We start from the raw sequence: 122,879 nt of genomic DNA on the forward strand, positions 1-122,879 counted from the left end.
TTTGGTGTGGCTCATGCCTTTAATATCAGCACTTGGGAGGCAAGAGGTAGGCGAATCTCTGTGAGTTCAAGGCCAGCCTGTCTACTTAGAACGTTCCAGGACAACCAGGGCTACATAGAGAGACCCTGACGAGAGAGAGAGAGAGAGAGAGAGAGAGAGAGAGAGAGAGAGAGAGAGAGAGAGAGAGAGAGAAATGGCAGTGTTAGTTTTGTTTTTCCACAGAACGTACTTGTATGGGCTAGGAAAACGGCTCAGCGGATAAAGTTGACATAGAAGCATAAGGACCTGAGTTCAGAGCCAGAAAACTCACGTAATTGACAAGTGGGTGTGGTGTCCCCCCAGCAAACCAAGTGAGAAGTGGAGACAAGAGATTCTAAAGGTAAACGGGAAAGCAAGACCAGCCAAGTGAGCCAGCTCCGAGTTCAGCTGAGAGGTTCTGTCTGACTACATAAGGTAGAAAACAATCAAAGAAGACATGTCACATCGGCCTCTCCCCTCTGTGCACGCGCACACACACACACACACACACACACACGGTGTGTGCACACACGCACACATGGGCCCCACCCTGAGACATACACATGGTAAAAAGCAGAAAAAGCATTTGAGACTGTTCACACGGGAGCTCCACCTTCTTTACACTCTCCTCAGCTCCAGCGATTTCCCCTCACAGCTCATCCAGGTGAAGGGAGAACATGGCCGCGTGTGTGTATGCGTGTGTGTGCGTGCGTATTCATGCATGTGTGCGTGTTCATGTGTATGCGTGCGTGTTCATGTGTGAGTGTTCATGTGTGCGTGCGTGTTCATGCATGTGTGCATGTTCATGCGTGTGCATGCATTGTGCATGTTCATGCGTGTGTGTGCGTGTTCATGTGTGTGCGTGCATGTTCATGCGTGTGTGTGTGTGTTCTACAGCAGTAGAAAGGTGGACCCACACATGACCAGCTCCTTGAAGGAGGTACAAACCAGTTAAAAGGTGTATATGGCGTTCTGATGTGGAGAGGTAGAAGGAACGCGGCAGATTATGACAAGAACATTTTGCTTTCCTTCATTATTAACGGCACAAGAAAGAACCCTGAACAGAGAGGTGCCCCTATGAAGTCGGAGGGAAGAGGGTTCTCAGGGAAGCCAGTTCCTGCCTGTGTGCTCACCAAATGTTCCACCCTAAGAGACATCACAGTAGCTCCCAGGGGACATTGACTAGTGAAGGAACAGCCCTTACCTTCCTCAGCTTCGGGGGCTCACAACTACCAAGAACAGTGTGCTCAATAGTGAATGGTTCCTAATGATGGTAGCTTGGTTGGTTTATTTTTCCTGAAGCTCATGGGGTGGGGTGGGGGAGGAAACTGTGAGAAATTCACTCAAAAAAGCTGGACAGTGGGGTCCAATGCAAGGCTGGGATGGACAGTCTCACTAATCCAGGGACCCAAGTCCAACCAGGCTTCTTGAAAACCCTACGACAGCTCAGAACATCTCCCTAGTTCCCTTGGCAGCATGCTGGATCACCAAGGTCCTACTTGTGATGGGTACCACTTTGTTATAACACCTCTGGTCCAGAGCCCAGCACCTCAATCAGAGCATCCATGATGCTCTGGGAACATTCTTAAGACTTTTGAGGTAACTAATTCTGTTATTAAAAGTTCCACCTAACTCTTACCCGCTCTGGCCACCACCATCAGGGTCAAATAGCTCATCAAAGGCCATGCCGTGGTTCAAGCAGGGCCGACATGTGTACTTGTATGAGTCTACCTGTGAATCAAGCATCTAACAACTGAAGGACCCAGGTGCTTTCTTCTCTTCAGAAAGCAGTATTTGAACCCTCGGGGAGACAGAATTGACAGTTGTTAGAATTAGGACTAGACATTCTCAAATCCTAAGAACTTCAATTAAAGGCCGATCTCTTTAAGTTTTATGATAGCCTAGTCTACATAGTGAGACCCTGTCCTAAAAATCAACAACAAAAATTTCAATTAAAGAGGCAAACTCATGTTTCTTATAAATATATAACTTTATATATTATACGTATTTACAATATGTACAGTATACAGATTTTTAAACGTAATAATAAGAACAGGTTCAGAAAGAGATGTTTTCAAAACAGAGATTGCTACTTATTCAGGTGGGTTCCTGTTTGGCCCAGGTTTATGTAGAAGCCAAAGGGTATGGAAGAGTTGCTGGGACGTGGCTTCCCCTCTGGAACACCTTGGCTTTCTACTAACACAGCCCTATGTTCATCTCTAAGATGGGCAAACCCTGAGCCCGGGGCTCAGTGCCTGGTCCACTGTTGGCATGGCAAACCCTGAGCCCGGGGCTCAGTGCCTGGTGCATGGTTGGTACTCAAGCTCTTGAAGTAATGAACGAAGTGAGATCTTCAAGTCACCAGCTCTAAGGCACCATCTCCGCAGCCTACAAAGCAGCCACAGAGCTCGGGCTGGACCAGAAGCAAAGGCTTTGGAGTCCCCACATTGTAAGCAGAACCGTCAATGCTCCCAGGTGCCAACTGAATTACGTTCCCACCGCATGCTATTTCTTCCTCTTGCCTTGGAAATCGGAGCCACCGTTTATCTTCCGAAAGTTTCTTCACATTCAACTAGTTCATCTATCGTACGTAGCAGATCTTCAAATGAAGGCCTTCCCTCTGGCTTCTACAAAAAGTCCAGGAGAAGCTGTGAGCCTCAGAATCCATTCCCAAGAAAACTCTCCCTGCTCAAATCCCATGGAACACCACATAGGCAAGACTCAGGGATTGGGGAAACACAGGCTGGCCCTTCTATGCCGCAACTATCCCCATGGCTGCTAGATCCCTGCTGTCATTGTACCTGCTCAGGGACCTACTAAGGCTCCACAGTGCCTAAGAAATCAAGTCTTACTCATCTGGATGGCCCCTCCGCCATCACCTTGCCACCTAACCTCATTTCCCAAAGAAAGCCTCACTCTGGCTCTTTGTTAAATCAGACTAAGCTCCACCCTCGGGTACACACACCATGTTTACAACCAAATCCTCGCCTTTGTTCCTGTTGCTCTCTCTAGTACCGTTTCCTGTTCAATCAGCCTCTGCCCACCCCAAACAGTGCATGTGGGAGGCATCACAACAAGTGACAGGGAGCCTCAGCTCTGGTGCCCCATGGAGTTCTGACGCTCTGTGGGCAACTGGTCCTGGGCAAGCATCACGGTGTCCTGTCAAATGGTCGCAGTCCAAGTGTCTACTTCTCAAAGGGTTACTCTGAAAACTGCGTACACAATATATGTGAACACCCGTCTTCCAAGGGTCTCTCTGGTGTTTAATCTCTTTATGGAGGTGACATTTCAATGCTTCCAGAGACTGAGTAAGATAACTGGAGACACTGAGATCAAAGAAGAACCCTTCTCTAGAAAGAGTGTTGCTTCAAATCCACGGCTGCTGCACGGGAGAGCGACTTCTCCAGGCTTTCCCTGTCTGTGGAGGGGCTCCCATCTGGGAGTGAGGCATCAGCCTGAGTATACTAAGCTAACTCTTAGCCTTCTCCATTTCTTCAGATTCTTTTCAATACTTAGAATGGAGACAAAAATTTGACTTCCTGTTGGAGTCTGAATTCCCTGTGCAGGAGGCGTGGCCTCACTAGGCTGTGGGGACAGGACCTTCCCCCACCACTGGACCAACTGCTGGATGTTTTACAGATCACAAGACAACACAAAGAAGTAGATACCTCCTGCCAACACCTCAGCATCACCTCATACAAATATTTGGATGCCAACTTTGGCCGGTGGAGTCGGTGGCCTCGAGTAACCATGGTTACCACTTCGTAATTGGTGTTCTTCTCGAAGGGCATCCTGCCTTCTGTGAATACTTCCCACATTAGAACACCTACAGAATGATAAGGTTACTCAATGATGTGTCCGCTTCCTCCTCAGAGGGGAGGAGAGGAAGAACACATCATGGACCTTACCAAACGACCAAACGTCTGACTTGCTGCTAAATCGGCTGTAATTAAACACTTCCGGGGGACACCACTTGACAGGGAACTTGGCACCGGAGGAACTTGTGTACTGGTCGTCCAGAACATACCTAGGGTGGGACACACTATGGGTTACACCTTTGCATGTCAGACGTTGTCTTTCATTTCCCCCTTACACAACAAAACAAGCCGGCAACTGAAGTCTACCGCGCACCTGGCTAAAGCGAAACACTCAGCTCATGGCCTTGCCCCACGGTGTCTACCTCCTGAGCCTACGCTAGGTCACGAGAGGAGAACCTCACAACCCTAGTGTGTACACCTTTGTTGTTCTGCTCTTCATCTTTCTTTTTTTATGAGGCAACAGAGGCAGAATATCAGACAACTGTTGCAAACTTTTGGGTCTGTGATCTTGTTCTCTGAACAAACTTTCACCCAGAGGCCCTGTGCGCAAAAGATCTAAAGCAGAGTTGCTAAAAGGAAGTGGTAATGAGAGACTAGAGACCCCCCCCCCCCGCCCTGAGCCCCGCAGCTCCAGAGCGCGATCTAAAACTACAGCATGTGAAAACAAGCGAGCAAAAAACAGCAGAGGCAAAAAGAATAAAAAGATGGTAAATCTATTTATAAACCATAGCACCATCCATCCACACACATCCTCAATGTCTTATTCCTTTTCTGTGGGAACAGACATAGGTCCATCTAGAAGGAAACACAGAAACTGTAACACTGACCACTCCCTGGGACAATCCTTGATAGTAGATGACTGTGAGGACCTCAGCACAGATTTATCAGAGGGATTGGGAGCGCATTATATATTTATATAAAATTGGTTCTAAAGCTGCCGTGTGAGAAGGTTCAGTGGAGTACACAAACTTCCTCTTTCGGGTGGTACAGATAGAGATGGTATCAGGCAGACAACAGCACCTTGGGCTGGATCAAATACGTGTCAGTCGGGTGAGTGTGAATTTAGTGCATAAAGAGTAGTTTTACAAGGACTGGTATAAAAGTACCAACTCTCTGAAAGTCAAATATAGGAAGAGTGGCTATAAGAAAGCGGAGGGAAAGCGGAGGGCCGTCCGTCAGGAGCTAATTGTCTTTACATATGGCAGGTAGAGAGGACTGGGTAATAGGCCTTCGAGACTCAGAAGCTGCCAGGGACAGCGTTCTGGCCTCCCTAGGCCACATTTTCTTGGGAGCAGGTCTTGGCAGCAGAGGACCCAAGGGTTCGCTGCCTTCGTAACTGTTCTCAGATCTGCCTCTGGACCACTGCCTGGGCCCTCTTCTGGCTCCCTAGGCGGTGAGAGTAGTCCCAGACTTCAGGTGCTACCGGTCTCGCTTCTTCTATTTTGTGTCCATTTCAGGTGGTGTCCGCTCAATGTCCCCATGGGAGAAAAGTCTTTCTGGTCGGTCACCAGATCGCCAGTGGCTATGGCCACTCCCCAACCCCAAGTTATCAATTTCAGAGAAGATAGCAGACTTTTGCTGAGAAAGATCAGATGATACAGAGAGGATTTCAGATTCTGCAGGACTCACAGTCACTGTGACAGCTTAAGGTTTTGCTTCTGCAATATAAAAGTGGCCACAGACGGCCATCAACAATTGGTCAAGTCAGTGCGTCTTGATAATGCTACTTGTTTTAATGGACAATGACTCAAACATCAGATAATTTTCAGGCGTCCTGATATACTTTCAGCTTCTTTTTCACTTTTTTTTTTTTTTAAAAAGAAAAGCCCACCATTGACTCACAGGATAGACAGAAAGACACAGACTGGACGGACAGGCCACCATTTGCTGGCCAACCCCTGGCTCTGTCACAGTCATGCCCTCCAGGTTTGTGTATCTCCTTCCTCTGGCCTTTAAGCTGCATGTGGGCAGGCCCTTCTGCCTAGTCTCCACTGCGGTGCACAGGGTTAGACTTCTCACACGGCATGCACCTGCCCTTATATATATACATGACTCAATGAACAGAGGACACACAAAACGCTTCTTATGTAGCAATATTAAAGTTACAAAAATCAAGAGATTAAAAAAATACAAACGTGGCTATACTGAGTACTGGATCACCAAACACATTCCAGAAGATTCTAAGAATCTAATTAGCGAGCGAGCGAGCGAGCGAGCGAGAGAGAGAGAGAGAGAGAGAGATTGAATAGGCTCTAGTGCCATCTAGTGGAGAGATTGACTAGCAGCACAATATAGAGTTAGTATCATTAACCTCAGGGCAGTTGAAGAGATTTCCCTTTCGTTTTATTGCTGCAAGTTATTCCCATGTTCATTTTTAATAGCATGGACTCATGTAGCGCAGGCTAGCCTCAAATCTGCTATATAGCCCAGAGTGACTTTGCAATCCTGATTCTCCGGCCTCTGCCTCCAAGTACTGGATTAGAAGCAAGGACCACTACAGCCAGAGCCCCAGCTTTTGTTTCAGTTCTAGAGTAGGGGAAGCTTGTAGGGGTGCTTACGGAGAACAGAGGACAACCTTGGCTGGAACGGCCTGGAACACGGTCTGCCTACTTTCAGACGGTTCTCTCAATGGCTTGGAGTTAAGCAATCAATCTAGTGTGGCTAGCCAGAGATCCCTGGGATCCTCCCAGTTCTGAGATTACAAGCATGAGCTACCACTCCCAGGATTTTTTTTTTCTTGGGTTCTGGTCAGACTCAGGTTCTCATGTTTAGGGTGCAAGCAGTTTATCCACCAAGCTATCTCCCAAGACCTTCCCACGTTTATCAATTATTCAAAATAATGCGACCAGCACTGAAGCACACAGCACTCAACCGTACCTGGCCATTCCAAAGTCAGAGACTTTCACAACCCCAGCTTCATTCACCAGACAATTTCTGGCAGCCTGGAAAACAACATTATGACATTACATTTATTAGAAAGCCCTGCCATAAAGGGGAAACAGAAGTCCGATTTCTAGTAAATATAACAAAGTCAACATCAGAGAAGCTGTAAATGTGTTGTGGAATATTAGTTTAAGGTGTGTTACATCTGTTTATGCTGTGGGTTATTTAATGATGGAAAGATGTATTGCATTCTCTTCTGTTGCATTTGTTTAACTCTGTGAAGCTGTGTTACTTTGCCTGTCTAAAACACCTGACTGGTCTAACAAACAGCTGAATGGCCAATAGCAAGGCAGGAGAGAGAAATAGGTGGGGCTGGGGGGGCAGAGAGGACAAATAGGAGAAGAAATCTAGGGAACAGAGAAAAGAGCAAGAAAAGGAGGATGCCAGGGGCCAGCCACCCAGTCACACAGCCAACTACAGAGTAAGAAGGAAATAAAGATATATAGAACAAAGAAAGGTAAAAAGCCCAGGGGCAAAACATTGTTAAAGAGAAACAGGATAAGTTAAGTTAGAGAAGCCAGCGAGAAACAAGCCAGCTAGGGACAGACATGAGTAAGAAGAAGTTCTCATGCGTTCATTCCAGAGCTGGGTGGCAGAAAAGAAAGAGAGAACCGACTACAGCCAAAGCCATAAATGTGTCCAAATAAATTGTTTACATCCCAATGACGGTACCTCCAACGTGAATCTGAAACAACCTGGAGAAATAAAGATCAGAAATGCCACAAGGTATCACAATGCATATTTAACATCACCCTTAATGAGGACCAATGGACCTGCTAACCTTCCTCCCTGACCAGGCTGTGTGATTTTTTTTTTCACTGACAGCGATAGCATGCCTTGAAGTCTGTAATCTAGATTAACGGTGAATTATCTCCAGGTGACAGCAGAAACACACAATCATCAAAGTGACAGGCCATTGGAGAGCCTTCACCTCGACAGCCAACAGAAAGGCTCCTGTGCACACAGGGTTTGCTTTATCATGTATTAGGTTTCTAATGTATGAAGATGTGATGTACTCAGCTGGTAAAACACAAACAAGTGTTTTTTTTTTTTTTTGTTTTTGCTCTATTATTCAAAGTTCTGTGATTCAGTAAACTAATTTGGTGGAACGGCACAGTACTCCTCAGAAGCAAGGATGATATTTTTAACGCCACAACCCAAGGGATGAGGTGAAGTTTTCTCCCTGCTTCTTGAGCCGCTTATTCTTTTCTGTGCGGCAGCTCCCCTGACACCGGCTTCCTCCTCCTGAGCACATTTATGAGCCTCTGCCTGAGTTATCTGCACCGTCCCACGAGGACAGCCACAGTGCTGTCAGTCACAAGCCCATGAAATTACTTTCCCCAGGGGACAGGCACAGCAGACTTTTCCTTTAAAGTGTGGCAAAAACCTGCCAGAGTTTAATATCAGTATCACAGGTCCGAAAGACATCAAAATTCGTTTTCAAGAAAATAAATTGTACATGGACAAGTGCAAGAGTCATGAAGGTGTTCATGCTGTATCCGTTTCGTAAGAACAAAAACAAGGACGATGCTTCATTCGTGAGTTTCAATATGACAATTAGCCTTTGTCACAGCTACACACACTCATCAAAACTAACGACATATGTCACGTCTGCTTTACAAAACCCTGTGCCTCAATTATAGGTTATAATAGTGTAATGACAAAACAATGATGTGTAATTTGCAAATCCAATTCACAGAATGCATACGGTACTAGCCTCTAACACGCCTAGGAGACCAAGTCTTCTGTTGACAAATCCTTAATTCTTTATTCCGTTTTAAGTCTAGAGGATAACATAGCCGTTAGAGCACTGATCCTGGAGACAAACTCTCTGGGTTCAAATCCTGCCTCCACCATTTCCCTGACTGCTGAAAATAGTTTAACCAATTTCACTCATTCCCTTTGTCTGTAAGATGGAAATAGGAATAACATTACAATGATCGTATGAGTTTGTGTCTGCATGGTACGAAAACTATGCCTGTGTGGGGTGATGTTAAAACACAACACCTTGCTCTTGCTCTGAAAAAATGGACCCAGACTCCATCACAAGGAAGCTAAAACTAAAGCGGGGAGGGGGCGATGCAAACGCTCTCGGTTCTGATGGAAGAACTCAAGGAAGATGAGCTGTGCTACTTCATTCTGAAAACGGTGGGAGAGAAAACAGAAGGGAGAGAAGAAAGGAGGGAAAGGAGGGGACTGAGAAGTGTGCCCACCACAGTCACGTACAACCGGGGTTTTGTTTTCCTAGTATTTTCAGAAACAATGAAAAGTCCCGGAATTCCCTCGCAGTTCACAGATAAAGGACGTGAGCTCGGGATTTCTCCGGTAGTTTCTGTTCACAGCCTGTGAGGTGGGACAGAGCCTGAGAGCTGGTCAGAAGGTCAGCGCTAAGCCTAACTTCCCCATTTCTCACAATGGGCAAGCCACGTTCACTTCTCCAAAGCTACCATCCTTATCTGTAACACAAGGACACGGAATAAATCTGCTGTGACTACCTATCTCTTGGGAATCTTCCCCAGAGCTCAAATAATTAATTCACAGAAACTTGCTTGAAGATATTAGTCTGTAAGTTATTGGATTTAATAGAGGTCTTTTCCTTGAAAACTATCAAGCGATTGAAATTTACCATGTTTTAAATGGTTGAAATTTTGCTAAGGACAAAAGCAGGGGACTAACGTAACACAGCTCACTGGCTAAGGCAGTGTGACAAAGAATTCAGCCAGTGAGTGGGACACTGCGGGGAGCGGGCGGCAGGGGGCGTGGTTACCAGGTCTCTGTGGATGAAGCTGTTTCTCTCCAGGTACTCCATCCCTTCGCACACGTCCTGGCACATGCTCAGCAGCACATCTCTGCTGAAATGGCCTTGTCTCTGCCTGAGGAAGTTCAGAAGGCAGCCCCGTTCCATGAACTCGGTGACGATGTAGATGGGTTTCTGCTGGGTGCATACACCATAGAGCTGTACCAGCTTGGGGTGCGTTAGCTTCCTGGGAACGAGGGCAGACATATAGAGAGTTACCACAGGAAAAGAAACCAGCAGGCGTATGTGCTGGGTGGGGCCAATTGTTCATACAAAAGGGGGGACCTGGTAGAAGCTAGAAACTTACACCATGGGGACTAGAGAGATGGTTCTGTGGCTAAGAGCATTGGTTACTCTTCCAGAGGACCTGAGTTCAAGTCCCAGCACCCACATGATGGCTAATAATCATCTATAACACCAGGTGGATCTGATGCCCAGTCTGGCCTCTGCAGACACTGCATACATACAATACACAGGCATACATGCAGGCAAAACGCTCATACACATAAAAGTAATAATAATAATAATAATATATTAATAATAATAAGAGTGGTGATAATAGTAGAAAGAAACTTACATCATGACTTTAGCTTCTTCTATAAAATCCTCCTCGCACATGGCACCTTCCCGAATAGCTTTGATGGCTACTTTGTACTGGGCTCGCCACTTGCCAAGCCGCACCACTCCAAACAGTCCACTCCCCAGCTCCCTCATAAAGGTCAGCTCGGATGGGTTGATCTCCCACTTCTCTGTAAGACAGACGAGAGAAGGAGATCTTTAAGAAGAAGAGCAGTGTAAGTCTGTGGGGAAAAGAGATGTTCTAAGCAAGACCAATGCCACAGTCCTGGACAATACAGTAGTAATGACCAGAAGACAGAGCGGCCAGGGAGAACCATGGCAGTAACGGTCTTAGCAGTGACATACTTAGCTTTTACCCATGGAAAGTTATATATATATATGACAAAAACAGAAAATCTAGTTTTACTATAAAGTATCTAAAAAAAAAGCCCATTCTATCAAGGCAATACAAACAATTATATAACTTGCACCCAGAGAATCCTTGGTTAAAACCACAGGTTCCTCGCGTGGGCCCAAGGGTGACTCAAGCAGGGTTAAAGCCTGGCATCTCTGCCTTTGTCTGTCTCATTTATACACACGTGTGTGAGGAGCACCTGTCTAAAGCCTGGAGACTGCAAATGTACCTCCTCCCCTTCATGGATGGGGATGCAAAGGCAAGAGGAACTGAGCCATCTTACAGACTTTACAACATCCTATCTGGATGCCCAAAAGACACTCAAGGTCTCCAGGAGTTGTCTGAAACCTACAGTCTACCTCTGATTCCAAGAATAGCATGGCCTCTCGGCAGACTGCCTATCCAGTCCAGGTACAGTCAGTTATTCCCGATGGCAAGGTTGCACCTGGAGCAGGAGCAACCAGCCAGCTCCTGAGAACCAACTTCAAGCAATAAAGACTTCTTCAGACTACATTGTGGGACCAGATTTGAGATAATTATCAACCAGACCACACTTGACTGCTCTCTGCCCTGACCCGGTTCTTTCTCTGTTACAGCCTTGAATGTGAGTATCCAGAAGACACCTTCAGTTCCTCTTCCCAGTACACGGTGTCAAGCTTCCTCTCTGCTTTTCACCACCCCTCATCTTTGGCTGACATTATGAGACAGGTTGTCAAACCTAGGCTGTTGGGGCCGCCACGGCCTGGGCATTCGCTCTAGAATTGTGATTACAGCCACCACTTCCCCGGGTGGTAGTGGTGGGGTTTTGATTCTGCACATCTACAGAATTATAATTGTAAAGATGGATTCTTTCCAAGGGAAACTTGCCAACGCAACTACAAAATGATAGTTACCATAGCTGAAGCCTGCCGTGGTTGGTGCGTTCTTCCCCTTCGTACTAACTGGGTACCGCAGCCTGGTGACAAGCCCTGAAACGTGAAGAAACTATTGCAGGTGAACTTTATCTCACCCAAGCGACTTAGTCCAACGCTAAACAAGACGCGCGCAGGAGAAACTCATTCTCTTGTTATTGAAGCCTCCTCTTCATGTACACACGGCACCACAGAGCATGCGTTCAGACATGCCACGCATTTCCTTTCAAATGCAGTGTTCATCTGGCGCAAGGCCAGCTCCCTTTCTCCTCTAACACTGCGAAGGATATTAAAAGATTGCCAGCGTTTATTATCAGGGACTTCATGATCTTTTCTAATTTGAGAGCTGAACTATGGAAGATTATTTTATTAGTCTGCTAAAAATCGAAGTGAGTCACCTGCTGTGCCTCAGTGTTTGCAACAGCAGCATGGGAATCAGGGGCTGGGGCGCTGGCAGTGAGGACTGCCGACCACTGGAAACCAGAGAGGAAAGGCAACCCTTTCTGCCAGTTAGAGCCCCAGAGGAGAAACGCGGAGGCCCTCTTCCAGGAACGCCCGCATAGGTCTGCAGTTCCCATACCCGGCACACCTCGTCATAGTTTAAAACCATATGTGCATCTTCATTGATGACCGCCGCATGTCTGCCATGCTCGCCTCGAAGGCTGGGTGGCTTTCTTTCATGAAGTAGGCACTAAACCCATGTCAGTTAAGTAAATTACAGCAGTGGTAAAAACAAAACATATAAGAACACAAAAGTAGAAAAAGAAATATAATAAAAACAAGAGAATAACAGAATAAAGTTATAAAAAAAAATTTGTAAGGAGAAAACGGATAAGAATTAGTTCCTCAGCCGGGTGGGGGTGGCGCACGCCTTTAATCCCAGCACTCGGGAGGCAGAGGCAGGCGGATCTCTGTGAGTTCGAGGCCAGCCTGGTCTACAAGAGCTAGTTCCAGGACAGGAACCAAAAGTTACGGAGAAACCCTGTCTCGAAAAGTTCAAAAAAAAAAAAAAAAAAAAAAAGAATTAGTTCCTCAAGTTGGTTTTTTTGTTAGTCTGTTTTATTTTGTTGGTTTTTCAAGACAGGGTTCTCTGTGTAGCCGTGGCTTTCCTGGAACTTAATCTATAAACCAGTTGCCTCCAATTTAGAGATTCTTTCAGCCTCTGCCTACCAAGTGCTGGGATTAAAGTCATATGCCACCATGCCTGTCTTAATTGCTCAAGCATTGGACGTGGAATTACAGAACAACCTAACACCCACTTGTTGACAAGCACCTCAAAGAAACAGAACTCTGTTTCCATGCAAACACATAAATCCAACTATCAAGTCATTGTTAGTCACGAAATCCAAGATGTGGAAACAACCCAAATGTCCACACAATGGACTGTAATCTGTCAATAAAAGGGAGTGACACCTTCTCTGGCAATTGGGATTTCAACTTCCTTGGGATTTCCTTCCTGGGACAGGTCAGACTTGAGCAGAACCCACAAAGCAGTCTCTAAGAATATGTTCAGTCAATGCATCATAGAAGAAAACAAAACACACAAAGAAAAACAAAGAACCCTGGGGATTCGCAGTGTCCAGAATCCCTATCAGCCCCCCTTTCCCCTAGTCATCACACCTGGAGCGTGTGCACACCCAGGCTGCGTCTTCGTTTCCACAAGCAGACGAAGCAGAAATTTTGTCAAGGTAGATGTATTAAGATAGCTTTCAAGACTGGGAGTTAGAGGGCCAATTGTCTACCTTGCCATTTAGCAATATTACCCTCACATTGGAAGTAATTTAAGAATTAAACACAGACTTATAACTGGGCTGGGAACCTAACAATTGTGCAAATATCATGCAAGGTTGTGCATAATAATTCATACAGCATACTGGACAATTCCCATATGTCAGGCCTTGATCATTTTTTGCCTTTTTTTGATTATTTCAAAAAGGAATACACAAAACAACATGGACAAATGTAAAAATGTTACAACGCACCAAAACAAAACCAAACACACCTGTCACAGTATAAATGTATGAGTCTATTTCTATGAACTGTTCAAAACAGGCAAATCTACTGAGACAGAAAGTGGGTTAGTGGTTGCCTGGGGCTGGGCGGGAGAGGGCTGGGCATGGGCAGCTGCTAACGGGTACAAAATCTCTCTGGGGGATGATGACAGTGTTCAAACATTAGATTACGGTGATGTGATTGATGGCACTCTGCAAATGTTCTAAAAGCCATTGAGCCCTGTATTTTAAATGTACGGATGCCGTGGTGTATAAATTATTTACTTCTCAGTAATTCTTCCTGTCACCTGATGAATAGTAAATGACCTCACAAAACAGCAACGCACTTTGTGAAGAGGGCCTCTGATTAACTCGCAAGTCAAATTACACAGGTGGAATTCAGCAGCTGGCTACTGGACACCCTACTTGCTTGTCCCTTTAAAGTCAAAACTGCTGGAAACACACTGTGGGCACCTCATTTTCGGCTGTTTGTTTGGTGTTGGGTGTAACACAGACTCAAGCCATTGAAACAAACCTGTGTGCCATGATCCCCGATCTTCTGCCGCCTTCAGTGGTTCAGTTTACAGTTTCTTAATGTTAGCAAGGTGCCAAAGCAACATGCGTTCCGAGAAAAGCATCCTTTTGGAACCTAGACCTTTTCTGAGGACAGGGAATTTTGTTTGCTCCTGGACTAGTGTTGGAAGACAGCATACCTTGCAGCTGTGTAGCTGTACTGAACTTCACTCCCAGCCAATCATGTGACCATGGCGTACTCTACAGAACAGCACTTAGGATGTTCAGTAGATTAGCTGTACTAAATATACTTTCTACTTAGGGTATTTTCAACTTCTGATGGCTTTATCACACATAATCCCACTATATGTTGAGGGGACTACACTCTGATCCTTGGAAAGGTTCCATGTGAACAGAAACCCTGGCTCATCTGAAAGTTTCTATGACCATGCTACACACATCTTCGACTTTTATTTGTTGAGGTGAGGAACTTCCTTATCTAAGCCAGACTGGCCTTGAACTCTCTGACTCAAGTGTTCCTCCAACCTCAGCCTCCTAGGTTGCTCTTTCTTGTTTGTTTGTTTGTTGTTTTGTTTTGTTTTCCGAGACAAGGTTGCTCGGTAGCTTTGGAGCCTGTCCTGGAACTAGCTCTTGTAGACCAGGCTGGGCTTGAACTCACAGAGATCTGCCTGCCTCTGCCTCCCAAGTGCTGGGATTAAAGGCTTGCGCCACCACCGCCTGGCTCCTAGGTTGCTCTTAAAGTAAGCACATCTCGGAATTTTCATTTAGTGCCAAGGCTATGAGGCGTGAATATCCACATACATTAGAGACACTCACTCCTGTGATGGAAAAAAAGTATTTCTATGAAAACTGATACAATTTCTGATTTCTCTTTGGATCTAGAATAATCTTAATATGCAATATTTTTACGCCAATCATACTTGACACCTATCTTCTGAAGAATTCATCACCATAGCTGGCAGTGTGGTCACTAATGCTCGTGGGTCTTCACCACTCACTCACCTAAGAATTCATCACAGTGTCCGATCACATGATCGCCAATGCTCATAGCTCACTCACCCGCTGCGTTGTGCTTATGATACTCAATGATCTCAGGGATTGACCCAAACGCATGTTTTTCCGCGAGGTAATACTTCTTTGGAGATGTTGCTGTTTCCTTTATGTGATAATGTCTGAAGCCTGATGAACCTTCCCTATTAAAAAGACAAAACAAAATGCTGTATTGTACCAGGTTGCGATACTAGAACGTCACTTGCAGACGCTCTCTGCAGGGCAACCTCACTAGGATCTCTTCCTACTTGCTCCTTCTCTTCCCGACACAAATGAGAGTTTCCCATGCTCTTAGCTTGTCGAAGTCTTGAAAGGGATAATAATAATAAAGTCAGCCACTTGCATGGGAACGAAACAAGAACATATACCCTCTCCAGCCAGCAGCAGTAGAATTTTAATTTACTGTTAGCTTCTGCCCACAGAAACACAGACCTGCAATGCCTAGAACACCCTCTCTTGCAAAGGGAATGGACCAGTTAAGAATGTCTACATTCTACTGTAGATATTGCTCTAGAATATAGATCATCTCTAGTCATCTCATGCTTTAAATTCGGGATGATTCATAATTGCTCTTGGGGTAAAGCCTGGGTTCCTTGGCCCTTATGTGACCCGGAGTCTGCTTCCACATCTCGGGTGCCTCTCCCTCCCTTCTCCTGGCTGTCTCTGTCATTCCACATCCACTACAGACATTCCCTATGCTTCCCTGACCTCACCATGGCTTCTCTCGCTGCTCAGTCAGCAACTCTCTGTCCCTTCTCCCAGGTTTTTCCTGTCTTGCTGTAAGGTCTCAACTTAGATGTCACTTAAGAATAATTGAAATGTATCTCGGCAATATAACATTTTAACCATTCCCTTCCTTATTTTCATGGTACCATGGCTGCCTATAGGCCTGTCTGCGGCCCTCAATAAACTACTCAAGCCTACTCTACTCAATGTAGATTCTTTTGTGCATAGCTCAGAACATAGTAGTTATTCAATGAATGTTACTAAATCTCCCAAAGTTATTCTCAACAAACATGTATGTGTGCACACACATACATAGATAGGAGAAACTACAGGGAAATTTTCTGAAAAAAAAAAAAACATAAGTACAAAATATAGCCAGGTTTTAGACATGAAGATTAGATTTTTTTTTTCCTCCTAATGCTGACATGGAGCATCTTACTTTGAAACTTAGAAACACATTCAAGCAACATAGGAAGTTCATAAAAAACTCTGAATTAAAAGAAAAATATGGGGCTTAAGTAGATAGCTCAATAGATAAAATGCCTGCTATGAAAGTATAAGGTCATAAGTTCGGATCCCCAGCACGCCTATAAAAGCTAGATGTGCTGGCATATGCCGGTAACTGCAGTGTTGGCACAGAATTGAGGGGTGGGGAGAGACTGACTGATCCCCAAGAGCTCGCTAGCCAGCTAATCTAGCCAGTTGGTGAGCTAGTCAGAAAATACAATAAAATAAAGAAGATGGGTAGAGACACCAGTGAGGGAAATGCCTGCAAGTCCATTTCTAGTCTCCAATGTACAATAGACACCCACACATTCATAACACGCACATGTCATACACCCACATACTCCACACATAAAACGAATAAGACAGCAACCGCTTAAAACTAGAGCATAACAACTTACCCCCCAAACTTTGTGTACAGCGACACCGTGTACAAGCCTGGTTGACTGGAGTCTCTCACCATAAAGCCACCCTCTTTATCCTAAAATCCAAATTGAGACAGTCCTTTTTAAAATTCCAGTTAGTAAGGATGTGGCAAAGATTCAAGAGCTCAATCTTATCGTTTTATTATCATCCTCTGTGTAGCAAATCTTGTGCTGTCAACAAGAGCAACCTAACAATAGAGCCTCTTGAGTCTGTCCGCCCACTTGACTTTCTACCACACACTCTGGGTTCGGAGATGACAGAGGCACACTCACTCTGTCCCAACTACAGTTTCTCACGCAGACTGAAGTGGGCCTGAAGCTAGCATGCCTTAGGGCCTTTGCAGAGCCACCAGGCTGGTACCACTATGCTGTAAGCCCTGGGCTTGTGAAAACAATCACTGAGACTCTCTTTCTGGGTTCCCAGTTCATAGCATTCTGCTGTGTGGTAGGAGTTTTCAGCTCCTCTCAGTATCAGTTCCTATCCACATAGTCTTTCTCCTGCAAATACCTCACGCTTTACAAGAAAGTGTTAACCCTGGATTCCCCGGCAGCTCAGTGTCAAGTATCACAATATAGAAAAGACAGTAACTTCAGCAGAGATTCAACCATGTCAGCAATGCTGAGTGAGTAATGGTTAAATTCTCATCTGATTCCCAGTTGAAGGGCAAGAAATAGAAGATACATATTTTAAAGACTTCTCTACCAATGGCATCATATCTTATCTTTAGTTTTTACATTGTTTTAAGATGAACAATGAGCTTCATAGTTGAAAAGTAACTTTTGTTCTTATTCATAAGAAAGACAGTGGAATTAAGTAAGGCCCCACAAGCCTATCTGATAACAATTCAAAACAGCAATCATGATCACTTCATTAGTTAAAAAAATTAACAAGAGCCACCATTTTGAAACCCAATTCTTTTTAAATGTGTCCTCATATACAAATGTATTTAATACTCAGACAGTCATCTGAATAACAGTCTTGTTTTTCTTCTTTTATCTTATAGATAAGGAAAGGGGACACAAAAAGATGAGACAACTTTCCCTAGGTCACCTGGTAGTCAGTAGCAAACAGGAATTTGAAGGCCAGGCTGCCAAGGTACTGGCACCCCCTCTAGCTATCTCGGGGTGTGTGGTCTCTGGGAAACCAGTCAGGATCCTGGGGAGTGGGGATAAGCCCTGTCATATAAACTATACTCAGTACTCAGCCAAGCCTTGGTGTTGACACCCAGAAGAGGCCTTGAGCTATCACTAAGTAAAACAACTAGACCGTAAATGTGGGAGCTGTGAACCTTGGCTTCTTTCCTACTTTACAGACTGAAAACAATGACTAAAACCATCCCAGAGAGTCAGCTCTCTCTCAGCTCAGTGTAACTTCCTCTTTACATGTATTGTCTTCTCCTCTAATTTCACTGTAAGGTGGGAGAAATTCATTGCGACTTTTACAATAAGTGGTTACAGGTTATTAATTTACAAAATATGTCACAGAATATTAATGTAAACTATTCTAAAACGAATGATTTCAAGCAAAAAAAGAAAATACACTGAAGTGTAAAATAAAAGCAGTAAATGATAAATCAGTAAGGAACGGCGCTCTTGCACAGTGCAGATCTCAGGGTGCCCCGATGCACTCTGCTACACTCCAGAGAGCAGAGTCCTAAGCTTCAGAATGTGAGCGCACTCTGGCATAAGGGTTCACACAGGACATTAAAATGAAGTCATCAAGGCGGCTCTAGGTCAGTATGACTGGTACCATTACCTAAAGAGAAGATGCAGACAGAGACAGAAGTATGTGCATGGAGGAAGACAAAAATATGGCGGAGAAGAGCCATCTCCAAGGCAAGGAGAGGAACCTAGGCCCTCCCTCACGGCCCCTGGAAGCAAGCTATCCTACTGACTATGACTTTGGATTACAAGTCTCCAAAACTATGAAGTGATGAACTTCTGACGTTTGAGCCACTCAGTTTGTGGCTCTTCGTTACAGCACACTAACACTCCAATCCCCTCTTTTAAGGGATGCGAAAAATACAGCTTGCATTTGGATCATAGCCCCTTCAGGCTTTAGGAATAAGTATATGGAACCACTCACGAAGGGTTCAGTAAAATTAATCAATGCTGAAGTACAACGTGAAAAACGAAGGCAGGCACTTACTTCCGTCCTGAGGAGCTGCTCGGCTTTGCTTCTGTTGGTATTTCTGCAATACCATCTGATCAGAAAGAGATCTTTATCAGATTTCAAAAAGTATATTTTATTCTTGGTCTTATTAACAAGCTAATACAGCTTATCAATAACAAATGTAATAAACACAACCACAGTAAGACAGCATTCACATTCTCAACAGCAATAACATGTTTTCATGCATATGTCTCCAGACTTTTCCTACCACATTCTCAGGAAGATATCCCACATGGGTTAAATGGAATCAAAGGCTACTTGTTTGGCATAACCTGGATTTGTCACAGGACAGCTTTGAAAATCAACACTATGCATAGAGGCATGGAGGTACCAGATTTCATCAGCTCTTGTCATTCAACGTAACAAATCATTCCCAATGACCACATGCATAGCAGGAAGGAATTTTACTCCAATGATTAATACATGCAGAAAATGCCACTTTACATTACTGTCTTTAATTCAAACTAAATCATATTCCAGCCCCCATCTCATAAGCTTGGCAAATCACTGTGGTCACTGTGGTACATGTTCACTGAATTTCATGGAGATCTCAAGTGTCAAGAAGGACCAACACTACAGAACAGCCACCGAGGTGTTCCAGACTTTCTGATGTTCAGCACACCTAGACCCTTGTGGTCACCTAGTCACTTTGGTTCTGTGCTTTGTCTGAGCACAGACAACACAAGCTGCAAAGAAGACTGTCAGGTAAGTTGCCCAATTGCCTGGAAAAAGCTGAAAACAACCAGGCTGACTGGAAGAGATCAACAGAGTCACCTGGAACGGACACTTTTCAACCTGCTGAGATGTCTGCACACTGTACAGTGTGCTCCAGGTTCCCAGCTCCTGTGAGCTGCCACTAGTGCTGGGGTGGGCCTTGGTGATGCAGCTGTCTTTGAGTCATCCCTCTTCCTGTAAGCAACCCCTCACCCATACTCCTGCAAGTAACAGCGATAAAACTCACTGATTCACCAAGTTGGACTTTGGTCTGTTGTTAACTGAGATGTGCGTGCGTGTGTATGTGTGTTGCTTCTCCCCAGGAAAAGTCTGTCACTCAAGAAAATACAAAGGCTCATTCTAATTGAGAAAAGCAAAATCACAACAAGTAAAACAAGACAAGAAGATGTTTGTCATCATCTGAACGTTTTAGAAAGCAGCTGTATGCCCAGTGAAGTTGCCATACACTGCATTGATGTCAGAGCCTGCAATGATGAACCAGGCCTGGGGATGAACAGTGTGTCCATCACACTTCATGAAATGAGGTATGTTCAACCAAACTGCCATTGTGATCAATCCATTCCATAATGATCCATCCATTTCTTTTTTTTTAAGATTTATTTATTTATTATGTATACAATATTCCTTCCATGTATGCTTGCATGCCAGAGGAGGGCACCAGATCTCATTACAGATGGCTATGAGCCACCATGTGGTTGCTGGAAATTGAACTCAGAACCTCTGGAAGAGCAGTCAGTGCTCTTAACCTCTGAGCCATCTCTCCAGCCCCCAATCCATCCATTTCTGAATGCAATTGAAATACAGTGATAAATTAGAAGAGATTCTTTCTGTCTCTAAAGCTTTTCTATTAGTATAAGAAATATTTATCAGAACCCAAAACTCTTATAAAAGTTACTCAAGAAAAGGTAGCACTATGAACTATCACATTGCTCGAGGTTTAAAATTTTGATTTGTCAACAAAACAGAAGATCCAATTTCACATCTTCCAAGAGAGGGCAAGAGAAGGAGGGTTCAGGTGCAGAAAACAGGGATAGCTGCCCTGTGGCTTTAAAATGATAATAAGATACCCTGAAAACCAAAGAGGCCCCTTCCTCGCAGTATGAATTCCAGACCCTGGGAAAGGACGCAGGAAACCAGAGAGTTAAGGACTCTACTACAAGAAGCAGCTCCTTGAATGCCGGGCAGTGGTGGCACACGCCTTTAATCCCAGCACTCCGGAGGCAGAGGCAGGCAGATCTCTGGGAGTTCGAGGCCAGCCTGGTCTACAAGAGCTAGTTCTGGGACGGGCACCAAAGCTACAGAGAAACCCTGTCTCGAAAAACCAAAAAATAAAAATAAAAATAAATAAATAAAAAAAAATAAAACAGAAGCAGCTCCTTGAAACTGGTTCTAATGAGTTGTTTTCTCAGCGTCTGCAGTTTCCAGCAGAGATCTTTCCATCCTGGGACATGCCACAGTTTCTTCCCACAGTGTGGGCCGAGGCCTGTGTGTTAGCAGCTTGGAGACCAGAGTGGCACTCCTGGGCGGCTGTGAAACCTTTCGTCATTAGGGCCGTACAGGAAGGTGTGTCATTAGAACACACCTCTGAAGGGGAGCAGAGCATCCCTGAGCCTTCCTCTGGGCTTTCCAGTTATGATGAAAGCAGGTTTGTTCTAGGGTATGCTCCCATCGTGACTTCTTTTCTCACAACAGTGCTTAAGCCAATTGTATCAATATATCATGGAGCAGAAACTCCAAAACTGCGAGCCAAATAAGCATGTTCTTGTTAGGAGGTATTTTCTTACAGTGATGTGCAGCGAAATAAGATAAGATACAAACCCAGACCCTGCAGGGTCGAGTGAGTAGTAAACAAATAGACGAATGAACTGTTGATAGCTATTTTGTAGCAGCTCTCCTGAGTCTTCATCTGTCTCATTTCCCTGTCCCCAGGCAGAAGGAAAAGAACCACTGAGGAATTCATTCTGTCAAGAGGAGCACACATGTGAAGAATGTGAAGGAGCCTGCAGGGCATAAGGAGACAGCGATGCCAGGGCGCAAACCTCCCCATAAGGTGTGGCGATGCCTCGTTAGAGTTTAATACCTTTTGCTGAAGGAAAGCTACATTTGGAAACAATACCCAAGATTTATGGGCGATTTGTCATCCTTTTCTCAGGCAACAATTACTCCAGAATGAGTTAGCTTTTCACACTGGCCAGCTACCCCACAACTGTCCAGAGGAATGGAACCTTATCGGCAGTGTCTGAAGGAGAGGGAAGAGGCGGGGTTTGAGAACACCCTGTCTTCTGCGACCTACGTAGTTCTGTCAAACTACGACCAAGTTTCTTGGGGAGGATGAGTAAGAGTAATGCAAGCAAAAAAGACATGAAGGGAAAACACAAGCAACCAACCATGTGTACGTCTTTGGCTTCTCTCTGTTCCGTTCCTGCCTCCTCCGCCCATTCAGAGCCGTTCCTACAAATTCTGTTCCTGCCATCTCATTTTGGCTACCTTATTCTTTTAATATTGTTCATCAGGAACACCTCCCTCTGAACATCCTAATGAGATTCTCCCCTTTTTTCCTTATGGGAACCTTTAGACGGTTCTGAGCCTTTAAAATCCAAACTGTTGGCAGAGTCTAAGGTCAAACTAGGTTACTGACAGTGCTGGTAGTCCTGGGTCTGACCAGGGACAGCAGTGGCCTGGAATTCCTGGTTAGCCCCAAAACCCAGAAAAACAGTTGATTCAACGTCTATGAGGCTATGGAAGATACATTAGTAATGAGCTCTGCTAACACCCCCCAACTTTACACCCCCCCCCAAAAAAAACTGAACAGAACATAGTGAGGATAGAAGCAGGAGAAGACCCTGCCTGCCTACTTTGAGGACAGTCTTTAGCCTCACCACCTTGTCCCTGGCACAGAATGCTGAGGGGGCTCCCACACCGAAGTCGTGGAGAGGAGAAAGATTCTTCAGAGAGATGAAATTTCCAAGTGACAATACAACCAAAACACTCGCGTCCTAGTTACAAACCACAGGGCTGAAAACCCTTCTGTGAAATCCCGTGAATCACGAGGAAGCTTCATAGTTACACCAGGATTATCTGGTTTCCATGAACGGAATTATCAGTTCATTCTTGGTCCCATCATTTCAAATCAGTGCAAGTTTGAGCCTTTGGCCATCTTCCCTGTTTCTAAGGATTTTATTATATTTTCCTAAGATATATTTAAGAGCCAAACCATCATACTTTACACAATCATCTATCACAATAAGGAGCTCTCAGAGGAATACACAGTCAGGCAACTGTCTCTGAGGAACCCTCCCAGAGCGCACTTAAAAGACCTAACCCACTCTGACCCTGGTAGCAAATATAATCTACATCCCAGCCCAACCCCCAGACCACAAGAAGCAGGCAACCGTTCTAGAGCACTATGCTATAAACCTGTACCGCATGTCACTGCACAAACGGTATGGACACCACAGCACAATGGTAAGCATTTATGTATCCACATGCACAGAAAAATATTAGACAATAGGAGTGCTCCAGCTCCATCACGGTCCCAGGGGGAGATTGTCAGGCACACAGTATGTTTTGGTAAAAGTGCCATGTGGTACATAATTGTACACCATCTATATTTCCACTTCTACTGTCACTTTAAGGGATGATGCCACCGATGCTGGGACTTTTAGACCCTCTTGGTCTTCTTCCAGATTTTGAGGTATGCTCATGCGGTCACAGTGAGATGGCAGAGCAACAGCTTGTTGCTTTAAGGAAGTGAATGTCTATTCACATCCTACCTCAGGAGGACCACAAAGGGATTGACACCCATGGGTCATGCATTAAAATCTGGCCACACACTGCCGGTGGGCACAGAAAGTACAGCTTTTCTGTAAAGGGATCAGACAGCATACATCGGGAGACTCAACAAAGTTCACGCATGCATACTTTTGAGAGATGATTGAAGACAGCAAGGAGAGGCTACCACAGTTATTTTACTATTGCATGGATACCTGAAATAAGCTAATAATTCCCAAATAATAAAACAATCATGTTAATTATTATGAGCCCATATACTGGCTGTAGCCCTTGGGCCTCACCCGACACTACGACAATGCTAAGAACTCAGCAAATGTTTTATAAATTTATGATTGAATGAGCTATACTGCAGCTATGAAAATATTTTCAAAGACCATTTAATGGCAGGAAGAAAAATGAACACATAATGCACTCATTGCTTGGTAGAAAAAGAAAAGAAAAATATCATTAATGTTGACAGAGGTCAACTCTTGTTCATAATATTTTCTTAATAAGATTATTTCCTATTTTCAAAGTTTTAAAAAGCTATAATCATAATAGACTGTTGTTTTCATCTGAAAAAAGAAACAATGAAACATTTTTAAAGGCTCCTCTGGGAAATGTTGTTCCCTTACCTCGAATGAATGGACAATGATATTTATTTCAAATTCAGCTGAGCTGTGATTGTTCAAATCCAGTTCAGCTGTGTTTGCTTATATAATGGCATTCACACACAATATACTCAAGGAAGAGGCCACGTAGAGATGAGTCTCGAGTTTTCACTAAGTCAGACAGCAGAATTAAGGCTATGTTGGCACCTTCTAAAGACATTAGTGCTATTCTGTAATCATCAAAACGTCTTACATAATTAGAAAAACAATAGTTTCTGGCCATGCGCACTTATAAAGCAAATGACTACTTACTCATATTGATCTAAGTTGTTTGATTTCTTTCCTGTGACATAATTACTTGGGATATATCCTTCACTCCTAGAATTAAGATGAGAAAACAGAAATTACTTTAATTTTTGTATAAGGAAAGGTAACTGATTTTCTAAAGCACATTACCTAAATTTATATAAAAACCCAGCTATCTCAAAAAGTCAATATATCTATATTGTATGATTCCTTATAATGTAAGTCCATATTTGATTATCACAAAGATTATAGCTGTACAGACATCATTATACCCATTTTCTCATGGGGGAAACCAAAACCTAGATTAAGATGCTCTCTCATGGCTTGCAAACTCAGTCAGCATCAGGTGTGAATTTGAACTCTAGGTATTCGATGATGCTGGTAAAGACTTTATCATTTCTGGGGATGTCTTAAAGAAATTCCTGTATCACAGAAGCCTGTGTTGGATGAGTCACCCGCTGCTCTACTACCTCAGCAAGCTCTGCAGTACACCATCACAAGGGGTGGTCCATGCCCTCTGCATTGGCACCATGAGGAACTTGTTAAAAGGAAAATTCTTCAGCGATCCTGAGTTGAGATACAAAGTTGTGGTACAAAGGAACCACAACTTTTTCTCCCCGGTGACTCCTATGCACACTACACTATGGTTTAAGAAACATCTCTATGTTGGTAGGAGCCACAATGCCCATGTAGAATTTTCTTAAAAAAAAAAAAAACTAGATACTTTATAATCTTTTATTTGGTACTGAACCTTTAGTAAAAGATCATCATATACATGTGTGCAACCATTCTCACCCACCTACTCACGTACACACATCATACACACACATGCATGCATGCCCACGTGTGCTTTCCTCAGCAATGACAATACACCAATAAATAGAATCCCAGAATTCCACCTGTTATCTGTAAAACACTGTTTCTGACAGAAAAGAGACAGAATTCCTTAGACAAAATGTCAAAATGCAAGTCTGATGAGGAAAAATACAAGGTGAACTTGGATTATCTTACTGAACCAGAAAGCAAAGAAGCATCAATCGGGTCCTCAACTCAAGCAAACAGAATGATGTCTCCTTTGGATTGAAACCTATCACAAAAGCATTCACAACACTAAGGAAAACCACCGGTTACCACTGTAACCATCATAGGAAGTTCAGTCAGCAACTCATTCTGAAGTTGTAGCAGTCTTTCATGGAAGAACTAAATGCACTCAATTAGGAGGCGGTTCCTTAGAGAATTAACAGCTGTGTGTGATGACAGAGTAAGAAAAGGCACCGCTTTGTAATCACTAAGGCAAGAATGGGTCTAAGTAGCAACCACTCGCGGATGCTAATGTCAAGAGGGGATACAACATGGAAGCTTTATGAGGTGTCAGTAAGGACAGCTCCTGAACCCTGAACATCCTTGGCACCATTTACAACATGGCAGCTGGAGATCATCTTTCCTGTGATCAAGTGTCTAGCTCCAACCACCAGATTACAAAAAATAAGATGACACGGAGGTATGCCAGACATTCCAGGATGGGAAGAGTATACTTAATATAGATGATGGTTCACTTTATAAGGAAAATAAGCTGATCTCATCAGATCAAAAATGAAGAGGAAAGGACTATTGTAAAACAAAACAAAGAAGACACAGGAGACATATCCAAGTCAGCTGTGGAGGCACACACCAAGGTCGCTTCCCTTAAGCCCTAAATTATCTGTACAAATAACGCTTGATATACACTTATGTACACATTTACAAAGAGAATGAAAAATTCAAATAAGAAGTTGTTCCATTATACTGTGAATAAACAGAGAATGAGAGAAAGAGAGAGAGAGAACTTGGAAGGAGAAGAGAGGAAGAAGGAAGAAAAGAAGAGAGAAAGGGAAAGGAAGGGAGGGAAGGAAGAGAAGGAGGGAAAAACAGAAGATGGAATGGTTTTTTACTGCAGACAAAATATAAAAAGTCGTTTCTGCCAAGGTTAAATGATCAGCATATGAGAACTAAGTATAATGTATTCTAACCCCTGAAAGGAAATAACTGATTAATTCACACTTCTTGAATGGTCAGTGAGGATACACTTCAGGGTTGGGGAGATGGTTCTGTGAGGAAAGGCAAAAGCCACACAAACAACCAACCTGAGCTTGATCCCCAAAACCCATGTAAAGGTTGACAGAGAGAACTGTCTCCACAAAGTTACTCTCCGACCCCATCTCAGCAGACAGGAATGCACACACACGGGCACACACGCACACGTACGCCACCATTAACAAAAATAAATTTAAACACTTTAAAATATGTCACACGGTGCTTCATTCCCAGTTTACTTGAATTTGTGGCCGACTGGGCTAGCCCGCCATAGTGCGTGACAGTGCACACACGCATCACTCAGACCGCCACTCGCATCCACCGAGAGTCACGCACAAGGGAAACACTCACCCATACTTATCTCTTGCTCTCCACCAATGGGGGTCATTCTTTTCCAGTATGATATACTCTTGGCCTCTCTCTAGCCTGAGGTCATGTGCTTCGGTTGCTTGGAAATCATACATCGCTACAACAATTTCTTCGGTATTTTCTTCTTCTGAGGGAATTGGTGGAGGAGGCCTTCTCTGTGCAGAGAAGATAACATTGGCAAGTTCAGCTTCTGTTTGACATTGGCCAAGAGTCACAGCAGTAAAATCCTAAGGGACTCCCACGTCACCGTAGAGTAAAGCCTCACGTCCAGTCTAACCACCTAGTGAGACCTGGGAGCCCTCCCATGACAATGTTCGTGGTGCTGGACATTTTTTTTAAGAGTATGAGAGTCAAGGGAGGGGCAAGGCCTGCCCTGAGTGTTACAAGGGTTTTGTTTGAGAATTGCTTGTGTGTTGTCAGGTCAGGGATGGTTTTCCAGAGGAGGAGGCAATGACAGCCCGTGAGTAGGTACTCGGTAGACTAAAGGACTATGGGTGTTGGAGAACAGTGCATCTTGGAGCCTTCAGTGGTCTTCCACTCAGAGCTATGTCCACCCCTTTATGCCTTCAGTGCAGAAAGCACACACTTAGGACCTAACATGTTTCCTCATTTGTTCTTAACAACGCTACCACGAAGTAAAGTATTTACTATATAGTAAGTCCTAAACTACCGCTGAACTAACCCACCCAAAGCTTAGTAACCTACCCACAGGTCTTACTGGCTAAGATGCTGACGGGGTCTGAATTACATGTTATTCCACAGGAGTCCACTCCACGGGCATATCACTACATCACTAAATCCACTGCATCAGTGTGCCATGTTCTTAAGACAGAAGCAGTCCTTGAAAAGGTCACACCTCTCAAATGACTCCTGAAGCTAAATATCAGGCGGTAACAGGGCCTCAACTAGAAAAGCTAAAGAACGGAACGGATAGTCTGACATCAAGAACTACTCAGATGAGCTCTAACGCATCTGCTTCTAAGGCGGGAGCAGGAGGAAGCAGTATCGCATGGCTGCCCAATCAACCAACCACAAACCCTCCTAAAGCCCACAGGCTTGAAAGAGCAGGGAACTTAGAGACTTGACCTATGAAGGCAGAGACCACTCACCTTCTTTGTTTCTGGTGCTGGGGGCAGGGCTTTTCTTATACCTGAAAACCAATAAATGTCGATGACTACGGTATCCCACAATAATTGATGGAGAAGATACTGGTGGTGGAGAATGAGCACCGGGCCGGGGACCACTGCGCCCAACTCCCAACATACACTAACATCATAATCTCATCATAACACACTGCATCGTCCTGGCTTTTCCTTGTTCTTAGGATCAAAATCTAAACTGGAGCCGGGGTCTGGTGAGTGCTTAACAGCGGGAGGCCCTCCGTTCCATCTTTACCATCACAGAAAGACAGAAGAATAAACACATACATTAGGTAACAGTAGCGCTCCCTTCTCTACGGCTTCACTTCCCACAATCTGAGCTGCACCCGTGAACCACAGTGTGAAAATACCAAATGGAGCAATTCACCAGCTGTCATTTGTATACGCTTCCGGGAACTGATAAAAATGTCTGGTTGTCTGCCTCACACCCTCCCAGGAGGAGTCATCCCTTCGTGCAGCGTGTCCACGCTGCATCCACTATCCCAGTCGCTTTACGATCTCGGCTCTCACATCAACTCTGGTAGTTATCACAGCACATCAACCGTTTTTAACTGAGTGGCGACCCCACTGCAAGAATAGCAATGCCGTCACTCGGATGCCACCAAAGAGAAGCTGAAAAGTGGAACCTTGATCTGAAAAGTTGACAGGTCTCAACTTAATAAGGAAAGAAAAAACAAGAATACACTGATGTCATTAAAATCTGCAACACAATAAGAAATTGTGCATACTCACTCTTACATGTTATTAGAGTCATTTTATTTCATCGGTAGGTGTTACAGCTAATCTCTTACTGTGTCAAATTATAAATTATATTTTATGGCGGTACATCTGTATATATGTATTGGGAAACAGTATATACAAGGTTCAGAATGGCCTATATCCTGGGAGTCTTGGACAGATCCTCTGAGGATAAGGTGAGCACTGAGAAATACAGCAGTCTGTCAGCCTTTCCCCCTACAGATGTTGAGTTTGGTGTGATACATGGTCACCCAGGTGGTGGACACGGATGATGTCCTAATCAAAGGAGTGGGCCATTTTTAGACCCTGACCCTATTTAAAAAATAAACAAACAAAAACCCCCAAACTTTCTGTGGGCAGTCTGGATCCTTCCCCCACTCGGTTGCTAAAGGAGCAAGAGTGGAGGCAGAGTTAGAATCTGAGCCTCTACAGCCACCTGCGGTGCCATTGCGGAGCCCCGCCTGCCATCTCTGGGCCAGCCGCTTGCCTCCGTTTGACTACATGAGATACAAACAAATTACTAGCTTTAACTAACTGTAACTTCTCAGCCATTTCTCCAGCAAGTCAGGGTGGGCTTTACGCAGGTAAGCTCTAAGAGCAGCCTGGAAGCTGGGGTCTTGCTTGCTAAGGGCTAAGTTAAAGTCAGGATGACTAACAACCTCGGAAGATTCAGAGTGGAGGAGCTCAGAATCAGAACTGACCCTGCCCAGGGCAGCAGCCCCGACAGACAGCCATTCTCCCCGCCCCCAGAAGCTGCACTGATGCTGATTCACACGGTAGTCACAATGCCGGGCGACAGCAGGGGTGGACGTCTCATCCTCCTCAGCACTCGTAGCTTTCGGTCTCTGGTTTTCACTCATGACTAGGGTTTATAAGGGTCCTGGGTAAGGGATTAACCTCCTGCCCTGAATCTGAGTCTGGGAGTACAGGCGTGCACTGCTACCTGTGGTCCACACTTTCAACAGACTCATTTTAACAGGCCTCCCTGTTGTGATCAGAGCTCCCCAGAGAGACCTCGCCTACATACGGCCCCCTGCTAAGAAACACCCTCACTCTAAGATGCTGCACTTACCTTGCATTTGCACTTTTCTAGGCACTGTGCTCTATTTGGTCAGAATCCAAACCCCATCACTTCTCCCAACACCAGAAGGATGCTCATTCTGAGTACACCACAACTAAAGAACCAGACGAATACTTACTGCTCTCAAAAAGATTGTATTTTTCACATCCGGGCGCTAGTTTTTCTGTTTGTCTGCAACACTGGTAACTTCCGTCTGCCCAAAATTTAGGATGATACTTAATCATAATATTGTTGTTGTTCTTTATCTCTGTGATGCACAGACACATGAATGGTTAGTGAAGAAACACAAACTAAAGGCCTCTGAGTAACTAACTGTCCGTCTTACTTCTTCTTTGACCAACACGTATGTTATAAGAATACCACTGTGATCTTACATATTCGGCATTCAGAAAAGCGAGGTGGCTTTCTCTCTCTGTCCCCTTTTACTGGTGAAACACTCATGTGAGGAGAAGTCAATCACTACTACTCCACGGTGGACCAAAGTTCACTACCACTGTGTCCCATCAAAGAAAAGAGCACTGGGCGGGACAAACCATCCATTTAAGTCTTCACCATGAAACTGATTCCATCCACACCAAGTGCTTGACACGGGCAATTTCTTAGGAAGTACAACCTCAATTATTATAAAAGCCCATGCCCTATCACCTTCAACCACACTGTGTGACAAATGGAAGTATGCTTTTACTAGAGGAAAAGCATTCAACTAGAAGGAAATACGATCTTAAAAAGGGAAACTGTCTTCAATGTGTTACCACTTAGCATGCCTGACTGTCCTTGGAGAGACACTCATTATCATTAATTACAAATGCAAGAGTTAGATTAACAATATGTCTGATTTTTGTAATTTCCTCAAATTATATAGAATGCATGGGTTTTTACCTTCTTTTAACTTCTTCACCCATCGGTCCCTGCTTTGTGGACTAGGTGCAAAAATATAAAGTGTGTTAGCATCATGAACAACCTAGAATAAAAGAAAAGATGAAACCAGTGACAAAACTTAGACACAGCACTGTTGCAGTTTCTTCTGAGTTCTATATCCAGAACAGCTTTAAGGCTGCAGGCTGAGATGATCCGGCCTCGCAGAATACTCCAATCAGGACTTGACCATAATCCTAAATTTCACTCCCAATCAGCAGAGAGTAGCCTAGAAAACTACACCCACATTCCCCCCCCCCGCCCCCCAAAAAATGGGTTATGGATGTTTGTCTTCAGTGTGTTGGTTACAGGTTGTTATGGATAATGGTCAGGGAAAAAAGCTAAACAAAGGAGATTAGATTCAGGGTCTTGTTTTGAAAAGAAAAAAGGGAAATGCTGTAGGATAATGAACACTGTAAGATTTGTTATTTGTATTGGTTTAATAAAATGCTGATTGGCCAGTAGCCAGGCAGGAAGTATAGAAAGGGCAACCAGACTAGGAGAATTCTGGGAAAAGGAAAGGTGGAGACACAGTCACCAGGCGGAAGCAAGATAAGAATGCCTTACTAAGAAAAGGTACCAAAAGCCACATGGCTAAACACATATAAGGATTATGGGTTGATTTAACTTATAAAAGCTAGTTAATAACAAGCCTGAACTAACAGGACAAATAGTTTATAATTAATATAAGCCTCTGTGTGTTTCTTTGGGACTGAACGGCTGCGAGCCCAGGCAGGACAGAAACTTCCATCTACACAGCACTTCCATCTAGCAGAGCCCTTGATACTGTAGGCATCAATACATAATTCCTGAATGGCTGAAAACAAACCCATTCCTTCAGAAATCTAGTTTCCTTACTTACAAAAGCATGTATAATTCTTAATTTCAACATCAAGTGGGGTGTGTGTTTTACAAAGGATTGTGGGATTTGTGTGTGTGTGTGTGTTTTATGTCTAAAAGCCACTTATGAGTGAATACATATTATAGTTGTCTTTCTGGGTCTAGGTTACCTTATTCAATTTGGTTTTTTTTTTCTAGATCAATCCATTTGCCTGCAAATTTCCAGATGTCCTTATTTTGTATTTTTATATTAATAATGAGCCTTGGAAATTAACCTAGGACTCCTGCCACTGCTCTCTGACATTATCCCTAACGGTCAGTCACAAGGCAGAAGCACCCTGACTAAAATATAATGTATTCTATTGTAAACCTCCCTTTACCAGGCTAGTACCCTTTGGACTGAAAAAGTAAACCACTACCTCATTGGTCAAAGCTGTCCCTGGCCAAGTTTAATAGGTAAACCCTTCCCAATTCATTTCAACACCTACATTTTGGTGCAACTATCCAGGACACAAAATGCATTAAACACGAGCCTACTTCGAAGATGCATGTAGAAATGTATTATAAGACAGAACATGAGAGGCCATACCAAAGACACGTGCTAACAGAGACGTGAAGAGACGTTTTCTTATTTGCTCCATGGTTTTCACACCTCAACCAGCTTTGTCTGCTTTCCGCTCTGAACTAAACAATGAATTTTAGAACACCAGGAAAGTTATCCTGAATTGGCAGACATATCTGCAAAGAAAAGCTTTGGCCTGGACCACCTCAAAATCTACAGTGTTGTTATAATAATAATTTGTTTAATGTATTAATTTATTGACTCCCTAATTTGCTTTAAACACTTTACAGATGCCTTCTGGCTTAATCTGTATTGTACAGATTAACTTTATTTTGTATTTGTACAAAGAATTCTAAACACACTGCCCTTAATCTGAATAATAAACATCTAATTTTGACATGTCAGGCAGTTTGGTTGTCTGGGGGAGATTCTAGGGTACCAGTCTCCTTCCGCGTATAAACCACAATTCACACCACGCCTGCCCCGTGAAAACCTGTAAGAGTCAGATACCCACTTTGTTATGTAGAACTGCAAAGTCTCTCTTTCTCTCTCCCTTCAGGGCACCATTACCAAGGCCTACAGCGCCCATCCTCGCTCTCCCATCAAGCCCAGTGATGCTCTCCTGTTTCCCACATAAGAGCTGTAGCCTGTACCTCTCCTAGTTTATCTGAGACTCATTTCCTGTCCGCTTCTTTCCATGAACTCATTTTTTTTTGTTTGTTTCCTAAAAAGTGAACATCCTTGGCTGTTTTCTCACTAACAAATGTGGTCCTGAAGTCACTTACGATCAGTGAGCATCACTTTCCTTGGTCATAAGTGAGCAGAGTAGAACACGGGATTGCCGTGTAGTTTTAGCAACATACACTGCTGCTACTACCTTTTTCCTCAAAAGAAGCCCTTTCATCGCTTTTCTGTTTGAAAGTAAATCGTTCTTGCTACCTTCCAACTGCTCAAGTTCACAGGACTTTGTTGAGCTGCAGAGTTCACGCCTCTACGTTCTGCAGTTCAAATGACCCACAGGAAAGAGCTGGGGTTTGGTGACTCAGGACGGATGATGGCCAGCAGCAGCCAAAACAAAAACAAAGTGGCTGCCAAAGACTCAAGCAGTTAACGAAGAGGCAACAACTACGAAGGCGACAAAGGAGCCCAAAAATCATCTGGCAAACCCAGGACAGGAACCTGTAATGTCGAATGGGAACAGGACAGAGGCGGGCACCAAGCGGCTAGAAGACTGCCAACTCACCTGGAATGGGTATTTATTTGGACAAGGAATGACACCATCGTCGTTCTTCACTATTTCCACACACTTGATTTTTGAAACATCAATGGATCCCTTCCTGTATTTTTTCTGTGAAAAGAGAACCAGAGATGTGTCACAACCACAGGACATAAGAGAGCTATTTAATAATTCTATCTGATGATGAGATTACTGATTCAGAAGATTTACAGCTTCAGAGCAGGCACAATTGCACAAAGACAGCCCGGCTGGTAAAGTGCTTGCCTTACAAGCACAAGGACTTGAGCTCGATGCCCCAGAAAACCATGTGGAAATAGCCAGCCACAGGCAGATGCTGGTAAACCCAACACTAAGGAGGCAGATCCCCGAGGTGCAGGGGGAAGACAGCCTACCCTGACTGCCAATGGGAAGAAAAAAAAAGGTGGACAGTTACTGAGAAACGAGGCTATCTTCAGACCCCCCCCCCCACACGCACACACACCCCCGCACACAACACAATTCCCTTAACAATTATATAAATCACATTTTCCTTACCTATTAAAAATTATTCAAAATATTAACACTGTGACAGCCATAATAAACACCATTAGAGCCTTTCATTTCTAATGATGAGCTTGTTCTGTCCTTGCTTAAAAAAAATCGAAACCGAAAACCTCTGAGGCAGAGACCTAGACTCCCTTTCATTGCTGCCTTCCCCACTAGATACAGCTTTTGTTCATCCTCTTGACGATCGTGCTCATTAAAAAAAAAAAAAAAAAAAGAACAGGCAAAATTAACAGCCAAACCCACAGAACTCCATTTACTGAGTCACTGACACACATTCTAACCAACTGCACTTCCTCCTGTGTTCATCCTGGATGGAGTCCGCCCCCCTCCTTGGGAGCAGCACAGAGTTCAGGATCATCGATGGGAAGTGAACTACTGTAATACACACATAAAAACTCAGCCTAGACCCTACTGTGGGGAGCTGGGCTTCCTTATCAACTTCCCAGTCTCCCTGCTCAGGGCGGGCCGGCCAGCAGTCTGTCAGGACCCACCCACGCCCTGGAGCACATTAACCTCATACCTGGAAATTCATTCCAGGGAAGAATTTTAAAAAAAAAATGTGTCAAGATCCTGGAATGTGGTGTATGAAAAACTAACAATAAACACAGTATCCAGATAGAAAACATCTCCCAAATATACAACTGAAGCACGGTACACAAGAAGTCTTCTGAAGACGAAGGTTACTTTTTTTGGATAAAGAGAAAGAAAGAACACAACTGGATACCCCTGGGATCAGCCACTGAAAATTATTTTCTTTAATATGGACATAATGGCGCAGGCCTGTATTCTAGCTACTCAGATCGCTGAGCCAGGAGGATCAAAAGTTCAAGGACCTGCTGGGGCTATACAGAAAGTTGATGGCTAGTCCGAGCAACTAAGAGTAACCTATCTTCAAAAAAGCGAAAGGAAAAGGCAGGGAGAGGGCCAGGGTAGCTCAGCAGAGCCCTTGCCCGGCCTGTGCTAGGCCCGTGGTTCAATCCACAGTACACAAGTGAAAACTAAAAAGTCAGAGAGAAAATTATTTCATCCGACACTCTGCGGTCTCTCCTCTGGCCACAGCTGTGTTCTATCCTCGTTACACTGTGCCCAATGCTTAATGATAAGACTTCACAATATGGACACTTGGGAAGTTCAAGGCCAGCCTGGTCTACAGGGTGAGTTCCAGGACAGCCAGGGCTACACAGTGTGTGTGTATGTATGTGTGTGTGGGGGGGGGGGTGTCCACAGCTGCCTAACCCTTTTGTTATTCATAATTCTGAACTGGTGTGGGATTATTTTGTGACTTCCGTCGTCACACTAGCACATATATTCTCTCAGTGGTTCACTATTTACCCCACCTTCCCTTCTCCGCTCTTTTTTCCTCTCTCTCCCTCCCCCCTATCCTTCCCTCTCTCCCTCACCTCCAGACACTCTAACCAGTCTTCGGTTTGATCCCTGTTTCCTTGAAATTGGGCTGCAGCTCGCCTGCCCTCTCCACACCTAGCTGGGCCCTCAGTGCCGCTCTCGGGTCCTATGCATCTACTCCAGAGGCCACCAGTGCTGCCAGGCGGGCCTTCCCCCTGCCTTGCCTTTCCCTGCGGGGACAAGCTTTCGTGAGAGGTGCACAGCCACTGGGGGCAGGCCCTTAGCCCCTCCATCCTGCACCTCAGTGCCCGCTATCTCTCCTAACCCCGTTTCGTGGCTGCCGAAAGACTGCAGCTGGCATTTCACAGATGCACTTCGGCCCTGTCTCACGGCATCCCGTGGGGTAGGTAGGTCTAGTCTCCTCACCCGATGGGTGATGGGACCATAGCTCACTCAAGCTGAACACAGTCCCTTTGGACCTCTGCAGCTGCCAAAGCCCTCTGGCCCCAGGATGCCCCAGCTGCAAGGGGTGGGAGGATCGTGGAGTCAAGTCCCAGAGTGGACGGTGGAGATGTAGAGCAGGGAGTTCCCTAAGGGTTCAAGTTCAAGGCCAGCCTCTATACAGCTAGTTTCAGGACAGCCAGGGCTACCCGGAGAACAAGCTGCCGGGCTGTTCTCCTCCAGGCACTTGCTTCTGCCTCTAGACAGCTAAAACAGCACCTGCCTTGGCCAGCCTACCACTTCATTCTTCCCCTTCCTTCTTGCAGAACTACTGAATGCTCAACCTACGCTTCCTTCCCACCCACTCCCCTGACCACTTGCAACCTGCAACCCCTACAGTTGCCTAGGGGCAACCACAAGAAACGTCAGTGATGACCAAGCTCAGCGGACTTGCTAGTCTCCCTCTATTCTCTGACCATAGGAGCGTCAACATTCTCTTCTTCTTTGGTTGGCTGGTTTTGGACCATCTTGGTTTTCCTTCCCTCTTTTCTCCTTGGTTTCTCAATCCACATCTGCCCCTTGTCAATAATGGTGTCAAGAACAACGACAAATCAACAAACAAAAATCACAAACTAAGAAAGGCTTGCCAGGAGTCTTCAAGCCTCACATTACCCTGCACGGTAAGACCCATTTTACAGATAACAAAACTAAGCAGGCCCACTTCAGCTTCCCCGTGGCAGAGACTGACACACAAGTCACTGCACAATGTACTAACAGCTGCATATAAAAAAGATGCTCAGAGTCCAGGTAAGGTGGCTCATGCCTTTAATCCCAGCACTTGGGAAGCAGAGGCAGGCGGATCTCCATGAGTTCAAGGCCAGCTGGTCTGTAGAGTGAGTTTTGGGACACCAGGGCTACACAGATTAACCCTGTCTCAGAACAATAGAAAGATGCTCTTTTAAAACACTGTGACACCTAGGTCAGACATGGGATAGCAGGAAGAGAAACCCCAGCAGAATGAACAAGTTATGCAAAGAAGATCACATCCTGCATGGCGCTCCCATCTGTAAAAGGGGAATAACAGCAGTGCCGATTCCCACAGGCTCGGTGTGAGAGTTCAATGAGCTAATATTGCAGATGTACTTAAAAGATGCCTGGCTCAAAGCAACAGACTCAGGATTATTGCTAAACAAAAAAGCAACAGCAAACCAGAGTGACTGAGGACAGCATAAGGCAGGACAGAAAGGTGACTAGGGACCTTGTAAATAATCTGCTATACAATTGTCTTGTCAGGGTTACCCATCCTGCTCCTAGGTACTCCACTGCACTAACAGGTAGAAGAAGTTGCAAGAGCATCATCCTGCTAACTTAGGAATATCAGAAAGTCCCATGATCCTCATCCCTAACCCCTGGAGGCAACACCACTGTCCTTGGAAGACTGGGAGACTGAGACCATTCAGCCAGCTCACAAGCCTTGCAGGAGGGTGTGTTCTGCCTCCAAAATGCCTATCTCCAACCGCATCATAAACCGTGGGCTACTGCCAGCCAGTGTCAGAGGTATTTCACTATCGACAGAAAACTGGGGATGACTTTGATAGTGGACTAATTTTTACACACATGGTCTATGAAAATCTCCTAACATGCTAATTAATATTTGGGCTTTTGGATCCAAAGATCTTCCATTAACTGTCTGGTAGTGGAGAGACACCGATCAACACAGACACTGGGAGCCTGAGGACCTGTATTCAGGTAAAACCAGCTCCCTGATTCTGTCTCAGAAAAGAATTTTAGATGAGCAAGGATGAATCAAAGGTAACAAGTTCAATAAGCGGAAATAAGGGGTACCCCAACTTTAAGAGATGATATGCGTGTATGCTTTAACGGTGAAGAGTCGGGGAGGAAGAGGAGGAAGAACACGAAAGCATGTGTCTGCTTAGGAAGGTTCCACTCTGGTTTCTAGCAGGGATACAGACTCTTGCATGCCCTTGCCGAAGAATTGCTCTCTTTTGATCTGTCCCTTCCCCATGGCATGCAGCTACTGAAGAGCTGGAGGCAAACGGAGGGTCGGGGACGCAGGAGACATCCAGATACGCCTGGCAAGACGAACAGCCTCACATCAGGCTTTGTGGCTCACTCACACTGCTCAAAGGAGATGACTTTACAGGGTTCAAAGACAAAATGAAGTTAAAAGCCAGGCAGTGGTGGCGCACGCCTTTGATCCCAGCACTCCTGAGGCAGATGCAGGTTGAGTTTGAGGCCAGCCTGGTCTACAGAGTGAGTTCCAGGACAGCTAGGGTTATACAGAGAAACCCTGTCTTGAAAAAAGTTTTAAATTAAAGGGTTTTTGTTTGTTTGTTTTTTGGTGTTTTTTTTTTCTTTAAAAAGCAAAACTCACATGAGATCATGATACTCTACTCAGTCCTCTTAATGAGTTTCCTTTTATCAATGAAGCAGTTTTATGAGATGCACTATTTATATCTAGGGAAGAGAGAGGAGTGCTAATGAGGTCAGCTCAAGGTCAAAGACATTCTCACCCTAAGTGAATGAAGTTCATCCTTGTTTTGAACATCCCTGCATGAATGGCCATTAGGAGGACGTTATCTTGGCAGACAAACTTGACTTTACCTCCTTGTGCTGAAATTTCTTGAACTCTCAGTCAGCAGGAAATTAACATAAAATGAGGGGCTTAATTCTCTTTTCAGGACCCCCATTTCCCCCATTTTTCTATTCTGTCTCCCCACTGGAAGTCTGAGGGGCTATAGCAATGGCTCAAGAAGGCATTGTTCTAGAAGGGGGCTGTGCTCTGCTTCAGTGCATCCCAGCCTAGGAGTCATTAAAGCCTTCTAATGAAGATCAGAAAATAGGTATAGAAATTATTAAAAGAGCACTCAAAATTCCCACGATGACTATTGCTAAGAATGCAGGTATTGAAGGGTCTTTGATAGTTGAGAAGATTCTGCAGAGTTCCTCGGAAATTAGTTATGATGCTATGCTCGGAGAATTTCTGAACATGGTGGAAAACGGAATCATTGATCCAACAAAGGCCCTAAGAACTGCTTTACTGGGTACTGCTGGAGTGGCCTCCTTGCTAACAACAGCAGAAGCTGTAGTGACTGAAATTCCTAAAGAAGAGAAGGACCCTGGAATGGAGCGATGGGGGGAATGGGAGGCAGAATGGAGTGGCATGTTCTAATTCCTAGAATAGCGCTTTTCCCTTATCAATGAACTGTGACAGGAAGCTCAAAGCAGGCTCCTCACAGGGAACTTCAGAGAAGTCCCCTGAAGAGAATGAAGAGAAGGCTGGCTGGTCACTATAACCATGAGTTACTGGTTTCCATTGACAATATATAATGGTTTACTGCCATCATTGTCCATGCCTACAGATAATTTATTCTGTATTTTTGAATAAAGACATTTGTACATTCCTGATACTGGTGCAAGAGCCGTATACCAGTGTCCTGCTTTCAGCTTGAGTGACCGAGGGCAGACCTGTTCTGTCACAGTCAGGACTGTGGTGCTTGTGCCACCAGACGAGAGGTCAGAAGCAGCCTTTCCGTGGAGCGAGAGTAACTGTACAAAGTAAAGAAGTATCCAACTATGTGACAATCTCTGTGTAATAAAATTTTGTTTAAAGTCAAAAAAAAAAAAAAATACTGCTTGCTGCTCTTCCAGAGTATCCAAGTGTGGTTCCCAGAACCTTCAGTGGGCAGCTATCAACAGCCTGTCACTCCAGCTTCAAAAGGACCCGATGTCCTCTTCTAACTTCTATGGAAAACTGCATTCACATGGACATACTTTAGAGTTGTTCCTTCATTGCCTCATTCTGCCAGCTCCGGGGCTGTGTGCTGAAGTCTCAGAGATAGGGTAGAGAGCAGAGGGTTTCTACAAGACTTCACCGAACACCATGGGTGAAAGAGGGGATGATTTCTAAACTGGGAATGAGAAAGCCTGGATGTGGGTGGGGGTGAGGCTGGAGAAGTTGGGGATTTTAAGGAAGTGGCATTCAGACCTGGTTTTCAAAGGATAAAGAGCAGCTTCTCTGCAGAGAAAACAAAGAAGGTTTCAGGTTGCAAAAAACAAAAGAACTCTGAGTATTTGGGGAACTGAAAGATATGCACAATGGCTGAATCAGAAGTGTAGGAAATGACCCAAAAAAAGGCTGTTTGAGACCAAATTAGGCAATGCTCACATACAAAGCTGAGGATTTGGGGTCTATCCTGCTTGAGTGTCAACCGGCAACAAGGAGTGCTAGATAACCAGGCATGTTCTCAAAAAAGTAATTATTGTTGGGGACATACCATACTCAAAGTCATTGACCACTAGCTCACCATATTCTCAGTGCTCACAAGCTCAGAGGACTCTTGCTCCAAAGCTCTCTTGGGCTAATAATTAGCTGTTCTTGCCACACTGGGGATTCAATACAGAATTCAACAGTGCATGAACAGTGGGAAGCACAACTTGGAGTTTGAGCTGATGACAAAGAAAAGCAAAGGACAATCAGGTTGGAGAGTGGAACACTCGGGAAGGACTTGAGTAACTATTAAACAAGCTGCTGCAGATGTTTGGAAGCAGCTGGAAAAGCTTATGGCCACCCTCAGTGTAGATAAATGTTTCTGCTCTTCACAGCACTTCTGCGGTAGGCACAGCAGTGTCTGGTGTCGCCACATCTCAAGGTGCCCCTGGCAGGTCAGGCAGCTCAGAGGGTAAGAAGGCCTGCCACGCCAAGGTACTCACAGGGCACCCAGAGTTACCATCAAGAGTCATGTGCTCGTTGTACATCTGGTTCCACGTAACTCTTGGAACTCTTGTCCCCCCTTGTAACTCTTGGTGTGTCAGCTTTTCAAAACCACCCAGGAACCTTGGAGAAGCCAGGGGCCTTGGAAAAGTACTATCAGAAACAAGAAGGGTTTTCTCTCTATGTAGATAGACAGATAGATAGATGATAGATAGATAAATAGATGAGATAGATAGATAGATAGATAGATAGATAGATAGATAGATAGATAATAGACAGATAGATAGATAGCTCTTTAACATTTCTTCCAGTAAGACAATTAATTCATTATTGCTATACTCTACTCCATGTTTTTGTGAACATTGGGGCCTGGGGAGACATAACCAACATCACTACCTTTTTTCATGTAAATTTTACTTATGCAGCCTTTTTTTTTACCCCTGCCCGCAAAACTTAAAATGAAGGGGAAGTGAGACTGCCTCACACTCGTTTTAGAATACGCCTAGCTAAAAAGGCTGCCTCAGACTTAGATGTTGACTCAACAGCTAATACACAAAGAACCGCGGCAGTAATGTTTTCTTACGCTGGGGCATAGTGTTCTCTCATGCACAGCCTCTGTGCTTTTCAAAGCTTTAAGTCCCCTGTACACCATCCCAAAGCACTGCCAGCTTCAGCGAGGAAAGTAGACGCCGAGATAAAACACAACTTGCCTAAAGCCACATGTTACTGAGTAGCAGAAGGAGCTGGAAGCAGAGCGCTGCATCTGAGATAGGCTCACTGGCTGTTATGGTTTGGAAGGTCCAGGTGACAGCACTCCAGGGAAAATAGGGAACCTTTGGGAGGTGGAGTCCAATGAGAAGAAGCGGAGGGGCAGAACTTGGGTAGCCTGGCTCCTCTTTCTGTCCCATTAGTTTGGGAAGAGTCGAGAAAGTAGACTCACATTCTTGCTCCCACAGACCTGAGCCCTTCTAGCTGTCGTGACTTCCCCGTGATACACTATATCCTTAAAACATGAGCCACGATACATCTTCCCTTCTTTAAGGCACTTCCTGCCCAGTGTTTGGTCAAAACCTACGAGCATATCTGTGAAGGGTTATCTGAATTAGCTAACTGAAGTACAAAGACACTGCCTAAATGTAGGAGACACCATTCTATGGGCTCGGATCCCAGACCGAATGAAAAGAGCAAAGGGGGTTGAGTACTGGCTTCCATCACTTTCTGCAATGTGACCAGCTGCATCAACCTCCTGACACCATGATGGATGCATGCGAGCTATGAGCCAAATATGCCTTTGCTTCTTCAGGTGCTTTTGTTAGGTATTTTCATAAGAAAGAGAAAAGTAACCAGACGGTGTATTCTGTTTTTGAGTGAGAACATCTGTTGTACCCCCAAATATCGAGCTCTGGCTTCTTGGCTTTGGGGACTAATGTCACACCCTCCTCCCCATCTTTAGGTCTCAATCTTCTGGCTACAGATTGAAATGCTCCACCACTGGTTCTTATGAGTTCAACCTTTATGATTTGTCCCAAATTATCACTGGCTTTGGAATCTCTAGACTGCACATGGCAGACTGTGGCACTTCTCAACTCCATGGTCACAGAAACTCGTTCTTATAATTAATCTTATATATAAGCTGTCAGCAGGTTCTTTGGCATTGTCTGTTTTATATATATATTATATAACAAATCCCCTACCTATATGTGGATATACATATACGCAAAACACACACACACACTTTTACCTTACTGGTTCTGTTGCTCTGGAGAGCCCTCACTAACATAAATTATAGTTTACAAATACTCTGGGACGCCACCAGGAAACAATGTCTGAGGGATTATGAGGCTGACTGAATATCACAAGACGCTGAGCAAAATCATTTTTACCTAAAACACTTGTTAAAGAAGCCACCGGGTTTCTCGAGCTTGAACACTTATGGACGCTTACAGAAGAGTAATCACACTGAGCTCACTCGCATTCAGTCGCCGTGGGCCAGCTACTACATCAGCCCTGCACACAGAGGACTTCAGTACGTCCTCACAGTGTTGTGAGGACTCTTCCGCTCCATTTTACACACAGAGAAACCAAGCCATGGAGAATATAATTCATTAACCCAAAGTCACAATCTTCCCTGAATCCGAACTCAGTCCTAAGTTCTTCAGTGCTCTATGCATTTAATTCATTTGCTATCACTTGGTTATGTGTGGACAGAGCACAGAATATAAGTGTCTTGTGCTTATATCACTGTGCAGTTATGAGGCCAAAACAAGTTAACAAGCTAAATATGAACAAAAGGTGAACAAAGGGGGGGGGGAGGTAAAGCTGACTATGTATTTGGGTGTGATAAAATGGCGTTTGTTGGAGCCGAATCCCTCTCTGTAAGAATTCTCTGGGTGCGCACATGCTCGCTCGACTGTGCGCCTTGTACGCTCTCCCACCCTTTCTCCCAGTTCCAGCCGTGAGGAACCTGTAGGTACACTCACCGCTGTCCTACCATGGGGTCCCTCAGTGCCACCTCACAGTTTCAGGTCCCGTCAGCCTCGTTCCTAGTCAGTGTGCTAAAACAGACAATGCCAAAGAAGCTGCTGACACGGCAGGTCCACGACAGACGCATCCAGAGAATGCCGACCAAAGAAACTAAAAACATATAATAATGTATGTGAACTATAATCACAAAAGAATAAGATATGGCTCGCCAACAAAAAAGACGAAATTTACAACTCCTAGAACCTATGGTCCTCAACCCGCATAAAGCCCCAAAGCTTGTGCTGGCATCCACTGCGCTTCATCTGTGTCTACTTCAATCCTCAAGCTTGCCTTGATCCCGCCTTCATTTAGTTGCGTTCAAACTACTGACTTCTGCAAAGTCACAGACACAAAGTATCACAACAGAGGTCAAAGCAGAGACAATTCATTGACCTTGGAAATCTTACAAGCACATGCTTGCTCAGGTTAAGAAGAAAAGTGTTTGTTATGAAAGCTCAAGTTCAATATGGGAAGGATACAGAAGTCCCACCTGCTTGTTCACAGAAAAGGGGGATACGTCCTACTGAAAGTCTCAAATAAGCCCAAAAACCTATCTATTCCGAAGAATAACTTTTTCCTCTTCCACTGGGTGCAGAATTCAAAGAACAAGTCCCAAGCAGGTGCCATTAATCAGGAAGAGTCAGGGAAGTTGGGGGGAGGGGGGCAATGGCAGTTTCTTGTGTCCACTGAAAATAAGTTGATACAGACCCTTCCAGGATCAGAAAAAGCAGAAGAAATAAAACCTAAAGGCTTTTCTAATGTCGTGGTTGATTAATTGTCTTCTTTTAATAAGGATGAGATCTAGTGGACAGCAAAAACACCACAACCTACCATAGAAGCGGGGGAAAGGCTTTACATTAACAAGCTAGTGGTTACACAGAAGAGAGGCTTAACTGTGAAGATTAAGCCTTTAAAAGTAATATCCCTGTTGCTGTCCAGACTCTTGCCTAAGACCAAGGACTATAAGTAATATACAGAATAAAAACAGGATGTGGAAAAACTCAAGACAAAACTTTCATTTCCATTCCTTAAATCAAGAATAATATTCATGTAAGACTGTACCAATGCAGGCAATAGCAATTCCTAGGGACACACTTCGCTGTACCTACCTGCTGGGGAACAATCCTTTTCTACACTACGAACATGTATTACTGTCATTGGCTAATAAAAGCTGACAGGCAGGTAGCTACTAACACTCTCAAAACCATAGGAGGCCTAGGAAGTGCGAAAGCATAAGACACGAGACTTTAAGGAAAGTCTCTCATACCAACCTTCAGGACCCCAATAAGGCACATGGGAGCACTCGTGCCAAAGCTTGGCAAATAAAATACCAAATAATATGGGATGAGAACCTGGTTTGGGACGTGATGAAGGAGGAAGATCGCTAAGGTTTTAAGAGAACAACAGAAATGACCACTGCCCGCCACATTTATTCATTTCTTCTTTTTTTGTTTTCCGACACAGGATCTTGCTCTGAAGTCCTGACTGCCCCGATAATACGCAGAGGGACTGGACTTGAACTTGCGGCCATCCTCCTACATCCGCTTCCCAAGTTCTGGGATGACAGGCTCGGGCCACCATGGCTGGCTTCAACATCTGTTGCTCTCTGTAAAGCAGCTTACCTTGACTTCCTCAGGTTTTGCAAATCTTTTCTAAAAGGATGACTGGCGCCTCATGTGACTGGGCTATTTTTACCCTTCGGGGCTATTTCAGCTCTGTCACACTGACAGCACGGAACCAAAACCAGGACTGAATCATCCAGTGACGTGAGCACTTCCCGGCCTTTAGTGCACCAGAGCCGGGGACACGTTGGCCAAATGCTTCTCTTCCTTCAAGTCAAGCAGTTCAAAGGCAAGTGGATACCAGTCAGGCAAGCGTTAGCGACGGTCTCAGATGCTGGCAAATAGCAACATTAATCCATGTTGGACTCCTATGTAAATACATAGTTTGGCCAGTCAAAAGCGATCAGAGACTTATATAGGGGTGGCATGGTGTCGTGGCTCTGAGTTTTGGGATCACCCTGCCTGTGCTCGGTTCCTGACTCTGCAACACATTCTGGGACTCTGGGCAGGTTCTTTGACTTCTCTGTTCTTCAGTTTCCTCTTCTGTTAAACAGGAATGAGTTTAAAATACTCACAGTCATGAGAATAAAGTCAGTACTGACTTACAGAGCACATTGCCACGGTGAGCACTTCGGAAAGGAGGCACTACCCCCAGTAGACGACCAAGGGATGTGACTATTTTCCGTGAAAAGCACCGTGAAAATAGTGGGTCCAGGGAAGGTGCACCAGCCGGCCTTCTTCCTGAAGTCCCCTGGTGGGGAGGGAGCAGGGCTCTCCACAGCATCAGTAAGAAACACCAGCTTGGACAAGGAGCTGACAGAGATCCATGCGTATGGTTTGAATGGGAAATGTCCCCTAAGGTGTATGTTTAAACATTGGGCTGTGCTGTGTTGAAAGGCTGTAGAGCACTGGTTCTCCACCTTTTTAACGCTACAACTCTTTAATACAGATCCTCAGGTTGTGGTGACTCCCAGCCATACCATTATTTTCATATGAAGTACTGTTATGAATCATAATATAAACATCCAAAATGCGACCCTTATCCCTCTTCATGGGGCTCACGACCCACAGGTTGAGAACACTACTGCAGATCAACAGTCGGGCCCTGTTGGTGATGGTAGGTCACAGGAGCCAGGTCTTGGGTCACAGCCTGGCCCTGCTACAGGTACCGCTCTGTTTCCTGGTCTGTCTCCCACACACTCCAAAGGCCGCGATGGACTGAAACTATGGGCCAAAGCAAATCTTTCCTCTCGTCAGCTTCTTTGTCGGGAATTCTGCACAACACAAAAGCAGTTGCTACACTGTCTGAGCCCTGTGCAGGCCACCTGTGCCATCTTTGATTTTTGTGCTAGCCGAGCCTGTCAGCCAGGAACACGAGTTTTCAGCTCGGCGCCGCCTCTTTGCATCTTCCTTCTCCACGTGAAGGTGCCCACGCACTTGGAAGAAGTACTGGCTTTCTCCTGTTTATCTTTTGGTAGTCTAATTTTTAGGGCCTCAGCCAGAAAAACTAAAATCAGCAGAGAAGAAGAGGGGTTTCCCCCTCCTCTCCATGCTGTATAAGTATTTGTTTAAAAAAAAAAAAAAAACTAAAAAAAAAGCTTCAAAGCCCTTCTGTTCCTAAGCCAGGAGCCAATCTTGCTTTTCCACTGTGCAAAGTATCTATCATTGAGGAAGTGATGAGGGAATTGTACTCCATCTCTGCTCCTGCCATCTCCCTGTCTCCTAAGCCACATTGACAGAGAAGTCTGGAATATTCCACCAGGCGTGGACGTACATACAGCCTTATGGAGAGGGTGTTTGCTCCGCTGACGTGTGAGGGAACCGAGACTCTGAGTTTGCTCCAACGCCCACTGTCACAGCTGGAGAGTGAGAGCAGCTGCTGGTACAAAGCCCATAGAGTGTGCACCTGGGAAGCCAGCTCCTTTTAGAATGAGCAGCATCGTGTGAGCTTGGTGGGATGGCTCCAGACGCCATTCCGAGCCCTGCTCTGTACTCTAGCTGCCTGGCAAGACCTCTCTCTCCCTTTCTCCTTTCCTGAGATGGAACATAAAAGCAGTCTGCCACAGGCCCCCTCAGTCCTGGATCCTACATTCACCAGAGAAAGAGGGTAATATAATTTTGCTGATAATAAACTAAAACCAACTCATGTTAAAGCAGAGACAAGTAATTAAAAAGTAAACGTGGAAAATGCCATTGCATAGAGAAGTCCATAGATTGGGTGTTGAGTTGCTATCTGGGGTGGTGCCTAAGGATTGACCCTAGGGCCCACAGCATGCTGGGCACTTCCACTGCACTGAGCTGTGTCCCGTGTCCACACAGGGAAATCTATCCTAATCAGGAACAGTGGAGTGGAACTAGGGGAAGATGTGATTACTGAGCTGGGGCTGAAATGGATAGGACTGAGTCAGTCAATGGAGGGAGACGTGCTATAGAAAGAGAACACAGCCAATGCCTAGAGTCCATGTTGGGATGTCTTCAAGAACCAGATCTCAGGAGAGCAGAGGGAAGTGAAGAGGAGAAGGGATGCAGATACTTGAGAGCCGGCAGGCAGTGGCTACCCATCTGGTGTGTGTGGAGAGATAATGTGACGAGCCTAACAAGTCACAGGGAAGCACATGGTTCTATTTCTCTTGTTATCACTGTGTATAGTGGACTGGAGGAGAAGGGAAACAGGAGCCCGTTAGCATGCACTGGTGTGGGAGGTCCTTCTGTCTATGTGTTGCTTTTATTGGTTAATGAATAAAGAACTGCATTGAGGTTATGGCAGGGAAGAACAAAACTAGGCAGAGAAAGCTAGGCTGTATGCTGGAAGAAAGAAGGGGAGAGTCAGAGAGAAGCTATGGAGCTGCTGCCAGAGTCAGACATGATGAAACTTTGCCGGTAAGCCACTGCCACATGGCAATACACAGATTAATAGAAATGGGTTAGATTAATGTGTAAGAGTTAGCCAATAAGAAGCTAGAACCAAGCAGTGATTTAATTAATACAGTTTCTGTGTAATTATTTTGGGTCTGAGAAGCCGGAAATGAACAAGGGGCCTCCTCCAAAAATGCACAGTGATTGCTAGCTGTCTACCACAATACCCATTCTCTATTAATGACACCCACTTTGAGGTCGGTATGCTGTTGTCCAGAACAAAAGAGTCTGTACCTAGATCTGACCATGTGACTATGTTCTGACCAGTAAGAATGATGGAAAGTCTTTGTGAGAAGCACAAGGGAAGATTGCTAAAGGCGGTTCTGGTGGGAGAGATCCCCTCCTGCCTCTGCATCTCTTGCCTCTTTCAGCTTCCATTCAGATAAGACGGCATAGAGTGTCAGTGGCCATCACGGGCCACAGTAAAAGACCTAAGCTAGGCAAGAAAGGCAAGAATCAAGATTTCTAGTTTGGATCCAGCCCTATGAGTTCTGAACAGTTGCCTCCAGGCTTTACTTCCAACATCCACATTGAGAGAGGAAAAACAGTTTCTACATTTGAAGACAGTATGGCACCAGGTAACTGAGCTCTCATACAGACAGGTGTTACTATATTCACCTAAGAAGCAGCACTGGCTTGGATTAAGGTGGTGGTGGAAATAAAGGGAAAATGGCAGGGTTGGGCTATATATAGGTAGAATTATAGAACCAGGTGAGTCCAGACTTCAGAATACATGTGGTTGAAGAACAGGGAAAATTGTCAAGACAAGACAGAAGCCATGGAAAGACAGTGTCTCCTAAGGCAAATGCCAACTAGGAAGAAACAGTGAGTAATGACCACATCTGGGAAGCAGGCCAGGAAAGGACAGCCTTTGAGGGGGACAAGAAGCCACCAGAACAAGAGCTATGGAACTGACATAGGCAGACACTACCAATCACTCACTGAACAAAGAGCCAGGGCCATCAAGAAGGCCCAGGAATATTTCTTCCAACTGTGCTCAAAGTGACAGAGGTAACAGGACCCAACAGAGCCTCGCAGCAGCTGAAGAAGGTGAATGAAGGGATGACGGTCGTGCGTGGTGACACGTGGCTTTAATAGCAGCACTTGGGAAGCAGCAGCAGGTAGATCTGTGAGTCTGAGGTAAGCCTGGCCTACATACATGGTTCCAGGCCAGCCAGGGATACATAGTAAGACCCTGTCCACCCACTGTCCCACAAAAGGGGGTGAGGGGAGTAGAAAGTTCAATGCTCTGATTCGGAGGACAGTTTTGGGGGTGTTATGTATATGTTTTCTATGCGTTTGAGAGTTATTAAGTAAAGAATTAGCAGACAATATGCAAAGATTAAGTCCTTAGGAGCAAAGGTTTTGAGTCAGGCATGGTGACACACACTTACACTCCTAGCCCTCTGAAGGCTAGGCACAAACAAGAGTGAAAATTTGTCTCAAACAACAACAACAACAAAAATTATGGCTTTTGTATACCACATGACAGGAAGACCTACTACATTTTTCTAAGTATCAAGAAGGTAACAGAATTGAAGCCTGTGGCTAAAATTTCCATTTCTATAACATAAACTCGAGCTGAGTAAGTATAAGTAAGAAGCAGGCCCACAGTGATGACACAGAAATCTTTTTAGAGGACCCAGGAATGCATCTGATATAGGTGAGCCTTCTGTCTATGTGTTATTTTCATTGGTTAATAAGGAGACTGCCTTGGCCTTTTAATAGGGCAGAAAATTAGGTGGGTGGAGTAGACAGAACAGAATGCTGGGAAGAAGGGAAATGAGTCAGTTGCCATGAAGCTCCAGCCCAAGATGGACGTAGGTTAGAATCTTCCCGGTAAGCCTCATGGTGCTACACACATTAATAGAAGCCAAGATGTGAGAATTAGCCAGTAAGAGGCTAGAGCTAATGGGCCAGGCAGTGTTTAAATGGATACAATTTGTGTGTTGTTATTTTATTTCGGGTGTAAAGCTAACCATGCTAAAGTCAGGTGGGATGAAAAGCAGGCCTGTTCGCCTCTTCACTACATGCATCCACATTCAGGTTCATAATTACGGCTCTACCTGCAGAGACAAGCTGGGGGCAGACTGTGGATGGTCCTCCTCCCCCCCAACAGGAGAAGCAGGGAAATTATTCATGTGTATCTGACCCCTGGAGCCAAGCCTTCAGCTCACTGAGCCAGCAGGAACTATAAACAGAGCCCCAGAACATACTAGCTCACTGAAGGTAGACAAACTGCCCCTCCCCGCCCCCCACAACCCACACCCTGGAAGTTCCCTCAAATGATAATCTTAAAATGTCCATTACTGGTTAAAAGAGCTACACATTGGCTGGGCGGCAGTGGCGCATGCCTTTAATCCCAGCACTGGGGAGGCAGAGACAGCAGATCTTTGTGAGTTCAAAGCCAGCCTGGTCTACAGAGTGAGCTCCAGGACAAGCCCCAAAACTACAGAGAAACCCTGTCTCGAAACCAATTTCAGTTAGGCATCCTTTAAGTTTTAAAGAAATGTAAGGAGGAGGGCAAGGCATTTTGTCCTCTCAAATCAAAACAAGTGCTCAAAACTAGAATAGGTTCAGGTACCCTGAGCGTTCACAACAGCAACATCACTGACTTCCCTCCGAGGCTCACTCGAGCCAAGCTTTGCTCCAGTGTCCCTTTCAGAGGCATTGCTTACCTGAGGGCATGCTACCCCTATAAGGCTGTAATTGTCATCATCTCTGTGAGGACACTGATGCTCGGTGTCACGTGAACTAGTGAGTGGGAGAGAGGATGACAGGATGTCAAGACCAGGGCTTTGTAAGTCAGTCAAAAACCCTGTTCTGACCAACTCTGCCAGCCTTCTGGTCTTCACACCAGAGGAGTAGAAACAGTAAAAGACAGCAGGAGAAGTCTTCCCTGGACCTGAGAGCTGAGAGGCAAGTGAGCTGCCCATACCTCCTTTCTCTGTGCTGGAAACTCAGAAGAAGTGGGAGGGGCCTCTCGGGACAATGGCTGGCTCCTCCCCAGAACAGCTCCCCCACAGAAGAGTCCCTGGAATGTGCCCAGACAACTGGACACCCACAATGAACTCAGTCACCTCCGCACGTGACCCAGACACAAAGGAAGCCAGGCGGAGGAAAAGACTTCACCAGTGTAGAAAGTAAATCCGAGGAGAAAGCGTGTCTGGGGTTCTGGAACACAAACTGCAGAGCTCAGCTGTTCTGGTGAAAGCCTTGCATGGGGAAAAAGTCACCAAGAATTCAGTCAGGCTTGGGAAGTCACTCAGGGACATCTGCTTAGGCAGTCGGAATTCATCCCCCTTGGATGAAACTTCCAAGCCCGGAGGCAGTCACATACTAGACAAAGGCGCTAAACATGTGTGCACATCTGTTCAACTAGGCAGGCAAGCTTAGGAAGCCATGCTCCATCCAGTTCCCTACAGATCATAACAGACAGGCTGGCTCCCTCCTCCTGCCACTTCTCCCCTTCTGCTTCTGGTCCCTGCGCAGAAAACAGCACACTGAGGCGGACAGCTAGTCTTCGGAAGGCTTGGGGACGCCGTCACTGTTCCCGGCTCTGAGTGACTCACTGGCCTGAAGCAGTTTATAAAAACAAACAGTTTCTCTGAGCGCTTGCTTTCACCCTGGAAGTCTGGAGTCAGGGGCACACAAGAAAGAAGGCACTGAGTGAGTTTCAGTCCCTGCTGGGTTTAATTGAGCGTGTCTGAGGTCACTGCCCGGAAGTGGACTTTTGGAAGCTCACACCAGGGTCCCTTGCAGACTTCACTAATTGAGCCTTCCCCCCTACTTCATCTGGCTCTGCATAGTCTCACCTAACAAATGACAGACCTGAACACAGCAATGTACTAAATCTCGAATCGGCAAAGTACCAAGCCTGGGGTAGGTTAGGGAAACTCTAACCCATCATACTTAATGAGCAGAAGAGCACTCTGCTATAACGAAGACCCAGGCTGCTTCAATCCTCACTTTGACTCTAATTAGCTGGGAGCCAGCAGCTGCTGGTTATTTAAGTCTCCCCAGCTTAGGATTTCTCTAAGACAGTACAGCCTGCCTCGAAGACAGTGTTTAAAGAACCGGGGTGGGTAATAAATACTCAATCCTTTTCTCTCCAGACTAACACGTGAATGGCACAGTGGCTTTGCAGGGCCCTGCATGCACTGTCAGGCAGCCTCAATGGAGCTCCCTTCACGCCCTCCTCCCCTCTGCTGTGCTGGAGCCACTGAGAGCATCCTTACCTAGTTCTGTCCTCAACATCATGCTGGACATCAGATGGCAGACACAGTGGAAATATACCACAGAACTTGACAAAGCTAAAAACCAGGTCCCCCGGGTGCTAGACATTGATTAGTGCATCCGTGGGGGCTGAAAGTGTTAGTCCTGCCAGATGAGCTATAGCCATTTTTTTCTAATTAAGGTACGTGAAGACACTCAATAGTGTCTGCCTATGGCAAAACAACAGCGAGGCACCGCTTCACGGAAGGACGCGAGTACACAGGAGAAACAAGAGCGGTGGAGGATTTGCTGAACACAGGTGTGATGGATGTCACATACCTGTAAGGCACGCTCTCAAGATGCAGAGGGAGGAGGACCACAAGTTCAAAGCCAGCCTAACACCAATAAACAAAATTAAAAAAAAAATTAAGAGAAAACACAGTTTCTCAAAGGCGGAGCAATTCAACTTCTATAGAGAAGAGAAATGAAAGCCTAGGTCTACACAGAAACATGAATATTCACAGCAGCTGTTTACAATAGTAAATTTAGGTTATGCCTATTTTATCATAATAAGAGGAAATATATACGTGCACACACACACACAAAAGTAACTGGACAAGAGATTGGTTAGATGTCTGAACCCAAGAGGGCAATTGCCTCCAAGCCAGATGACCTGAGTTCAATCCCCAGAATCCATTGTAGAAGGAAAACCAACTCCGCAAGTTATTCTCTGACCTCCACACAGGCGACCTGCACATTGGGTGCATGTGTACACACATACACCAATAAATTCAAAATTGTAATTTAATTTTAGAACAAGAGAGCTAGCCACAAGCCACAAACACAAGTATAAAGCACCTACAGACGATGGCTTGATTTAGAATATATATTCTATATCTTGTAAAAAGTAAATGAAAGGCAGACAGCCTAAGAGAAAAAGGCCCAAATGGACACTTCAATCGTGAGTAAATGCAAATGGACCTTGGACTCTAATTGTCTTAAATCATAAGGTACCCACTACTTTCCACAGTGCAGTCTCCCTTAACAAACATAGCGCATGGTCTTTCTTAAGAAAGAAGCAGGGGTAAGTGGACTGGCAAAGGGTGCCCTTTTCAAGGCCTGATACACAAGAGCCAGAGGAAGGGAAAAGAAAGGAAGTACACACACCAAGGTGGCCAGAGAAGATGTCTAAGGAAGTCCCCCTGGGTGGAAAGTAGCACCGTGTGGTTTAACAGTCAGTGTGCTAGCCAGAGAGATAAGACAGCTTGAGGCACCTTGCCAAATGGGAGTGCACCTGACTTGGCTGTCCCTGGGGTCTTCACTTGTGAGTCAGTGTGACGAAGTTGTGGATAACTTACAGGCATCATTTATGGGAAGGCTGAGCAGATGGAGCCGCACGGGTACATATGCAGAGCCTCTATGGCTCCAAGGATCTCTGTATCAAATTTTTGCATAGAAAGGAACCCGGAACCCCTCCATAGGCACAGTGGTACCATCGCACATCTGGAAAGCCAAAAGAGTCCAGGGTAATCAGAAAGCCACAGCGTCCGCAAACAACCCTGCCCACGAGGATGAGGAACAAGAAGTGCAGGTGGAGAAGCCAGGCTGATTTCCCCGCAGAGCCCAGGCAGTATGAGAAACTCACAAGACCCCACAGAGTTAGAATTGGGGTCCCATCTGACTGAGCTGAACTGGCCCCAGGATCATTCTCTCCATTATCCCTGCTTCTCCCATTCTGTCACAACTGACTGGTCCCCCACTATGCCCAGGCAGATGAGCTGAACCCCATATTACAAAGGAAAGCACATGACTCCAGTAGGTTACACCTCAACCCTCCACGAGGATCAAAACGTGCATGCTACCGTCTCATCAGTGAGGAGTGGGGCCCGTTCGCAGGCCTTCCTCAATACCATAGAATAATAACGGGAAAGGCCTTCCTCACAACGGACTATGGAGCACTAGCAGTTTGTTAAGCTTCTTACTCACATTTTTACCGAATAAACAGCTATACTGTCACATTTTGAACAATTTTTCTTTTGGGAAATTTACCAATGCATTTGCTAATCTTAGAGACTGTTTTCTAAAATGAGAAAAAAGAAAGTTAAGCCACAAACAGCATTTTGTGCCTATAATCCAGTCTTGGGGGGGGGGGAGCAGTTCAAGGCCAGTCTAGGCTCCGTAGAGAGTCTAAGACATCCCTGGACTATATAAGAAGAAAAAAAACTTAAAAATTAAAAACAAAAAAGACAAACATAAAGTTGGGTTGAGAAATAGCTAACAGTCTCACTGGTAATCATTAAACCTCAACAGGTATCTTGGAGGTCCAGCCTGTTCACAGAGTCCTAAAGCTAACAGTGTCAGGATACAAAACTATTCATTCCATTGTGTTCACTGGTGAGTGGCGCATGCGCCTCTAAGTCCCCTTCTGCCTGTGCTTTGCACAACTCAAAATGTAATTTTACTTTTTCAAATTGTCATGCGATGTCTTCCAGTGGCTGTTCGTATACGGTAATGTGTGCTTTTTACTCTGGGAGAGACTAACATCAGTAAATGCTTTAAAACGCACACATACAACAGCCTGCTTCTAAATTTACATGATGGATGTCCTCTAAACAACAAAAAGGAACTGGGCAAGAGTGGCAGCCACCGTGGCAGCGTCTAAAGCTGCCTTCCCGGCATGCTTTCTGCTCACAGCACAGGCGCTTTCTGCTCACAGCACAGGCTCACCCACAGCAGAAACTCGCTGGGGTTAACAGGTGTGAAGCACAGGCACGCTTAAATTATTAAACAATTTGGGGTCTCGGGGAAATTATTAGGTGCTGATATTGGTCAGGGAAAACAGGAGCACGGATATCACAGGAATGAATGTGCAGACATTCAGAAAGAGTGAGGTGTTTACCCATGGAATGGCCAAAAGATGAGAGAGAAGGGGCTGTGGTGCTTACTTCACAGGGACGAGGTTCTTAAGCTAAAGTCTCTGGGCAATCATCAATCAGACTATCCCCTGTTCACGCCCTCTTCCCTTGGAACTGGTATTGAACCCAGGGCCTCAGGAGTCACTGGCTCTCCCACAGGGCTCCATGCTGATCCTGCTGGGATCTGCTACAACTTTACCCCACCGCGCTATCTGATAAGGCAGAGTGCCCTCACCTGTTTGCACAACTCACACTTCAGTTTCCAGAACTCAAGTGGAGTAATCAGAAAGCAAGCACTTGGTCCAGGCTGCCTATCAGTTACTGGGTGACCGGAAGCAAATCACTTCCTTGCCCCGAGTTTTCAAAACTGGACAGTCTGGAGGTCGTTCTTCAAAGTCTCTTTGGCTCTGAAAATGTATAATTCTCCATTACGACAACCAACCAATCACCCCTTTGTATATGTATGTATGTATGTATTTAGTACACACATGGGTCTAGGAGTATAAAAACTCCAGACTCGCGAAGTCCAACTTTACCCTCCAGTGCCTTTGCGCATGTCCCCTTTGCATGAAATGACTTCTGCCTATCCTTTCTTGTGTTCCTGCTCTTGGAAGACCATCTGAAAACCCTTACAACACCTCCCAACCTCTATACATCAAAGAAAAAAATCACAACAGTTTCTATGTTTGCAACTAAAGCATATTCCATTCCATAAACAGTCTCCCAAGGTAAGTTTAATCATCCCTATTCTGTGTGTGTGAATGTGTGTGTGTGGTGTGTTAGTGAGGTAGGGTGTGTGTGCGTTAGGGGTTAGGGTATGTATTGTGTTGGGAGTAGGGTGTGTGTGTGTATTGGGGGTAGGATGTGTATCTGTGTCAGTAGAGTAAGGTGTGAGTGTATGTGTTAGGGGTAGGGTTTGTGTGTGTGTTAGAGGGGTTGGGTCTGTGTGTTAGTGAGGTAGGGCATGTGTGTGTTAGGGGACAGGGTGCATATATGTGTGTTTGGGGGTAGGATGCGTGTTTGTGTTAAGTGGGTAAGAGTGTGTGTGTGTGCGTGTGTGCAGGCACGCCTCTGGTGTCAGTCCGCACATCCCTTCTCTTAGTCAACACTTAGAGGAAACTGGGGATCCCAAGGAAGCAGCTCCAGGCTCTCAGAATCTGTAGCCCTGCAGTTCCTGAAACAAAGTGCCTGTTAGACAGCAGAGTACTTTGAAAGGGACGTCTACAGGAAGTTGCCACAGTTGTGACAAAGACAAGGCAGTCACTGTACGGCAGGCAAACGGGAAGAGAGAGGTGGAGAGAACCAGTTGCGTTCAACTGTGCTACTTCCCAAACTTTCTGGAAGCCGATTTTCCATAATTGCCTTTGGTCCCTTCAGCAGTCTTTTGAATATATTCAGTGGGGAAAAGAGAGCTAAATAAAACTTCGATGCAAACTTGACTTTTGGTTATCACTAAAAATTGCCCAGAGCTAGGGCTTGTGAAAATTCAACAAAGGAAACTTTGATGGGAACCATTTTGTTGATTTCTGCTGCTCAGAGCTACATCGTATAAATAAATTAAACCAGACAATATGACTTATGTAAGAAAATGTTGATTTTTTTTTCCCTTTTCTTTTTGGGTTTTTGAGACAGGGTTTTTCTATGTAGCTTTGGAGCCTGTTCTGGAACTCTCTCTGTAGACCAGGCTGGCCTTGAACTCAGACATCTGCCTAGCTCTACCCCCACACCGAGTGGGTTGAGAATGGAGGAGGAAGAGGGTACAGAGACAACAAACGGTAAAACCTAGTGGCACTTGAAGGAGATGTGATTACAGCGTCGGCTCCAGTGTCTGGATATTGATCTCTGTACTATGGCTATAGAAGAGTGTCCATGTGTGGCTGGAGAGACGGCTCTGTTTAAAAGCACTTGTTCTTGCAGAGGACCCAGGTTTGATTCCCAGCACCCATGTGGTGGTTCACAGCTACCCTTAACTGCAGTTCTAGGGGACCTAACACCATCTTCTGACCTCAATGCATGTAAAATATTCATATAATATAATAAAATAAATCTTTTAAAAGATGTTTTAAAAGATCTCAGCTTCCTAAGTGGACAAAAAGTTTAATATTATCCAGGGAAAATAATTAATTTAGCAAATTAAGGTAGTGTTAGACCTTTAGACTTCTGATCTGGTATCTTGGTGTTTTTAAATGAGGCAGAAGGTTGGGTACCAAGGAGAAGACAACAAATAAAAGTCAAAATTGGAGTAAGAGACAGAAAAAAGGGAAGCAAAATATAAAGGAAAAGTTGGCATAATACTACTTTATTTCAGAAACAGAGAAGTTCAAATGCTAATAAAATAAGTTTTCATGTAATGATACAGTTGATTCTGAGACCATAAAAAATATCGTATTGGACTCGGAGGCAGAGGCAGGTGGAGCTCTCTGAATTTGAGGCCAGGCTGGTCTACGCTGAGAGTTCTAGGACAGCCAGAGTTACACAGAGAAACCTTGCCTCGAAAAAAATAATAATGATAATTACACTAACCACTGTATTAACCATGAAATACAAAAATTTTTGCTCATCCATGATCTTGCTTCCTAAAGTTTGACTACCTGGAATCAATCATGGTCCAAAATTATTAAATGGAAATTTTCAGAACTAAACAATTAATTTGTTCATTTATTTTAGCTTATGTGCATTGGTGTTTTGCCTTCATGTATGTCTGGGTAAGGGTGTCGGGTCCCTTGGAACTGGAGTTACAGAAAGTTGTGAGCTTTCATGTGTGTGCTGGGAATTGAACCCAGGTCTTCTGGGAGAGCAGTCAGTGCTCTTAACCTCTAAGCCATCTCTCCAGCTCCAAAAACTAAACAATTTATAAGTTTTAAATGTAATGCCATTTTGAGTGGTGTGTCAATATTCTCTGATATCTCAGTCCATCCCACCTGGGACATGAACAACCCATCATCCAATGTACCTATACTGTATATATCATAGATTAGCAGCCAACTCAGGTATCGGATCAATTGTAGTAATACTATAATATTTGTTTATGTTCCAGTAGCAATTTTGCTATAAAATTATGATTCTTCTGTTTGCTCTTAAATATTAGTAACTCTTTCTATATATAAAATTTTCATTAAGTCTTATCAGAGATGCATATGCATAGGAGGAAACTAAGGCATGGTTCTAGTCATGGTTCCAGGCGCACCCTCCCAGTGTTTGCTGCAAGCCTGGGATGAGGGGTGAGCTATGACATCTGGAGTAGTAACTCTTCAGTGTGATACAAATGCTTTCAGAGGGTCTGCAGCAAACGGGGTTATTTTTCCCATGCCATACCAGCTTTCCAGCATGCATGACGTGCTGCAAGATACAAACATTCAGAAAGGGACTAGAAAGCCTGTATACCCGAGGATTCCACTCGGGGATGAACTAATTTTTTTTTTTAAAAATTGCATTATGTAATATTTCTTTATTTCATATTTAAACCAGAAAAAAAACTATGTTTACTGGTAGAAATGTTTAGAAAATAAAAAAATGTTCAGGACTGTGGAGCTAGCTCAGTGGATATAAAACACATGCCACACAAGTGTGAAGCCCAGAGTTTAAACCTCCAGGACCCACGTAAACCAAGCAGTTGTGGCAACCTCCTGTAAGCAGCACTCAGGGACTCTGGCTTCAGCAGAGTCCTTGCCTCAGGGAATAAAGTAGAGAGAGATGCACAAAGACACTAGACACCAGGCTCTGGCACCTACATGTGTATGTATGGGCATACGTGCAAACACATGAACACACACCACACACACATACACATGCATTGTTCGCATCAATAGATCACAATTGCAAACAGTTCTGAGTTCCCCTGCGCTGACAACTCCTGCCTGGCCGGAGCCTTGAGCCAACTGCTAAACCCTCACCTCACCTGAGCCTGCTGCTGCTCCCTCATCTCAGCCCTGGAGAAGCTGCTGTAGACACCCTGATTGCATTCCAGAAGTGATGCCCAGGATGCTGAGGACTGTGTTTACCACCAATGAACTAATTTTCAATGGAAGAAACATTCATCTTGGTGTCTCTCATCTCTGTATTACTAAGAACTTCTAGGTTTCCAAACCTAGTAAAGAGAACACTCCTCACATGGCCCAGGACACCCTCCAGAACACAAGAGTTTTTCAAGGCATGCAGCAGTCTGTGACATCATAACTGTAACTGATGGCTTCCATTGTCCTGTCAGGGAATCCCAGTGAATCAAACACCTGGTGGTCACGGATAAACCCATTCTACCTGATTCTGGAGTAACAGTCTCCCTAGCTCACCTGAATCCATTCAACTATGTATGGCGAACTGAGTGTCCATCCTGTACCAAAGTCTCAGAAATACAAAGATGAGCAAGTTATGATCCCTGCCACAGCCCTTGGGAAGCTGAAAAAGAGAAAAAAGTCTTTCTTTTGCATTATCCTACAATTTAACTCAGTTCTAAAACTAACTGCACAAGCTAATACATGCTCATGGGCAAAGGGTTCTGTCCTGTTTACTTTAGAACTTATAGAATGGGTCTCCAGGTTACTAGGAACTTCTGTTTGACTTCATTCCAAACCACAACTTCCCACAACCACTTCTTCAAGCTCGAGAAGTTTCTTGAATTTACCAAGCAACCCTGTTACTACTGACATAATAAAATGAACAAGCAAACAGAGTGATAAATACATAGGGCAGGGGCCAGAGAGGGGCCAGTCCCAGGAGTTCCTGTCTCCATGGAGCTTGCGTGATGTGGCACCATCGTCCTGGCACAGGAGACTCTCTGGAACCTCTCAAATCAGATGTGTGCTCGTGTCGAAGTGGAGATGAAAATGAAGCTAGGCGCATATAAAGATACAATCTACATAAAGTCATTTTAAACTCCATACACAAATTGAAAATGTTATTTTAGAGCATCCAATTAGAGGCAGACTAGAGGAAAAAAAAACTGTTCAGTGTGAATGTTTTTCTCGATACAAAAAAAATTCAAAACAGTTTTAACTGGAAATAGTAAAATATCCTCTACAGTAAAATTTTATCTGTATTACAGAGAACACAGTAATGGTTCTCTTTCTTTTCTTTTCTTTTTTTTTTTTTTCTCTTACCCTAATTTTTCCTAGAGCAGGAAAATGGTTTCAAAGACAGGCTTTGAAGAAACAGGCCTGCAATTTCTTGCAAGAATGTGCAACTTCTAGTATGGCATGGCACACCCTATGCAAGGTTCTTATCTTTCTTTGCCTTGGTTCCTCATTCTGAAAGGAAACCTAATAAGCCGTGTGCGTGAAACAAACATACTCAGCATTGCGGCCAGCACATACCATGTTCCAAAAGTCACACTGAGAACACTAGGCTAAGAAAGACCTGCTTACAGAGTCGGCCACTGGTTAGTGTCTGGCAACTTTGACATTTCTAAAGCTGGTCAGGGTGGCTCACTGTACCTCAACCAACCACGAGTATGACTTGTGCTAAACAGTTGCTATCCTTCTAGCACGTGAAATTTTGGGATGTCCTAAGACAAACACGATGGGTACTGAACCTATAGCAATCGTCCCTCACAGACATGCTCACGGTCACAGTATGAGAGGATCATGCACATCCTTCATTGCTTGTACCTCACCTGGTGCCTGGAAACTTTGCTTTTGTTTTGCGTTCTCCCACTGTGATAACTCACAGCTGAACTGTGAGCAAGTGCTGTCTCAGCTGCTGTCTTAATTAGGATACCACTGTGATGACCAAAAGCAAGTTGGGAAGGAAAGGGTTTCTTTGACTTACACTTCCACATTGTAATCCATCATTTAAGGAAGTCAAGGCAGGAGCTCAAACAAGCAGGGAGCCTGGAGGCAGGAGCTGATGCAGAGGCTATGGAGGAGTGTACTTGCTTGCTTGCTTGACTTTCTCAGCCTGCCTTCTTATAGAACTCAAGATCACCAACCCAGGAGTAGCACCCACCCACAATGGGCTGGGCCCTCCTCCATCAATCACTAATTAAGAAATGTCCAACGGGCTTGCCTACAGCCTGGTTTTATGGAAGCATTTCCTTAATTGGAATTCCCTCCTTTCAAATGACTTTAAGCTTGTGTCAAGTTGACTTAGAATTATCCAGCATAGTTAGGAAGCCCTCATTGTGACTCTAAGCACGGAAGCAGAGCAGGGGACATTGGGGAATATTTGTATAGACTGTAAAGATGTGTCTTTGCCAAAGGCGCCTTCTGATTGGCTTAATAAAGAGCTGAATGGCCAATGGTTAGGCAGGAGGGGACAGCTGGGATTTCCAAGGAGAGAGAGGAAGAAGAAGAGGAATCTAGTTGTGCGATTTTAACCAGCAGACTCGGACAAATTGAGCATGCAGTACTGAGAGGAGGTGACTTAGCTGCGAGGCAGAATGTAGACAAAAAAAAAAAAAAAAAGAGGTTAATTAAGCTATAAGAGCTAGTTGAAAATAAACCTAAGCTAAAGGCCAAGCTTTCATAATTAATAAGTCTCCAAGTCGTTATGTGGGGGCTGGCAATCCAAAACAGTCTGACAAAGAAGCTTTCTCAGGGGCCCTGCCACACTGTTGAAGCCCCTCCGACCTCACAGTCTATTTGTAGTATTTGTAGCGTCCATGCTGCCCGCCACAGTACTGCAGGCAGCAAACCAGCCACAGAGCACCAGGGCCCAATCTAAACTGGCCGGCTTCCTTAGCTAACAACTGTTGCAAAATTCGCATACCATGTGGTTTCTTTTATTCAACACCTCACCATTTTCTCTTGCCAGTATCCAGTAGGCATTTTTCTTGAACAAACTCCAGTCTTGCACTCCCCTGACTCCCATCCCCATGTCTCATGGAACCTCCCCAGGAATGTCAAGCAGCCCAGTCCATCTGTCATCTGGTTCCCTGAGTAGACAGCAGCATCGCTCACGAACCTCCACGGTCTGTGGTGCCGTAAGATGGTGTACCATAAACTGTCATGATCTCTGCTTCCCAGTTCACTGGAACATGCCCAGACGTCAACGAATTAACCACCAAAAGAGAGAGAAAAAAGGCAAACTGAAAAAAATCAACAGCCCAAGGTAACCTGAAACACTAGTTCCTCAATATGAGACTTCCAGGAGATATTTTAACCGGGTTTCTGATGATCTGTCTAAAACAGAATCTCTCGAGAACTTTGAAAAGCCCCGTAAGTGAAGTCAGCAGGAACCGTCTCAGGAAAGGCTTTTGCCGTTGTGTTGCTGGGGTCGGGTGCAGAGACTGAAGGAAGGGTGGACATCATGATTAACTCCGAGTTCTAACAAAGCATCCAACGGCCATGAGAGGGCCAAGAATGGGGATACTGAAACAGACAGCCTCTTCACCAGCTTTCATGTGAAGACGGAAGAGCTATAGAAAATTTAAATGTCTCAGTGATTCCAGTAGTTTTCACAGCCCAGCTCTAGAATCTTACTTTCTAACTCAACAATCTCGTGGGTTCCCCGCCTCACTATGCTTTTGAATAGTGATTCGAAGAACAGAAACAAAAAAAGCAGAAGGTTCATCCACTGCAAACGGGCACCGACACATGCCCCCCAGACAGGGCAGTGATGCCGGGGTGAACCATCTCTAGGATTTTCTAGAAGATGGGCTGAGAGGTGCCCCTCAGAAGTCTTCCCAGTATTGTTAGTAGTTACTTCATTCTTCATTCTTATCAGAATCTAGTCAATGTTTAGGGATGGGGATCTAGTCAATGGTTTGGAACATGCTAAGCACACATTCTAGCACCTGGCTACATCCCTACCCCCAACAACTGACTGTGAGAGTCAATAGCTCTGTGACCAGTCACTAAGGAATGCCAGCCCACCCATGACAGCAGAATCATGAGAAGTTAAAACGCCACCTCCACACATTAGAGGAGCTGGGAGGGGGGCGGGAATCAGGAAAGAAACTCAGCTAGTGGCTGGGGTCATGGGGCCGGTGAGTCAGAAAGGACACAGACTCTGAATAAGGGTTAGAAGAGGGACTTCTACATGTGGGACAACCACCTCAATCTGCCCTGTCCAGTTCTCACCATGACTGAAGCCACCCGACATTCAGAGAGAGACTGGGATCTGAAATAAGAAGGGATCCCTGTGTTTTCATTCTGCTTAAACAGTCGGGGTACTTTTAACTTCGCACAGTTAGCCTTGCAGATCTATAGGTTCTGAGTCCACAGTCAATCAACCCAGGAAAATATTTGGAAGGGAAAAATGCATCTGTTTGAACAGACACAGACTTTTCTCATGCTGTTATTTCCTAAGGAATATAGGATGAGTATTTTTGTAGCATCAGTATTGTATCTGGTATTATAAGCAATATACAGGTCATTTAAAATACACAAGCAGATGTGCACAGGTTACGTGCAAATGGTGCACTATTTTATTGAATAGATCTGAGCATATGAGATGGTGGTAAGAGGAACCACCCCCTCACAGACATACAAGACCAGCTACAGACTAAACATCCTCAGAGTGAGCTGACCACGTGCTGTACTTTCTCTTTCTGGGTACGGTGTTTTGCCCGTATGTGCATCTGTGCACCTCATACATGCCTGGCTCCCACAGAAGCCAGAACAGGTCATCAGAACGCCTGGAACTAGGGGTAACAGCTGGCTGTGAGAATACATGTGGATGCAGAGAATCAGACACAGGTTCTCTGAAGGAACTATCAGCGCTTTTAACTGCCGAGCCATCTCCCGGCCCTCCCTGTGTTGAACTTCAACAGTATCAGTACATATTCCGAAGTTGACAATGTAGGCTTCTGCAGGTTTGGGGTTAGTAAAGTGCCACCTTTTACCACTCTCGCTGCTGTGTTTCTATTCCTCTCCTGGAATAACTATATTAAATCCAAGTTATAACAAATCATTGCCATACAGCAAAAGCTTACTCTTTCCCTCCAAATCTGCTTGCAATTTTAAGATAATCCCTATTTCTGGTAATTCTTATCTGAAACTCTATTGGATTTATGAACTTCTTGGATAACAAAAAGAAATGTAGCATACATATCATAAAATATGACACTTCTCAGTAGGACTAAGGTAGGCGACATAACCAGTCACATTTATGGTTCTGGGCACACCTATGTATGTGTTCACAGTGAACAGGATGAAGAGTGAGCACGGTCTCGCCTCAGCTCTAGTTTTACAGTAAAAGTTTTGAAGCTTTGGTTTGCAAGATTTGGGGGGGTTTTGAGTTAAGGGAATCTGGTTCTGTGGGGTGTGAGTCTGAAGAATTGCACAGGTCACGGTGGTACGCCACAGCAGAAATGGCGGAGCTGAGATTGTCCAGGAAAAGCAATGCCATTCTGTACAAATGAAGGGAACCAAAACACGGAATAAGAAAACAATGAAACAAGCAAAGCAACATCTGAGAGAAACGCCCAGACTGAGCCCAAACACCAGGCCCACCAGACATTCGCCATCATCATCTGTGCTGCAGCATGCTGTCAAGAGAAATCCAGTTCCTGGCCATTCTCTACACCCCAAAGGAACTTCTAGAACAGAAGACTATGGCAGATTTTAAATTGGCCCAGAGAGAGCCACTCATTCACATTCCTTGTGGAAAGCTAGAAGCTGCCTAGCCATCACCCCCCTCACTGTACCTCAACACCCCACATCAGGAGCTCACGAGACACCGCTTCTCTGCTCTCCCTGCCCCAGCAACTGCAGGAGATGCTCAGCATCAAGAGTTGAAGAATTCCTCTGCAATCAACTTCAATAAATGGTTCACCTAAAAACTCATCAGCTTCAAGAAATGAAGAAACGTTCACACAAAGCAGCTTGGGCTCTGAGACATAATATGACGGGTTGTGGGGAAAAGCCTAAGAGATTCTATAAGGACCTACAACAAACAGGAAATGCCGGAATGTGTTTTCTCTGGCAGATTAATATTAGTTCTGACACTAAATGCATAGCCATATATCTTAACCTATAACGAAAAACTTGTGCCAAATTCTAGCACATGCTAAATCTCACCTTTCAAGTCCAAATAACAACAAACCGTAACCTCAAGTCCACTAACTCGGTGGAGAGCATCACCTGCTCAATGGTACCGACACTGAATGCGGCAGAACAGACTGTCTCCTACCTCCGCTCGACCCTCGTAGTAGGTTAACACGGACTTGGTAAGTACAAAAAGTCTCTCTTTGTAGTTTAGCGGGGATGTCTTCTTTTTCTGCTGGGACCGTTTAATAAGAATCTCTTCTAGGATAGTGTTAAAATTCATCTCGGTCTTCTGGTCGCTCTTTCTCCTGCCATTGAAGATTCCCGGGATTCTAAAGTAAGAAAATAAACAGTGAGGATACGGTGCTAATTTTCTAATGCTACTGCAATTTTAAATTACGAATAGAGGCCCTCCTCACCCTCCAGCTAGGAGGGTCTTAAGTGTCCAGATTGGGTTGTGCAAGGCCCAAAGCTCTTCCTCTCTTAGCTCAACTTCCATCCTGCTCACCATTTCCTAGGAAATGCTAATCAAGATTTTCCATGATGATGATGGTGATGTATGCCTTTGTCTCTCCCGGTATCCCTCAGCTCTCTAACACGCTCTGCTATTTGACTTCAGAGAACAAATATCTCAGACAGCAAAGCACATTCCACTGCCTGTATTGTTGGCTTGGGCTTCAAGATCATGGGATCTGAAACACACGCCAGAACACACAGCATTGTTGTAAAAGGAGCAGTGGGCTGCGTTCCCGGCAGCCGCCCGGCTAGTTTACACCCGAAATAATTAAACCACAGCGTAAGTGATCTGAATGATGAATGAGCATGGTAGTGGGGACAATCCACACTAACTGAGGAAAGATGTCATCTGGACCTGGCACCAGAGCGGCGTCAAAGGGGAGCTACAGGGATGGCCCTTGATATCTCCCCATTACTATGCTCCATGTATGGCTCCTATCCAGACCTCGAGAGAAAAGAAGCCCACCCAGTCAAAGCTAACCTTCCTCAGGACTACCTACCTGGATACAAAGATCAGTAGTCCTGTACCTAGAGCTTTGAAACTTAAACAAGAGCTGGCGAGGTGACTCAGTTGGTAAAGGTGCTTTCCTCCAAACCTGATGACCTGAGTTCAATCGCCAGAACTCCCCATGGTGGAAAGAGGAGAAACGACGCCTATAAATTATCTTCTGACCACTACGGTATGCAGAAAGAAAGGGAGGGAGAAAGAGAGAGGAGGGAGGGGAGGGGAAGGGAGATGAGAGGAGAAGAGAAGAGAGGAGTGAAGGAGGAAAAGGGGGAGGGGAGAGGAAAGGAGGGGAGAGAAGAGAAGGGAAGGGGAGGGGAGGAGAGGGGAGAAGAAAGGAGGAGAGAGGAGGGGAGGAGAGGATAGACGTTTGAGGAAGGAAGGAAGGAAGGAAGGAAGGAAGGAAGGAAGGAAGGAAGGAAGGAAGGAAGGAAGGAAGGAAGGAAGGAAGGAAGGAAGGAGGCTGGAAGGGAGGGAGGGAGGGAGGGAGGGAGGGAGGGAGGGAGGGAGGGAGGGAATTAAATTCTCAACCATTTGAGAACCCAAAGGTTCTCAGAAAAGGCCTGCAGACTCTTCCCTGAGACAAGCTGAATTAAGGGCAACTATCCCTTTCCTTGCCTTCTCCATGTCCTTTCAAGAAGTAATTGAATATCAAACCACAGAAACAAAAGGAGTCTCTTGAAGCACGTGCAACAGTTACTTGATAGCATGTCCAGAGACTGGATACTGAGCTACTAAGGAATTCTATCATACCTTCTTCCAACCTGATAGCTTTAGTGTCCTACCACAACTACACGCTCTTACTCAATGACCATCAACCGCTTGGGCTCCTCTGATGTCTATGAGGGTTTCTCCAATAGCATAGCCTGTAAACATCCACCCCTTCACTTAGAAGGTATGGCGGGGTCAGACTGAGGTTTAAATGAGATACAGATAATAAACTTACTGTGAAATGCTATACAAATGTCTATTATGGTTATTGTGGTGGTTTAAATAGAAATGGCCCTCGTAAGTTCATGGACAGTGGCACTATCAGGAGACATGGCCTTGTTGAAATAGGTGTGGCGTTGATGGAAAAAGTCTGTCTCAGTTCATGTCCTGCTGCCTGCCAATCCGTATGTGGCACTCTCAGCTCCTTCTTCAGCACCATGTCTGCCGGCAGGTGCCATGCTTCCCGCCATGATGATAATGGACTAAACCTCTGAAACTGTAAGCCAGGCCCAATTAAATGCTTTGCTTTAAAAGAAAAGAGTTGCTGTGGCCATGGTGTCCTCTTCACAGCAACAAAACCCTAACGAAGACAGCCATATTTACCTCCACCATCATTTCCCCAGCTCAGAGCATCCTCACAGCTAGACAACAGCAGCACCTTCCCAACTGGGCTTCCATTACCAACACTCGTGCCTCATTTAATTCTAACTACATACCCCTTCTTCCTGCTGAATCAGTCTCCAAAGTTCCAGCGGGTCATTTCATTCAGCAGACATCCTTAGGGTCACCCAACTCCTGCAGGATAAAGTCAACACTTAGTCTAACTCTGAAGAGGTTCACAGTGCAGTTGCAATCTGATATCCGATTTTCTTTTCGACTCTTCCCCAGTCACTCCAAATACAAATATGGCAGGACCACCCCTCGCAGTATCCATTCCCTGGTCTACAGTACTCTCCCCACTCCTCCCTCTCCATCTATGACAACTCCACCAACTCAGAACTCATCCCCCTGATGCAATCCTTTCCTGTGTCTCTAGATAATGGCAATCTTCCGATATCTGTACCCATAATCTCATTCATGACAAAGGTAATCATATTCTTCCATATCTATAATAATGAATAAAGCTTAACTTCTCACCTAGCTATTAATATACTAACATGTACATTAGAATCCTCAAAATAAATTTTGAGGGGCTGGAGAGATGGTTCAGCGGTTAAGAGCATAGCCTGCTCTTCCAAAGGTCCTGAGTTCAATTCCCAGCAACCACATGGTGGCTCACAACCATCTGTAATGAGGTCTGATGCCTTCTTCTGGCCTGCAGGCATACACACAGACAGAACATTGTATACATAATAATTAATTAATTAATTAATTAAAATAAATAAATTTTGAGTACAGATATCCAGGTTCTGTTTTCATTTTCCTTTAATATTTTTTAGATCTGAAGTGGGGCCTAGACATCATAATTCTATGTGCAGGTAGAACTGTGAGCCGCCATCTTAAAGGAAGAGCCTGAAGCTTTATGCTTCTTTTTTTCCACTCTTGGTGCTTATAGCAGATGGTACACGAGCTGGGAACTAGGGTGAAGACTTTACACACAGAGAGACAGACAGAGACACAGGACACGGGTCATCCTTGAAACAAGAACGCCAACTTTACTGTGCTCAAGGGCAGCTTATATAGGGCTCTGGCCATGCCCCAGCTCTCGGGATCTCTCAGTCACAGGCCCACCAGAAACTACTCTCCTGCCATTAGGGTCTCATGCTCAGAGCAGTTGCAGGCACAGGTAAACAGGTTGTTTTGCTCAGTTCACTCCAGCAGGCAAAGGGTCTGAGGCAAAGGGTCAAGGGGCCAGGGGTCTGCAGCCCCCAGCTCTTGATAAACAATTACAACTTGGACCCATTAATCCATGTGCATCTTAACTGGGAAATCAAAGGCAATCCATTCTTTTCGCATCTAAGTTGATCCTTTTGCTATATTGCAATTTTGTCCTGTTCATTTGGGTGTATATTGTGAATAACAACACTCAAGAGGTTGAGGCAAGAAGATTGTAAGACTCAAACCACACCTAGCCTACATAATAAGGTTCTGTCTCAAAAATATAGAGATAGATAGAGATGAGATAGAAATAGATATGGGGGGATAGAGGTACTCTCTTTTGTTTTCCTGAGAAACTATTGGTATGCAAATTCCACTTCTTTAGAAATCTTTTTATGTTTCCAGGAGGGGAAAAAAATGGCTCCTTAGGGAAGATTACCAGGGAAGAAACAAGTTAGGCTCTAGACATGCGCATGTGTTGTTCCGATCCAAAGAGCAACTCCTCTGCTACCCAACGGCGCACAGATTTTCGGAAGGCACCGGAGGACAGCTAGAGCATGACTTAACTGTAGTTCTAGAAGCAAAAGATCCCAACACCAGAGATAAGAGAAACGGCTGTTTAATGACTTCAGGGTGAGGAGGGAACCAGGCAATCTGATTTATTGAGAGACTCATGGTCATACAGAATCATACCATGTGAGCTGAAAGAGATCTCACACATCACCCCCTTTGCCTCACAAATTAGAAAACTAACGTTCAATTAGGTGTATCACAGACCAAGATCAAGAAGAACAAATCTCTCCTGGTTCCAAATGAAGGGCTCCTCGTACTATTCTACACCACACAAATTCACTGCCTGGTAATAATTCATAGGTCAGTGGAAAATTCTGGTCAGCAAAAGCCATTGTCCTTTGTAGGGTGTAAAGGAAGTATATCTCTACTCACGGAAATGTCCAGTTAAAGAGGCTGAACATACCCACTGCCATCCTGGAAGACCACGAAAAACAACTATTTTATTTACTTGTTGTTATTAAGAAATTAACACTCTGAGAGACTGAAGAGATAGCTTAGTGGTTAAGAGCTTCTGCTATTCTTGAGGATGACCCAGGTTTGGTTCGCAGCACCCATTTTGTGGTTCTAGGGAACCCAACACCCCAACACCCTTTCTGGTCTCCACAGCCACCTGCATTCACACATACATATCCTGCCCCCTACACAAACACATAAATTAAAAAACAAAAAATAATAAGTTTAGAAATAAATAAAAAAATTTAAAAAGAAATTAACACTCAAAAGTAGAAGCCAGAAAAAGATACTAAAAAAAAAAAATTCAGAAACTAGAAGATAAATACATGCTAGATCTAACCAAGGGAGGAACAGAGAGGCACCTGGAAACAAATAATTTTATACCTGAAAACCTCTAGATAGTATAAAAATTAAGTCACCAAGTCCAGGAGCTCTAGAAGTAGTGGTAAAGAAGAACTGAAGAAGGTGTGCGTGTGTGCGTGCGTGTGTGTGTGTGTGTGTGTGAGAGAGAGAGAGAGAGAGAGAGAGAGAGAGAGAGAGAGAGAGAGAGAGAGAGCGAGAGAGAGAGCGAGAGAGAGAGCATATAAGGATGAGGGTGCAACAGAGGCCAGCGATTAACATCTGTTACCTTTATCAATTGATTTCTACCTCACTTTTTGAACAGTGTCTCTGACAGGACCTGGAGCTCACTGACACACTAGCCAGCAAGCTTCAGAGATCTGCCTGTCTCTGTCTCCCCAGCTTTGGGTAGTATAGTGCACTTCTATACTTTTTCTGTGGATTCTGGTGGACAGAACTCAGGCCTTGATACTTTCACGGTAAAGACTTTACCAACTGAGCTACTTCCCAAACTCTCTAAAGGAAGGAACTAGTTTTTCAGGGGAAGGGGGGTGAGACAGGCTCTCACTCTATGGTTCTGGTTGGCCTGGAACTCTCGATGTAAGTCATATAGGCCTCAAACTCACAAAGCACCTCCAGGCCCAGCCCCAAGAGAACTTCTTGCAGGTCTATTTAAGACATAAAACATATTCCCTCTTCTGTGTCATAAGTCTAGGTAGATAGCCATTCTCAATTCTAGGAAAAACTAAAGGTTTTTTTGTTGTTGTTGTTATTTTTTTTCTTCATGAAACTTAAGACAGGACATCTATCCTGAGAGAAATAAAGACCATGGGAACTAATGTCAAAGGGTCTAAGCTGAGGCAGGGGTATCATGGGAACTAAGGTCAAAGGGTCTAAGCTGAGGCTGGGGTGCCAAGGGAACTAATGTCAAAGGGTCTAAGCACATACAAGTGAATTTTGATCACCAGCTCTTTCATGCCATGTGGTCCAGAACACTGGATTCAAAACAGACCCAACCAACTAGCACTACTAAAACCAGGCACAAGGGTATTCTTCCCAGAAAAAACACAAATAAATCACCTTATAGTCAGACCCAGTGCCAACAAGGCCCAACCCCAAAAACAAAATGAAAGAAAGCTTAGAATCACCAAAGAATTCCAGAAAGATCTTAATATCGAACACATTTGACACAAGGTGGAGACATAGCCAAAATAAGCAATAAAGTGTCCCGAGGGGGTGGGGGTGGGCACTGGACATCAAGAGGGCAGACATTAAAAACTCAGAAGAGTTAAAATACAAGAAGTAAAACAGAAAACCAAGGAGACAATGAACTGGGAAGAAAACACAACAGCGTTAGAGAGCCCACCAGAGGCCCAGAGTGTGAAACTCAGGACTTTAGAATAAAACAATGGGAAGAGAAAATTTAAAAAAATTAAGAGAGTTTTGCCAAAATAAAAGTTATATCCAGATTAAAATACGACTAATTCAAGCTACATCTTATAAAATTTCAAAATTATGGAAATAAACAGAAGATTCATAAAGCCTAAAAGTGGGTAATAATAGGAAAGATGAGAATCCAGAGTGGTGATCACCACAAGCAATCCCGGCAGCTCAGAAAAAGAGGGTTTCTACTTAGAAGAAACTGGAAACTGAGAAAATGGAAGAAGCATCATCAGAAGACAATGGATTCCTAACTTAAACTCTATACTCAGCAGACTACCAATAACAGTATAGGATCATAAATAGTGTAACATTCATCTACGCAAGGTTCTGAGTTGTTTGCCTCCTCTTTACTCTTCTGGAAAACTACCTTATAATGTGTTCTACCAAAATAAGGCAATAAACACACAGAGAGTTCTGGAATCAAGGATTCTAACATGATAAAAGGGCAAGAAGACCTCCCAATCTCCCATCACGATGAAGGGAAATTCCAAGATGGAATGAAATGACATTCCAAGATGGCAGAGAGCAGCAAGCAAAGGGACCAGCCTGTCCAAAGGATCAAGTTAGCAGGCTCCTGGGAAGAATTCTTCTAGAAGATGAAACCGAAATAAATAGCTATAAGGGGAGAGAGGAGGAAGGAAGAGGAATGGGGAAACAAATGTAAACTGGGCGGTGGTGGGGCACGCCTTTAATCCCAGCACTCGGGAGGCAGAGGCAGGCGGGTCTCTGTGAGTTCGAGGCCAGCCTGGTCTTCAAGAGCTAGTTCCAGGACTGGCACCAAAGCTACAGAGAAACCTTGTCTCGAAAACAAACAAACAATCAAACAAACAAACAAAATTTATAGCACATTCCTATCCAAACAATTAAAATGAGAAGGATTTTTTTAAAAAAGTTAGCTAGGCATAATGAATGTAAGAAATAAAACTAACTAATGCCAGGGAAAATTTTTTAAGAAATCATACAGAAAAGGCATACAGAAGCAACCACAGTACATCCCAAGCCTGGCTATATAGATCATACCCATGGCATCACAATAATGTAAATAATAAGTAATATTCTTGCTGCAATTATAAATGTTTCCGGAGGGCAGGAAGTGTGTTTCCGTGTGGGTGGGAGAGTAGGTTGTGCAAGAGAGCCACTTTCTCTTCGGTAGTGACAGAGGTGGAAGAGGAAGTAGAGTAGAACATAAACTTGAAATATCGAGTAACACGGGGTGCCACCCATTATCAAGAGGTTACCAAGAGATAACGTTATATAGATCAATTTGGCTTTCTATGAAACTGCTGAGTGGGGCAAACTCTGTTCTGTGAACTAGGGCGAGAGCTCCCTCGGGAAATTGTAGAAGGATGGACTTAGATCAGGAGGACACGGAAGCCAATCAACAGATTTAAAACTACAACACTGAGAGCTCTTCATTCTGGTTAATTTTCTTAGTAAGATTTAAAATGAAGAAGACACTTTCCCAGACAAACTAGAATCTCCTGTTCTCAAGGAAAACTAGACTGCTTAAAGATCTGGCATGCTTAAAAAAAAAAAAAGTCTGCATGCTTACTTAAAGTCTCTGGGTTGATTATGTGGCACCGTAGTAAAAGTGACTCCATTTTGATTTTCTCAGACTAGTCGAGAACAGAAGCCAACCCCAAACAACAGCTTCCCATAATTTTTGTTTTAAAAGATATATTGTTCCTAAAAAGGCCGACAAAATAAACATGATCATCTGACAGTCAGAAAACGTTAGGAAAGAGTGGAGTAACAGATGTGTGTTCTCTCTTCTCCAGAGGCAGATCAATGAATCAGGAAAAAAAAAAGTCTACAAAAACACCCAAATTCAAACTGTGATACTCGTATCTGTCAAGTGCTATGGAATCTAGATCAACATAGGAAAGGAAGCTCAAGACAAATTTCCCCAGAAATAGCCACCTGTGTCCTGACAGGTCACCAATGACCTTTCGATAGTCAAAGTGGTACCTGTGAAATACAGAAAGGTGAGCAAACCACCAAGAATGGTCCTTTACACAGAAAATGTATTAAAATCATAAACTTCATGATTAACTTTTACCTGTTTTGTGATATAAGCCCCCCCATATTGCCTAGTTAGTCCCAGGCCTCAAGAGAGCCTCCCGACTCAGCCTCCTGCGTGACTGGCACTAAGGGCATATCGCACCAGCCTAGGCATGGTTTGTGCTTTCTTTTACTATTTTGCTCTATGTTGACACTGTCCAATCTACCAAGTATTTCATAAGCATCACATCAATCCCCTTCTGTCGACAGTTTTCTAAAGCACTCACAAACTGAGAACAAAAGCCGGGCTTTAATCCCAGGAAAGCAGCTAACGGCCCCAGTCCTGCTCACGGCCCCAGTCCTCCTCATGGCACCGGTCCCACACACGGCACCGGTTCTACACACACTGGTCCTACACACGGCACTGGTCCTACACACGGCACCAGTTCTATACAGGGCACCGGTTCTACACACACAAATACAAAACACAGCACAGAATAAACACACACTGGTCCTACACACGGCACCGGTTCTACACACACTGGTCCTACACACGGCACCGGTTCTACACACACTGGTCCTACACACGGCACTGGTCCTACTCTCGGCCCCAGTCCTGCTCATGGCGCCAGCCCTACTCAGAGCCCCGGTCCTGCTCACGGCACCGGCCCTACTCAGGGAACTCTCCAGGAAAGAAAGGCAGAGGGGAAGGAAAGGCTACTGAGCTCTGAGCCGCCTCAGTCAGCAAGATTATGGAAAACAACTGGATTTATCTTCAGATGGCCACAGAGACACCCTTTGAGTAAGAAGAAACCTGTTGATCCCCAAAATGCAAGGGAGCGGTCTCCTCTCAGCCAGGAACAAATAGCACAGATTTCCTGTGTGCTTTGTCCACCCTCGTGGGTTTCCCAGGTGCCAGGACACAGGTGACTATGTCTAGGGAAATCTGTCTTCGGCTTCCTTCCTTGTGTTGGTCTAGATTCCACATCCTTTGATGGAAATATCATAGTTTGTAGTTGGGGAGGTTTTGATGAAGGTAAGAATATCCTCAAATGCTCCCGTTCATCTCCCAAATATTATAGAACTCGGTTACAAATACATTTTTTAGTTTCACTAGGGGACAGGGTTTCAGCATGTTGTCCAGGCTGGCCTGGAATTCATGGTTCTTCTGCCTTTGCCACATAAATGTTGGGTCTTCAGGCATGTGCCACCATGCCTGGCTACAAAGAGCTTCTTTGCATAAAACTAACCGGCCAGAAGAAGTCCCCTTTGTCTTTGTCTCCTTGCGGCTAAAGATAACTTTACCATTTACCTTGGCTGCTATTAAAAGCTTAAAACAGACCTTACCAGACTTTGAACACTAATATTCTGAAGCAGACAACGGAAAAAGAATGTCACCATCTCACCAGTGACACACTTAAGCCACCAAAGTTATATCCCTGGTCAGTGTTGCAGAGAGTCTGAGGATGTGGCAGCTGCAGCCAACAGATCTGAGACCTCCATTCATCATCAAAGCTCTGTCTGAGAAGAATAAGTTTTTAAAAAAGTAAGTGGTTACTAGAGCAGCCCATGAAATCAATACAATCTTTCATAGCACTCGTCGTCAAAGGAGCAGACGCGCTGAATCTCCCTCGGTCGAAGATGCTTCTATTTGCGGTGGGCAATGATTAATGTGGGCTCCTGGCTACTCAAAGTGCTGAGGACAAGTGACCTGGCAGCAAATAACCAGGGCACACTGGCTGGTCTTGGTCAAGCCATTCTCACTTTGCTCATCTTGAAACCCCTGCCAATTCCCATCCTTCTTCAGCTACTCCCTCTTCCCTCGTCCACCTTTGCTCCATGCCCAACTCATGAGCAAATCTGTTTGCAGGAATGATTTCAGACATGAGTATAAGCGCTCATTCTGACTTGCACTGCATATCCAGGATGCATGATGAGCCACTCATGAGGCATGCAGGTGGTCGCAAAAATGAACAAGACATGATCTGTGCAAATAGACTTAGAAAGAAGGAAGGGTACTAAAATCTATGGGAGCTATAAGAGTGACTTACATGAAGTATATTGGAATTATTGCTAACCCCAAATATTCTCCAGGCTGGGGTAACCGAAGAGTACATCATTACCCCTTTCAGAGTCTAACGAATCACGTCAGTGAGGAAACAGCATATTAGCAGAATGCTGACAGGAGGTCAGAGACAGCGAACACATGAAGAAGACAGGTGTCAATCTTGATGGCCACATCCTGACATATAAGTTTCTTCTAAAGTTTATCGAGTGTCAACCGGAACCACACATAGAAAAGGCTAGCTTTACAGTGTGTAGTAACACATGATTTTAATCCCAGCACATGGAAGGCAGAGGCAGGTGGATCTCTGTGAGTTCAAGGCCAGCCTGGTCTACAAAGTCAGTTCCAGGTCAGCCAGGGCTACACAGAGAAACCCTGGCTGTTTTCAAATGTTTTTTAGTAGTTTTTTAGATTTAATATTGGATACTTAATACTTAAACTCTGGGATGAGTTTTCATTTTTTAGTATTTTGTTACTATACGAATGAAGCTAAACAGAGAAGCAAGGGTCTTAGCTAAAGAATAGTGACTTTTAGCCAAGCAGTGGTGGCATACGCCTTTAATTCCAGCACTTGGGAGACAGAGGCGGGCGCATCTCTGTGAGTTCGAGGCCAGTCTGGCCTACAAGAGCTAGTTCTAGGACAGCTAAGACTGTAATTCAGAGAAACCCTGTCTCGAAAAACCAAAAAAAAAAAAAAAAAGTGACTTTTAATTCCACGTATTCTTCACTTTCTAAAGCAGAGGCAGCCCAAGCGTGTGGCTGAAATGGAAAGAGACTAGAAGCGTTTTTCCACTTGGATTTAATTCTAGGATCCAAATGCATTCCTGTGGAGAAAAACTATGCAGACACACGGGACAAATGCTGAGAGAGAAACAAACCCGGGACAGTAGAGATATTACAGAACGGAGAAGGATCCACGGAACCTCCAGGATCGGAGAAAGGTCTGAACAGTTATCACATGACTTTCCAAATACCACCACCCCGGTACTTCTACTGCCATCCCCCAAATCAAAAACATCTTGTCACTCATAAATTCTGCTAATATACAAAAGTCCTTAAGCTGGGCATTTTCCCATTTGTATATCACCTGACCTAAATCTCTGTATCACGTTTTGCCGCTATAGTCTAAAATTCCATGATTCGAGAATCCACCACCTAGTCCATAAAATAAATCCGTGCCCAATTTTTTTCTAGTACACTATGAAATTCTTAAAAGCAAACTGTTTCCTCTTGCAGTAGATGGGAATTAACAGAAAGACCCGCAACTGGAAAATGAGCAGCAAGTGAGAGAACCCTGGGACAGTCAGACCTAAATGCAGTGTCTTTATGCTCACAAGGCTCATGGGTCTCTCAGCACAGCCATAGATGGTAGATGACGCCACGGAAACAGCATCTTCCAGACACAGACTAACACGGATTAGAGTGTGGCGGCGTGCAGAAGGTCTGCACAGGTTCAAGCCAGATGAGGTCCCGTAACTGAGAGGGGAAGTGGGCAGGAGCTCCCATCCCTGAGCAAGAAGCTCTCTCCATTTGACATTCACTTGCGAAGGAAAATTTCGTTTTCTCTAAGGAAGTCTCACTGCGGTGTATATAAACCACACTTAAAGGCAGGCCCTGCACCCAGCCGTAGATAATTAACACAAATTGAGCACAGTGTATTTCTGTAGACTTCCTATCTTGTATGGCTTGCTTTTTTGAGTATTTTTGGGTCTTGAGTGGGGAGGGTTACTGATCTTTTGCTTGTATATATGGTTTCCAATTTTTGTGTTTTTATGATATGTATGTGTGTTTGTCTGTGTTTTTTGTTTCTTGTGTTTTTCTTTAGTTTTTGTTGTTTCACTTTGTTTTTAATTTCGGTTTGTTTGGTCTTTTTCTTTGCCTGTTTCTAAAGAGAAAGGAATGGTATGGAGTTGGGCAGGTCGGGGTGGGGAGGATCTGCACAAATCAGGGGAAGGAAACCGATGGGATATGTAAGTTTTCATTCTGTCTTACACCAATTTCTCAAAAAATGTGTTTTCAAGTCTGACTACTTGTTCTCACATAAATTAAGCAAAAGAATATACATTTAGCATGACCTGGTAGTCAAAACCTTGCCTGGAATAAAGTAGGCACTTAGCAATTACTATATGGCCTTCGTGTACTACTTCAGATCCAGAATCGCAGAGGTAACAAAAGTATCGGCTTTAGAGCCTTCACTCTTTTTGTGTCTCTTGCTGTCACTGGACAGACACAAAGGAAAACTCTTTTTTTATGAAGTTAAAGGTCACATGACCCCCACCATCAGCTGGCAGTCTTTGTATTGCAAACACCCACCCGCATTTTCAGTGAGCATCTAGGAATTCTAACTGACAGCAGACTGTGTCTTCTCTGAGATGCTCCTGGGAGCTAGGTCTGTGCTGTGCAGAGCCTTTAAACGGAGCATCCTGTGCCCGGCACTGTTCTGAAAGGCCCTTTAACATAAGGCGGTGGCTTATGGTGAGAGAAGCCCCCTCTGTCCTAGATAAACAAGAACACTGAAGGCAAAACTCACAGATCCTGGGGCCTCTGTAATATTCTTTGGAAGATGTACAGGCTGAAGCCGATGATTTCGAGCATTGTTCTAATTATTCTGGCTCAATATGCTAGACACCTACTGGCTCCCAAGAGAGCTGCTGATTTAAACAGGGAATCACCACGTAAGAGGCGAGCATGTATCTTTTCATATATTGAAAGACCAAAAAGGTTCTTTTTTTTTTTTTAAAGTTAGGTAGCAATTCTCCTGCCTCAGCCTAGGACTATGGATATGTAGCACCATGACTGGATTTCTAAGAGAACCAACTGTTGATGAGGCAATGGTTCTCTGAACATTATCTTGAAGACACTTGTCCTGGTATCACCCTCCATTTCCTCATTCCACCAGTTACTCACAGTGAACTTACCTAAGGACAAGAATTAGTGGAAGCACCTGGAAGGCTGAGCTGATGAACATGACTCAGACCTTAGCTTCACAGAACTTCGTGTACTCCTTATTTGCTATCTTACCACTCGTGAGAATAATGAGGATGGTGGTTCCCACCTCAAAGGTCTTTCATAGGAACAAACAAGGCAATGCACATATTAGACATAAGCAAATGACTGGGCAACCCTTGCTAAGTTGGCTCTTGCCATATGTTTACTGTGAACTGGTTCACATTTATACACTCAGCAACTGTTAACTGCGCACTGGTTGAGTGCGAGCTATGTTCTCAGGCTCTGGAAGACAAAATAAAACATTAGACAGAGCCATTAGATGAGCCACTCACAGCCTAGTCAAAGGAGCAGATAACACAAAAGCTAGTGATTTATTTACCCTATGCTAGACCATAGACAGCTTCTGCTGAGGCAGAAGGTCAGGAGTAAAGGGAATTCCAGGGAGCTGGGAGTGGTGATGTACATTTGTATCCTAGCATTGGAGAAGTGGAGGCAGGAGGATTGACAAGAGTTCAGGACCAGCCTGGGCTACACAGTGAGTTTCAGGACAGTATGAGTTTCTGGCAAGTCTCTCAAAAACTAAACAAAATAAAAACAAAACAAAACAAAAAAAGGTGGTACCTGGGCTAGGCATAAAAATCCTAGTAAGTTGTCACCCATGGAATACAGTGGAACAGGGCACTGTCAGGCCGAGGCCCCAGCACTGAGATATGCACAGTGGCTTGAAGAAGCACAAGCAGAAAAAAAAAGCTTGTATTAGTTTAAATACATCCCATTTTAATATTCCTTCATCTCCTCCATTCTTATTCAAGTACAAAGAGTCCTAAGGGAGAGAAAACTATTTCCACTATTGAAAACAACATCCAAACGAGTCCTTTATAACTGTGTTTATTTGTTCCCTTGTGTGTCAGTAAACACTTTGCTGCAACTGCACTCTGTATCAGGCACTGGAACAGACACAAAAACGCACACCGGAAGGCCTCCTCTTCACTGGGCTTACAGTCCCGTGGGCTTTGATGTGATGCCATAAAGGGCTCCCCTGCACCCCGCTTCTGTGCTGCTACCACGTGTGACAGTGAGGCATGGTACCCCAACATGGATTGTGAGGCCCAGCCATGCCCAGACCAGAAATCACCAGATCCAGCTTCTCTACTGAGAGACATTAAAGCCCAAACAAACTTGGCAAACACCAGCCCCTCCCTTTGCTCATGCATGCTATTACTAACATCACAGTCACTTTGGCACTCATTCTGGCGTGTACCAGTTGTACAGAATGATGGGCTACACTGGGACATTGTCATGAGTACCTAATCTGTTTTCTCACATTCATTCCCATTCTTATTTTCCCCCCTTGGTTTTTTTCAAGATGGGATTTCTCTGTGTAGCTTTGGAGCCCGACCTGGAACTCCCTCTGTAGACCAGGCTAGGATTGAACTCACAGAGATCCGCCTGCCTCTGCCTCCCAAGTGCTGGGATTAGAGGCATGCTCCACCACCACCTAGTTCATTCCTGTTCTTATCCCTCTCCCACTGTGATAGTCTCTCTTCCCAAATAGTCCTGCTTCTACATTTATGTATCTAGGATATTACATATCATATTGCCATATATTATACTTTATATATGGTAATATATTTATTAACATGGATTACATGTGAAGAAAAGGAAATATACTATCCATAATAATTTGGGGAATCAAAGGCTAATATTAATAAGTATCTCCCCAAAATAATTCTTAAGAAAAAGAAAACTTTCAAACACATACACATGTAACCCTAAAGCTATACCATATTCGGTGTTCAGATTTATTAACAGAGCTAATAAATGTAAAACACTGAGAACAATAGTCGGCATGTATGTGCCATGGAAGTACTGGCAGTTAGTGTCACTTCTGTGTCTCAATTTCTGTAGCATTACTACAGTCACTGAGAAATGCGGGGAGACTCTAATGTAAATAAACTAACGTCATACTATCAATACCACCATATATTCTTAATAATTCAAAATAAGGGTTCAGAAACAAACTTACCTATGGCCAATTGATTTTTGACTAGTGTCAATGAAGAGAGAATAATCTTTCTAATAAATAGTATAGAAACAGTTGGATAAAAATGAAGTTGAATCCCTACTTCACATAAGAAATGAAAGCCATAAAATTGCAAAACTCTTAAAAAAAAGCATGGGTATAAATTTCCATTACCTCAAACTAAACACAAAGTTTTTATTTGGTTGGTTGATTTGGTTCTGGGGGGTTTGTTGGTTCATTTGTCTGATTTTTTTTTCTGAGACACAGTTTCTCAGTGTAGCCCTGGCTGTCCTGGAACTCTCTCTGTAGACCAGGCAGGCCTCAAATTCAAGAGATCCACCTGCCTTAGCCTCCCAACTCAGCCTACAAAACTCAGTGAGAGTCTCTGTCTCTCTCTCTCTCTCTCTCTCTCTCTCTCTCTCTCTCTCTCTCTCTTACACACACACACACACACACACACACACACACATACACACACACACTGCTAAGAAAAAGTGACTATTGATTGCTCAGCCCTATATGAGACATATACATCAACCCCCCTCCCCAGCCTCACCCCATGCCAAGGCTCAGAGAACAGAAGAGTATATGAATTAAGCTGAAAAGGAGCACTGTGATGTGCTGTCTTCGAGACATGGCCTGGCCATTGTGCTCCTAAGTCATTGAAGCTACAGTCATCTGCACAAGAATCAAGTCAACAAGATCAGTCATTATTCCAGCAGGAAGCACTAACTGGACTCCAAGGGAGGGAGAGGAGGAAGTCAGCACCAAATAAATAAATAAAAGATATTCTAAATTAATAATTAAATATTCATAGCACAGGTATACAGCATAGCATGCACACAGCCTAGGCCTCAAGCCTTAGAAGCAAAGTAAAAGAAAGGGGGAGAGGGAGAAAAAGAAGGAAGGAGGGGGAAGGAAAGGGAAAGAAAACAAAAGCCAAACAACCCAATTTGTGAGTAACGAAGTCAAGTACAGTAGCACATACCAAGCATCCTAAGCATACGGCAGGTAGAGACAGGAGGAAGATGCTGGAGCCAAGAGCTCAAGGCTGTCCTGGGCAAAGCAATGTGACCCTGTCTCAAAGCAAGCAAACACATTACAGTGGGCTACAGTCTTGAGCAGACATTTCTCCAAAAAATCCACACAGATGACCAATAAGCAATGAAACGATATTCAGCATCATTTGCCGGCAGGGAAATGCAAATCAACGTCCCAAAAAAATCCCACTTCATACATATCATGGTGGCTAAAAACAGAAAGAACATAGAAACGGGGAGAATCTATACAAACACGGAGAAGTCAGAATCCCCCACACTGCTGCTGGAATGTAAAGAAGCCCGGAGGCTGTGGAAGACCTGGCGCAGTTCCTCAAATGTGAAGTGCGGAGTTACCATATGACTCAGATATCTACTTAAGAGACTTGAAACATTTTCATACAAAACCTCCACGTGAATGCTCAGATTAGCACTGCCAACAATAGCCCCAAAGCGGGAACACCCCAGAGGGCTATCAACGGGTGAAGAGACAAGCGAAACACTATACAGCCATGTGATGGACTCGTACCTGACCACGAGAGGGAATGAAATACTGGAACATGGTAACAGTTCGTATCTTGAAAGCATTATACAATAGAAGTGAGACACAAAGGACTACGGAGTGTGCCGATTCTGTGTAGATGAAATGTCCAGAAAGAATAAATGCACACCAGCCGAAAGCAGATTACTAGTGAGAAGGGAAGAGGGGAAATCTGAGGGTGGGAGGCAGCTTTGGGGAGGGGGTAACAGCTGTCTTGACAGCTTGGATAATAGTGAAGACTGCCTACCCTGGAGAGACTCAAAGCCACTGGCCTGCACCCTTCTGAATGATGCAAATGGTGTATTGCATATGCAACTGAATTTATTCTCTAGGAAAGAATGTTAAGATAAAGAAGCATATGTATAGCGTGCAAACAACAGACTGAGAAGAATTAAAAGTGAAAGAGTTAGAGATCAAATTGCCCAAGAGGAAAATCGAGTGGAACACATAGCTTATTTTTCTGCACTCATGGTAAAACAGAATGCAGTAACGAGCTTTGCCTGCTTCCCCTGGAGGCACAGGCCACAGTGGAGACAGATGTTCCGTCTCTGGATTAAGCACCCCACATGGGCAGAACTGTCCAGAAGTTACTGGAAATTCTACCAGCGTTTGGCAAGAGCAAAAAAAAAAAAGAGCCATACCCATAGACATGTGCTTTGTCCTCAGCCTGGGTCCAAGAAGGTTCTTTTTGTTTTGAGGGTGTCAGCCAATAAAGAGTCTTAACAATTGGTCAACAACTGAGAAAAAGTGACTGCTGAGTGTTTAACCCTAAACAAGATTTACACAACTGCTTCCAAGGACGAGGGGACATCACAGAGAAGGTGGTGGAAAGACTGTAGGGACTGGAGGATGAAGACACTATGAAATGCTGTCTTCTGGGTATGACGTGACCATTGCAATAATAACAAAAAAAAAAAAACCACAGTGTATCATGGGGGTTAGAAGAAGGACTGTTTGGGGAAAAGAGGAAGGCCAGTAAGTGGAAGAAGACAGGGTAATGGGGACTAATACAATCTCAACACATTCTGTACATGTATGCAGTTGTCAAAAATAAAGTGTTAAAAACAGGGGACTGGCAAGATGGCTCAGTAGGTAAAGGCTTTTCTCCTAAGCCCCATGACCTGAGTTCCATCCCTGGGACCCATAAAGTAGGAGAGACCCAACTCCCTCAAATTGTCCTCTGACCTTTACAACAACACTGTGCCCCCCCCACACACCCCACCCACATGCACACCATCAATTAATAAATTTGATAAGTAAATAAAAATACTCTACAAGTCGCATTAGCATCAAACTGTATGGACAAGCAGTCCTGGCTGGGCACCTGAAGGCTGGTAGCCGGAACATGCTGGGACCTGTGGGCTTCTTCATATGGGCCTCAAACTACGAGAGACCAAGACCCAAGGCACACACATCCATGCCTCTGAGATTTTCCATGCACCCCTGCGCCACCGGTCAAAACCAGATAAATGGCCCAACTGAGTCATGAAGGGAGGTGAGAGCCCAGGGGCAGAAGGATGGTGGGAGAAATGGGAGACCTGGGTTTATTTCTTTAAACCAGGTAACCCAGAGGAAATCACAGGTCTGTTTTCTTGGTTTTGCCTTACAGTAGTTACTGCACTAGGCTCTGGAGGTGGTCTGTGTAAAAAGGCATTTGTCTTTAACAACAAGCCACACCTGGCATCAGCAGACACTGCTGAGAAGCCCTGCCAATCGAGATGGGGAGTGGCAGGCCGGGGGAGGGCCAGGGGAGTGCTCTCACGCTCTAGGGCATTCGCTCGCTCACCCACAAGGGAACAGAACGGGAATGGAATCACCGCCACTCTTTTGATAGATATTTTCCTCTCTGTCTTTTCTTGGCTGGCCCACAGAGTTGAATTCCCTCTGCTCCCATTCACACACAGGCAACAATTCTGCTCCACCCTGATAGCCAGAAATCAGAACTGTGATTGTTGAAACTGGAACTTCCCCAAATCTGGGGGAGGGGAGAAAGGGAGAAACAGCCGTGTGCCTCAGAAAATTGTGATCTTTTTTATGATACCAATTTATCAAAAGAAAAACTTCCCATTACTGAATTCCTAGGGGAAATCTGTTGATGGGGACTTTAACAGAAATGAAAGCTGCTGCCTGATATTTTCAACAGGATTTGGCCAAAAATAACAAAAGCATTCCCCAGCAGACTACTTCAGATATTAACGCTTGATAATGGCTTAGTTAGTGACGCCTTGGCAATGGCATTTTTTATGTCGGCTGAGCAAGACAGCTTACTTTCTGGTTAACTCAGAAGTGGCAATAAAACAAAAAATAGATAGCAGGTAATATGATCTTTGGTATAGATATGCTACGTGTTATCCCAATTTTATTCTTGACAAAAGCTGGAAGGAGAGACATTCATGGTTTTCTTTCTATGGGACAGGAGATTAAATCAAACATTGAAAATAATAAAACATAGTGTCATTGAAACATATCTGTCAATTTGGAAAAGGTTAATATGTGCATTTCTGATGGTCTGGGTCTGTTATAATGTGCCTAGATGAAATAACAAGCCTAGATGAATGTCTCAATGTAAGAGAGAAGGCCCCCAGTCTCGGAGACCCAGAGCCCCCAGTGGAAGTACTCACACATTCCAACACCACCTAATCGGTTGCCTGCGGTGCTGGTGACCAAACCTCACACTAGGTAAGCATTCCACCACTGTAAGGTACGTGCTCCGGTCTCTTTTGAAGCTTTTCATTTTGAGGAAGGGTTTCACTATTTTGTCCAGGCTGACTCTGAACTTGGACTGTAGCCCAGGCAAGTCTCGAACCTCAACTCCTCCTGCCTCAGCCTCATAAGTAGGGTTTACAGGCCTGAAGCACCTAGCCTGGGAAAAACTGCACCTGATCCAAGTCCTGTTTCTTAGCTTCATTTGTGTTCCTCTTAACTAACAGTAAGCTAGGAAATCTCTGATTATTAGGGTCAGAATCATAAGACCCTGACAGGTAGGTGTTCTTTTCAGTGTTACTTCCAGCAAATCAGAAAGCTCTGAGGAGCGGGAAGGATGTTTCTACAGAGGACCCAGGTTTGATTCCACATGATGGCTCACAACTACCCATGACTCCAGTTCCAGGGGAGCTAATGCTTTCTTCTGACCTCCAAAGGCATTGAGCACACACATGGTACACGTACATACACACAGACAGAACACTCATACACGTAAAATAAACACTTAAAATTACAAAAAAAGCAAGGAAGCAAGCAAGCTCTGAGCAGACCGGCAAAGGTGTGGCTTTTCAGTCCACACTATAAGACACGAGTGTTTTCAGTTCATACTATAAGACACGAGTGTTCTCAGTCCACACTATAAGACACGAGTGTTCTCAGTCCACACTATAAGACACGAGTGTTTTCAGTTCACATTATTAGACACGAGTGTTCTCAGTCCACACTATAAGACACGAGTGTTCTCAGTCCACACTATAAGACACGAGTGTTTTCAGTTCACATTATTAGACACGAGTGTTTTCAGTTCACACTATAAGACATGAATGTTTTCAGTTCACAGTATAAGACACGAGTGTTTTTAGTTCACACTATAAGACACGAGTGTTTTCAGTTCACACTATAAGACACGAGTGTTTTCAGTTCACACTATAAGGCACGAATGTTTTCAGTTCACAGTATAAGACACGAGTGTTTTTAGTTCACACTATAAGACACGAGTGTTTTCAGTTCACACTATAAGACACGAGTGTTTTCAGTTCACACTATAAGGCACGAGTGTTTTCAATTCACACTGTAAGACACGAGTGTTTTCAGTTCACACTATAAGGCACGAGTGTTTTAAAATAGTGAAACAATAAAGTGGAGTTGAGGCCATGGAACAAAGCCTCTCCAAGGTCATTACTAAACCCGACAAGGCACCTCATCTTTCTACACGCCCTCACCAGCCCACATGGCACACTCTGCATGTACACTCCCAGAGGGCTAATTAAAACAGATGTTCGAGAATGCTGACTATCTGCTTGTCCTCAGCCAAAACACACTTCAGATCTCCAGTGTGTGATACGTTGGCTGTATACTTTTTAAAATCTCTGAGTGTGTGGAGGATGTGTGTGAGTGTGGGCCCCACATGCCATGGCACACACGTGGAAATCAGAGGACAACCTCAGGTGTTGGTCTGCACTGTCCACCTTGTTGGCGACAGCCTCTCCTGTAGCTTTGTTGTTATGCAAGCTAGCTGGTCCATGACTTCTGGGGATTCTCTGTCTACCATCCATTTTGCCATTATGACATGGGCTACCACTTTTTACATGGGTTCTAGGGGTTCACACTCAGATCCCACACTTCTGTTCCAAGCACTCTTACCCATGAGCCATTTCTCCAGTGTCTACTTTACACTTCAAAAGTACAGTGGCTTAAAAAAAACTCTAAAAGAAGTCAGGCTCAGCTGGAACTCCAGAATGCAAGCTTCTCTGGGATCCTGAGTTGTCGGCTACGATCATTAGTCTATGAATCAATGGGAATCTGCATTACCAGATGCCATCGGTTCTTCGTATCAGTCAAAAAGGAAAATCAAATGATGCTGGTCTAAGAGCCTGAATGAGAAGGTAGCGCATTAATTCATATTCCCTTCCTAGCTCTGCCTGGGATCTGCCAAACTTGTAAACCACATCAAAACCTGAGGCTGAATTTACCAGCATCAGTAGTCAATGCATGACCTACAGAGATGCCTTGGTTAGGGCTGGTTACTACTGCTGTGAAGAGACACCGTGACAAAGGTAACTTAGATGAGGAAGCGTTTAATTGGGGGCATGTTTAGAGTTTGTGAGTTTAGTGATGGGACATACAATGGCAGGCAGACGGGCACGGCACGGAGACAGTGGCTGAGAGTTTACAACTGATCCACGGGCAGGAGGGAGGTCAACGAAATGGGAGGAGGGAGAGGGAGACAGAGACACAGGCCTGGCCTCCTCCGATAAGACCACACCTACTCCAACAGGACTGCACCTCCTAATCCCTCCTAAATAGTCCAACAACTGGGAACACAGTCAAACTGGAGCCTGGAGGGGGCCGCTCTTGTGCAAACCAACGCAAGAGACATCACTGTTCCAAAAAGGGCTTTGCTCTGTAGTGGTTGAATGAAATAAAGAACATAGCAGAGTAGTGGAGTGTTTTTTCTGAATTTGAGCCCCAGCACTGGAGAAGGAAAAATAAGGAAAGGAAAAATAAAAAGAAAAAGTACATGTGAGTACATATGTGAAACTGTGTATCTGTGTGTGTGTGTGGTTTGCATGTGTGTGTGAATGAGTGTGTGTGTGAATGTGTGTGTGTGCATGCGTGTGTGTGTGTGTGTGTGTGTGTGTGTTAGCTGAGCCTACTGCACAGGCACCAAACCTGCCCAGAAGGACAAGAGAACTCATGCACTCTCCACCCAGGTTGACATCAGAAACTGTCCCAACAGTGGGCATACATACACTTTCACTCCTAACTGACCATAAAACATGGGGTGGAAATACCCCTCTTCTCTGGCATCTTGATTAAGTAGTCCTCTGTCCTCAGTGCACCCCACCTTCTCTGGCATGGTACATCATTTACAATCCCCCAAAGGAACCACTCACTTGACCTGCCTGCACCTCTGAGTATCAAGCTATTTCTGAAACGTCCTTGACAAATGAAATTGTCTTTTCTGCCAGCGAGTCTCCCTCACATGCTTCCCTCAAACTCTTCCTAGTAGGCTCTGTGTGTCAGTTTATCCAAACTGTACCTGTCAGTCGCTAAGGATGTCCCCCTGTGGCCAGACCCGGTGCTCACTTCTTAATTCACCTCCTAGCTGCATTCAACACATGTAGGTGCTCAGCCTCTCCCGGCCTCTATTTCTTTGGTCTTAGAGGCTGCACTTTCTCAGTCTCATTTATTTGCAGGCTTGGTCCCCAGTCGGTGAATTATTTGAGAAGAATTAGAAGAATTAGGAAACATGGTCTTATTGAAGTGGGTGTAGTTTTGTCGGAGAAAATGCATCACTGGGGGTGGGCTTGGAGGTTTCGAAAGCCTATGCTAGGCCCAGTGTCTGCTGGCTGTCTCTGTGTATGTAAGTCTCTCTCCCCCCTCCCCCCACATGTGATCTATACATCAAGATGCAAAGCTCTCAGTTACTGCTCTTGCACAATGCCTGTCTATGACACCAGGCTCCCCACCATGATGATAATGGATTAAACCTCTGAAACCGTAGGCATTTCTTTTATAGGAGTAGTCTTGGGCATGTTGTCTCTTCACAGCGATAGAACACTGACTGAATCAGCCCCTCTTTGCTGGATTTCACTTTTCCATGTGTGCCAGACTCCTTCTTGGGCCTGTTTTGCTTCCACACCTAGATACTCTCTTTATGCCTGGTCTCATGTCATGCCATGGCTTCAGGCACTACTGATGCCTGTGAAATCCACTTGCTCATCCCTGAGTTCCTCGGGGATGAACTTCATCTCTACATCCAACCACAATACTGACATCTTTCTCTCAGAACCTGCCAGGTATCTCAGATCTCTAGGCACCCCAAAGCCTGCTTCTGACCCAGTCTTGGCTATCTGAGAAAATGCCTCATTGGCTCCCTGGCCACTTGGCTCAAATCGAGGAGCTTTCTTTGATTCTCCCCCACAACCCCACCCTCATATCTTAAATCTAATTTCTCGGCATGTTCTTCAAGCTGTAGATAGGAAGTATTTTCTAAGTCTATTCAACTCTCTCCTCCACTTTCCTCCATTAGCATTCACGCCCATCACCCCAAATTCTTGTGTTCTCCTCTCGCCTCAGGGCCTGCCAGCTGCCAACACCCTCCCACACTGACTATGGAGGCCTTCAAATAACCTGCTTTGACTTAGGGTAGAAGCAAACTTAATCAAAGGTATGATTTTAAGATGCCTTTGCCTGTTTGTACCTCCAGTCTCGGTTCTATGCCACAGCCCTTAAAAATGATGCTGAGAAGAAGGCCAAGCTAGGGGCTGGAGAGATGGCTCAGCAGTTAAGAGCATTGCCTGCTCTTCTTAAAAGTTCTGAGTTCAATTCCCAGCAACCACATGGTAGATCACAACCATCTGGAATGAGGTCTGGTGCCCTCTTCTGGTCTGCAGGCTTACATGTTGACAGAATATTGATTACGTAATAAATAAATAAATATTTAAAAAAAAAAAAAAGAAGGCCAAGCTAGGCTCTCAGAAGGGTATAGTGGACTTACGGGAAAGAACAGAGCTACCCCAGCAAAGTCCTCCTAAAGCAGTTGACATTCGGTACACCCAACCCCAAACAGTTAAAAACTCAGGCAGTATGGCAAAGCTACTCAGCTGACCCACAGTTACTACAGGCACACAGCACGGGCTAGCTTTGTCAAGACCAACAGAGCCTGGCTCAGATCAGGAAAACAACATAACCATTCCATAATCTCCTGCACAGCAATGAACCATTGTTCTTGTATGCTATTGAGTTTATATGGGGATGTGTGTTATACAGCATGACTGTGGTGATAACTGATAAAACTATAGCCACCATCATAACCTTATCAAAACTACTGCAATGTCCCCCACTGCCTCCTTATCTCCTTTGTAATAGCTTCTCCATTCGCCAGTCAGCACAATCTTTTAAAAGCATGAATCATGTCCATGTTGTTATTCCTGCTTATAAAGTGGCGTACACTAAGAGCCACTTTAACTTAGCGTATCTCCTACTCTAACTGAATTTAGGACCACCCTCACCCTGACCTACCATGACTTAAACATACTACTACCATTCTTCTTGTTCTTACAGCTGAGAAACCCATGGGCAGGACCCTTGTACGTGTAGGGCCTTCTGCCTAAGGATGTTTCTTATCTACCTATCTCTGTACCTCTTCCTTCCCCTTCTTTTCCCCACTCCACCTACTCCTTCTAATTTGAATTTTATCTTACATGTCACTTTCACAAAAAAGGCATTGCTCTCACTACCTGCTATAGTTAATATTGACCGACCATTTGACAGAATCTCCACTCACCTAGGAGACAAGTTCCTGGCCACGCCTGTGAGGAATGATCTAGATTAGGTTGAACTGACGTGTGAAGATCCAGCATATCTGTGGGTTACACCACCTGCCTGGCTAGAGCCCTGGGCTGAACAAGATGATGCTAATGAGCTAGGCACTAGCAAGCATCACCTCTTCTCTGCCTCCTGACTGTGGATGTAATGGGACCAGTCCTCCAGCTCCTGCCACCAGAGCTCTGGGCCATGATGGACTGGACCTGCAAACTGTGAACCATAACAAACCCTTCCTTAAGCTGCTGTTATCACAGCAACAAGAAAGATAACTGATGCATCCCAGATCTAAACCAGACAGACTAGCTGGACACAAGCCTGCAGTCCCAATACTGGGGAAACAAGGAGATTGCAAGATCAAGTCCAGCCAGGGCTATTCAGTAAGAGCCTATTTCAGAAAAAAAAAAAAAATCAATCAGTGAAGGCTGGAGCGATGGTTCAGGGGTTAAGCGCAGAGGTCCTCGGTTCAATTCCTGGGACCCACATGGTGGTTCCCAACTATTCTTAACTCCACATTGAGGAGATCCAATACTCCACCAGGCATTCATATGGTGCATACAGCTGCACCAAAACACCCATACACATAAAATAAATACTAAATAAATAAGTAAAACAAAAAACTAATAACTGAAAAAAATAAAACGTCTCGTCCATTATAGTCTGTTTAATTCCCATTCTTAGCATTCTAGTAATCGCTGTAATTTTTTTTCTTAATTCTGTGTACTTTTGCTGTATGTTTTTGCCATTAATTGTTAAGTTGCATGTGCATCCCACCCATCCCTAGATCCTCAGCTCCTAGAGTTCTTTCACACCATTTAGGTTCTCATTAAATGTGCGGGAGCTTCCTAGCTGAGTTCATCAGTGAGTGGACCAGATCCTTTTTGAGAGAAGGGTTATTTTGTATGTTTTAGTTGAGAGAGAGTGTGTGTGTGTGTGGTCTGTCTTTTTGCTTGTTTTATGGCTGGTTTTGTTTTGTTTTGCTGAGACCAGTCTCACTAAGGAGCTCTGACTAGCCTTGAACTTGCAGTGTTCCTTTTGACTCAGCCTCCTGAGAACTGGCTGAAATTCGGTTTTTGCAAAGGTGGCAAGATAACATGGAAAGAGGAAAAGACACACTGGCTCTGCCAGTTTGAATACAAAAACCATAACACCTCACACGGGATGGGCTCAAAACAGCTGAGAAGAGAAGCGTGGCTCTAGCCTCACAAACTGTGCAAAATGGATACTACACTCACTCTCCGCGCTTCCTTCCTCATTTATGAAACAAGGTAGTAATTACTACCTCACAGGGCTGTGAAATGAAAGAAATGCACAGGAAGTAGCTGGCCCGGCACACGGTCACCTCGTCACTCAGCAGGAAGGATGGTGATGGAGATCCATGTTACACTGATCAAACTACCATCGTCCACAGGGTCTCACTCAACCTACTGAGTCTACTTAAAGTTCTGGTTTTTTCCATATTTAAGCATTTCAAGTTGCCCCTTCTGATCAAGAACGCAATGAGCACAGAACTTAGAACCAGTTGGGTTAGGTTCTGGCTCTTCTTCGGCAACTAGCTGGGTAACCTCGGGCGAGTCACTGACTTCCCAGACCTGAAAGTTTCCTTGCCATGGGCTCCGTCCAAGCAGAGCAGGTGGGACAGGAAGATCTCTGAGAAGAGGCGGAGAGGCTGATGCAAGACAGAGGCACGAGGCCAGAGGGACAGGCAGATAGACAGTCATTCTACATCGCTCCACGCCGGAGTACAAGCAGGGATGTTTCAACAACCTTCGCATGGGTTTTGCCACACCAAGCGCCTCCCAACACCTCCCAACCTGTCAGATGACAACAAGTACTTATGCCCAACCAGAATCTCACAAGGGCAGGGGCATGCCAACATTCTCTACAGCAGGGCATGGTGGCTAGCAATGCCATAATAGTGTGTGCTTTCTACATGTTTACTGCATGTTATAGCCATGCCATTATAGTGTGTGTTTTCTACATGTTTAATGGACAGAGAAATGAATGACCAAGTTCATTTATTCGGAAAAACCTGACCTAAACAACATCAAGCCTGTTTCTTGCGTGCATTTCTGAGAGCACTTAATATGTGAGCATGTTCTATGAATCACATCAAATACAGTGTTTCCCAACTTTATTTGGCCATAGAACTCATTCTATTTCCCTTGAACCTTATTAACATCTCTCGGAGTTGTAGTATTCTATAAAACATGCTTTGAGAGACATCATAAGCTTATATAGTGTACGTCATTTTTACTATCATGAAGGAAGTTATCTGACTTTTAATGCCCAGGGTAATTAAAGGGCTGAGAACTTTGATTCCTAGCTAGTATACAGCCACTGTCTCCTTAGCATCCCAGAATGTAAACCTCCCATCACCAGGTAGGGCCTGGTGCTCCTAGGCAGCAGAATGGCCAATACAATTATGCCTCATGGAACTGGGTTCTCTCTTCCCTTCCTACCATTAGTATCCCAGCAAGCCTTTTCGTATCTCTAGGTTCTCCACAAGTTGTTCACTTTGCTTGGACACCTCCTCAACTGTTGAGCTACCTACAGCAATCCTATTTGTTTCTCAAGGTCTGGCTTACAGGTAATCTCTCATAAAGTCCCCCTTTGTCACAACCAGCCACTCCCATTACAGACCCCCACAGACAAGCAACCATATACACTGCTACAGCAAACAGAAAGTTAGCTGCACACATGAAGATGGGGGCGGGTGGAGAGGCAGAGCTGGGAGAGAAGAACAGAAGCCATCAAACCAGAATGACTAACAGGCTGGTAGGAGGCGAAGCCAGGAGGGTATGTGCAAGAATGGCTTGAACTCTAAAGGAGAAGGGCAGAAAGAGATGTCCTGGGCGTAACAGAGGTAACCCTCTCTGAGGGTTGAGGGGAAGGGAGTGTTCAGGCTGTGTGTGGGAGAACTGATTCACAGCGGAACCAAGGTCTCCCTCTCGGAGGGCTGTGGGAAGGAAGCCAGCAGAAGGATGGAGTATAGAATCACAGCCGGAGTGAAAGGCCACAGGCAAACAGCAGACCGGAGAGGCAGAAAAGTCAAGGCAAGTAGGGCCGAGAAGGAGGCTTTGGTCCAAGCTGGGCTAGGAGCCCAGAGAGGGCCGGGAGCCACATGGGTTGCGTGCTCAGCTGTCTTTGATCAGCATTCAAAGAGTAGGATGGTGATTACTCCCTAATGTCCATGAAGAACAGATTTCTCTACTATTCTACTCAAGGATCAACGGTCACCCCGCCCATACCCATGTGTGTGGGCTACCCCTAGGGAAGGGGAGGGTGCTAAGGGAGGGTTGGGTGTGGTGTCTACTTTCACTGGGGAAAGGAGTGACAACCTAGGAGGAAAGCACAAAGGTTGATAGGACCCAAAGTCTGCAGGGATCAAAGACATCTGGGTCCTGAGGAGACAGCAAGGCCCAAGAATGCCTATGCTCCCCTGGAGACGGACCGTGGCAATCGGGAAGCTAAGGCTGCATTTTCAGAACTGAAGAAGATTTAGTCAACTGTAAATAATTAGATTTAAGTAAACAACAAACAAACGTACTGGCTCACAGAAGTCTAAAGCCCTGGACGCTTGAGCACAGCTGAAACCCTGAGCTTCAAAGGCGGCTGTCTCCATTCTCCCCACAGCTCACTGCCATGTCCCCCTGGGTGACAACTCACTCTCTCCTAGGAGCCAGAGAAAAACTTTTTGCTTAAAGAAAGCAGAAGGGGAGTAGGGAGGCAGCCAGAATTAAGTACCAGCTCCCGAGCCATTCACACGGTCTGATGCAGGGACTCCTTAGACTGAGTTCTACCCAAACCACCTGAATTCCAGTCCCCAAAGACAAGAAGACAGGGCCAAAAACCAGTGAGCCTACTATGGTGGGGCTCCTGTTCCTAAGGACTCAGGGGCCACAGACAGTACAACCCCAGTAATAACAATCCAATCCAGAAGAGCTTCCAAGTCAGGGGGCTGACCCTCATCAGCTATATGACCTCAAGTAAAATACTTCATTTCTCGATGCCTCCAGTTCCTTATTAGATGATGGGATATAATACCTGCCTCCTGGAGATGTTTACAAGGGTTAAATTAAATAAATTAAATAACACACATGAACAGCTCAGCACAATGCCTGACACGAAGCAAGCAAGAGCCCGTCACTATTATTAGAAACCACCACAATGACATTGAGTGTCATGAGAAGGCCTGTACCACATGAAGGGTGAGCGGGGACTCCATGAAGGAGAGCCACATCAGCACTTCCACCGGTGAGTCCGGGGTCAAAGAGCATTAGAGCAACTAAGGACACAAGCCAGAGGCCCAGGAACTAAAGCCAGGTGACAATGCAAATCAGGAAATGTGTTGTGCACCTGAGAATGAAATCACCAGGAAGACACAGGTGGAGGGTAACGTGCCTCTGGGCACACTCTCAGCAGGAGGAGAGGTGACAGGAGCTGCTTTCCTATCTCCAGTCACCGGCAAAGGGGATAGGACCCTGCTCATCAGAAGGAGTCATGGTTATAATAATAATACAGTTATGCTCACTCAGAAGACGCAGAGATGATGACGACTCATTCTCTCCCCAAAATGCCTGTGCACAACTTACGAGGCCCAACACCTTCCTTTAAAAGCATTGCCTTTATCTCTCTAAAATCTGTAGCAGAAAAGAAGCTGACCACCAAGCCTCTGATGCAAATGACAGCCCACGGTTTTGCAAGAACCCGCACAGCTATGTCTGGTAGCCTGAGAGACAGGCAGGTAAATAAGATGGGGGCGGTCAAGTGGGTCCTCTGGAGCCAGGGGGACTGTCTGCTCTGCAACTGTACTGTCAACGTGGCTGTGACCACACAAAGTTTCTCCGCACTGCAGACAACACAGCCTTCTTGCTGCAGGCACTTTGATCTAAAACTGAGCAGTGTAAAACATCTCCCCATGAACGGCAACTCTGTTACCTCGCGAACTGCCCTACAGGACACAGGACTGAATCACACTGCATTCTGTTGTGCTGCGTTTATTATCTCGTGTTGTTCCTAGCTGCTTCTCAACAATCATTTACGATATGGTTATACAGGGAAATCAAAGTATTGAAGCTTCCCTCTACGGATTTATGTCTAGAGATCCACCCCGGGGCCTTGCGAGGCCTACCCCTGAGCCACATCCACAGCCCTGTTAGCAGAATGTCCGAGTCAGCGTGGCTCACGGAGTATCTCCATCTGCTGCTGTGAAGTGCTCTCGTGCTCTCTTCAGGGCTGAGGGTTTGGGGCCACACCTGAAGAAAATGACTGCTTTCATTTTATGAGGGGCAGATCTTCATATTTGACCCCAGGCTTTCAAATATGTTGAGTAGGTGAGAAAGGGGCCCAGCAGAACACAAAGGAGAGAGCTCCAGGCTCAGAAAATACTTAGATGTATAGCAAAACCTCACTGAACCTCAGACCCTGCGTCTACAAAATGCCAAAAATAATCTTACTCACTTGAGAGTTATTTAGAGAGTGAAATGTGTTGAGCCATGAGGAGACCTTAGCAGAGGTCCTGGCACATTATACAGACCCAATAAACATGTGAAATGTTTACTACTGGGGGAAAGGAGCACTCAGGTGAATATGGTTGTAGTTAGGGTTTCTAGTGCTTTGATGAAACACCATGACCAAAAGCAACCTGGGGAGAAAAGGGTTTATTTTACAGGTAACAAACAGTTCGTCACTAAGGGAAGTCAGGGCAGGAACTCAAGCAGGGCAGGAACCTGAAGGCAAGACCTGACACAGGGGTCATGGAGGGGTGCTGCTTACTTGCTTGCTCATCATGGCTTGCTCAGCCCACTTTCTTATGGAACCCAGGACCACCAGTTCAGGGATGGCATCACCCACAATAGGCTGGGCCTGCCCCATCAATCACGGACTAAGAAAATTGCCCCACAGCCTGATCTTAGGGAGGCATGTTCTCATTTATCCTTTCAGAAGACTCTAGCTTGTGTCAAGTTGAAAGAAGAGGAGCCAGCACAAAGGGCTTCCCTAGCACTAGCTAGCTCGGTTTCTGAGATGCAAAGGTGGCACCCTGGCCACCTGTCTCCTCGCTGATCCTTCTAAAGAGCAGAGCGTCTTGGGAGTATTTTGCTCAGTCTTCTACTCCCCAGATGAACCTATTTCTCTAAACCCACTATATTTTCAAGAAATATCAATAAAAACTTGGGAAACTATGACAGGAAAAAAAATGAGTGAAATTACTTATGGTTCACTAACCGCCTATTATGATTGAATCCAAAATGTCCCCAACGGCTAGTGTTTTGAAGACCTGGTTCCAAGCCAGTGGAGTTATTTTGAAGGCAGGGAGCCTCTAGGAGGTGGGGCTGGCAGAACCAGGTCACTGGGAGGGTGCCTTTGAAGCCTACACTCACTTCTGCGTCCAGTCTAGCTCTCCCTTTTCTGTCTGCCACCATGGGAACATGCTACAGCCTCAGGCTCCCATCACCATGGATGCGGCTGCCATGACGGACATCACAGACAGGAACAGTAGAGAAGTGAGCCTTAGAGGAGTGCTTTCTTGTTGGAGACCAGAGGATAAATTTAAATTTAACTCAATGTCCATGGAATTTTCCTCAGACCTGATAGAACAAATGGAATATAAAATTCTCTCCGCGTCCCTCCATGTGTGTGACTATATTTCCAATCTATGATGAGACTCACTCTTTCTGCTACAATGGACAGAAATCTCTCTGAAACCATGAGCTGAGATAAATTTTTCTTCCCTTTAAGTTGCTTCCATTAGATATCAGGTCACGGTGCTGTGACAGCACCTGCCTCTTCTGTATCAACTGTTCTTAAAACGGATGAGACCACTCACCTGAATCCTAAGAAATGTCTCACCCTTTGTCACTTCCGTTGTCTTGAGTATTCATTCTTAAAAATATTTCTTCCAAGCACCTACTGATTCCCAGGTAATAGTTTTGTGGAGAATGATTCTGAGATCACCTTGAAAGACACACTTTTCCCCCTGAATTCCTTCATTTTCTAAAATTCTTTAAGAAAACTAATGAGGCCTGAGAGTGTTAGCGCAAGTGTTAAGAGCATTGATTGCTCTTGCAGAGGAGCTGGGTTCAGTTCCCAGCACCCACATTGGGAAGCTCATATCTGTATATATCTCCAGTTTCAGAGATCCGATGCCTTCGTGCCTCTGTGGGACCTACATGCACACAGTGCATTTAAATTCATACAGATATATACAAAAATAATAAGCCTTTTTTAAAAAGAAAGAAAGTCAGGCAGGCAGGAAGTAAAAAAGGAAGGAAGTTAATGGACTTTTCAGCAATTCTTTTAAAATGAAGGAGACCTAATGAAGTTAATGAAGTAGGAGCATCTTCCCCAAATGCTGCATTTGGTTAAAGCAGTATAATCGTCCTACTCAAGCATGCATGTGTATATACACACACACAAACATGGACGGACAGACAGACGGACGGACGGGGCACTTTATATTTCATTGTTCTAACAAATCTGAGAAAAACTCCATAGACAACTATGCTAAATTTACCCTCTGACCCTCAGCAAGACACCGCCTCCTCTTAGGCTCACTTTTCCTGTCTATAAAATGGGCACAATACAGGTGTTCTTTGCCAAATAGAGAAGCCATCTCATTGTTCATGCATGTGTATAAAACACCCTCAGAAAAGCTCAACTTTTTTACAAGCATTTGGCTGTGTACCTTTCTGAAGTGGGCTATTAATTATGTGTCATTACGCTCTGTTTAATAGATGGAAGTAGCTGAAGCATGGGAGCATAATTCCAGTTAATAGCTGACTTAGAAATACAACTGAGGCTTAAAGCATGGGAACAAGATAGCAGGAAAGATGTCTGCAGAGCGAGATCTAAGCAGGAATTTGCTCCGCCCTCGCCCTCTATGGTAAACGTCTCAGCTGCCCCTGATGGCCAGCACACTTTCCTGAACCCTGCTTGCCTGCCCAGTAGAGGAATGGGGGAGGAGGGCTTGGAGTTTCCCAAGTACCTTAGATGCCTTCACAGGAAGATTGGTAAACCCTGGCCCAGTACAAAGGACAAAGAGAGTTAGAGTCACCATCAAAACCTCTCCACCTTTTGTTATTGACCCTTGGAGACTTCCTACCAAAAGTCTAAACAAATAATATGCCCAAGAAGAACAAGGCCCTAGACATGGGCCTGTCACCTGCTACTGCCTTTTTTTTTTTTTTTTTTTTTTTTAGGTAGGGTCTCACTGTGGAGCCCTCACTATCCTGGAACTCGCTCTGTAGACCAGGCTGGCCTCGAACTCATGGTGATCCTCTTACCTCAGCTTCCCAAGTACTGGGATTAAAGGCGTTCACCACCACACACAGCTCTGCCAGTTCTTCTGACTGTTGTTACATCTGACCTACAGCCCAACAACTGCACACACAGCCTCAAGCCATCTGTGTAAACCTACTCTTCCTACACGCATGTCATGATGTCAATCTCAGAGGACCAAGGGGGGCGGGGACTGGAAGTCTAGGATGCCCTCACATGGCTGGTGACCCTTTCGTGGTGATTATATGTGTGATTCTCTAGCAGTAGTTAGTAGAGACTGGAAGCCCTTCATTGCGGGAGGGAGTAGTAAGAAAAATTGTCCCCCAAAGCAGAAAAAAAAAAGCATAGGACCCTAAAATAATCCCTGTATGGGAAAAGAAAAAAGAAACAAGAGTCAGCCCGTTTTTGGTCCGGTTCATGTGGAGATGTCACAGGCCATGGCTAAAATCTAATAGTGGTGGCCACATGAGGAAGCGGGGGTCTCTAAGGAAAAATCAGACTCCCGGCTAGACCTGTGTCAGGATAAAAGGGAAGGGGTAAAGGTGCTGGCCACTGAATCGGGGTAAAAGGAGAAGGACATCCAATAGAAATCTGTGGGATTCACATCTCACACCATGGATGGGGACTTGAAGCCTGAGAGAAGGAGTTAGCTAGTTACAAGAGTAAAATATATACATACTGCTGGAATCCAAAGGTCTCCCCCATCACCAGAGACCATCTTACCACATGTACTTCCCTGTCTCTCTCTCTCTCTCTCTCTCTCTCTCTCTCTCTCTCTCTCTCTCTCTCTCACACACACACACACACACACACACACACACACACACACACACGTACACACACACCCAGGTTGTTCATCTTTACCACAAAAGCCAAGGTAATGTCTGGCATTACGTTAAGGAAAAGCGTAGACAGAAAATATGAACAACAGCACATGTTTCTGTGAAGAATATTTCTAACAAATATGAGAAACAATACACCCAGAAAAACACAAAGATCCTGTGTTTCCTTCTATACAGGCAAAGTAAAACTCAAGTCAGGAACACAGGTAATTTAGATAACCAGACAGAAGATGCTTAATTCTGACAAGATCTTTTTTAACTGCAAAGTGTCTACTAGTATCTGGGAAAAGTCATTCAAGTATTTGTTTTAATACTGTGCTTTCTCTAGAATAATATCTACGATACAGCTGGGAAAACAAAACCAGTTCATGTGAAATGTGTAAGCCAGTAGGGAGAACAAACTACGCGCAAAGGGGGCTTTGACAGCTTCAAACCTTTCTAAGCGTGACAGTCAGTGGTGTATGAATCTAACCTAGGCTACATTGGGTGTGGATGAGTCTAACCTAGGCTACACTAGATGTGTACGGGTCTAACAGGAAGACCATGTCTCACTCTGAAAAGAAAAGCCCAGTGTGATGATGCACACCGTTAATCCCGGCACTGGGGACAAAAAGACTAAAGGGTCTCTGTGAGTTCCAGGCTAGCCAGGGCTATGTAGAGATACCCCATCTCAAAACAAAAGTTAGATGATAAATGGATGAATGGACAGATGGACAGACAGACAAATAGATACACACAAGCATTCCTTTTGGAAAAAAGGCCCAGTAAACATAGTGGTACACTCTTGTAATTTCAACTCCTCTAAGGCTGAACTGGGAGGACCACAAGGTCAAGGCCAACCAGGGCTACGTAGAGAGAACCAATCATGAAGACAAAATAAAATAACAACAATAACAATAATAATAATAATAAAACCATTGTGTTTAGGCTTCTCCTAGTCTAAGTCTGGTTTACACATGGACTTGGCTTCCTACAGTTTTGCTCAACTAGTAGTGGACTAGAGAGAACTGAAGCCATCTGTGGGCACGCATTGGGGAACAGCACCGTGGCTCTTTTCTGATGTTTGACCTTGCCTCTCAGCCACCACGGATGGTCAAGTCAAAGCTGGCTGTTTTGCAGCCATGCCCACTGCTCACACTCCTCCTCATCCCTGGGCACACCTGCCTTCCAAGATTCCAACACTCTGCCCAGCCTGCAGGGAAAATGCTTAGGGAAAAATGCTCTTCCTGCTTCTGTGGAGGCTGATGCCTGGGGGCAGTCCTCTGGGTGTCACCACAGAGAACGCTGAGGCCGTGAGGCTCCGGGGGAAAAAATGCTGAAGGTCACAATTCAAGAAGAGGATGACTCAGCTGGTAAACTGGGGCCGGGAAAGTTGCTAAGGGCAGGCTAAGTCAGTATCCCTGTTCTGCCAGCCAGAAACAGGAACTCGGTACATATTCCAAGAAGGGCAAGCACTTGACAACAGGAAGAGAGGATTCTGGGAAGGCAGCTGGCCTCCAGAGAAACCATATCTGCCAGTCCTGAGGCCAAACGGTCACCAACAACACACGGACCATCCTTCAAATTACCCTCACACAAGACATGTGGTGGCCCAAGCGACCACTAAGAGTCTTCAAAGACAACCCAGAGGGGAGAAAGAGGACCAGGACCCAAACACCAGTGAGCTCCCTCTAGCCTGGTTTACACACGGACTTGGCTTCCTACAATTTTGCTCAACTAGTGGTGGACTAGAGAGAACTGAAGCCATCTGAGGTCCAACTAGTGAGACTCTCTGCAGCAGACTGGCTAGAAAGCATGTACTTGTGGTACAGGCAGGGACACAGACTCACACCTAGCTGTGGAGTCTGGGTACCGGCTGCTGAGGAAATCTACATCCCTGCACTAAAGGCAGGAGGATCAAAAGCATCTCCTTAACACCCCCACGTCCCCACCCCTCACTGAAATCCCAATAAAATCAAAAGAGAGAGAAAAGTATTTTTCCTTTGACGTATAAATCAGAAAAGAGAGAGAAAACAACACTAGACACATTTGTAAGGTGAGGAGAAGACAATTGAACACATACTTCTTAGATGAAGGAGCTAAAAGGCAAGGGGATTAACTAGACTCTGTTCAGAAAGCTGAGTTCTGTGAGGGTGAGGGAGCATCTAACGTGCTCAAGGTTCTGGGTTCCATCCCCAACACTACAAAAAGAAAGAAGTCAGCTGGACCTCCCAACATCCCTTCACCTGCGTGGAGAAGATAGTGGCGGCTCTTCTCTACCTTCAGGTCAAGTTTGGACGAGCAGCACAAAAGGGTTCTGAGACTCCACATCCAGCCTCGTCTCCACTGTGAGAGCGAGGCACTCCTTCTTCCCCGAGAAGACCAGAAGAGCCCTCTGGTCCCTCGCACCAGACCAGCAACGATGTCGGAGATCGCCCTGATCTGACCACAAGGACGACACAACAGTCCAAGGCCAGAGAGTTACCAGAAAAGCAGCACCTTGGACACTCGTGTCACATACATTGCCCATCTCCAGGAAAAACCTAAATGTCACACCCACACACCAAAAAGAACTAGAAAAGGCCCAGTCACGGCACCACAGACTTTGCAGCCTTGGGAGGTCCAGTTGAATCAGCTTAAGAAGGAACTAAAGCCAACAAGCCAACCCACACCTTCAGCTTGCTGGGTAACCCAGGGCAACCAGACCAGAAGGAACACCCCCAACACTTTACCTGTTTTCACTACACTTCTGCAAACCCCAGGACTGTGGGGTAGGGAAGGCACACTTCTAGACCAAAAGTCAAAAGTCAATCGGTTCCCCAGAGATTAGATCCTAAAAGCAAAAAATAAAAAGAAGTGTACACACACACACACACACACACACACAGTGCCCGATTGTACCTACTTGGACAACAACAACAACAAAAAAAAAAAAACTTTTAAATTCAAAATGCTAAAAGCATTATTAGAACCAGATACGGTGACACACCTGTAATTCCAGCCCTTGTGAGGTTAAGGCAGGAGGAGAATGGCCTTTGAGCCAGCCTAGGCTGGCATGAACTACATAGCAAGTGAATTTTAGGCTGGCATAAACTACAGAGCAACAATAATAATAATACTAACAAGAGTAACAATGTTAAAGACATTGAAAAACTCAATGTTAGAATGGATACTAATATTGAGAAAAATCTTCCCAAAAGACTTTGGAAATAACAAGACATAAATTACGTAAGGTACAAACTAAGAGGATTGATCTAAAAATACCTAACATAAAACAACAAATAGAACAAATAGGAAAAAAAATCACCAATGAAATAATTCAAGAATATTTCCCAAACTAAAAATTCCCAGATTCAAAGGCCCAGGACATGAGATGAAAACAAAGGCAAACAAGGCACAGCACCAGGAAACTCAGAGATGATGGTAGAGAACAAGAAAATATGTCAGACCCCCCACAGAAAAGCACAGCAGGGCTATGGACTCTACTCAGGCTGTGCATAAAGATTAAGGACCCAGAAGGTCATAATTTAGAAGATCCTGGATAATACCCACCCTCTGAAATTTCCACCCCGGAATTCTACACTCAGCCAATCTACAAATTTTGAGGGGGAAACAGGTATCTTCAGTCATTTTTAGTCCCAGAAAGATTGACATCCCATGCATCCTTTTCCAGAAAGTTCTGAAGAGTCCACCAAAATAAAGAAAGTTACATGGATACCAGGAGATGGACCACAGGGAAGAGGGAATGGGAGAGTCCCAGGATTCTCAGTGACAGGACAGCCTCAGGGTGACAGCTGTCCCCATAAATGGAAGTCCACCTCTCCAGAGTACTGTAAGCCAGGAAGTTCAGGTTCAGCTTCCTGGGAAACATGAAATTAGCAGAAGACCTGATTCCTTTAAGGGAAGGCTTAGAAAACTAACTAGTCAAGGATTGTGGATTAAATTAATGAGAAGTACACATACACACACACAAGTCAAACAGTTATTAATTCCAAGGAACATAAAAATCTGTGTTTGGTTTAGCTGTGGCTATCGACCTACCATTAACACTGTGGCCTACACTGACCTAGCCATCCACAAGCCCACATTCTGGGCCTACATATATTTACACTTACATGTGTTTGCTTCCCCAATGGTAACCTAGTTGTTTGTGGGGTTCAGTTTGGTTTTGTTGTTTTTAATTCCTTCCTTTTGTCTCTCAAAAGAAAAAAAAACTGTAACTTTCAACCTCTGTTTCATGGTAACTTAGGTCATTTGAGCTCTATAGAGTAAAACACAGAGTGGAAATTAATAGTTACACACCAACCCAAGGAAGGACTGGCTGACCCAGGCAGAGATAAAAAGGGAGACCTTGGTGAAAGCAAGCATGGATGGAAAAATATCCTCTAAACCCTCTCCTCTAGGTGGCTTGTGGTTGTTTTTTTTCCAACAGAGCTCTTCTAATAGCATAATCACACTGAGCAAGATAAGCTTCCCACTGCTGATGATCACAGGTCAATTTCATTCCTTTTTTACAGACCTGGATGTTCCACTGAGGACCCTAACTGAACCAATACTGCTGTCTCCCAAAACTGTTGGTACGTATTCAACTTGAAAAACTTTGTTTCACCTGCTGTACACTGGTCAAGATGAGAGAGCATCTTACGAGGGCCCTAAACAGGGGCAGTGTCATCAACAGACACTTCCCGAGCATCCACAGGGGAGCCAGCACCACGCTGGGTATCAGTGCTCTTACTAATGCTGTAGACAACAAATGATCTCCCTCAGATGGGAGTCAAGACCCAGGGAGGAATGAAGTGGATGCCAAAATCTAGAAGAACAGGGGCAGGGCAAGGAAGGGAGGCACCAACCAGAGCAGCCTGGAGAACCTGTAGGCAGAGGTGTGTGTAGAGGCCCAAAGACTAATCAATCTCCCAGCACCCTAGGCGCCTGGAGGAAGGCAAGAAGGCTAGTCATTCTTCTTGAAGAATACAAACAGACCAGTAATTGTCCACAGTCTCTCCAATCTTCTTTAACGATCAACCGTAGGGGAGAAGGTGACCATCTACTGATCATTACAGGTTTGATAAAAACATAGCCCCTGCCCTGCTCTGAACAACTTAATGCAGACTAAAGTAAGGAAACTTTACAGTTTGGCAACACTAAAACATACATTCATACTTTAGATTCTTTCCTACTTGGGAAGAGAGGAAAATTCTAGGCCAAAGATCCATGTAGGGCAAAGGTATTGCTAACTAGAGCGTAGCATTGATTTGCATGTGTTTACAATACTTGTCCCACACAGTTCCACAAGCCAGAAAGCACACACCCTTGTGGGAAGAATGGGGGCCATTAACATAAACACAGCACAGAAAGCACCCTGAGTTGTCAAAGACAGGAATAGCAATCTGATTAGTAAGAGCCTGGTGAAAGGACAAGCCTTTCTTAAACAATGAAAACATAACTGAACAAAATGAATGCTTTTAAATACTTAATGCATAAGTTTAGCCACGCTTCTATCCACCTCTCCCCATAGAAGTCAAGCTATTCCACATTACATTTGAGTCTTGCAGACCAAAGAGTGACCAGTGTCATTAACTAATCTATTAAACGCCACAATATGCTTGGGAGGCTTGCTGATAGGTTGGTGCTTCCTCCTACCACTCCCTAGCTCTGTAAAAGAGAATTATCTGGGGAGGGGATAGATTGTCAGAGTTTCCTAAGAGGAAAATGGGGACTCACTGGAAAAATGTAAGGCATAGCTTAAAGCACACAACTATGCTGGTGAGCCTCCAAACCCACTTACCCATCAGCCACCTTGTTGTTCCAACTGAACACTGAGATCCACTCGTCTAATCAAATATTCCAGTTCCCAAAGACTGGCCCAACATGGGACCCGGTACATAAACGCATAACTGTTATTTGCCAATGACGGGAAAAAGTTAAGAAATTTAAGATCCAGTGAAGATTGCACCGACCTGGGACAAGGTCCACATAGTTTTTTCCGACCCTGTTTATCAAGATCCAAATACCACTTCCCAGAGGGGGGGGGGGGTAAATAAATAAATAAATAAATAAGTGCACCTGACGGGGTGACGCACTCGGCACAGGCAACTGTGGACCCATCTTCGTGAATTCTAACTTTCCCGCGGGACAAGCAGAGGAGAAAAGCAGCCTGCTGCTCTACTGGGGAGGGAACTCAACAGCGAGTGGTTTCACCTCAGAAACCAAGTCCAAAGGAGCTCACATCGGGATCCCGGAGAGAGGCTGCAGCCACAGGGAAGGCGCGGCCATCAGGGGAGCGCACTGGTCCCTTCTTCCAGGCCGAAGAGGACGGGTCCCTCACCTGACGCGGAGAGGCCACTCTCACCTCTACACAAAAGACAGATTCTTCCCAATCCCACTAAAGTCAGACTCCAGCAGGTGGATGCCACCTCCATGGGCGCGCACCCCGTCCGGTCCTCCCCGCCAGGAGTCCCTGAGTCCTTACCTAGACAGAGCGCGGGCTGAGCCAAGCCGGGACCGGGGCGACGTCCAGACTGCGGAGCCTCGAGCCGGGCGCGCGTTGACCGTGCGCATCGACACGCCCATCGTCTAGCTCCGCCCCTGGCCCCGCCCCTCGCCGCGCCTCCCCTGCCCTCTGTGGTCCACAACCACGAGTCCCCCACCTTCCTTCCGCGAGTTCAAGGAAGCCAGAGGCTGGCGTCAGAGCCGTGCGGCCGGGGCTCCAGTGTCCTTTATCCACACAGCCGCGGCGTGGGCTTCCCGACTTCCCTTCCCGAGAGAACCATCCAGAAAAGGCTCGTCTGTCCCCGACTGGGAGAGCCCGGAGCAGTGACACCTGTAGGTGGCTGAGCGCCCTGTCGGAACTAGGAACCGACCTCCACTTCCGCTTAGCTCCTGCGGGCGAACCGGTTGACGCTGTGCCCTGGGGTGATAAAAGAATGGGTCATTTACATTGTACCAAAGTTAAACTGTATTGAACTACTAAAAAAAAAAAAAAAGAATGGGTCATTTGGCAAGCTCGAAGCAGCAGAGCATAGCATAGGGTCACGTTCATTATTAGTGTATTAACAGTTAACTCATTGAAGAGTAGAAAACAACCTTCCAGTTATTCTCTTGTATTAAATACTGTGCCGGACTTAGACACCGGGGAAAGAACTTGCCCATTGTCAACTAGCTAATTGAGAAACTGGCCTTGAAAAGCTGGGGCTGTAGCTTAGGGGTACAATGTTTGCTTAACAGGAACAGAGTCCTGGGTTTGATCTCTGCCTTAACGTCTAAGCTGTCTTTGCTCTTTAGCCTCTGTAATCTGGTCACCCATACCTTTAATTCCAGCACTTGGGAGGCAAAGGCTGCCCATTTCTATGCATTCAAGGCCAGTCTGCTCTACAAGTGGTTACATGCCAGCCAGGGTTGGGGTGTGAGGACCAGAAGGAGAGGGACACAGATAGGACTATAACGTCTGTGAATTGTCCCCAGGAATACAAGAAGGAGCTCTGCCCCCTAAAAGCTTTTAAGATAGAGAGACAGATTAATTTGTAAAATGCTTTCTATGTAAATACAGGTTGATCACCAACCCCCCCCCCAAAAAAAGCAAACAAACAAAAATGAAAGACAAAATGAAACCCTGTTCTTCACCTGCAATCCAGAGCTGGAGGCAGAAACAGCATATCTGGGCATTTGCTGGCTAACCAGTCTAACCCAGCTCCAGATTCTGGTCCAGGTTCAACGAGAGACCATCTCAAATAATACGGTAGCAAGCAATTGAGAGAGACCTCACCTCTAGCCTCCACAATAGCCTCTCTCCTCTGTAAAGGGAGAAAAACAATAAACAGGTTAGCAAAGAAACCATTAAACCATTTCACATGTGAGGTGTCTTGACCGAAACACACTGGGGTGAAGAGAGTGATGGGAAGGGCGACTTCTCAAACAAGAAGACCATGCAGGTGAGACCTGAATCAGGCAGCCAACCTGACGATGAAACTGGGGTGGGGTGGGGTGGGGGTGACGAATGCAGTAAGACTCCTACCTGACACCGGCTGGGGATTTCAAAGTGCTGCCTTCCGGTGCTATTTCTGCTGTGATCATCGGAATGACCTGAGAAGTCATGTGACAAGATTCCATTTGAGGGAAAGAACTAAGGGCTGTGTAAAGGACTCCCCTAAAGTCATAGGATTAGGAAGCAGGGTGGGGATGGAAGGAGAACACAGATTTGTAACTAAATCCTCTCCTCCGAGGAGGAGGACCCTAGAGCAGAACGAGCCAGGCTCTGAGGGAGCCAACCCTTCTCTCTCCTGCTTCCTAGGCCCTGCCTGTGCTCGTTTTTCATGTTCATTTTTCCTGCCATGCAGATGTGCTTGGGAATGGGAGGACTAGATCCTGTATGCAAAAAAATAGAGGAGCATATGTGCATAAGAAACATACAAAATGACTCTGTAGTTAAGAGCACTGGATGCTCTTCCAGAAGACCCAGTTTGAGTCTCAGCATGCACATGGTGGCTCACAACCAGCTCTAGCTCCAGTTCTAAAAGGTCTGATGCCCTCTTCTGGCCTCTGAAGGTACTAGACATATATAGTATACAGATATCTATGCAAGCAAAACAGTGGTATAAACAAAAGTTTGCCGGGCGTGGAGGTATACACCTAAAAACATATTTTTAAAGTATAATAATTGCTAAATAAATCAAAATAAATAAAAAGTGCCATACACAAAGTATGTTCACGAAATCATCATCTAACTGAGTGTGGCAGTACACACCTTTAACCCCAACATCTGGAAAGCAGAATCAGGAGAGTCATGAGTTTCAAGTCAGCCTGGGCTACCTAGTAAGCTGTGTTTCAAGAGACAAGGTTTGGAGGGACTGGTGAAGTGGCTCACCGAGTAAAGGCAGTTATTTCCAAGGCTCAGAGACGACCTGAGTTGCATTCCCAGGATCTACAAAGTAGGAGAGAACTGATTCCTGCCTGTTGTCCTCTGACCTCCACACACATCATGGCATGTATGCCCACGCATAAATAAATGTATTTCTTTTAAGGACTGAAGATGTAGCTCAGTGGCAGAATATTATCCTAGCATGTGCAAGATGTTGAGTTCAATACTCAGATAGATAGATGATAGATAGATAGATAGATAGATAGATAGATAGATGGATAGATAGATAGATAGATAGATACAGATAGATATAGACAGATAGAGATAGATAGATGGATAGATAGATAGATAGATAGATAGATAGATAGATAGATAGATAGGCAGGTAGGGTGGTGAAAATAAATAATAAATGTAGTGGGGCTAAGGGTATATAGCTTAGTTGGAAGGATGCTTGCTTAGCTGGCATAAAGCCTTCATCTTCAATTCCCAGCACTGCATAAACTTGGTGGCACATGTTTGTCACTCCAGCAATTGGAGATGGATGGAGGCAGGAGGAGAATTGGAGACCAGTCATAAATATATGAGAACATGGTTCCAAAAACGAAGAATTCACTCCAGATGTGTGGAGGCCTGGAAATGTGAGCCTATTTCCAGGTTGACCAAAGGTCAGAGAGCTCGAACTTACCTCTAGCTCCTTCAAGGTTATTGTGCAGCTACCTCACGTAGACCAGAGATTTCTGCTATCTCAAGGTTACAGTCAACAGGTGTGGCTAAGAGCCAGAACTTGTGCTCCAGGAATAGAAAAGTAGGTATTTCTTACCTCAAACAATAGTCTAGGGATCCAACTAAGTTGATAACTTAAGATTCCACCCAGGGAGTAGTTTGCCTACAGAATGTTTTGGTCTAGGGTATGAGCGTGACTTGTTTTGTTCTAGCAACAGAATGTTTAACTATGAATGTAGCCCACGACCTTCAATTGGTATGTTTATTTCCTTGTATCATGTTAATACAGTCTTTGTGTTGCTCTTACCTTTGGGGGTCAGGGTATTTTAAGTAGTTGGAAATTAAACGCAGGTGAATTTTCAGTACTCACTGGAATTTCGTCCCGATACTATCCTATATGTTTCTCCATTTAATTATTTTCATTCATGTCTTCATATGAGACAATGTTAAGTCTGGAGCATAGCCCCAGCCCCTGGCATCCATCACAGCCCTCTGGCCTGGGAGTTGCATTGGTCTAAACTCCAAATCCCAGCATGCTAGGTCCTGATCCCTCCAAGTCCTGACCCTGGGTCAGGACCACTCCCACAGGGTATTTAAGTGGGCTCCCAGAAGAGAAACACATGGTTCTGGGTTGGCATGTGCTCCCTGCTTTCTTGTCTCCCTGCCATGCACTCGGCCACCTGAGAGAGCCGTATTTAATAAAACGATGGGCATTTTAACTTGGTTTGTTCTGACCTAATTGGATTTCTTTGTGCCAGCAGAGTCACCCGTCTTAGGATTTTTTTCCTGACAGGTGACATATATGCTGATCCCTCTACATGGGAACAGTTCTTAGAGTGATGAGACATGACAAATCTTGTTGACTACAGAGTCCTCATGTCTTATTATTACATGCTATCCTTTCATATGGTATGGATGGAGATTTATATCACAGTTTGGATATACAGTCCAAATGGACTTGTACAGTTGACAGGTGTCTTTTACCTGCTCAAATATAGAGCAGGGGATCATCGTTAGCTGATTTGTGCACACCACACATTACATGCTGTGTTAATACAGATATGTATGTTGCCTTTAAAAGTTTGTGTGTTTTCAAAACAAAAAAACCAGACACCAATGAAGGCAAGTAGCCCAGGTGACCCTGCCTCTCAGAATGCCTATGTTACAGTTTCTTCAAAAATCTGCATTCAGAACATCTTCAAACCAGCTATCCTCACAGACTATTCCAGCCAGGACTTCAGATAAGCCCTGCAGCTTCCCATCACACAAAAACTGGACAACAAATGATACTGCTAGTCTCCCAGGACTTGACTATTATTCCAGTTTTCTCAGGGTCCCCTAAAGATGCCACCATTCCCAGACAACAGGAAGTAATTTTAAGAACATAATGCCCACATTCCCAAGAGGTGGGGTAGGTAAGTTTTTGGGCGTTTGGTGGGTTATGGACATTTGTCACTGTTTAGAGAAGCTAGTTGCAAGTTATTAGTGGTCATGGTCAGGGAGGAAACTGAGCAAAGGAGGTTAGGTTAACGGATTATTTTCTTTCTTTTCTCTATCCTTCTTTCTCTTCTATCTAGTAAAAAGGGGGATACAAATGATAAGATAAAGACTAGATTGTTAAATCTACTTTTAAGCTAAAAAGCAACCACTGATCTCAAAATATTTTACGTCAGTGTGGATTTTTATATATTGGTACAAATTTAAGGTTATTTTGTTAAAACACTCTGTGTGTGTGTGTGTGCATGCACCCACGCGCGTGCTTACTCTTGTTTAAGGTATTATACCTATGCAGTTCATTCGGAAATGTAACATAAAGATCTAGACCTTGAGAGCTATTTTTACACACTGTTTCGGATTATTTTAAAGAGCTGGAGAGATGGCTCAGCTATTAAAGGCTAAAGTCACAACCAAAAATATAGGATGATTCTAAAATGCAGGCTAGGAGGTAGTCATCTATAAAAATCAAATTTGTAGTCAAGTTAGATACTTTTGCAGTTAGGCATATGCCTGTGGCAAATAGCCTAGGACAGAGAAAGGGAGCAAAGGAAGGATGGAGGAAAGAATGAAGAAGAAAGAAGCAAAGGAAAAGTGAGTCCAAGTAAAGTAGAATATGTAGAAGAGGAGGGGGAGGCAGCAAGCAAAAATGTTGGCGCCAATAATGCAGTAACCCTAATTGAAACTCCATGAATACACTAGTGTGGGAGAACCAACGAACTGCTTATTTCTTGAGCCATAGTAGTTACCTAATCTGAGAAACAGTGATGGATGGGGGTGGACAAAAAGAATGAATAAAAGAAGGAAGGGAGAAAAGTCATTAATAGTGCTACCAGACTACGACAAATGCTTTACTGTTTGCGACATCAGAGTCTCCTAAGAGGAAGAGGACAGCTGACACAGCATTCAAAGAAATAATGGCTGAAATCTTCCACATTTGGCAAATGATGTAAAGCTGTAGAGTAGGAAGTTGAGCAAATCTCATACCGGGTAGATACAGAGAAATTCACAGTCAGACACACCACAGCTGAGCTTTGTAATGTTAAAGAGAAAAAGACTCTGAAAGCAGAGAAGTGTGACCCTGACCTTGGACAAGAAAACAACTCCAAGGAGAGCTGACTTTCATGGGAAACCTGGCAGAGGGAAGTGGGAGAGATTTCCTGAGAGCTGAAGGAAAATAACTGCCAACCAGTTCAGAATGCTAGCCAAACTGTCCTTCATAAATGAAATAAAAGATAACACAGCCAGGTGGTTGTAGCATGATCCTAATTAGTCTTATCTGTAAAAACACACAGTCAGATAACAAGGTAAATGCTGAAAGATCAAAGAAGCAGAGCAACCAGCCACTAGAGTCCCTTACCTCTATGAATTCTCAGACCAAGAGGGTCTCCTATCTCTACAAATCCTCAGACTGAATAGGTCTGAGATTTTATCTCCACCTGCCTTGTAAGCCTGTCTCCACCTCCCTAATGCTGGGACTAAGATGTGCACCACCACCAACTGGCTTTTATGGTTAACTAGTGCCCAGTTCCACCCTCTGATCTTCAGGCACTCTTTATTTGTTAGATCACAAACAAAAATATCCCCATGGATGGTGATGACACTCACCTTTAATCCCAGCACTTGAGAGGCAGGCAGATCTCCATGAATTTGAAGCCAGCGTGATCTACAGAACTTGTTCCAGGACAGCCAAGGCTACACAAATAAACCCTGTCTCAAAATAAAAAAGGAGGAGGAGGAGGAATAGGAGGAGGAAGAAGAGAATGCAAAATATTCTTAGACAAAAGAAAATTAAGAACATTTATCATCAGCTGATCTACCCTGAAAGAATGACAAAATAAATATCTAAAAACAGAAATGAATCAGTCAAGGAAGAAATCCTGGAATATTAGGAAAGAACAAAGAACATAGGGAGCACAAATATGGGCAGATAAAATAATTCTCCATTTAGATTTTTCTAAACTGCAATGGTGGGCTGAGACAAAGATTGTAATATGCAGTTGTTGGGACTGGATCCCAGGAAATACTTAGGACAATTATACATGGGTAAGGATAAATGTAGTAAGAGGGCCGCTTGTTTGTTTCCCAGCTGCCCAGCAGCTCAGACCCAAAATAATTACACGGAAACTATATTATTTAAAATATTGCTTGGGGGGCTGGAGAGATGGCTCAGTGGTTAAGAGCATTGCCTGCTCTTCCAAAGGTCCTGAGTTCAATTCCCAGCAACCACATGGTGGCTCACAACCATCTGTAAAGAGGTCTGGTGCCCTCTTCTGGCCTTCAGGCATACACACAGACAGAATATTGTATATATAATAAATAAATAATTTTTTTTTAAAAAATAAATAAATAAAATAAAATATTGCTTGGCCCATTAGCTCTAGCTTCTTCTTGGTTAACACTTATATCTTAATTTAACCCATTTCTAGTAATCTGTGTATTGTCATGTGCCTGTGACTTACCGGGTAAAGTTCCCAGTGTCTGTCTCTGGTGGGGCTATATGGCTTCTCTTTAACTCCTCCTTCTTTCTCCCAGAATTTAGTTTAGTTTTCCCTGCCTACCTCTATTCCCTGTGCAGGCCCAAGACAGTTTCTTTATTCATTCATGGTAATCACAGCATACAGAGGGGACTCCCACATCACCTCCCCTTTTCTGTTTAAGTAAAAAAAGGAAGGTTTTTAACTTTTACATAGTAAAATTACATAAAACAAGAGGAATCAAGTAAGAATTATAGTTACAATATTTATATCTACCTTATCTTTTATCATAACTAAGGAAAACTATAACTATCAATTCTTCAATTCCATCAAAAACTCCAGAAGGATATAATATTACCTAAGTTAACAATAAGTTCATTGTAAGCAAATTCCAAAACTCTAGAATTGACAGAGACATCTCACTGCCTGGACAGTCACCCAAAGTTCTTCTGTACCATTGGGAAATACATCTTCAGCCTACAGGCCCATAATATCCAGCAGTCTTTTCCACAAAGTAGGAAATTTTAAAGACAGCTCTGCCTATATTGGCAATTTGTCAGTCCCTTTCTTCTGTGTCATGCAGACTCTTTCATGAAGCAGGAACCCTGAAGGACTATCTCACCTTTAGGCAAGTTCAGCAGTCATTTCTCTGTGGGTCCTGCATGTTAAGCAGTCTAGGCAAGAGTAGTTTTTTGCCAAAATGACTAAACAACTCCAAAAGGAGCCTCTTCAATGCCCATCATTCTTTTGAAGTAAATTGGTGCTGCCAGGAGAAGATATGTCTCACTATTATTAAAAGTCCTAAGTTCTTAAAGCATTTTAAATGCCATATTCTACAAACTCCAAAAGGCAGTGAAAGTACCAGAGATATGCTCAGCCTGGACTAAAGGCAGACTTGTCCATGTTAGCTGAAAGCAGGCATTCCTCGGGGGCTTGTGAAGCTGTCTCCAGCAAAAGAAATTATGGCTACCTCTGGTGCCTTTTAGCATAGCAAAACTCACCCTGGCCTCCAGCCTTTCTCAGTATCGCAAGTACACACGTTGCATATTTCCAAGTCTTCGCTAACATCCTAGTCCTCCTCCCCTACCCTATCCTAAGCTCCCTCCAGGTCATTGGCTTCCCCCCTTTCCAGCCCTCCCACCCATTCTCCTTATAACCCTCCCTTTCCCCACACAGGCTCTGTCTCTGCTCTACTCCTGCTTCTCTCACTGTGTTTTATACTCTGCTCATGTCATCCCCCACCCTGCAGACACCCCTGGCTGGTGACCACTCTCCCAGATGCCGCTGGCTATTCATTCTCTCTCTCTCTCTCTCTCTCTCTCTCTCTCTCTCTCTCTCTCTCACTCACTCTCTCTCCTTCTCTCTCAGAAAAAACCTTCCTCTTAACCATACCAAAGAGTGGCTATTTTAGTTATGGTTTCTATTACTCTGAAGAGACACCATGACCAGTCAACTCTTTTTGTTTGTTTGTTTGTTTGTTTGTTTTATTTTTCGAGACAGGGTTTCTCTGTAGATTTGGAGCTGTCCTGGAACTAGCTCTTGTAGACCAGGCTGGTCTCACACTCACAGAGATTTGCTTGCCTCTGCCTCCTAAGCGCTGGGTGGAATTACATATGTGTGTCACCACCGCCCACCTGACCAGTCAACTCTTATAAAGGAAAACATTTAATTGTGGTTGGCTTACAGTTTCAGAGGTTTAGTTCATTATTTTCATGGTAGGAAGCATGGCATTGTGCAGGTAGACATGGTTCTAGAGAAGGAGCTGAGAGTTCTACATCTTGATCTGCAGGCAGTTGAAGGAAACTGTGTACCACACTGGGTGTAGCTTGAGCATATGAGACCTCCAAGTCTGCCCCCACAGTAACACACTTTCTCCAACAAGGCCACACTACTCCAGCAAGGTCACACCTCCTAATAGTGCCACTCCCTAAGTGCCACTCCTTCTAACACGCGAGACTATAGGGGCCATAGCTATTCAAACCACCAGAGTGGTGATGTCATCAGTTTATATATAACCATCCCCATAGTTCCTGGTGTACACAAGGGTGCAGTGAAACCACCAAACTAGACCATCTGTAGGTAGAAAGAAAGGTTTATTTGGTAATTCAAATTACAAAAATAAAGGTAAAATAAAATTAAGGTGGGGAGTATGGAGCAAAGAGAATAACAAAAGGCAGGAAAGCCTTGGCAGTTTTCAGGGGGTGTGTTGCCATGGGATGAGGCATATAAATGGGAACATATCAGGAACTAAAGAAGTAAAAGGGGAAGGCTCATGGGCTACAACAACCTGGGAGATAGTGTGGGAACTTTGGTCTGTTTCAGGTCTGTTTGAGTTAATATGGAGCTAGAGGCCCCATTGCCGGAGACAGAATGGGAAATAATGTTTTTTCCTGATGAACAGAAACCCACTTCTCAAGGTTTCTGAGATGCTGTTTATCTGCTAGCAATCTGCCAGAGTCCAGCCTGTGCTGAGCCCAGACTGTCATCAGGACACTGTCAACAATGCTGCCACGTTGGGGGTCAACTTTGGACCTAACATCTGGGACTAAGCAACCCTGTGATTATTGCTTGATTTCAAGGAAGTGGGTAGTCAAATGTAATTTCTTACCAGACTATTGGATGAGAACTTAAAGCTAATTTTGTTTAACTTCAAAACATCAGAAATATAATACATCGTATACTCTGGTGTTATAAACTGGCTACATGTGACTGTATAAAACCTCAGAGCCGTGCACACATGTTTTTTTTTTTTCAGGGGCCTCCACCCAGAGGTACTCAGCCAAATAGATTCTAAATTACCAATATTTTGTGTTATGTGTTAAAGTGAAAGAACATTTTGCCTGTTCTAATTAATCCCTTTCCTCCATGACTAATTTTCTGTTTCATTTTGTTTGTTTTGTTTTGTTTTATTTTTTGAGACAGGACTTTTCTGTGTAAACTTCCTGGCTATCCTGGAGTTCACTTTTCAGACCAGACTGGCCTCGAACTCACTGAGATCTGCCTGCCTCTTTCTCCAGAGTGCTGGGATTAAAGGTGTACACCACCACCTCCTGGCTGCTCCCCAGGACTAATTTCAGCATAACAGCTATGAAGGTGTTAGAGAAAGCTGTTCCTGTGCTTTCTCTGTAGCCGGGTAGATTCCCTATCACTACCTAGCACAGTGGATGGCCCATGGCAAGTGAACTTTTTTCTTGGCTTCTCATGTTGGGAACAAAGCCCTTTGGGAAGTTTGGCCAGCCAGGCACACTGATCTGATTATTAAGAAATAGGCTCCCACTGAATCCTGTTCAAGAGGTAAATCTTCTTTTCTCTTAGTTTCTTTCCCCTACTTGCCCATTGTGTCTATATTTTGAACTTTTGAGACAAATACTATAAATTGTCTTCTCTGAGATATCTTCTTCTACATGCCTGGTTCTGTGATGTCAGCACCCACGGGGTAAGTTCACCTTACACCCTGCCAGGAGCTGCTCACTGAATTGTCAATTAGGTGAATAAATTAATAAATTTCTCATTGTGGAAGAATACTGGCTGATGAACTCAATTCTATCTTTAAAAAAAAAAAATCCATTCATCCTGCACTGCTGATCCTGCTCAGGGCGCTTTACAAGTTTCTTCATTAACTTTAAAAGAAGGGGAAAAAAAATTTTAAAACTGTCTAGCCAGGAAGTTCTAGAACATCTTTCCATAGTAATGAAACTTGGGTCTTCTGAGACGGACAAAGACTCCAAGAGGCCATCTCGGGATGTTAGCTCTTCACGGATCCCAAGGGTTGGCACACACTGATCATCAGTTGGAAGATGGGTTAGAATGTGGATGCAAGAGAGGACAGAGGGGAGGGGGAAGAGAGGGAGGGGAATGAAGAAAAATATACAGCGCAATAAAACACAATTTAGAAAAAAAAAGAATGTGAGTGTAATAACACAGCTCTCACCTTAAAGGTAACAAGAAACTATTTATTCTGGAGCCATTTCACGTGGCCATGGCCCAAGAACACAGATTTAGGTTACCCCAAATTCCATGTTCCATTGTGGAAGCAGTTCCATAGTTTACTATGGAAAGTCATAAATCTAGGCAAGTTTAAAATACATTGGTGAGTCCATCAGAGTGTGGTGGTTGCAGCAAGATGGAGGAAGCTTTTCTGTGGGCCTCAGTTGCTATCTGATGACATTCTTAGCTTTCAGGCTGGTGGGAGCCAGTGGTCTATTAAGTTAATAGATTTCAAAGGGGCTTCATCTGTTAGTTACAGGATGTGAGTTCTGGCACAGAGGTGGGCAAGGAATGGCTATTAGGGGGTTAAAGCTAGCCTGAGGTAAGGCGGTTAGCCTCCTGACAGGCAACATTCCAACCTCTTCACCTCACTTCAGTTTTAATCAGTCAATCAGTCTTTACAGACAGATTCCTTCCAGGAATTGTCATTCACAGGAACATGACAGCTGCGTGTCTGGCTGCCTTCAGAGAAAACACCGTGTGGGACAGAGAAGTTAGCGTCTCCTCTTCCTTGAATGACCCTTGGCTAAGTATTTCCTGATGCCTAATGTGATAAGAGTGGAGAGAGAGAGAGAGAGAGAGAGAGAGAGAGAGAGAGAGAGAGAGAGAGAGAGAGAGAAAAGAGCTATCTTTCTCTCTGTTATATCTAGATTTTTATTTATCTATTTGTATTAATATGCATGAGTGTTTGCCTGTGTGGATGTGTGTTCGTTCACCAGGTGTGAGCAGTGCTTGTGGAAGTCAGAGAGGGTCAGATTCCACTGGGACTGAAATTACAGATAGTTGTGAGCTGTCATGTGGGTGCTGGGAATTGAATCCAGCTTCTCTGCAAGAACTGCTAGTTCTCTTTTGAGACGTCTCTCCAATCCCTCTACTATATTTAATATTTATTGGAAAATAGGAAAGCTAAGGGTTCGTGGTAAGAGCCATATGTGAGGATTTGGGCACATGTGATGGGTACAATGAAGAAGCTGCCAACATACTGTTCCATCATACAGTTAAGGGTTTTGTTGTAGGTTTGGGGGAGAACAACCAGAGGCATCTGGAAGAGTCCAGAGCACCGAGAGAAAGGAGTAAACTGAAGACTGGACATGGCCAGGGCTTTCTGTGTGAGAGGGGAGATTAGCAGAGGATAGGGAATAGAGAGAAGCTACAATAACTGGGCTATTTCCTGGGCAGAGGGAAGCCCATGAGCTAGTGAGAGTTTAGGGTAGGGGAGGAGATGCAGAGGGTTAGAAGAGCAAAGCAGAAGAGGGAATGTGTGTGTGCTCACACGGGGAGGTTCTTGAGCAGGTGCAGTCTTGGGGTGCTGACAACAGGAACTTGGACCTGCAGCCCTCCGAGGATTTTAGTCTCCGCCATTTGCCTTGGGTTGCATCTCTGGTCTGTTTTTTTTTTTTTGTTGTTTGTTTGTTTGTTTGTGTTTTCCTGAAGCTTCCAGTTTTTAGAACTGGAATTTCTCTAGGTCTTCTCCATACCAATCACCAGTGTTGGTACTATTCAGCCTCCAGTCATGTAAGACAACCTAATAAATACCCTCCTACAAATTATATATAATATTGCTTGTGTTGTAGAGAACCCTGACTAATACCAGGACCACACCGAACAATGTGGACCTACCACATGAAGTATTTATGTCCACAGATTAGTTGGTTAGGGAAATCACGCTCCGAAATGCCCTCTGGGAAACACTTTGGGTGTTTCACTTTGGGAATCACAACCACTGAAGTTTCCACACAGTCAGCTATGATCTGAGAGGATTTCTAGACATCATATACTGCATGAGACCCCTTTATAAACCCTAAAATCAGCCAACACCCACTTCAGAGAGGATTTGAAAAAACTCAAACTAGGAATTGATTACCTGGTCCTAGACCAGATTCCTCAAACTGGAATATCCCAGAGTACACACACACACACACACACACAGAGAGAGAGAGAGAGAGAGAGAGAGAGAGAGAGAGAGAGAGAGAGAGAGAGAGAGAGAGAGAGAGAGATCTGCACCAGGCACTTCCTCGGGCTGAACTGGATGCTGAAGACTGCTGGCTTAGGGAACTGGTCCCATTCACCACTCTTTGTCCTAACCAATTCTATGCTCTTACAAGCCAAGCTTTCAAAGCGCCTGGTTGTCAACTAGCTGCCCCCGGAGTATTTCTACTGTCGCTGCATTCTATTTTATTTCAGGCCATGTGCAAAGTCAATATGGAGCGTGGAAAAGACTATTTAAAGCTTAGAGCTGGGTTTTGCATTATCCTCACTACTTGTAAAAATAGCACGCACGCTGTCATCTTGAGCAAGGACTGTCACCAGCTCTGCTATCTGAACTGGATCATGTGACTGTGCGGCTCTGCTGGCCTTTGATGACACGGGTCTATCATAATTAGGCTAGACTGTAAAGGATATGAATAATGTGTTCTGACATTTTGCCATTTGTGAGACAGTGAATCATAAAACCACAGAATGATAGGCTTTTTATCAGTGGTGGAGGGGTTAGACGGCCTCGAGACAAAAATCATGTAATTGAGGGGGAAGACAGCTTCCTTTTAAATATACTACAAGTGGGGCTGGAGGGATGGCTCAGTGCTTGGGAGCACTTGTTGCCCTGACCAGGGATCTGGGTTCCACTCCCTGCACCCACCAGGTGGCCTCGAACTCACAGAGATCCCCCTGCCTCCACCTCCCGAGTGCTGGGATTAAAGGTGTGCGCCACCACTGCCCAGCCAACTCCAGCTATTTCACAACGTTCATGTTCTTAGGAAATGATCAGTAAAACAAATTTTAAATCATCAAACTCAACGATTGAGTAAATGACCTCTACGCTTCAAAAGGAAAGCGATGGTTACTAAGTCTGTAAAACCAAGCAGCCCAGTTCGTGCCTATCCCCACACATTACGATGCACTGTGGCTGGAGTTACAGAACCTGTCACGGTGTCAGTGAGCATGCGATACCTTTGGCCAACATGTTGTCAGTTACAATGCAGAAGGATACTTTCCCCTGTGGTTAACCACAGCGATAACATTGGCAAAATAACCAACCAGACCTCCAGCCAGAGATTAAGGGCATTAAAATATAGCAGAAGAGATTTAATGACAGATAGAAACACTTCCTGACGGGAGGGTTATTAAACCACTAGAATGGCTTACCACAGGCAAACGGGCACTTTATAAAACGGCAGTTGTTTCTTCTTTATTCGAAGTCTATTCAAGGAAATGTATCAGCAGATGATGAACGGCATCTCCGTTTGTTCCAGTAAATTTATTTTGCCCGCCCTTATAAGTAAGGGTGATTAGAGACATTTTGGGACCCCACTTATCTGTTGCTTTCTCCCCCTACAAGGTGAAATGTAAAGCTGAGAGGATAGGGGTGTGGGGATAAATGGAACACAAGAGCAGTTTCAGCATAACTGCCAGATATTGGGGGGGGGGGGGAAGGGGTACTGAGGAGTCTGGCTACCCAGCATCTGGAGACCTCATTCAAAGGTAAATTTGATTATACCGCCTCCTACTCAGACAGAAGGAAGCCCCAGTTCCCGACGTTCTCATTTCAGGACCCCTCAGGTCATTAACCAATCATAGTCTGTACACACGTACATCAAGGAGTTAACATGTCTTCTATGTTCTTTTGAAATCTAGATGTCACAGAATTCTCTGGTCTTGTGATATAGTCTATAGAGCTGACAGCAGATGGCATATAAGGAGTGGTTTTCAACCTTCCTAATATGACAATCCTTTAATACAGTTCCTCATGTTGTGGTGATCCCCAACCATAAAATTATTTTCATTGCTATTTCATAGCTGTAATTTTACTACTGTTGTGAATTGTAATGTAAATAACCATGTTTTCTGACAGTCTTAGGTGACCCCCTAGGAAAGGGTCACTTGTCCTTCAAAGGGTAGTGACCCACAGGTTGAGAACTATCAACCTATAAAATTTAAATATTTGTCCCAACTAGGTACTAGAATATGTGTTGCAGGAGTGACTGTAAGGGCAATTTAAAATAACAAATTCCATTGCAGTCAGGTGACTATGCCATATAGGGCAGTGAATCTAGTTTACGGAAAAGTGCTCTCTGAAATAAGACTTTTCTGCCTAGGCTCAATTATCCATCATTTTACCTAAATATTTGCTAACTCACAGTTGCAGACCATACACATTTCAAAAATAATCATTTCTAGAATGTGTATAGCATGAATGTAAAAATGATTCCAATCATGTGCGTGTGTGTGTGTTTGAATGGAATAGATATCCTTTACTCATCCCCTGTGGCATGAGAGTTTGTGAAGAAAAAAAAAATTCACTCAAATTCATTTTGAAATGACTCACGGGTGTTTTAAAATTCATTTCATTGCATATAGTGCTAGGAATGGCTCTTGAATTAGTGATTCCCCACCATACAGTGGCGATGTCTGCTGAACAGCACTCCAGTAAACAGGTCCTAATGGATCCCACTGGATGCTGCAAACATTAGGAAGCCTGCCATGTACCTGCCAAGTAGAGCAGTAACCCTAACGCCTTACCTGTAAGGGTAAAAATCACAGTGAGAGTGTTTTGCATGCGTGTATTACATGAGCTTTTGTTTTCTAATTGTTTACTTGTCTGCATTTATTTCTCGAGTCTGGGGGGCACACCGACCTCAGCACACACGTGGAGGTCAGAGAACAACTTGTGGTAGCCATTCTCCCACCATGCCACATGGGTTCCAGAATCGAGCGCAGACCATCAGACCTGGCGGCAAAGACCTTTACCCACGCGCCATATGCTTTTCATAGAGTGATGTTTTAGATGAGAATGTAGTGATACAGTAAAATGTTAGCGCAAAGGGGGCCCAGAAAGCTGTACTTATAAGACAGATGGGCGTCATTACCTCATCTGTGGTTAAAATGAGTAACCGCACACATGGGAAAAGAGCATCAGGGAAGAAGGGCACATGTTTGGTATTACCCATGACTAATAGGCTGCTTCTTAATGTTGCTTTAAAACAGTTTGCATAATGAGGATAGTGCTGAATCCATAGACGACTTTCAAGCTCGAGTTGAGTCAGCTACGTAGTCTTAGGAGGAAAGGAGAGTATCTTTTTCTGCTCTCACAGTTATTAAGAGAATCGCCCGGGCTGTTTTTTCTTCTTGGTGGGAACCAGTTAGTAATGACGGCAGCTTTCTACAAATCCTGTGGTTCAAGCATTCAGCAAGGTGGAGCTGGGTGTGAGATTTCGTGCTGCATAGGAAGAGTGGCCACCATCCTTCCAGGAAAGCAATTTCTTAACACAGGGCCAAGTGGGAGGCATCAGGTGTTACAAAACCTAGCTGGCATCCACACGGCTAGCAGACTGCTGTGAGAAATACCCTGGCAAATTCTGCCAACAATCTGACTCAACACTTACTATCTCTTTGTAGGCAATTAATATTCCCTGTTTCCATCCAAAACACAAACCCTGGCAAATTCGACCATGTGTGATTCAGCACTTACTATCTTTCTGTTGGTGATTAATAGTCCCTATTTCCTTCCAAAACACACTTTAAATATCTCTTCCCTCCCCCCTTCTCTTTCTCCTTTCTCCGGCCACCTTCTCTTTTTGGGTGATACCGTGGGCGGAAATCAAGACCTCACACATGCTAAGCAAACACCACAGTTGCCAACCCTGAGACCAAATGTGAAGAGCAATGTTCCATCAAGCATGCAGAAAGCCTCTACCTCGTTCAGCCTCTGCTCTCTCCAAACAAAACAAGGCAAATGCTGAAACCTTAGCTTGGGGTGAACTTCTACCATCCGCTCAGGGAGAATATTTGCCTGAACTGCCCTCTCTTACAAACGGTATTGAGTTTTCCACTTTGGTTCAGTCGTTAAGAATCTATCTAGTATTTTTATATTCTCACAAGCATCAGTAGGGACAGAAAGCCAGGAAATGGACAGCATAGCCGAAGAGGTACTTCCTCAGGAAGACGATTTTCTGGCCTTCAGGAAGCAAAACAAACTAAATAAAGAGGGTTGTAACTTTCATCACACTGTGTTGCATTAAAAATTCCTGTTTATCAAATACATGTAATAGTCACCAAATCATATGTGAGAGAAAGTGTTCGTGTGGCCTGGGGGGGGGAACAAAATGGTAAAATCTATAATAAGTAGAAGTCAGACAGGTGAAAGAGAAAATAATAAACACCTATAAAAATGGGCCAAGAACATAAACAGGTGCGTTTCAGAAGAAAGCCCAACAATAAAAAAATACAAAAGCAGGCTCTGTCTGCCAGTAATGACAAACGGAAGTGGTAAAGAGATAATGCTTGACCCTTCCAACTGGTAGGTCCTTCAATCCTGGCTCAGGAGAGGACGCGGCTTTCTGTGGGGAGCATCACTAAGTAAAACACCGGGAAGAAAGTCGGCTGCACCTCATAAAGCTGAGGGTGTCCTTGTGTCGTCACTCGGCAGTTTTACTGCAGAGAAAAGGAAGAGCAGACAGGGAGTCTTTACTCCGTCACAACAAGGAAAGGCAAGGAATGACACAAAAGCACTGCAGGACTACAAATAGAGCTCAGCAGGTCAAGGGGCTTGCCACCAAGTCTGGCGATCTGAGTTCGATCCCTAGGACCCATATGATAGAAGGAGAGAACCAACTCCTGAAACTTGTCCTCTGGTCTCCACAAGCATACCCACACACCCAACACACACAATTAGGTAAAAATATAATCTAATAGTTTAATAAAGCACTAATGACTGCTGGGCAGTGGTGGCACACACCTTTAATCCTAGCACTTGGGAGGCAGAGGCAGATGGATCTCTGAGTTCAAGGCCAGCCTGGTGTACAGAGTGAGTTCCAGGATAGCCAGGGCTACACAGAGAAACCCTATCTCAAAAAAAA

The 122,879-nt window shown here is 44.6% G+C and overlaps 1 protein-coding gene across 4 annotated transcripts; it reads right to left on the minus strand.

Moving 5' to 3' along the window:
* Window positions 1-1,989: 1,989 nt before the first annotated feature.
* On the minus strand, window positions 1,990-105,318 carry Tec (tec protein tyrosine kinase). Of its 4 annotated transcripts, none has more exons than XM_050150022.1 (19): window positions 105,138-105,318; window positions 66,830-66,908; window positions 64,527-64,713; window positions 33,268-33,372; window positions 30,587-30,668; window positions 29,826-29,954; window positions 27,838-27,878; window positions 26,711-26,883; window positions 24,293-24,358; window positions 18,840-18,894; window positions 16,667-16,746; window positions 15,045-15,178; window positions 11,443-11,517; window positions 10,154-10,325; window positions 9,547-9,763; window positions 6,714-6,778; window positions 3,927-4,045; window positions 3,687-3,844; window positions 1,990-2,645 (listed from the first exon to the last, which is right to left on the minus strand). In XM_050150022.1, exons 3-19 carry the CDS (start codon window positions 64,662-64,664, stop codon window positions 2,562-2,564), a joined length of 1,893 nt encoding a protein of 630 aa, XP_050005979.1. In that variant the 5' UTR covers window positions 64,665-64,713; window positions 66,830-66,908; window positions 105,138-105,318; the 3' UTR covers window positions 1,990-2,561. The 4 variants fall into 4 exon arrangements, with proteins under 4 accessions (XP_050005979.1, XP_050005978.1, XP_050005980.1 ...); XM_050150021.1 differs by lacking the exon at window positions 105,138-105,318 and adding an exon at window positions 104,960-105,066; XM_050150023.1 differs by lacking the exons at window positions 66,830-66,908; window positions 105,138-105,318 and adding an exon at window positions 65,398-65,520.
* Window positions 105,319-122,879: the final 17,561 nt, after the last annotated feature.

This window comes from Alexandromys fortis, unplaced genomic scaffold (genome assembly GCF_014885135.2).
Source record: "Alexandromys fortis isolate MF-2015 unplaced genomic scaffold, M_Fortis_MF-2015_v1.1 scaffold_0, whole genome shotgun sequence".
Taxonomy (NCBI): domain Eukaryota; kingdom Metazoa; phylum Chordata; class Mammalia; order Rodentia; family Cricetidae; genus Alexandromys; species Alexandromys fortis.

Excerpts from the sequence above, each read along its gene's own strand:
- Tec (XM_050150022.1), bottom strand. The coding sequence starts at position 64,664 with ATGAATTTTAACACTATCCTAGAAGAGATTCTTATTAAACGGTCCCAG. Across the intron at positions 24,359-26,710 it reads AGAGCAAGAGATAAGTATGG|GAGTGAAGGATATATCCCAA; the intron begins GTGAGTGTTTCC and ends TCTTAATTCTAG. Across the intron at positions 2,646-3,686 it reads TGCTGAGGTGTTGGCAGGAG|AAGCCAGAGGGAAGGCCTTC; the intron begins GTATCTACTTCT and ends GACTTTTTGTAG.